Source organism: Macaca mulatta, chromosome 14 (assembly GCF_049350105.2).
Source record: "Macaca mulatta isolate MMU2019108-1 chromosome 14, T2T-MMU8v2.0, whole genome shotgun sequence".
Taxonomy (NCBI): domain Eukaryota; kingdom Metazoa; phylum Chordata; class Mammalia; order Primates; family Cercopithecidae; genus Macaca; species Macaca mulatta.
Genome location: NC_133419.1, coordinates 32,793,438 through 32,937,616, shown reverse-complemented (window position 1 = coordinate 32,937,616; position 144,179 = coordinate 32,793,438). Strand labels below are relative to the sequence as shown.

At 45.3% G+C, this 144,179-nt stretch overlaps 1 protein-coding gene and 1 long non-coding RNA gene across 4 annotated transcripts; one reads left to right on the top strand and one right to left on the bottom strand.

The window, feature by feature from the left end:
* Positions 1 to 63,652: 63,652 nt before the first annotated feature.
* WT1 (WT1 transcription factor) lies at positions 63,653 to 111,872 on the bottom strand. The gene is given in 10 exon segments (NM_001435935.1): positions 63,653 to 65,070; positions 67,875 to 67,967; positions 68,566 to 68,655; positions 72,150 to 72,300; positions 75,502 to 75,598; positions 92,779 to 92,829; positions 93,861 to 93,938; positions 104,302 to 104,404; positions 104,841 to 104,963; positions 111,034 to 111,872. Coding segments are annotated over 10 exon segments (1,572 nt in total). The 5' UTR covers positions 111,698 to 111,872; the 3' UTR covers positions 63,653 to 64,948.
* A 55-nt stretch (positions 111,873 to 111,927) lies between these two features.
* LOC106993284 (uncharacterized) lies at positions 111,928 to 135,682 on the top strand. Of its 3 annotated transcripts, none has more exons than XR_003722591.2 (6): positions 112,041 to 112,179; positions 128,687 to 128,763; positions 129,816 to 130,122; positions 131,690 to 131,842; positions 134,818 to 134,866; positions 135,531 to 135,682. It is a non-coding gene; the product is annotated as an uncharacterized LOC106993284 (long non-coding RNA). The 3 variants fall into 3 exon arrangements; XR_003722590.2 differs by having other exon boundaries at positions 135,528 to 135,682; XR_001439485.3 differs by lacking the exons at positions 131,690 to 131,842; positions 134,818 to 134,866; positions 135,531 to 135,682 and having other exon boundaries at positions 111,928 to 112,179; positions 129,816 to 130,383.
* The last annotated feature ends 8,497 nt before the right edge of the window (positions 135,683 to 144,179 follow it).

The window sequence follows — 144,179 nt, the reverse complement described above, 5'->3', positions numbered from 1 at the left end:
TCTTTGCTTTGAACTCCTCAAAATTCTTCAACTGTTGAAATCTCTTAGTTCTTAATACAATCAGCTTGTATTTAGTGTCATGTTTCAATACAGTCAGTTGTACATTAATGTGTTACTTTATTAAAGGACTGCAAACAGCCTTAAATATTAAAGTCTTATTCATCTCTGTATTTTACCTGAGTGCTAACACAGTGCTTTAGATATAAGAAGCATTTAATGCATGTCTGTTGAATTAAGGAATAACATTTAGTCCTACTTCACACACCATTGAATTCCCAAACTTCAATATATTCTTAAGCCAGTGATAGCAAATTTTCATTTATTCTTTTTCCTGCACCCTAGACCCTTTTTCCTGATGACTTTATATGTTTTATTTACAGATTAAAACAAATATAAGTGGCATCTCATTTTATATACAGATGTTCCTTGATTTATGATTGGGTTATAACCCAATAAATCCATTGTACATTGAAAATATTAAGTCAAAAATACATTAAATACACTTGTGAACCCTGAAAAAGCCTAAAGATGAATCATCCCTGAGGATGAATCCAGAGTGGCTAAATGGGGCCTAAATTTAGATTAGAGCCAAGTGGCCATTTGCTGACTAGACATTACACACCTACTCTGAGTTTCCAGAAAACTTGCACTTCTGCTTAACTTTGGTACTTTCATAGCCACATGTTGATATTTATCCCACCTGAACCAACCAATAAACTGCTATCTCCATTGACCAATCAGAGCCCAACAAACACCAACCAATCAGAACTAAGCAAGCTTGAATCCTTCGTTTGCATAAGCAGATCTGAATGGCAACCTGGACTGAAATGTTCTCTATAAGAGATCGAGACCATCCTGGCTAACCTGGTGAAACTCTATCTCTACTAAAAATAAAAAAAATTACCCAGGCATTGTGGCACGTGCCTATTGTCCCAGCTACTTGGAGGAGAATCACTTGAACCAAGGTGGAGGTGGTGCTGTGAGCCAAGATTGAACCACTGCACTCCAGCCTGGGTGACAGAGCAAGATTCCATCTCAGGAAAAAAAAAAAAAAAGATAAAAACTGCCAGGCACAGTGGCTCATGCCTGTAATCCCAGCACTTTGGGAGGCTGAGGTGGGCGGATCACCTAAGGTCAGGAGTTCGAGACCAGCCTGACCAACATGGTGAAATCCTGTCTCTACTAAAAATACAAAATTAGCCAGGTGTGGTGGCACATGCCTGGAATCCCAGCTACTTGGGAGGCTGAGGCAGGAGAATGGGGGAGCGGAGGTTGTAGTGAGCAGAGATGGCGCCATTGTACTCCAGCCTGGCCAACAAGAGCAAAACTACGTGGCAAAAAATAATAATAAATAAAAATAAATGAAACCACTTCCATCCTGGCCAACATGGTGCAACCTCGTCTCTACTAAAAATACAAAAAATTAGCTGTGTGTAGTGGCACATGCCTATAATCCCAGCTACTTAGAGGTGGAAGCAGGAGAATCACATGAACCAGGGAGTCAGAGGTTGCAGTGAGCCAAGATCGCGCCATTGCACTGCAGCCTGGCGACAGAGTGAGACTGTCAAAAAACAAACAAACAAAACAAAAAACACACCCTGCGTTTTCTGGAATGTACTTTAATTTTATATCACAGGCTGCCTCTCCCCAGTTGGCAAACAGTTTACTGGAATAAAGTCTCTTTCCTCTAAATTATTTTTCAAAGAACTTTTGTTCACACATCTGACCTACTGAACATCATGGCTTAGCCTAGCTTAGCCTACCTTATTAAACACGTCATAGCTCCCTGTAGCTACAACAGCATGGCAAGACAGTATCCTACCACACATCACTAGCTCCAGAAAAGATAAAATTCAAAGCACAGCATATTGCTTTCACATCATTGTGAAGTTGAATAATCATAACTTTAGGGAGGCTGTCTGTATATTTACTTTAAATGAAAATGTATAGCACTTCTTATTATCATCAAGTGAACTACTGAGAATAGTAGGCTGTTTTGCTAAATAGAAATAGAAGATTAGGGGTGTCCATTTACAGTCAGTCATTCCTGTATCCAGTTTATTTCTGCTTTTCAACTTGGTTTCATGCATTGAGAAAAATCCGAATTCACACAGATGAGTCATATGTGCAATTTCATGTCAGTGTACACTGGCAGGTAATGGATTTCATTTTGGTAAAGCTCAGATACAACCTGCTATATCAATGACACATAAGAAATGCCATACATAGCAACTAAGAACACAGACTCTGATTTAAATCCTGGCTCCAGTATTTAATAGTCCAGACCTTAAGCATTGGAAATCTTAATATTAATAATAGTATTTCCCTCAAAATGTTGTGAAAGAACAAGACAGGTCACACAAGTTAATGCCTCAAGGTCTTCAGTGCATTAAAATGAACAATATGACACATCAGAGTCTGCTGTTTTAAATTTTGTATCATATCTTGGGCAGATACCAAAACATTTACAAAAGATGTGTGAAGGATAAAGAATCACAATATAACAAGATCAATATATTCACCCAGTTTAAAAATAAGAAAATGACCTACTTTTGAAATATCCAGTATGCCCCTCCCTGACTCCATCCCCTTTCCTTCCTGAGGTAATTCTTACCTTCTCCACATTCTATTCTAAATTTGTTTTAGCACGTACCCTGTTACTTACTATGTGTCAGACTCTGTTCTCAGTGCTTTACAAAATTTCTCACTTCTAGTCCTCATAACAATCCCATGAAGTGGATAACATTATTATCTCCTGCTTGTAAGTGGAGTGGTCAGAATTTGAACACAGGCAGTTGGCCCCCTGGGTTTACCTTCACTGAATCTATTACTTTTGCAAAAAATCTGACACAGCTGAACTAGAAACCCAGTTTGAAGGGCACTCCCATGCTTCATACTTGCATGAACATTTATTAAACACCCACTGTGTGCCAGGCATTGTGCCGGGCACTGTGACGCTTAAGGAAAAGCTTCTCCCTACCTGGCAACTGGCAGTTCCCAGAATATCCAGTTCCTTCCACAGCTGTGGTCTTTGAACTCCACCCACTGGACATGCAGGCCCCAGCGGCAGGGGGAGGCAGGGGCGCCTGTAAGACCCTGGGATCTCTGTGCAGCCTTGAGAAAGGACAAGCAGGCCCAGACACTCCACTTTAGTATTGCCCAGGGGGTGCTCAACAATCACTAATCCCCAAAGAATCGGCCAAAAGTTTGGAAAAGTCCAAACTTTCTTGACGCCACTCCCAGCCTCTTCCTCGTGAAGGTTTTCTCAGAGACGTGGTTCTTGAGAACCATGCAAGAATCCACAGGAATCCATGGCCTTTGCCAGCAAGCAGGCCAGACAGCAGCCTCATGGCCCAGCCCACAAGGAAAGACCTCAACTTTAGCAGCAGGTCACTCCCCTCATTATTCCCTGTGCCTGGAGTCCAAAATAAACACAGCATCTTTCATGAGCAGCTCCCACCATGCACGAACCTCGGAACCTCACACACGCAGCCAAGCACTGGGAAGTGCTAAAGGGTCAGAGGGTTCGTGGGGCCAGCAGTTCCCAGGCCTCTGGGGGAGAGTCCCAGTTGTTCTCCAGTCCAAAATCCAGATCCAGAAGAAACTGCCCGAGGCCCCTGCTTGCCTCCAAGTCTTATTTCCTGGAGCTGGTCTGGGACCCTGCAGGTTGGATCCTAAGAAGGGCCAGCGAGTCAGACAGCAACTGTGAGCAACTACACCTAAGCCACCCAGGAGAAAGGCAAGGGTGGGGGACAGGGGACCAAAGATGCTTCCTCAAGGGGCACAATCTCTTAGCAAGTGCTCTCCTGGCTTCACTCCATACTGCAAACTTTTTATTTATTTATTTTTTAGTATTTACTAGATACCAGTCCTGGTAGATGCTGGTGGTGTTGGGGGGGATAGGGTTCTAGAATACAACAGCAAACAAAACATCAAGGTGTCTACTTTTGTGTAGCTTATATCATTCAGGGAATGGGAGACAGGCAATAATGAAACTAGTGAAACCATTTCAGATTGTGGTTAGTGCTTTGAAGTACATAAAATCTCGATGTTGCATGGGGTATGCAGCTATGTCAGCTGGGATCCGAATAAGGCGGAGCTAGCAACACAAAGGAAGGGGAAAAGCATTCTAGATAGAGGGAACAGAATTACAAGACCCTGAGGGCTCTGATTAAATGCTGATTAGGAGTTTAAGAAATGTTTCTTGGAGAACAGGCACAGTGACTCACGACTGTAATCCCAGCATTTTGGGAGGCTGAGGTGGGTGGATCACCTGAGGTCAGGAATTCAAGACCAGCCTGGCCAACATGATGAAACCCCCCTCTCTACAAAAATACAAAAATTAGCCAGGGAAGATGGCGGGTACCTGTAATCCCAGCTCCTCAGGAGGCTGAGGCAGGAGAGTCGCTTGAACCCAGGAGGCAGAGGTTGCAGTGAGCTGAGATTGCGCCACTGCACTCCAGCCTGGGCGACAGAGTGAAACTTCATCTCAAAAAAAAAAGAAAGAAAGATAGAAATGTTTCATGGAAATTTAGTATTCTCAAAACTTAGTACAAGGCAGGAAAAGAGATATCCTCTTAAGAGTGTAAAGATCAAAGTCCTTTGCTGGAAAGAACTTTCCCCTGGCTTTAAAAGAACATGCAATAATAATCTGGGCAGACATATTTACATTTATACGTCTGACAAAGGTCTTTTTTAAAAGCCTTTCATGTCCTTTATCCTTTAAACTTTTATAATATAGGTTGAAAGCATGATATCATCTTTAACTTCCAGTTCATGTATTGGGAGATCTTTTTCTTAGAATTAATGAAGACTTCCGCTCTGCTGGAATGTAATTTACCTCCCTTGTGCCAGAATTTGAACTAAGAATGCCGCGTACCTCTAATTGCAACTATGTAAAAACAAGTGTGCACGAGGATCAGGAAGGTGGGAGTATAGGAAGGGGCGGCGGTTGTTTTTCAATATTCCTTTTTTGTTATGAAAACTGGGAAGAAAAAAATACATTGTGCACAACTGCGCAGTCTCCTTGTCCTCGATGTTAATAAATGTGTTTTTAACTGCGGTTTACATCCCATTTCTAACATCACTACAACCTACATCCTCTCCAGGCTACAATTAAAGTTGAAAAGTGCACAAGGTCTTTACAAAGCCTTGTACAGTGAGTGCGTCTGCGCACGTACAGTCCACGTGCACCCTTCTTTCTCTCTCTGGACAGAATTTCTTGGGGATCCTTCAGCCCCCACCCCCACCCCGGCCGTATTTCTCCCTAGGCTCTTATTAAAACCAGGTGCGCAGAAGGCGGAACAGAAAAGCTTTCGTTTGACCCAAAGCTCCCCCTTTCGGCGTGTTTTCTAGAGGGAATTCGTGAGCAGAGCGGAGGAGCTAGCAGGCGGCTTCTCCTGACCGGGGAGACGCGGGAGGTTTGCAAACAGACCTCGGCCCCGCCTGCGCAAGGACAAAGCGTTCAAGGGCAGCAGGGGAGGCTGAGGGAGTACACGGCTGGGGACAATGGACACTGCTGCCCCCCGCCACGCAGGAGCGGTGTCTGCACCACTGAAAGGCCCCCGGGACCCACAGCTCTATCCAGGCGGAAGAGAAGCAGCCAGGCCGCCGCGGATCTTAACTTGAATTCCGGGTGGACCGGACGCCCCGGCCCGCGCTCAGGGCGCGCGGAGGAGGTGGAGGGAGTCTGCAGATCTCGGGGCTCGCCCGCGACCCGGCGCCCTGTTCAGGACGTCCGGGGGCCCCGCAGCGCTTACCCTCTGCAGCAGGAGTCACTGGTGCCTCAGGGCAGGGGCGGGTCCGGCGGGGACAGGTCGCGAGTGACGCGACGGCCCAGTCAGCCCCTGTGGGCTTCGCCGCCCGCAACCTTTGACCCTAGAGGCCCTGCGCTGCAGCCTGTGGCCCGGAGGGACAGAAGTGGGAGCGTGTTTGGGCCCCTCTGCAGCGAAAACGACGTTCCCTCATGGAACTCCCAATAATTAACTCCTGAGAGCTGCGAGAGCTTCACACCGCCAGGCCCCAGCCCGACTCTCTACGTTGAGGGCGTTGACTACTTGTTAGGGTCAAACATTCGAGTGTTTGCGTCTTTAATTGAACTCTAGAATTATTCAAAGTAGAGCGACAGGCCTCAGAAGGACGAGAGGCGTTGTTAGAACACGAAAAGGGCGAAAAGGGCGCAGAGAGGAACAGTAACCTCAAAAAATGGGCTTCCAAATTGTATAAGTGGCCATTTCCTATTCCTGAGGCCAAAAAGCAAACCGGCCTGATTTTTCAGTTTCCCTGATTACCGCTTTCAAAGCCCATTACCAAGCTCTATACAGCCTTCCGGCCTGACAGAATCCCTTGCTTTCTGAAGGGATTGCTGAATTTTAAGTACCCCTAGCAAAGAGACAGCTGCCGGAACAAGGTTGGAAAACCCTACCTTCCCGGCCGGGAGCGGTGGCTCACGCCTGTAATACCAGCACTTTGGGAGGCCGAGGCGGGCGGATCACAAGGTCAGGAGATCGAGACCACGGTGAAACCCCGTCTCTACTAAAAATACGAAAAATTAGCCGGGCCGGTGGCGGGCGCCTGTAGTTCCAGCTACTCAGGAGGCTGAGGCAGGAGAATGGCGTGAACCCGGGAGGCGGAGCTTGCAATGAGCTGAGATCGCACCCCTGCACTCCAGCCTGGGCGACAGAGCAAGACTCTGTCTCCAAAAAAGAAAAGGAAAGAAAAGGAAACCCTACCATCCCAAACATTTGCTTGACACTGGCTCCTTAAAAGCCGCTTTGAAGTGGGTCAACCTAGGGTTGTGCCCTGTTTGGTGTTAAAAACTCTTCTCAGCCTTAAGCCTAAAATCCTGTGACAGGTAACAAGGGAATTCCAGAGAAGTTTCCAGATTCAAGCAACTCTGGTGATTTCTGACAAAACAGTCTTAAGTCAGTTTCCCAAACTGTGATCCATGGACCACTGACATCAGATTCCTTGGAGGCCCTTGTTACAGGTTCAGGACTTAGGGCCGACACTATAGCTGATGTGTTAGACTATGAGGAATTGATGCAGGATTTTTCTCGGCCCCCCTGCCAGCGGGGGCACCCCTTCTACTCGGCAGGCCTGCCAGGCTCAACCCCTTGCAGGAGGGAGCACATGAACAAGTGAGTGCAGAACCCAGCTGGCTGCTCCAGGCACAAAACAGGAGCAAGCTCTGTGCGGGGACATGGCCCCGAAGCCCCAGAGAGGGTGTTACAGTGCGCCTTCAGTTCCTCCATTGGCAGATATATGGAGGGCGGTGAGTTAGCAGCTCTGTTGGCCTCTCGCCTCATGGTGGCTTGGGGCAGCTGCCCTCTACCGGCAAGGGCCAGTGTGACAGCCTTTTCTGGGTACCCACACGCGGTGAGTCCCAAGCTCTTGTCCAGGTCCAAGAAGAATGAGGTCACATGGACTGTTGAGGGTGGTGACGGTGGAGATTTTACTGAGCCATGAAAATGGCTTTCAGCAAAGAGGAGATGTGGGGTTGGTCCCCCTACCCAAAGGCGGGAAATTTCCCCTGTGTGACTGGGTCTGGGGCCTTTATGAACTGAGAATGGGGAGTGTGTGCTGATTGGTTTGTGAGTATGCTAAAAAGGTTAAAGCAAAGACACCACTCAAAGGTGAGTATGACAGTGTAGAAAACCAATTAGGAAAGGGTAGGTACTTGTAAAATAGGTGAAGGGTGGTGACCAATCGGGAAAGCACGCCAAACAGGAAGACAAGTTCTCAATCTGGTGGGAGGATTTAACTTGTAGTTTGGCTTTTCAGCTTTAAATTGTCTTCAGTTTGGAGGTGGGGTTTCACCGGGTACCCGCCCCTATCTATCTAGGTGTTTGGCTGCTTCCTATCCCTATCAGAATGAGCTGTGCAGGGTGGCTCAGGCATGTAATCCCAGAATTTTGGGAGGCTAAAGCAGGAGGATTGCTGGAGGCCAGGAGTTTGAGACCAGCCTGGGCAACATAATGAGATCCTGTCTCTACAAAAAAAATTTTAAAATTAGCTGGCCATCATGGTGCATGCGTGTGGTCCCAGTTACTTGGGCAGCTGAGGTTGGAGGATCGATTGAGCCCAGGAGGTCGAGGCTGCAGTGAGCCATGATCATGCCACTGCAGTCCAGCCTGGGCAACATAGCAAGACCCTGTCTCAAAAAAAAAAAAAAAAAGTGACGTCCAGAAACCAGAAACTTGCATTGTAGCAAGCTTGCCTTCTGAGGTTTCTGCTCACTGGTTTAAGAATTACTAGACTCTTTTATTTGACTTTGCTGAAATGGTACTTGTTTTCTGGAGCCCTCACTCAAAAATCTCAGCAGTGTAAAACACTATTTTTATTTAAAAAAAAAAAAAACCCCACACTTAAGTTTTGCTTCCAAATCAATGTGCCTTATTTCAATGGAGTCATGAGTATTTTTAATGAAATCCTGCCTAAAGCAATACTTCCCACTGTATAGAGCTCTAAGCACATCCAGGTGCTAAGTAGGTGGATTATGTCATGTGCTTTCTACTAATCTTGGGCTGTTTGTCATTCTAAGCCAGACATCCCCTGCCCTGCCAATTTTTCTTCTACTGCTTCACTCCAGCCTCTATCGGCACAGCTTTCCTTAGGTACATGGCAGCTGAGTCTACGACCATGATGGCTTCCAAACTGAACTGTACAACAGAAGAAATGTGTGGCGCTTTTAAAATTGGTTTCCAGACCCATATAGAATTGTAGCATTCCCAAACATATAGATTGGTAGAGACTTTATCTCACAAAGCATGGGATTACAAGCCACCAAAAGTAGAACTGTCAAAAGTAGCACTGAGTTGAATTTGAGGAAATAACAGTGTAAACAGAGTTTTTGCAACAAAAATGTTCAACTCACTGTTGCTTATAATATAAAGAGTTTGGAAAGAACCAAAATTTGTCCCACAGTAGAAAGTTGTTTAAATAAATCATGATACATAAATATGAAGGAATACAAGACAACTATGCACAATTATCTATTAGAGAATATTTATTGACATGAAAAGATGTTCTTGATGAGTAAATTGAAAACTGTGACATGAACAATTGTTTCCTTTTTTTTTTTTTTTTTTAAGGCTAGTGGTAACTGACAGAAGAGCCATGGAAGCAGAATCCTAAACTGATGATGGTGAACACTGAGAAGAATCCCAGTTTGCACTGCAGAACTAGGAAACAAAGGAGAAAACAGAGCTTTGATTGGAAGTCTGTTGAAGAAACATTTAGATAGCCTCTCCAAGTTATTGCAGCTGGGTGACAGCCCCTTACCCAGCAAAACACTGAAGGTTTAATCACTGGAGAGGGTAAATGTATTTAAACAAAAGAATTGGCCTGGCACGGTGGCTCACGCCTGTAATCCCAGCACTTTGGGAGGCCAATGCAGGTGGATCACAAGGTCAGGAGATCGAGACCATCCTGGCTAACACGGTGAAACCCCGTCTCTACTAAAAAATACAAAAAATTAGCCGGGTGTGGTGGCGGGCACCTGTAGTCCCAGCTGCTCGGGAGGCTGAGGCAGGAGAATGGCGTGAACCCAAGAGGCGGAGCTTGCAGTGAGCTGAGATCCGGCCACTGCACTCCAGCCTGGGCGACAGAGCGAGACTCCGTCTCAAAAAAAAAAAAAAAAATTATTTGAGACAACAAAGATGCATCCATGAAACAAGAACAGGCTGTCGTTTTGGTTTGGTTTTGTTTGGTCTTTTGAAAAAGGAAATTAGAATAGGGCAGAGTTCTTGAACATTAGGTATGTGACAAAAAGACTAACGGATAAAAAATGTAGGTAAAAATATATAAAAATAAAGGGCAGATCAGACCAACTAAATGACAGAAGTTCCAGAAAGAGAGGACAGAAAAAATAGAAGTGAGGCTATCATTAGATTAATAATTGTTTTCTTTTTTTTTTTTTTTTTGAGATGGAGTCTCACTCTCACCCAGGCTGGAGTGCAGTGGCACGATCTCGGCTCACTGAAACATTCGCCTCCCAGGTTTAAGTGATTCTCCTGCCTCAGCCTCCCGAGAAGCTGGGATTACAGGCATCTGCCACCACACCTGGCTAATTTTTGTGTTTTTGGTAGAGAAGGGGTTTCTCCATGTTGGCCAGGCTGGTCTTAAACTTCTGGCCTCAAATGATCTACCCATCTAGGCCTCCCAAAGTGCTGGGATTACAGGGGTGAGCCACCACGCCCAGCAATTAGATTAAAATTAGCTAATTGGCCAGCGAGGTGGCTCTCACTTGTAATCCCAGCACTTTTGGAGGCCAAGGCGGGTGAATCACGAAGTCAGGAGTTCAAGATCAGCCTGACCAATATGGTAAAACCCCGTCTCTAATAAAAATACAAAAATTAGCCAGGCGTGGTGGCATATGCCTGTAATTCCAGCTACTCAGGAGGCTGAGGCAGGAGAATAGCTTGAATTCGGGAGGCGGAGGTTGCAGTGAGCTGAGATCATGCCGCTGCACTCCAGCCTGGGCAACAGAGCAAGACTCCATCTCAAAAAAAAAAATTAGCTCATTAATCAATAGGATTTTCCCAATTTCAAGGACATGAGTCTCCTGATTGAAAAGACCTGTTGAGGTCGGGCACAATGGCTCATGCCTATAATCCCAGCATTTTGAGAGGCCAAGGCAGTCGAATAATGAGGTTCGGAGTTCGAGACCAGCCTGTCCAATATGATGAAACTAAAAATACAAAAATTAGCTGGGCGTGGTATCTGGCGCCTATAGTCCCAGCTACTTGGGAGGCTGAGGCAGAAGAATCAGTTGAACCCGTGAGGCAGAGGTTGTAGTGAGCCAAGATTGCACCACTGCTCTATAGCCTGGCAATAGAGTGAGACTCCATCTCAAAAACAAAAACAAAAAAAAGACCTGTTGAGTACCCAGAACAAGTTTGAGTTGTTGGAATGATCAGAACCTACACAAAGGAACATCATTCTGAAATTTCATCATTCTGAAGATTTTAACTACTTCTAAAGACAAATAATAAGTTACCTAGAAAAAAAAATCAAGAATCAGAACAGACTTCTCAACAGCAGCAGAAGTTGGAAGACAATAAAGCTAATATTTAGGGTAGTCTTGAACTATATGCCATGCACTATTTTAAGTGCTTTACAATTCATCCTCACAGTAACCCTATGAGGGAGCTACTACCATTATCTCCATTTTACAGAAGACACATCTGAGGTAGAAAGGAGCAAAGTAACTTTTGCAATATGACGTGTAATAACAGTAGAGCTGAGATTTGGACCAGATAGTCTAGCTCCAGAGTCCATGGTAATTGGTGCATCATAATGGCACAGTGACTTCAAAATTCAAAGGGAAAAATACATTCCACCTGGAATTATGTATGCAGCCAAGTTATCATTAAAGAGAAGATAAAGACATTTTGAGATATGAATGTTCTAATATATATATGTGTGTGTGTGTGTGTGTGTGTGTGTGTATATATATATATACCTCATACACTTTTCTTTAAAAGCTACTAGAGAACAGTGATTCCAAATTGAGCAGGTCAGAAGGTTCTGAGAGCCATGTCTCCAAAAAGATGAAATTGATAGAAAACATAATGGGTATTGGCCATATAGAAAAGACATGAGACCAGCTGGGTGTAAATTTGAGGTTAAATTAATAATTACTTTAAAATCTCAGCAAGTAAGCAAAATGTAAGATTATTCCTGGGAAAACTTGAAGGAAAATAATCCTGGTACTCTTTGATACTACATGACTCAGCAGTGAATTGTATATATCTAGTCATAGTAACAAGAATATTAAATATTAAACCAAATTCATGATAAAACTACATCAAGAAGATAGTGTATGAGCAGTGTGTTCTTGCTGGATGCGGGGGAGGGTGTGGAGGAGTGGGCAGGCAAGGATGAAAGCCAGATTCTTAAATTCTTATATTCCTTAATGGGAATTAATAGATAAAACCTACAAGAGAAAAAATCGGGAAGTGAATAAGACCTATGTGTTAACTATCAAAATAAATAGTTAAAAAATTTAAAGGCAGTTGCCTTCAAGAAGCAGGAAGTTGAGAAGGCGGGTGTTTCTGAAACTGCTACTTTTTCTGATAAATCTTGTAGAACTATTTGACTCTTTAAACCACATGGATGTGTAAGTTTGGTAAAAATTAAAACCAATGCTTAAAAAAATGAACAATACAATTCTAAATTTCCTTCTAATAGTCCAGAAAAATCTGCCTCGACCTTCTTGTTTTCTTAAGTCAAACTTACTTTATTTTTCAAGCACTAGATTTCTGCATGACGCCTCTATTATTCTTTGCCATTGTACAGACACTTCCGTAAAATAGGCTTTTGTGAGCTAGTCTGGGCACTAAACCATTGCTTACCTTACTTCCGTGGAGAAACGTATTTCAAGTTCTAACCAAAAAGTTCCAAAAATAAATCTTCAGAATGCCTCCTGTTTATTAGTTGAGGACCCTATTATCCATTCCCATAGGACTTTCCAGCTGAAAAGACATCTAAAAAATAAGAGAATATTGCGATTGCATCCAACATTGTACTGTTTGCTACAGTCAGTGAGTGATATAGCTATTGGAAAAAGGAAGGGTCAACAGGGAAAACTTCATCAGGGGACTCAGTTTAAGCTGAACCTGGAAAGATGGATTGTAACTTGCATCAATGGTGATATCAGTCAGCAGACTCTTCCATGCAAGTGACAGATACTTAGCTCACAGTAGCTAAGCCAGAAACAGAATTTATTGGCTCACTTAACTAGGACATCACTAAGGTCTTTGTTCAGGCAGATTGAACCTGGGCCCGAAAGTGTTGCTAAGTTCTCTCCATCTCCACTGTTCTCCTCTACGGCCCCAGTTTTTTCTCCCAGTTTTACAGCACGGAGTAGATGGGTAACTACTTGACTATATACTAAAATCCCAGGGGAAGACCCTGACTGGTCCTCCATGGGTTCAGGTGGTTGGGTGCTATGATTGGCCAGGCCTGAGTCAACTACCACAAAAGAGAAGATGGGGGATAAACTGCTGGACTGCCAAAAATAATACCTATTACATCCCACTGTAATTGTACATACCAAATATGCTCTAGTGAAGATTTATTACAGCCTGGGCCAATTGGCAATGTACGTAAAAATGCCTCATAAATGCTAAAGCACCATGAAATGTTGGTTGTGAGTCAGTACTAAAATGTAAGTCTGCATTGGCCCTGCCTAGCCAAACTGCAATTACTCCCGGATCCCTCACTCTCCGAATGGTTTAAGTTTTTCTTTCCTCCTAGCAGATTCATTTGTCACAGTTTCCCCCCAATTGGCCTCTGTCTTCTAACAGAGTCTGCTTCCAACTGCAGCGAAAAATTTGCTCTTGTCATTTTTCAAAGGAAGTCAGAAGAAAAAAAAAATATCCAAAGTTGGAGAGCTCAAAACTGAAAACATAATTGATAAATGCGTGTGTGTAATCAGATTGTTCTCAGCATCCTTCACTCTACTGTTCCTCTAATCTATTGAGTCACTTTCTTGGCCCCGTTGCTCCAATCTTCAAATAAGCCAAAATATTTTGCTGATACTAGCCGCAATTTATTGAGTGATAGAATATTTGTAATGTACTTTGAGGCTGAACTTAGAGCCCTGAAGACTAGGCAATTAATTAGTAGGGAAATATTTTTGCCATTTAGAAAAAAAATAACTTCAGATTAATTAAAAGTCTATATTGGAATTTCCCATTTTTATAAGCCTACTTTAGGCCTCTGATTTTTAATTAGGTGTGAGGTGTTCATTTAGTGCTGACAGTGTGAAGTAGGCTGATGCCTAAACTCGCTTCTGATAAACTTCTCACTGATGTCAGCACTTGAATACTTACTGCTACACTGCATCATATTTGAAGATAGTGTGGCTGAAAGCTAACTGCTTGTGAGCCTGAGTTTTGCTAAGAGAGCTTACGTCACATCCTGGTAGCATTCTCTAAATTGACGCTTAAAAAAAAAAAAAAAGTCCTTAGGACGTGGCCTCCAGTTCTTTAGCACAGAATTACCAAAACATGACATTATTGAATGACTACCCAAGGCCTTTCTCAATTCACTTTTTCCCTAACTTCCACTACAGACTGAAGAACTCCAGGCATTCACTTTCCCAGCATCCTCTGTAGCTAGCAAGGGTCATATGATCCAGTTCAGGCCAATGGATGGAGGAGAGAGATGGCTGGAGGATTTCTGGGAAAAATTATCCCACCCCAGTAGAAGTCCAGATGCATGGGTAGAGAGCCCTTTTGTTTCCTCCTGCCTCCTCTCTGTTTGGGTCACATTTGAGAATGTAATGCCTGGAGCTCTAGCAGCCATTTGCGACCATTGCTGAAACACGGAGTCTCACAAAGCAGCAAGAGTCCAGGTCATTGAGAACATCACTGGGCCACTACACTAAATGGAATGGCCTGCCTTCATATTTCATGTTAAGTGAGATTAATAAAGTCCTGCATTTCAGCCATTGGGCATTCTATCACTTTTGACCAAAGATATGAGGTTTGTTTGTTTGTTTGTTTGTTTGTTTTTCAGATGGAGTCTTGCTGTGTCACCCAGCCTGGGGTGCAGTGGCGGGATCTTGGCTCACTGCAAGCTCTGCCTCCAGGGTTCACACCATTCTCCTGCCTCAGCCTCCCAAGTAGCTGGGACTACAAGCGCCCACCACCACGCCTGGCTAATTTTTGTATTTTTAGTAGAGATGGGGTTTCATCATGTTAGCCAGGATGGTCTCGATCTCCTGACCTCATGATCTGCCCGTCTCAGCCTCCCAAAGTACTGGGATTACAGATATGTTTTATTTTTAAGTAACACAAAGATACAAAGTATTTCCCAGTAACCATTCTATGTTCTCTCCTTGACTGTCCAGATTTTTATCTGGATAGTCATTCTCCTGATATACCTTATGTAGCTGATGGAATTCCACCCCCATTTCCACAGATGATCACTAGTTAGATTAAGTCAGTCAATAAATTCCACTCGCCTGGCCCTGAATGGGGATTGATTCAAGGGTTAGCTGACACTTAAGTTGTCCAACCAGAGTAAATGGATTCTTGCCTGGAATGTGGGACAAAAGAAATGCTCTCACCTTTTTGACTACACAAATGTGAAGGCTGGAACTGCTGTAGCCATCTTGCCACCCTGAGGCAAGTCAGCCTTTGGAGGAAGCTGACATCACAGAAGGGCAAACAGAAGAACAGAAAGAAGCTAAGTCCATGATAATGTCATCGAGGTACTAGATCACCCTTGTTTTGGACATGCAGTTATATGAGCTAATAAATCTCCTTTATTAAAGTCAATTTGAGTTGAATTTCTTTGAACTGTTCTTTGCAACTTCAGAAGGCATTCTGATTTGATATACTTCCTATCTGGACTGTTAGGCAACAGGCAAAGAGGAAAACCAAATAGGAATCTTTTAAGAACCAAACATAAAAATACCCCTCCATAGCCCAACCATATTAGGTAGGTCTGTGGTTAGCCACTGTTTCCTTCACTCATCAAAGCTGGAGAAAAAAAAAAAATGATGTGTCAAACTATTACATGTAATGTTCCTCATCCTTACTCACTTGGACTTGGGGCAAGAAACTTAACCTGTCTGAGCCTTGGTTTGTGTATCTGTGAAATGAAGATATTAATAGCACCTGTGTCATAGGAAAGCTCTGAGGTTAAAGGAGATAATGCACGAAAAGTGTTTCTAACTGGGCCTTTGATAATTTACACTCCATCAATGCTGGTTATTCTGATTATCAGGAATCCCCAGTCAACTAGGGATTGAGTCAGACAGGTCCAGTGTCCCCTGCCAAATCTTCCAAATGGTCTTTGTACTGGGTATCCTCTTGCTACTGAAGAGTTAGTTCACTCTTCTTTTGGTCAAAAGTGAGCAAAATAAGATCCTTCCAGATTTCCACCAAGGACCCACCACTCCTTGAGTCACACACACATCTCTTCCCAGCTCAGTCCTGCCTTTCGGAAGGCCTGGAGTACTTACAATGTGACTGATTCTCACCCTCTGTGACGGGAAGCGAAAGACACCTCCCAATCCCCTCACCCCAGGAATCCAGAACTGACCCTGTTCTTGACAGCACAACAGCCCCACAGCCCAGCAAGAGAAGACAGCCTACCCTGGGGGGTGTTTCATCTTGGGCTATTGCCCACTTCACCCCTTCATCCCCCAGGAAAGAACAGGATGAATTGGTAAGCCCAGAGGGAGAGGGAGAAACCAGGAGACAGAGAAGCAGCCTCTGTAAACAGGGTTCATGGAACGGCTGCATTGGTGATTTCATCCTTGCTTAAGGATGCCATAAAAAAGAGAAATATTCAGTGATCACCAGTTCATATCACTGTAAAAGACAGAAACAGGGCCCAGCAGGCTTGGGTTCCAGCAACATTCTGATTTGACAGGACCTTAAAATGTCTCCTGGAGTCAAGTCAGGGAGAAAAATTCTTAAGGTAACTGAGTGCAGCAAATAACTGAGTAGGAAGAATTTATTCTAATTGCCAAAAGGAATATGGCCAAGGCTCCAAAGGAAAGGGGGGGAAGTGAAAAAGAAAGCAGAAACATTATGATAAGAAGAGAAGGGATGTTCATTTTCAAGCAGGAGGTAAGATACGGATTTAAGTTCATCCTCAGAATAGTGTAGCAAGAAACTTTATAGCCAAACTGACTCCCAACCGGAAAAGTCCCTGTTTCTTGGATCTCCTTGAATTATAGGGAAAACTAATTGGATCTTCATGTTTACCATGGAGGAAACCAAGTGTTACTCAGGATGTAAATCCTAGAGGTACTTTAAAAGGACAACGTTGACCTTTACAAGCCTCTCAACTTATAGATCTGTAAGGAGAAAAAAATTGATTTTCTGACCTTTGACTGCTTCGTTGTCATTTTTTTTTTTTCTTCCACACAAGGGCCCCCAATCCCATCACTCTCTTCCTGATGTGATTTTTCTGACTGTGCCCTCTGTCCCTGGTCAGACTCAGGGGCAGGGAATCAGCCCATTCTCCAGTGCAGGCTTGGGAGAGGCTGGTCTGGGCTGTGGAACGGCTCCACCAACAAGGACCCTGGGTGAAGCTGCAACCTCTCAGAGCCCTGCACTGTCTTAGAGGCTGGCTCGCCCCTCCAGCAGCTTCATGATGGTGAGACCAGCTGGCACGTCTGGGCACCTACTATGTGCTGGGTATTGTGTTGAGACATTTCTCAGATGTTATCTTAATTAACTCATCCTCACAACAGCCCTGTGAATCTGGGACGCTAATCCACTACACACCTCTCTCATTTCACAAATGGGAAAACTCCCGTTTCCCTGGCCATTTCCTTTCCCCTTCCGCCTGCCTTCTTCAGGCCACCTTCCCTGTGGGCAGAGAGATGAGATCAAGCCAGGACAGAATGATTTGAACTTGGAGTCCAAGGCCAAATGTGACAGTTATTGCAAAGATGAGGAAACGGGGCCCTAGAGAAGCATTTGTCACTCGCACCAGGCCCATTGGGTTCCCAGATGGCAGGCCCAGGGAACCCCCACACCAGCATGGCTCCCCTGCCACACGCAGCATTATTTCTCCCACCCAAGCCTGGTCACAGGGGCCACAGTGAGTCACCAACCTTCGGTGTGAAGGAATACTCTAGGAGTTACCGGGCATCTTTAGTGTCAGAATCCACGGGGAGAAGAGAAGAGAACTTGGAGGTCATTTGGGGACTGGAAGGGCTGTGGGTGGGGTGCTTCCCACGGTCACACCATGAGAAGCCAGACAGTGGTAGTGGTAGAACTGTGGGGCAAGGGATGGATGGCACTAAGTGATTGGTCAATATGAATTCATCCCGAATTCTTATGCAAAAGAGACCCTTCTCAAAGTAGGCAGGGGCCCAAGCAGTGTGATTTGAGACATGCCTACCTCAGGGGCCTGTATGGAGCCCCAAATCATTGAACTCTTTGCCACTTAAATGGTTCACTGCCATACCTCCTGCTTTTAGTCATTTGCTTGCCATTATCAAGATGCTTGTCACAATTATGAACCAGCTGCACTATTATTTCCTTAACAGTTTAGATCAATTTTTAAAAACATAAATAGAGATATTTTACAAGAAACTTTAAATTAGTACTATACATTAAAAGCCAGTATCATGTGCCATAAATAGAGGCATAATAATAAAAACAATGAAAAGAAAACAAGGTTATTAGACTCTGGCTGCTTCGCTGACTGTCAAAGACTCTGAGCCTGAGCTTTGTTAAAAAGAGAGATTACCAAGTGTTAAGTGTGAAAAACAGGGCCAAATGGAGATTACCTCTTTGACCCATGCTAGAAGGATTGACAGAGAAGTTAAATGCTATTGAACATCACCTAAATCATCTTGAGAACCACCAGTGGTTATCTCAGGCTTTGGGGAATTCTGGGGGCCCCTTTCATGTTTTCTTGAAAAACACCACTATTACACACAAAAAGGAGCAATTCATCGGGGACTTGTTATCCAGCTCTGTGAGTTGGGATGATTTACTTCTCTGGAACTCAGTTTCTCTCATCTGCAAAATGGGAGTGTTAGACGAGATAATGTCTTGTAGTCCCTTCCAGCTCTAGTGCCTGCTTCCTCTAATACTAAGAAACAGATCACGTCTAGGACATGAGGCAGCTCAGGAGTGATAGTGAAATCAAATAGCAACTTGGAATGGTAACGAAAATGGTAGCAGCCCTAAACAGTGCAGAAGGGGTAGGGTGTGGAAGTGTCACAGATCAAAGTCCCTCTCTTCCCAGCCTCACTGAAGGCCACTGAAATAACATGGCCATCCCAGGGATATTCAAATGAGAAAAATGTAAGATTCTGATCTCTTCATATCCAACACCCGGATTTCAGAGCTGAATTATCTAATTTGCAGTGGGAAAATTAGACTTCATTTTCCTTTACAAGATCATTTCTACTTTCAGATATAAAGCATCCTGAGTAGACGGGTTTCTGCTTGATTAAGAGATGGGTCAGGGCAGTGGTTAGGAAGTTGGGATTTGGGGTCTGTCTGAATTTTAGGCCTTAATGCCATCATTTACCAAAGGTGTGCTTTGGGCAAGGAAGTCCCATCTTAAAAGAGAGTTTAATAACAGTATCCACACCTTACAGTTGTGATAAATCAATGAGAAAGTATGTAAAGTGTCTAGCAAACAGCAAATGCATACAAAATGTTAGCTATTAGTAACTGGCTACTAGTGTTTTCTGCACAAATGACTTTCCTTTTTTTTTTGTAATTGAAACAGGATCTTACTCAGTCACCCAGGCTGGAGTGCAGTGGTGTGATCATGCCTTACTACAGCCTTAAACTCCAAGGCTTAGTCAATCCTCCCACCTCAGCCTCTTAAGTAGCTGGGACTAGAGTTGCACACCACAACTCCCAGCTAATTTTTTTTTTTTTGTAGAGATGGGGTTTCACCATGTTTCCCAGGCTGGTCTCAAACTCCTGGGCTCAAGGGATCAAGGGATCTGGCCACCTCTGCCTCCAGATGTGCTGGGGTTATAGGTGAGCCACTGAGCCTGGGCCACAAGTGACTTTTCTACTTGCTGTCCCAATGCAGACTCTCTCTCTACTCTGGCCCTGCCCACTCACATCCTTTTTTCCTGTCTTGATGACCACCTTCCTCATGCTGTGACTGGTACCCCTCTCTATGCCAGTCCCTGTGTGCTTTGACAGATAGTCAATACCCAATACATCTGTTGAACTGTGTAGAGGCCCCTTTGAAAATGGTGAAAGCAACCTTTAGATGAAACAGGAAAGATTTTACAGGGATATTTTTGCACTGCCTTCAGACTCGCTGCTGAAAAACCTAACCCCAAAGTCTGTTATATATGGGAAATATTTGTGCAGCATATGCAATCTTTATAGGACTCAGTTGAAACAATTCCTAGTTTGTAAATTAAGATGGGGAAAAGAACATAATCTTCCACTTCTGTTTCATTTCACTCCAGGATAAGGGAAGAAGAGAGGATGCAAGCTTCCTCACTGTCCTGGTTTTCTTCTTGGATTCGTCTACGTGTGTTTACAAAACATACACAGTGGACTCCTTAGTAACACACACAAGATTAGCCTCTTCTGATATCTGAAAGATATATGAATTGCTGAACTGCTGATGAGGAAGATCCATGAAGAGTTTTTTAATTGGTTTAGTAAGATTACTTCCAGTCAACAATTCTCTAGTTTAGTGGTAGAAGATAGATCTGTTTTCCATAAAAGTTAAATGCCAGACTTTTGAATCATTCCAAATGAAAATCATTCCCTTAAAGAGCCACTTGCTATCATTTGTTTTACAGCAAAATATAAAGGTTGAGATAGAAACTATTATCACAGAATGGTATGCTGAAGAGGCGTGAGTGGTGATAAAAACACAAACAGCTCCTTTTTTTGTTTTTGAGACAGAGTTTTGCTCTTGTTGCCCAGGCTGGAGTGCAATGGTGCAATCTCGGGTCACCGCAACCTCTGCCTCCTGGGTTCAAGCGATTCTCCTGCCTCAGCCTCCCGAGTAGCTGGGATTACAGGCATGTGCCACCATGCCCGGCTAATTTCGTATTTTTAGTAGAGATGTGTGCCACCACTCCTGGTTAATTTTGTATTTTTAGTAGAGATGGGGTTTCTCCATGCTGGTCATGCTGGTCTTGAACTCCTGACCTCAAGTGATCCGCCTGCCTCGGCCTCCCAAAGTGCTGGGATTATAGGCATGAACCACCACGCCTGGCCAACACAAACAGCTCTTATGCCAGCACTACACTTCCAACTACTGCTTTGGGATGCTTATGCTCATTGGAAACAAATAAACAAACATAAGCCAACTTACCCTCTTTTGTTTCCACCAGCTCAATAAAAAATGCTACCTCCTGCTTGTAGAGAGTTTCGTAGTTTGAAAATGCTTTCTTGTCTCATTCCTGTTTGGTCTTCAGAACATCCCTAGGAGGCAAATAGGATGGATAAGAGAAGTAGCACCAGAAACAACCCAACTGTCTGTCAACTGAGGAATGGATAAATAAAACGTGGGACATCCATACAGTGGACTGTTATTATGCAATGAAAAAGAATGAAGTACTGGTCGGGTGTGGTGGCTCACGCCTGTAATCCCAGCACTTTGGGAGGGCGAGGCGGGCAGATCACCTGAGGTTGGGAGTTTGAGACCAACCTGACCAACATGGAGAAACCCTGTCTCTACTAAAAATACAAAAATTAGCCGGGTGTGGTGGCACATGCCTGTAATCCCAGCTACTCGGGAGGCTGAGGCAGGAAAATTGCTTGAACCCTGGAGGTGGAGGTTGCGGTGAGTGGAGATCGCACCATTGCATTCCAGCCTGGGCAACAAGAATGAAACTCTGCCTCAAAAAAAAAAAAAAAAAAAAAAAGATGGTAATTAGATTGGTGGTCTTCTAGGGCTGAGGGAGTGTGGTTGGAGATAGCCAAAGTGGAAGGGGTTTCTTTTTTCAGGTAATAAAAAAATGTTCTAAAGTTTATTTTACAATGGTGATGGCTGTACAATTCTGTGAATATACTAAAAACTACTGACTTGGAAACATTAAATGGATGAATTGTGTGGTTTCTTATGGCTCATTAAAGCTGTTGAGAGAGAGAGACTATCTAGAGCCTAACTTCCGCATTAGATGTGGGTTCCCATTTGAATTCTGCCACTTACTTGCTGTATGAACTTAGCCAAGTTACTTAAACATTGTGAATTGCAGCTGCCTTCTCTGAAAACCAGAGATAATAAGGCCTCCCTTGCAGGGTCATGTGGAAGATCCGACTCATGCCCACACAGTGCCTGGAATAGTACTGCACATGTCGTTTGTACCTGTTAAATGGCAGCCTGGCTTATGACCATTCTCTCTCTCCCTCTCTTTTTTAAAAGAGACAGGGTCTTGTTATGTTACCCAGGCTGCTCTCGAACTCCTGGCCTCAAGCAATCCTCCCATCTCGGCCTCCCAAAGTGCTGGGATCACAGGCATAAACCCTTGTGACCATTTTGACCATGAGCTGACTGAGAGGTTCAGTGGGGAAGGAAAAGCTTCAGTGATGAGTAGGAAATGGGTCCAATTGGCCTCCAGACCCGTAGCTCAGAGCTACTTTCTTCATGTTGGAGGCAGAATGGAAAATTAGAAAGAATATCAAGTTTGGAAACAGGACCACGCTTTCATCTTACAATGATTCACTGAGTTCCCATCATATGCTAGGTCTGTGCCAGGCCATGAGGAAAGAGTGGTGGGTTCCATGGCTCTGGTCCCAACCCCAGTGGAGTTCACAAATTAGCAAGTAGGGATGCCAATTCAGGAGTCGAGCTGACTAGGGTTAGACTATGGGCACGACCACTGACTTCCTTCGTAATCCTGGGCAAGTTACTTAACTTCTGTAAGATTCAATATCTGCAAGTATGGTTGCAGTTATGTATTCCCATTATCCTCATACTAGTATGACCTACAAAGTTGATGTGACAATGTCATCAGACTACCTATGTAAAGTACTAAATACAGTTCCTGATATATGATAAACACTAAAGAAACAACTCATTTAACAATATGAACAATTAGTAATACAATGATTTATATTATTAATATAACAATTAGAATTATAAATAATAACTAAGAACTAATGTCAACAATTAGTAATAACAAGTATTCCTATTATATTTATTATTAGCATCTAGTGGAGCATGGCATCCCTGAGTAGAGAACAATCTGCAGGATGTTGTACAGCTTTTTGGAGCTATTTCCTTATTAACAACTTGGCAATGTTAATGGTTATCTCCAGATTTTTATGTAAGCTAGATAAAATGTATGTAAAAGCATTTTTGATAGGGGCTTATTATTTTTATTCCATGAAAGCGGCACCACTCAGAACCTTCGGTGAACCAAAGTATTACTTTGTTTTGCCTCAAACAGCAAGCCCTTCTAAATTACAACCCTGGGAAATAAAGATGACAGTAAATTATGCAGGCCATCCCCTGGCCTAGGGCACTTAGGGTTAGGGTTCAGGTAGTAAGTCCTAGAGTAAGTGGACATTTAGCCAGGCTGCAGATTGATGAGTGCTGAGAGGAGCTGGTTATTTGATCCCCAGGAAATGTTTCTAGGCTGGGGTCACTGTTGCCAGCCTTTGAATCAATAAGGCAGCACCTTTCAGACCAGAAAGTTCAGTTCTATTTATCAAGTCAAGAGAAGTGAGAGAAGCAACAAGCATGATGAAAGCAGGGCACTCGCAGAGTCTCCAGTCAGCTCCAGTGTTAAGAGGGAGGGACCGAGGCAGACTGTCTCCAGGTTTCCAGGGGCTTCCAGAGATGTTCAAGGCCTTCCTTCCCCAGGTCTCCCCCGTTCTTCAAGAGCTTCGTCATTTTCTAACCTCTCCAGAGAAATGAGTGGCAGACAACAATTTGTTCCATAAACTTTTATTGAACATAGACCAGGGCCAAGCACTATTCCAGTTACAGGGAATGATCACTCATGAATCTGTTCAAAAAATAAATTTTGAGCACTTACTCTGTGCCAGACCCTCTGATAAATGAAACAATGAGCGAACCACAGCCCTTCAATGGCGTTGCTAGTCAAGTAGGGGAGAAAAATAAATCAGCACTTACAGAGTGATGAAAAGAATAAGGGAAGAGTCACAAGGTGCCATCAAAGCACAGAGGAGGGACACGAGACCCAATCTAGGGTGACTTCCCAGAGGAAGTGATTCTTAAGCCGAAAATTAAGGTGATTCGTCAGCTATATGCAAAGGGAGGAGGAGACCACAAGCAGAGGGAGTAGTATGCCCAGAGGTCTAGGTATGAAACACACAATATTTTTGCAAAATAAAATGTAGCTCCATTTGGCCTGGCATGGTAGCTCATGCCTATAATCCCAGCATTTTGGGAGGCTGAGGCAGGCAGATCACCCGAGGTCAGGAATTTGAGACCAGCCTGACTAATATGGTGAAACCCCATCTCTACCGAAAATATGAAACTTAGCCAGGTGTGGTAGTGGATGCCTATAATCCCAGCTACTCGGGAAGCTGAGGCAGGAGAATCACTGCAACTCAAGAGGTGAAGATTGCAGTAAGCCAAGATCATAGCACAGCACTCCAGCCTGGGTGACAGAGCAAGACTCTATCTCGAAAAAAAAAAAAAAAGATGCTCCATTTGGCTATCATAAAAAAGTACACAGTGGACAGTGGGGACTGGCCAGAAACACAGCTAAAAAAGTTGGCTGGAGCCATGTATCACCTACCTGCTCAACTATTCTGCAGTATTCCCAAAACACTCCCAAGGATACTGGCTAGTGGCTCAAGAAAAATGGCAAAGGAAGAATTGTTTGACATGGTAACAGCACCATGCCATGTGTTCCACACCTTGGAGCTGAGAAACAGCAGAGCTTCCTCCCAAATTCCTACTGTGGACAAGGCTGCTTCACCAGTCTGAAGGCCGATTTAATTAGTTTCAGTCCTCCAGAAAGTATCTGTGCCCAAAAACCTAGAGGAGGCATACATTGTAAACAGCAACATAAAAAAGAAACAATCATCCCAATTTGTTCATAACTTAAAACCAAAACACTCCCTTCCGCTCTCTCCCTACTCCCCTTTCTCCCTACTCCCCTCTCCAATATGTTGACTTGGTCTTCAAAATCAGAAATCCCCACGAGTGGGAGACCCTAGAAGTGGTCTTGCCTCAAATCAAGGAAAAGAATCAAATGCACATTTATATCATGGCATCATATCCTTCGGGTGATTCCCGGGTGTGTGTCATCTGGCATCCATGAATACCCACTCCCAGGTTCTCATCTAAAGCACTCCCTTGAGTTGTTTCCAGCAAATCATTACTGAGATTTTCGTACAAGGAGGCATTTGTCACTTGCTGGGTCCGGGGGTGGAGGAGTAGGATGCTTAGTAAGCCAAGCAAAAAGGAGCAGCCAGGAAGGGGCTACTGGACAGAGGCTGCTGGCTTCCCTTACAGAGTGAGAGCAATGGGGGAAAGAGGAAAGACAGATGAGCTGGCTTCAAGACTTACCCTGGGAGGTACATATGAGTTTCTCTCTCTGTGCTTGACTGAGGTTGGAGTGGCCTAGAGCAGTGCTTCCCAAACTTAACATGCACGTGAGTCACCGGTGGGGCAGGTGGCTGGCTCCAATGCTCCCTCCCACCCAGTACATCTGGGTTGAGGCTTGAGGTCTGCATTTCTAAAAAGCCCCCAAAATTATGCCATGTTCATTGTCTACTGCTGCATAACAAATTACCCGCAAAGCTTAGCAGCATAAACAACAAACATTTATTCTATCACACAGTTTCTGAGGGTCGGGAATCTGGAAGCAGTTTGTCTGGATGATTCTGGCTCGGCCTTTCTTGGGACATGACAGGCAAGCTGTCAGCCAGGCCGTGGGCTCTGAAGGGGCTGCACTCTCCAGTCTCCCTCCACTGCTGTTGGCAGTAGGCTGGAGCTCCTCGCTGTGTGGGCCTCTCCAAAGGGCTGCCCATATCATGGCTCTTGCTAAGATGGAAGCTGTAGCCTTTTTACACATAATCCCTGAAGCGACTGTTATCACTTCCACTACATTCTATTCATCAGAAGGGAGTCATGAACTCCAGCCCACACTGAAGGGGAGAGAAACTAAGCCCCATCCCTTGAAAGGAAGAAAATCAACAAATGTATGGACATATGTTTAAAATCATCACAGATACCATTGCTGCTAGTCCTTAGCCCACATCTGGGCTGTCTGGAGAGAGAAGGGTTTAGAATACAGTGTCCAAAATAATCCTGTTGAGGTTGGAGTAAAGGCACTGACACTTGCTAGAACGTCATTTAGCCAGGCTGGGGGCAGTGGCTCATGCCTATAATCCCAGCACTGTGGGAGGCCGAGGTGGGCAGATCACCTGAGGTCAGGAATTCGAGACCAGCCACATGGTGAAACCCTGTCTCTACCAAAAATGCAAAAATTAGCCGGGCATGGTGGTGTACGCCTGTAATCCCAGCTACTCAGGAGGTTGAGGCAGGAAAATTGCTTGAACCCGGGAGGCAGAGGTTGCAGTGAGCTGAGATCTCACCACTGCACTCCAGCCTGGGCGACAGAGCAAGACTGAAAAAAAAAAAAAGAAAAGAGAGAGAGAGAGAGAAAGGAAGAAAGAAAGAAAAAGAAAGAGAGAGAGAGAAAGGAAGAAAGAAAGAAAAAGAAAGAGAGAGAGAGAGAAAGAAAGAAAGAAAGAAAGAAAGAAAGAAAGAAAGAAAGAAAGAAAGAAAGAAAGAAAGAAAGAAAGAAGAAAGAAAGAAAGAGAAAGAAAGAAAGTCATTTAGCCTCTCGGTACCTCATCTGAAAAACGAGAATAACAATGATCCTATCAAGCAGGGTTGTTTCCTTAGGAAATAATACACAGAAACCACTCAGCACAGTATCTGGCTGGCAGAAGTAGTCAATGAATCGTCACTATTATTATTATCAGAGAAGCTAACCCATTTTTCAGTGGCAGCCCCAGGAGTTCCAGGCTCTGCCCTCTTGGCTCTTAGGTCCCAGTCCTGCTCATGCACTTATCATCCGTCCCCTAAAGCGGAAAGTTGTGTACTCAGTTGTGCCAGAATTCCAGAGACACCCTAAATTCTCACCATTCTCCATTCTCCTACACAGGGGCTGGGTAGATGGGTGGAGGTGAGGGTACCAATGGCTAGATAGCATGAAACAAGTCTTTGAGATGTGGCACAGACAGCCTGCAGGTGTTTGAAGCGTCATCTTGGAACAAGATCCGTGAATCAGAATCTCTGCCGATGGAGTCTGATCATCTGTATTTGTAACTTGCTCTCCGGATCATTCTTAGGCACACCAGAGTTTGAAAAGCACTGCAGACAGATGCAAGAGATGTATTTATTCACCTACCTCCCCCCTCACCTCTGAAAAGAATGGAAGGCTTGACTTTGGGTTCCTGAGAACAATAATGAGCTGTCCTCCTGAGGCCCTGTCTGAGGCCAGAGCTGGACTGGCCCTAGGGTTGACCCGGTGCAGAACTTCTGTCCTGGTGACTAATGATCCAGTCCGGCCCAGCCTGGCTGTGGTTTGTCTACAGGCCCCGTGACAGGCCTATCCACCCAGATAACCACAATCTTGCTTTGTGGGATCAAATACTGGTTCAGAATTTATGAGTCCAAGTAATGACATGGCTGTGCTAGAGAGGGGGCGGGGTAGGAGCTGGGGGTGGGGCAGCACTTCTCCCTCGGGAGCCTTGGCTGCCTTACCTAGCTTCAGGCTGCAGGTCAGGCCAAGAGGACAGGCTGCTGACTGCTTTGGGTAACAGGGTCAGGGTACCAATGAACAGCATAGCAGCTGCTTCATGTCTCCACGAAACCTTTCCCACTGTGTCACATGGTGAAATCACTGCATGGTACACCCTGGTGCATTTTGTCATCCTAAAACCCAGGATGAGGTTAAAAATAAAAAAGCAGCATTCTCCCATTCCACAGTTAGGGAATGGAAAAGATGTTTGTCATTGTTATCCCCTTAACAAGTGGACTTAATGGCTCGCTTAGGGCTGAGATGCTGCAGTCCTGAGTTGCAACTTCCAATTTGGCATCTTTCTATGTTTGTCCTTCTTTATAAACTTGGGACTGTGGCTCATGGTAAGATACAGCTTTTGGAGATCAGAAAGCATGGACAAACTCTTATCTGAGTTTGGTGTTCAGGACAACATTCTTTCCATTCATTCATTCATTCGTTCATTCATTCATTCATTTATTTAACTGAATTTGATTAAGTACTATTTGCCACACACCTGTTAGGCAACAGAAGATACAGCAACAACCAGGACCAATGATAGAGCTTACATTCTGAGGGATGCCTGTGATTACAAGTAACAAACAAGGAAACATACAAATTAACACGATAATTTCCAGTTGTGATAAAGCAGGGCTGGAGGTACTTGCTAGGAGTGTTTTAAACTCATTGGCCTTTACTATGGTTGGAGGAAGAAAGGAATTAGAAACTGATCGGCAATACAGATTTTAAGTTCTTCTTGTCCTTCCTCTTCTAAAATCATCCTAACTAAGGATTATTTTTCGCTCTATTTTTGCTCCATTTTGTTTGGATGGAACATCATGCAGACTTACAGCACAGTGATCCCAATAATAGCACAGTTGTTACTACAGAGATTTGTCCAGGTCAGATTTTATTGCTTTTGGCCCAAAGCTGCTATAAAATTTACAGAGCAAAGAGAGGTACAGTGTGGTCTACTGAGCAAGTTACTGAGTTAACATGAGTTCCTGTGCTTGAACTTACTTAGCATTTAAAGGCAATTTCATAAAAGTCATCATTAGACTAATATATCACAATAGCAATTCAACAATGATGTCTAAAAGTATTAGCTGTAATTTTAGAGCAGCCAGTATAAAAAAGCCTTGTGCACATGGTTGGGGTGTTTTTGCTTATACATTTTGGGGGTGAGTCCTCTGAGACCTGTGGAATGCCGTGAACCCTGGAAAATGCACACATGTGCATTCACATAAAATTTCAGGGTCCATGAACTCCTGAAGTCCATCTATGGGTTCCCCTGGGGATTCATGTACCCCAGTTTCCTGCTCTAAAATTTATATTTGTGAAAAGATACCCAAGATATTTTAAGTGAAGAAAATTAATTATAGACAGTACATACAACAAGATTCCATTTTTCTTTTAAATCTTATATATACGAGCATTCAGTGTCTGAGGGTAGAGGATCAACTGAAAGGATTACTTTTACCTTGTATTCTATAGACTTCATTTAGGATTATTTTATCTAACAAACACTTTTTTTTTTCTTTTTTTGTTTTCTTTTCTTTTTTTTTTTTTTTTTGAGACGGAGTTTCACTCTTGTTGCCCAGGCTGGAGTGTAATGGTGCAATCTTGGCTCACTGAAACCTCCGCCTTCTGGGTTCAAGCGATTCTCCTGCCTCAGCTTCCCAAGTAGCTGGGATTACAGGCATGCGCCACTATGCCCAGCTAATTTTATATTTTAGTAGAGACGGGGTTTCTCCATATTGGTCAGGCTGGTCTCAAACTCCCGACCTCAGGTGATCCACCCGCCTCGGCCTCCCAAAGTGCTGGAATTACAGGCGTGAGTCACCGCACCCGGCCCAATCACACTATTTTTATAGTAGTTTTTTAAAAAATGAAGTTAAAATCATGGCCATGTCTGAATCAGACGATATGGTTGCCATACCTGGGCAATTGATCTGGATTGAGAACCAGTACTGGATTGAGAGCCTGTGTGGGTTAGAATATAAGGGGCAGAATATGAGGTCATCTGGGAGGTCTAGCTCAGGATGTTTCAGATACAGGGTTGCTGGATTTAGAAGAGTTCAAGTAGGTGGCAGTGGAATAATTTGGAAACGTATTTCTGACAAAATATGTCTGAAATAAAGAAAGACCAAATTGGCCATGTAGAATGGCCTCCTTAGATCACTTGAGGTTAACTTGGAACCTGTGTTATAACATAATGCATTTTTATCCAAGATCTCTGTTTTCAGAGATCATAGTCCATAGTGGGTGGGTCCTCATAAGAGAGGAATAGAGCTGAAACAGGAAAGGGTAGCAATAAACCATCTTCCAACTTCCATGGCTAGGTACAGTTCCAGGAAGTCTTAGGTTTGCAGGTATTTGATCCCACATGCATGATTCTTAGTAGGAAGGTATAGAAATCAGATATATCATGTTCCAAATCATGACCCTCTTCCCATCTGACCCAGAGCTAGTTCCTGCTAAGGAGGCAGTAGACCTTGTGAAAGTTCTGAATAGGGCACTTTGCATTCAGAAATCATACACTGCTTTAGGGGTGGGTTTTTACAAAACCATACAGCTTAACACATCACACAGTGTATTAAAGGGGGTTCAGCCATGCAAGGAAAAAAGAGACTGGGCATTCCTCTGAACTAAGTCCGGCCTGTCTTTGTTGCTTTCCTCCCACCATGAAACCATGAGCTGTGGACAGCAGGCCTGGGCCAGCTTCTGCTCCATTTCTGCCTGGACCTGGGGGACGGAGGCCAGTGACATTTACTGGCATCACTCCACCTGCTGTGCACGTGGCCCATCCTTTGAAACTGGAGCCGGACAGGGGTTTATTCAACGCACTTCAAAATGGCTATTCCAGAGGAGGCAGGAGAATGAAGCGATCAGGTTCACTATGATTGGTGTGATTTCAGCGTTGCAGATAGAGCTGCTGCAAGAGGGAGATTATCTCTGCGAAGATCTAACTGACTTCTATGGGCAAGGGTGATGCTTTTGTCTCACTGCCAGGGAGTAAAGGCATTTATGGGGTTAAAATCATTCTGATCTTTCCTATCTTCCATTCCCAGTCTCTCCTTGGGACCAAGGCTGTCAGAGGGACAGTCTATGATGTTGATAGTCCATGATGTCATTATTACCAGCTATGACTGCTGCCACCTTCTATTCATACAGTACTTTCCAGCGTACACAGCACAGCCACATGTGTTGTGAATTACTTACCTAATGTGACCCTCACAATACATCAATGAGGTCCAGATGAGTGTCCCCACTTGACAAATTAGGAAACTGAGGCTTGGAGCAGGTAAGAAATTTCTCCCAAGTCTGCTCACCTCATTGGTGGAGGAGAAGATACTTGGAACCAGGTTTTCTGACCCCGAGTCCAATGCTCTTTCCCCTCTTTCCCCTGGCTGAGATCAGAAAAGTGGCCACAAACAAAGCACAGTCCAGCATTGAACCAGAAACTATCCCTGAGCATGAGCTGTGTTTGTCCTGGGCATAGCAAAAAAAAAAAAAAAAAAAAAAAAAAAAAAAAAAAAAGGACTCCTTTACCCCCCAAAGCAAAGATAACCATAGTCAGTAAGCATGTTCTCAGTTCTTATGCTCTGCCAGGTACTGCTCTAAACACTTCACAGCTATGTCCCCTCCTGATCCTTACAACTACCAAGTAGAAGTTACCATTATTTTCTTCACGTTATAAATGAGGAAACTGAGACTCAGAGATATCAAGTAACTTGTCCACAATCACAGAAAAAAAGTGACAGTGCTGGGATAACATCCAGGCCCTGGGACTGCGGAGGTCTGGACTGCTAACCACCACGTGTCCCCTTCTCCCAGTGGGCCTGTTCACCATTTATTTATCAAGCAACCCACCACTGATCCTGACGCCCTCAAGACCTTCGCTTGGTAGCAGGTTACTTGACTGCATCAGGCTGAATAGTTCCACCTCATCTGTTAACACCCCTTCAGCCATGGCACATTAGGGGCCTAAGATCCCTTAAACCAGCAACACAAAATCGCCTATTTCTGCAAAATTGCTCTTTCAGATGGCGGTCAGACTCCATGAGGACGCAGAGACAGATTCCTCAGACAGAGCCTCACTCGGCAGCGTAATTAATAAATGTCTTGAAGAGGGTCAGGGGAAAAGATTTGCTGCCGTTTTGCTGGGCATCTGGGGAGCGAAACACAAGCAATTCATATACATTTTTTATTTCCACTTATTGCCTTTGTCAAGTACCTTCATATTCCATAGGCCAGATGGATTAGTCAGAGTTTTTTTTTAGTAGTTCTGTGTTTCAATGAAATAACACTCTCCCTTCTCATCTCCACCAAGTAATTTTTCTCCACATAAAAAGAAAAAGAAAAGGCAAAAACCTAAATCTCTGTGTTGACAAATGCCATGGAAAAAGCTTTCTTTTCTTCCAGTAAGTGCTTGTAATTGCGTTCTGGCACATTTGTTTCCCTAAAGGAACTAACGCCACAGTTAATACAATTTGGGGGAGAGAAATAAACTTGCAGTGGATTGCCCCCACAAAAATGTGCTGATAATGAAGGCAGGATTTGAGATTTTGGAGAAGGTCTGTGCCAAAAATGGAGAACAAGCCTGCAGCCTGTGACCTGGAAGTCTCAGCCCTTCAAGTGCTAGAGTTCAGCGTCGGGTTTTGGCGTTCTCCTTGGAGACGCCTATTGATAGCTGGTGTCTCTGCGGATACAACTTGAGCTAATTCCCAGGATAATGACCCGGCCGCCCATGATTTACTAACCTCACCGCTGTGCAGTCGCTCCGTCAGGCCTGGCTAATCCTTTAATGGTCCCTGCAGTGTGTCCAGGGCTGCTCCAAAAATTCCAACGCCCTCCCTGGAACACTGAGGGGCATTGAATGCCCCTTCCCCTCCCCTCCACATCTCCCCACCCCCGGCCCTTATCTTATCAGGTAGCTAATTCCCACAAATTATTGTGTGGTTCAGGCAGAAAAATGAAATTGCTCTCAAATCATAAATTTGTCACTTTCCAGACAGCTGCTAAGTCAAGAAAAGCTTGACCAAGTGGGGCTTAGTCACTGTTCTGAACAATTAAGACCTATAAGTGTATTTGGCTGTCTCTCAAAGCAATGTTTATTGTTGGAGGGGAAGAAAACAGTTTATATAGAGATTTAACACTCTATCCGCTCTTAAGTGGAGTGTAATCCTTCATTGAGGAGAATGTGACTACCAACACGCTGTGTCTGACAAAATGTCTCTATGGCACATAGCACTTTATTCATTGTGCCCATCCTTGAGCTCAGTGGTTGCCTTTAGGTGGGGAACACCTAAGTTTCCTAAATCTAGTCTCACTCAGAGCTGAAAGTCAAAAGGTGGAAACAATCAAATGTCCATTAATCAACAAATGGATAAACAAAATGTGGTACATCCACACAATAGCATATTATGCAGCCTTAAAAAGCAATTATATCCTCATGCATGCTATAACATGGGTGAAACTCAAACACATGTTAAGTGAAAGAAGCCAGAACTACCAGGGCTTCAGATGGTCTACAGCCCACAGGGTCCCTCAGAGAGGATATTGAGGAACTTCTCTTTTAAATTATATATCCAGGCCAGGTGCAGTGGCTCATGCCTGTAATCCCAGAACTTTGGGAGGCTGAGGAGGGTGGATCACCTGAGGTCAGGAGTCTGAGACCAGCCTGGCCAACATGGCAAAACCTCATCTCTACTAAAAAAAAGTACAAAAAATAGCCAGTTGTGGTGGCACACACCTGTAGTCCCAATACTCAGGAGGCTGAGGCAGGACAATTGCTTGAACCCAGGAGGTGGAGGTTGCAGTGAACCAAGATCGTGCCACTGCACTACAATACAGCGAGACTTCATCTCAAAAAAAAAACAAAAACAAAAATTGTATATCCAGAATCCTCCTGCATCCCATCACCTCCACCACTATCAGCCTGTTCAAGTTACCATCATCTTTCACCTGCACTGTTGCAGGAATCCTCACTGCTCTCCTGTTTTTGCCTTGGCCTCAATTCAGTCTATTCTCCACACAGCAGCCCAAAGGATCCTTTAAATATTTTTTATTGAGGTAAAATTCACATACCATAAAATTAAAATGTTTAAGTGTACAATGCAGTGACTTTTAGTGCATTCTTAATTTGTGCAACCATCACCTGTATCTAATTCCAAAACATTTTCATGATTCTAAAAGGAAACCCACACCCAGTAAGCAGCCAGTCTCCACTCTGCCCTTCCCCCAGCCCCTGGCAACCATTAATCTTCTTTCTGTCTCTATGGATTTGCTTATTCAGGATATTTCATTTAAATGGAATCATACCATATGTGACCTTTGTGTCTAACTTCTTTCACTTAGTGTGTTTTTGAGTTTCACCCATGTTACAGCACATATCAGTATAGTATCAGTATATAATTCCTTTTTGGCAGAATAATATTCTGTTGTGTGGATAGGCCACATTTTGCTTATCCATTCATTGATTGATGGACATTTATTGCTTCCATATTTTGACGACTGTGAACAGTGCTGCTGTGAACATTCTTGTACAGTTTTTTTTATCAATACCTGTTTTCAGTTCTTTTGGGTGTATAACTAAGAGTGGAATTGCTAGGTCCCTATCCTTGTAATTTTTTATTGATATGTAATATTTTACACATTTATGGGATACATGTGATATTTTGTTACATACATAGAATGTGTAATGATCAAGTCAGGGTATTTGGGGTATCCATCAAGATGTTAGATTTAAAACACTTGCTGTGGTATGGGTAATTAAAAGATTATAGGGCCAGGTGCGGTGGCTCAAGCCTGTAATCCCAGCACATTGGGAGGCCAAGGAGGGTGGATCACAAGGTCAGCAGATTGAGACCATCCTGGCTAACACGGCGAAACTACGTCTCTACTAAAAATACAAAAAATTAGCCAGGCGTGGTGGTGGGCACCTGTAGTCCCAGCTACTTGGGAGGCTGAGGCAGGAGAATGGTGTGAATCCGGGAGGTGGAGCTTGTAGTGAGCCGAGATCATGCCACTGCACTCCAGCCTGGGTGACAGAGCAGAGACTACATCTCAAAAAAAAAAAAAGATTATATATGTACATATTATATATGATTATATATTATATGATTATATATAAAAGATTATATATAGATTATATTATATATATAAGATTATATATATAAAAGATTATATATACATATACTTTTTTTTTTTTGAGACAGAGCCTTGCTCTGTTACCCAGGCTATAGTGCATTGGCACAATCTCAGCTCACTGCAACCACTGCCTCCCAGGTTCAAGTGATTCTCCTGCCTCAGCCTCTCAAGTAGCTGGGATTACAGGCATGCACCACCATGCCTGGCTAGTTTTTGTATTTTTAGTAGAGACAGGGTTTCACCATACTGACCACGCTGGTCTCAAACTCCTGACCTCAAGTGATCTGTCTACCTCGGCCTCCCAAAGTGCTGAGATTACAGGCATGAACCACCCTGGCTGGCCAAAATATATTTTCCTAACTTCCACAGCTAAGAAAGAGTTTTCAGTTGCAGCAGGACAGTGGCCATAGTTGTAACAGAGTTGACTCTTGCAGGAAAGTGAAAGTAACAAGTACAGAGGGCAAGCCATGGGATCCCTGATTCATTCAAGTGATACATGCGGTGGGTCTGAATTTCAAGAGCACAAGAAATACCACTTTATTTTCCTAAAATGAAACTGAATTTCTGTGTTAAACTCCCATGTCACTGAGATCTTGTCTCAGTCGAGGTTAAAGGTTCTAGTGTAAGTTTCAGAAGACTCATGTACTGCCAAGCCCTGGAAGGTGGTCTTCCTAAAGTTCCAGTGATCTGTGCACACAGGTATTCCTGAGATGTCTGACTGGCCCCTTCAGGCCTGGAGGGCACCTGACACTCAGCTGGGCTGTCTGTGGCGCTCTATGACGCTGTCCACCTAAAACATATCACTCAGCCACCCCCAACCCCTCCCTGGGGGTGTTGCCATCTTCCTTCTCAAGCCGTATTTTCTTTTCCCACCTCCTCCTGCTTAAAGGAATCTTTTCCTCATCTTCAAGAGAAATTCCTGCTTCTTTTAAATCTTGGGGATTTCTTCTCAGGGCCATTTCCTCTCTATTACCTTCCATCAGCCAGTGGCAAATACAACCATAAATATACATAATAACTCAAAGAGAGGGCCGGGCGCGGTGGCTCACGCCTGTAATCCCAGCACTTTGAGAGGCCGAGACGGGTGGATCACGAAATCAAGAGATCAATACCATCCTGGCCAACATGGTTAAACCTCGTCTCTACTAAAAATACAAAAATTAGCCAGGTGTGGTGGCATGCACCTGTTATCCCAGCTACTCGGGAGGCTGCAGGAGAATCCCTTGAACCTGGGAGGTGGAGGTTGTAGTGAGCCAAGATTGCGCCACTGCACTCCAGCCTGGCGACAGAGTGAGACTCCATCAAAACAACAACAACAGCAACAAAACTTCAAAGAGAGACCAACTGGCGATTTCTTGTAATCACATCACTCCCCTGAGGAAGAGAACCCCAGGACTCACTGCTAGAGTAGGGAGGTGGGGAGCAAAATGCTAGGAGAAAAAGAGAGGCTAATATTTCAAAGATGGTACCCTACCACATATTATTGAGTGTATGCTATGGAGCAGTCACGGTTCTGGGTGCTAAGGATATAGAGATGGATGCAATCTACAAAGGGGATGAATTTGTTTCCCACTGTTGCTATAAAAAAAATTACCTTGTGGCTTAAAACAACAAAAATTTCTTATATTTTTGGAGATCAGCAATCCAAAATGGTTCTCACTGGGCTAAAATCAAGGTATCAACAGGGCACACTTCTTCTGGAAGCTCTAGGGGATGATGCATTTTCATGCCTTCTCCAGCTGCCCACATTTCTTGGTCCATGGCTTGTATCACTCCGAGCTTTGCTTCCTTCATCACATCTCCTTCTCTGATCCTCATGCTCCTGCTCCCTACTCTCTGCTTTATAAGGATCCTTACTACGTTTAGAGTCTACCTCTAGAATCCAGGAAAATCTCCCAGTCTTAAAATCCTTAGCTCAATCACATCAACAAAGCCCCCTTTGCCTTGTATCCTGGGTTCTAGGGATTAGGACATAGGCATCAGTGGGAGGCCATTAATCTGCCAACTACAGGAGATTAGTCCAGAGGTGCTGTGGTAAGTGCTACCACAGGAGAAATGTGGGGTGTATGAGAATTTGTAGGAATGCCAGATTTGGGAATCAGGAAAAGTTCCTCTGTATAGCCTGAGACCTGGAGGATGAATAAGAAGGATTTGGGAGGCTGGGCGTGGCGGCTCATGTCTGTAATCCCAGCTACTTAGGAGGCTGAGGCAGGAGAATCACTTGAACCCAAGAGGTGAGGTTGCAGTGAGCTGAGATCGCACCACTGCAATCCAGCCTGGGTGACAGTGCCAAACTCTGCCTCAAAAGAAAAAGAAGGATTTGAGAGACCTGAGGAAGAGGAAGCTATACTTAAAGAATTCATAGTTTAGAACAAAGGCTTAAAAGTCACAGAGAATGAAGTAGATCTTTGGAGCTGGAAGTCATTGAGCAAGTTGTTGCAAGGCTGCAAGGTAAGGACCAGGCGTGAAAGGCCTGGGAAGCCCAGGGAAGTTTGGGTTTTCTCCTAAGGGCAAAGGGCGGCAAGATGAGATGGAAAAGTCACTTGGCTCCTGTGCCAGTCCAGATTGAAGGGCTGGTGATGGAGAGAATAGCCAGGAGGTATGACAGCAATCCAGAGACAGATGCTGGGACGAGGAGGGCTGGGGACAGGTGGAGGCATGAGGAGAGATTGAGATTTATTTATTTATTTATTTATTTTATTATTATGTTTTGAGACACAGTCACCCTCTGTCACCCAGGCTAGAGTGCAGTGGCACTATTTCAGCTCACTCCAACCTTCGCCTCCCTGGTTGGAGCAATTCTTGTGCCTCAGCCTCCTGAGTAGCTGGGACTACAGGCATGCGTCACCATGCCTGGCTAATTTTTTTTGTATTTTTAATAGAGATGGGATTTCACCATGTTGCCCAGGCTGGTCTTGAACTCCTGGGCTCAAGTGATCCACCCACCTTGGCCTCCCAAAGTGCTGGGATTACAGGTATGAACCACCAGGCCCAGCTGAGATCAAGATTTAGATTTAGGACTGTCAGGGGTCAGCAGTTGGCTGGATGTTGGGTGAGGATTACGGAAGAAGGAGGAGTCCAATGACTCCCAGGTTTCTGGCTTGACCTGCAGAGGAAGAGGAAGCTTGGGGAAGAAGGCCAAGGTTCCTGTTTTGAACATGTTGACTTGGTGCCTAGGAGAGATCCGAGTGGACTGCCTGGGAAACAGCTGGCTGCAGCTCAGTCTTGGGGTCTGGTGAGGATTGAACAAATGAAGCATGGAAAGCACTTAGCCCAGTGGCTGTCACATAGTCAGTACTTAATAAAAATGAGATATTATTATTATGTATTAGTTTTATATTCAGGTCTGTGCTGTGCCTTATCAAATTATGCCCTGAGAGCCATTTAGAGCAAAATAAAAAGAAGGCAAGTAAATGACGGGAGAGCAAGGAAAAGGGTGGTTCTGTAGCTGCACACGTATTTGTGTTCTCACGCGAGTCCCGCAGGCTAACAGGGAAAGGATGGGGCAGAGCCTGCCTGCTAAAGTGGCAGCATCAGTTAGCATGAACCAAATACAGATGGGGAAAATAACTACCCTGAGTCCGCTCACTCCTGCAATTCTAGGATCAACCATCTCAGATGAGGAGTCCCCATGAAGCGGCATCGTTTGTCCGGGGTAATACCCGAGGCTCATTGCCTCATGCCAAGGAAATCAAGGACACGGACACACGTGGAGTGAAGATCAACAGTGGAGGGTTAATAGGCAAAATTAAGAGAAAAGAGAAATAGCTCTCCTTCCTGCAGAGAGAGAGGAGATCCCAAGGGGATCTTGAGGTTTCGTGGTGAAATGCACAGGGTCTTATGGTCTGGCTTGCGGAGGCAGTGTCTGACTTACATAGGGCCCAAAGATTGGTTGGAGCAGGCATGACATTTATATAGCCGGTGAAGAAGTTGGCCACCCTACCCTAATCTTTTGTTATGCAAATGGGTTTTTTTTACCTGGCCAGTACCACATGGTAGGCTCCTTACTGTACATATGGTTGATAAAGGAACGGGAAGATGGAGCCTCCATGTTAGACATGTCTAGACCCCAGGTAGCCTTTTCCTATCGTCACAGCTGCAGGCATTCACCCCTGCAAGCTTCCGACTGCTTATCTATGTTTGCAGCTCAATTTTACAGGCTGCTTTTTGTCAGAAAAGAAATGATTTGGCCGGGCACAGTGGCTCACGCCTGTAATCCCAGCACTTTGGGAGGCCAAGGCAGGCAGATGACCTGAGGTCGGGAGTTCAAGACCAGCCTGGCCAAGATGGTGAAACCCCGTCTCCACTAAAAATACAAAAATTAGCCGGGCGTGGGGGACGGCACCTGTAATCCTAGCTACTCGGGAGGCTAAGGCAGGAGAATTGCTTGGACCAGGGAGGCGGAGGTTGCAGTGAGCCAAGATGGCACCACTGCACTCCAGTCTGGGCAACAAGAGTGAAACTTGGTCTCAAAAAAAATGATTTGGGGACTGCTCTTTATTACAAGGGAAACCTTACCAAGGACTTCCTTATCCTCACTATCTGTCTAAATAATTTCTTCTTAACTCCTGTATCACCCAGATATCCCGGTGAGGAGTCAGGAGGGAAATCTGGGCTGATTGCTGGGATGAACTCCAGGCTGGTTTGTTTTTAATGAGGGGCTGGGTGGGTGTTAGGGAGGGGGACGTCCTTTCTCAACAATATCAACAATATCAGCAACATCAGCAATGAATTGACTTTTCTCTTCACTCTGATTTCAACCCTAGTATTGCCATCAAAGAGAATCCTCTGTCTGCACAACTGCAAATATGGGCCTTAGAAGAAGACTGGAGCAATTTCTCCAAGTGGTTTCACGTTAGTACTTGCCCCTCAGAGAGAAGAATTGATATTCCTGGGCAAAAGTAACATTTTGTAGAAGTAAAAGTTTTATGATTTATGATGCACCAGAGACCATATATTTCCCTTAAATATTATCATTACGGTCACAGCACCTTCAAAAGAGAAAAATGGAATTCAAGGAACATTAACCTTTAAATATTTACAGCATTTCAAATCCCTGTCCAGTCTTCATTGTCATTAGGATAACTTTGGGAAGTTGTGAGCACATAGACAATGCAATGAGAAATAGCCAGAATCCAGCTGAGTGTTGTGTTCATATCCTTTTGTGGTTGTCGTGGGGCTCCAAGACTGGAAAAAATATGAAAAGAATGCAGGATTCCAGCAAGTACAGAAGTCTTTAGAACTAGTCCAGAAACATGTAAATATCTTGAGTCAAAGAAATACACAATCAGTCAAGTGAAGTCACAGATTGGGAAGTGTTCAGGCTTCTCTGAGTAGAGACTTGGCTATAAGTCTCTATAGCCAAGTCTTGGCTATAAGACCACCCCCATTTGGAAACCATAAGACATAGAACCATAAATAAAGCTCAGTGGGTCTTTCAGTCTTGTGGACAGCATTGCAGTCAGCACTCAGATTCAACTGTGACAAAAGTAGCCCCAAAAGTGTTCAGGATAAGGAAATTTTTTCTTCAGAAAGTAAAAATTTCCTTAATTCTGAAACCTGGGGTATTTTTTATACATAAGAATAAAATGGCAAGAGAATAAAACAAAAATATTAGCATTTTTATGTTAAGACATCTGTGCATATTTGATATTTTGAGTGTAAGGTTTAAGAAAGTTGGGTTGGCTGGACGTGGTGGCTCATGCCTGTAATCCCAGAACTTTGGGAGGCCGAGGTGGGCAGATCACGAGGTCAAGAAACCAAGACCATCCTGACCAACATGATGAAACCCCATCTCTACTAAAAAGCACAAAAATTAGCTGGGCTTTGTGGTGCATGCCTGTAGTCCCAGCTGCTCAGGAGGCTGAGGCAGGAGAATTGCTTGAACCCAGGAGGCGGAGGTTACAGTGAGCCAAGATCACGCTGTTACACTCCAGCCTGGGCAACAGGGTGAGACTTCATCTCAAAAAAATTAAAAGAAAGGAAAGAAAGTTGGGTCTATTAGAGTTGATAAGTCAGTCTTGAAATTCTATTTTAAAATGTAATGAGTAATTAATGTGTATGTGTAATATTTAAAGTAAATTCTGATTAAATTTACACACCAGGTTGAAGAGGGCTTGAGAATCACTATATTAGTCTGTTTTCACACTGCTGATAAAGACATGTGTAATTTAAAAAGGAAAAGAGGAAATATATTAATATTCATACATGTTGCACCTATCCTTCTATTATCCTTAAACCCTAAAATTACGAGACTGTGTAATTTAAAAAGAAAAAGAGGTTTAATGGACTCATGATTCCATGTGGCTGGGGAGGCCTCACAATCATGGTGGAAGTTGAAAGGCACACGGTGGCAGACAAAAGAGAATACTAGAACTTGTGCAGGGAAATTCTCTTTTATAAAACTATCAGATCTTGTGAGACATATTCACTATCATGAGTACAGTACAGGAAAGACCTGCCCTCATGATTCAATTATCTCCCACTTAGTCCCTCCCATGACACATGGGAATTGTGGGAGCTATGATTCAAGATGGGATTTGGGTGGGGACACAGCCAAACCATATCATTCTGCCCAAGGCCCCTCCCAAATCTCACGTCCTCACATTTCAAAACCAATCTTGCCTTCCCAATGGTACCCTAAAGTCTTAACTCATTTCAGCATTAACTCAAAAGTCTACAATCCAAAGTCTCAACTGAGACAAGGCAAATCCCTTCTGCCTATGAGCCTGAAAAATCAAAAGTAAGTTAGTTACTTCCTAGATACAATGGGAGTACAGGCATTGGATAAATATATGCATTCCAAATGGAAAAAATTGACCAAACTGAAGGGGCTAAAGGCCCCAGGCAAGTCTGAAATCCAGTGGGGAGGTCAAATCTTAAAGCTCAAAAAAAAAAAAAAATGATCTCCTTTGACTCCATGTCTCATATCCAGGTCACGTTGATGCAAGAGGTGAGTTCCCATGGTCTTGGGCAGCTCTGCCCCTGTGGCTTTGCACGGTACAGCCTCCCTCCTGGCTGTTTTCACAGGCTGGCATTGAGTATCTATGACTTTTCTAGGTGCATGATGCAAGCTCTTGGTGAATCTACCATTCTCGGGCCTGGAGAACAGTGAACCTCCTCTCACAGCTCCACTAGGCAGCACCCCAGTGGGGACTCTGTGTGAGGTTGCCCACCCCACATTTCCCTTCTACACTGCACTAGCAGAGGTTCTCCATGAAAGCCCCACCCCTGCAGCAAACTTGTGCCTGGATATCCGGGCCTTTCCCTACATCCTCTGAAATCTAGGCAGAAGTTCCCAAACCTCACCTCTTGGCTTCTGTGCACCTTCAGGCTCAACACCACATGGAAGCTGCCAAGGCTTGGGGCTTGCACCCTCTGAAGCCACAGTCTGAGCTGTACCTTGACCCCTTTCAGTAATGGCTGGAGCAGCTGGGACACAGGGCACCAAGTCCCTAGACTGCACACAGCAGAGGGATCCTGGGCCCAGCCCACAGAACCATTATTCCCTCCTAGGCCTCCAGGCCTGTGATAAGAGGGGCTGCCACAAAGTTGTCTGACATGCCCTGGAGATATTTTCCCCATTGTCTTGGTGATTAACATTCAGCTCCTCCTTACTTATGCAGATTTCTGCAGCCAGCTTAAATTTCTCCTCAGAAAATAGGATTTTCTTTTCTGTCTTTTCTATCGGGCTGCAAATTTTCTAAACTTTTATGGTGTTTCCTTTTTAAAACTGAATGTTTTTAACACCTCTTGAATGCTTTGCTGCTTAGAAATTTCTTCTGCCAGATACCCTAAATCATCTCTCTCAAGTTCAAAGTTCCACAAATTGCTAGGGCAGGGGCAAAATGCCACCAGTCTCTTTGCTAAAACATAACAAGAATCACCTTTTCTCCAGTTCCCAACAAGTTCCTCATTTCCATCTGAGACTACTTCAGCCTGCATTACACTGTCCATAGCATTATCAGCATTTTGGTCAAAGCCATTCAGCCAGTCTCCAGGGAGTTCCAGACTTTTCCACATTTTCCTATCTTTTTCTGAGCCCTCCAAACTGTTCCAACCTCTGCCTGTTACTCAATTCCAAAGTCGCTTCCACATTTTCAGGTATCTTTTCGGCAGTGCCCCATTCTACTTGTACCAATTTACCATATTAGTCAGTTTTCATGCTGCTGATAAGGACATACCCAAGACTGTGTAATTTAAAAAGAAAAAGAGGTTTAATGGACTCACAGTTCCGTGTGGCTGGGGAGGCCTCACAATCATGGTAGAAGGCAAAAGGCACATCCTACACAGCAGCAGACAAGAGAGAATAATAGAACTTGTGCAGGGAAACTCCCCTTTATAAAACTATAAGATCTCATGAGACTTTTTCACTATCATGAGAACGGCATAGGAAAGACCTATCTCCATGATTCAATTACCTCCCACTGGGTCCCTCCCATGACACATGGGAATTGTGGGAGCTACAATTCAAGATGAGATTTGGATGGGGACACAGCCAAACTCATATCAACCACCATATTTATGAGTTTAATTTATTAGAATTTAAAGTGTTATTTAGGTTCCCAGGAAAGTTTTGTTTGTTGACTCAGACTGGTATAGTATTAAAAGAAAAATCAAATATGTTAAATGTATAAATGCACTTTAAAATGTTAAAAAGAGTTAAATTAAGTTTTTAAATGGGATCAAACATTAATCAAGGAGTTATACATCATGCCAGGGTTTTTTAATTTTATTTTTTACTTTTCTGAGACAAAGTGTTTCTCTGTCACCCAGGCTGGAGTGCAGCGGCACAATCACAGCTCACTACAGCCTCAACATCCTGGGCTCGAGCAATCCTCCCGCCTCAGCCTCCTGAGTAACTGGGACTACAGGTGCATGCCACCATGCCCGGCTAATTTTTTAAATTTTCTGTAGAGACAGGGTCTCACTATGTTCCCAGGCTGGACTCAAATTCCTGGGCTCAAGTAATCCACCTGCCTTGGCCTCCCAAAGTACTGGGATTACAAGTGTGAGCCACTGCACCTGGCCCATGCTAGTTTTGAAAATAAAATAGTAAGAGTTGTAAAAAGAACTTAGAAGTTCATGGAAGAACTAAGGCACTGATTTTGTAACTTTATTAAGTTGAATATTAATTTTTTTTTTTGAGATAGAGTCTCACTCTGTTACTCAGGCTGGAGGGCAGTTGTGCAGTCTCTGCTCACTGCAAGCTCAGCCTCCTGGGTTCATTCTCCTGCCTCAGCCTCCCATGTAGCTGGGACTACAGGCACCTGCCACCATGCCCGGCTAATTTTTGTATTTTTAGTAGAGATGGGGTTTCACTGTGTTAGCCAGGATGGTCTTGATCTCCTGACCTCGTGATCTGCCTACCTCAGCTCCCAAAGTGCTGGGATTACAGGCGTGAGCCACCATGCCCGGCCCTGAATATTAATTTTTAAAAACCAAAGTAAGGCCAGTTGTGGTGGCTTACACCTGTAATCCCAGCACTTTGGGAGGCCAAGGCCGGTGGATCACTTGAGGTCAGGAGTTCAAGACCAGGCTGACCAACATGGTAAAACCCCATATCTACTAAAAGCTACTTGCGATGCTGAAGCAGGAGAACCACTGCAGTGAGCTGAGATTGTGCCACTGCACTCCAGCCTAGGTGACAGAGTGAGATCCTGTCTAAAAATGTAAATAAATAAAAATCAAAACCAAAGTAAACCTTGAGAAAATATTTTTTGTACCAAAGTATGCCTTAGAGGATATAAAAGAAATAATAACCAATTCACACTTATGAATGTGAATGAACATATTTCTCCATTGCTATAAGCAGTGTTAGCTTTTTTCCGCATTTAATATTATTTTATATATTTGTATGTATGTGCATCGTGCATGTATGTATATGCATGTTTGTTAAAATAGAAATTATAAAGTTCAGGCCGGGCACGGTGGCTCACACCTGTAATCCCAGCACTTTGGGAGGCCGAGGTGGGCAGATCACGAGGTCAGGAGGTCAAGACCATCCCGGTTAATACAGTGAAACCCTGTCTCTACTAAAAATACAAAAACATTAGTCGGGCATGGTGGCGGGCACCTGTGGTCCCAGCTACACAGGAGGCTGAGGCAGGAGAATGGCGTGAACCCAGGAGGTGGAGCTTGCAGTGAGCCGAGATTGCGCCACTGCACTCTAGAATGGGCGACAGAGTGAGACTATCTCAAAAAAAAAAAAAAAAAAGAAATTATGTTCATCAGCACATGAAATACGTGTGTGTGTGTGGTATTTCAGATACAATGCACAAACAAAATAGGCTCTAATAAATTTTCTTATATTTTGTGCTGCCAGACCCATTTTCTCTCCTGGTCATTCTTGAGCATTTTCATTAGGTCACCTAGATATACGATGATGTAATTAGGTACAATTATGTAATAATTGTATATAAATGATATTTTCAATATATTTTCCCATATGCCTTCTTTGATGAAATGTCTGTTCAAAACTTTTGCAATTTTCTACTTTGCATTATGGATTTTGTATTATGCAAACTTTTGCAATTTTGTATTATGCCATTATTTCGTTTGTGTATCTCCTAGAGTAGTTATTGCCAGCATTTCTAATCTCTGTAAAATAGCAGTGGTAAGCAGTGGTGGCTCACACCTGTAATCCCCGCACTTTGGGAGGCTGAGGTGGACGGATCACGAGGTCAGGAGATCAAGACCATCCTGGCTAACATAATGAAACCCCATCTGTACTAAAAACACAAAACATTAGCCAGGCACGGTGGCTGGCGCCTGTAGTCCCAGCTACTCTGGAGGCTGAGTCCGGAGAATCGCTTGAACCTGGGAGGCAGAGGTTGCAGTGAGCTGAAACCACGCTACTGCACTCCAGCCTGGGTGACAGAACGAGACTCCATCTAGAAAGAAAGAGAGAAAGAGAAAGAGAGAGAGAGAGAGAAAGAGAGAGAGAAAGAGAGAGAGAAAGAGAGAGAAAGAGAAAGAGAGAAAGAGAGAGAGAAAGAGAGAGAGAAAGAGAGAGAGAAAGAGAGAGAGAAAGAGAGAGAGAGAGAGAGAGAGAGAGAGAGAGAGAAAGAGAGAGAGAAAGAGAAAGAGAGAAAGAGAGAGAGAAAGAGAGAGAGAAAGAGAGAGAGAAAGAGAGAGAGAAAGAGAGAGAGAAAGAGAGAAAGAGAGAGAGAAAGAGAAAGAGAGAAAGAGAGAGAGAAAGAGAGAGAGAAAGAGAGAGAGAAAGAGAGAAAGAGAGAGAGAAAGAGAAAGAGAAAGAGAGAGAGAAAGAGAGAGAGAAAGAGAGAGAGAAAGGAAGGAAGGAAGGAAAAGTGAGGACAAGAGACATCCTTGTCTGCTTCCGTTTTGAAGGAGAATTTCTTTGGTTCTTCTAATATTGCCTTTTGCATTTAAGTTTTTAAATCTTTTTTTTTTTTTTTTTTGAGACAGGATCGGATTTCACTCTGCTGCCCAGGCTGGAGTGCAGTGGTGCAATCATAGCTCACTGCAGGCTCAAACTCCTGGGCTCAAGGGATCCTCCCACCTCAGCCGCCCAGCAGCAGGGACTACAGGTAGGTACCACCATGGCCAACTAACTCTTAAATTTTTGTAGAGACAGGGTCTCACTATGTTTCCTAGGTTGATCTCCAACTTCTGGCCTCAAGCCATCCTCCTGCCTTGGCCTCCCAAAGTGCTGGAATTACAAGCATGAGCCACCTTGCTTGGCCTAATTTATAAAACTGTTTATTATGGAAATTTTTAACATGTGCAAAGATAGAGAGAAAAGTACACTATTAAACCCTCATGTAGCCACCACCCAGCCTTCACAATTTTTTTTTAACATTTCTCCATTCTTGTTTCCTCCATTCTTGTTTTATTCAATCTTGTTTTATAACCCCACTCCAAACATTCTTTTCTCCTCCTCCTTCTCCTTTTTTTGCTTTGAGGTGGTGGTCATGAGGCAGACTGGAAGGTTGTTTTTTTTTCTTTCTTTTTTTTTAACTGAGGTAAAAATCAATGATTGTATAGATTTTAAGTGTACAATTTGATGACTTTCATTAAATGTATACGTCCAAGTACTCAACAATCCAATCGAGATAAAGAATATTTCATCACCCTAGAAAATTTCCCTGTGCCCTCTTCCAGGCAAACATCACCCTCCACAGACAACCACTCTTCTGATTTATATCATCATAGAAACGGTGTCTTTTCTTGAGCTTCATATATTAGGAATCATGCAGTATCTTCCCCTTGGTCTGACTTCTTTCATTCAAGCTTTTTTGGGATTCATCCATGTTGTTGCATATATCAGTTGTTCATTTTTCAAATTGCTGGATAGTATTGCATTGTATGAATGTGCCACACTTTATTCACTTATACCTTCTCCTGTTGATAGACATTTGGGTTGTTTCCAATTTTTAGCTATTCTGAATACAAGTAATACAAACATTCTTGTACAGTTCTTTTTACTCGTTCTTGTACAATTCTTATTGTAGATATTTGTCTTCATTTTTGGAGGAGTAGATAACAAAGAGTATAGAATTGGGAGTCATGGGGTAGATGTATACTTAGCTTTATACGGAACTGACAAACAGTTTTTCCAAAATGGCTTTGCTATTTCACACTCTCCTCAGCAGTGTATGAGAAGTTTCGTTGTTGCACATCCTTGGCGGTATTTGGTGTTGTCAGTCTTTTCCGTTGTAGCAGTTTCAGCAAATATGAAATGGCATCTCATTGTTGTTTCAATGTGTACGTTGCTATGGTCTGAATGTGTCCCTCAAATTTCATATATTGAAATCCTGACCCCCAAGGTGATGGTACTAGGAGGGTGGGGCCATTGGGAGGTGATTAGGCCATGAGGACAGAGCCCTTGTGAATGGGATTAGTGCCCTTAGAGAAGAAGTCCCAAAGAGTGAATTCTCTCCCTTCACCGTGTAAGGACGCAGCAAGGGGCCATCTGTGAGCCAGAGAGCAACCCTCACCAGACACCAGGCCTGCCTGCACCTTGATGTTGGACTTTCCAGCCTCGTGAACTGTGACGAATAAATTTCTGATGTTTATAAACCATCTAGTTATGTTATCTTGCTATAGCAAGTGTAAATGTGTGTGTGTACAGAAATTCTTCCTAGGCCGTGCGCAGTGGCTCACGCCTGTAATCCCAGCACTTTGGGAGGCCAAGGCGGGTGGATCACGAGGTCAGGAGATCAAGACCATCCTGGCTAACACAGTGAAACCCCGTCTCTACTAAAAAATAGAAAAAATTAGCCGGGCATGGTGGTGGGTGCCTGTAGTCCCAGCTACTCAGGAGGCTGAGGCAGGAGAATGGCGTGAACCCGGGAGGCAGAGGTTGCAGTGAGCAGAGATCGTGCCACTGCACTCCAGCCTGGGTGACAGAGTGAGACTCCGTCTCAAAAAAACAAACAAAAAAAAAAACAAAAAAAAAAAGAAAAAGAAAGAAAAGTGATAAGGTTTCTGTTGAAGATGTGGTGTTCTGTATTTATTAAGATAATCATTTTTCTTTCTAAGTAGTAAACCATTAATAATTTATATGAATGATACCTTCCATTCCCAAAGTAAACCTTTTTTGAAAGGAATGAAGTGGTGCTGTGTGCAGCACCACAGATGAAATGTGAAACATGCTAAGTGGAAGTAACAATGACTCTCTGCTTGGCCAAACTTTAATCAGTGTCCTCTAAGCCCTTTTCTCAACTAAGCTCAGGTTTGCGGAGCCAAGATTTAGCAAAAATCCTACTAAGTCCAGTGTGTGTGTGAGTGTGTGTGTGTGTGTGTGTGTGTGTGTGAATTTTTTGAGACGGAGTCTCGCTATGTTGCCTAGGCTGGTCTTGAACTCCTGGGCTCAAGCAATCCTCCCCCCTTGGCCTCCTGAGTAGCTGGGATTACAGGTGCACACCCAAAATAAACCTTATGTACTCATAGTGGACACTATTTTTGTTGAGACAGGGTCTCACTCTGTTGCCCAGGCTGCAGTGCAGAGTGAGATTGTGCCCAGGCACAATCTCAGCTCACTGCAACCTCCACCTCCCAGGTTCAAGCTATTCTCCCACCTCAACCTCCCCAGTAGCTGGGACTGCAGGTGCATGCCACCACACCCAGCTAATTTTTGTATTTTTTGGTAGAGCCAGGGGTTTCATCACATTGGCCAGGGTGGTCTCGAACTCCTGACCTCAGATGATCCGCCTGCCTCAGCCTCCCAAAGTGCTGGGATTACAGGTATAAGCCACTATGCCAGGCCAATTCTTTTTAATATGTGTTGTCTATGTTATTCTAAGTCATACAATTTGATATACCATTTTTTAATCTTTTCCCATGTATGCTTAGTTTAAATTATTTGGTGGTGGGGAGGGCAGGGTAGAGGTAGTACTGTATCCTTATCAGATTTAAGGATCAAAAACAAATTCAATTTATACAATCATCTCAGTTAACAGGTCATTCCTTTCCCCAATATTTTGAGATAATTCATGTAATAAAGGGATTATTTATAGTGCCATGGAAAGAGCATTGACTTGGGAGGAAAACAGAACTGCTCTTGATGTGAGTTGGCTACTCACCAGCCTTATGACCTAGCAAATTATTTCATCTCTCTTTCAGTATCTTCCACAGCACTGAGCAAGTGGATGGAGAGAGGAAAGACACCTGGTGAATCCCGATGATAAGACTGATGATTGGAAATAAAATTGAAATGGGACAAGCATACTTCAGTATGACTGCATCACAATTAATTGCATCTGCAACGACTTTATTCCCAAATAAAGTCACATTCGGGGGTTCCGTGAAGGACATGAATTTTGGAATGACACCATCCAAACCACACACCTATACTCGTTCATATTTGGAAACTCCATTTCAGGTTATGAAACACATGCCTTACTTGTTCCTTGCCCTTTGCAGACAGGGTGATGCAAAGTGTCACACATTGTGACCTGGGTCCCAGTCATTGTCCTGCCTTGTGCTGGATGACCCTGGCCAATCTAATTCATCTTTCTAGGCCTTATCCAAATAATGAAGTTGGGAGAGGTGGTCTCTAAGAACCCTTGGAATTTAACTATTCACAACCTTTCGGGACCCAATTAACCTTTTTTTTTTTTTTTTTTTTTTTTTTTTTTGCAGGGGAAATGTAGAAATGAGCCATCATGAAACGATGCTAGAGGCTGGAGAGCCTGGATACATTGACATAATTGGGGGATGAGTAATTTATTACAATTGGATTCCAGGACAGCCCAGGCTACAGCTCCCCAGGCAGTATCTCTAAAGTTTCTACTTGCTAATCATCACCATATGAAGGGCAGGGGGATTGCTTTCATCTGTGACTTTTATGGGACCATCCAGCTATTCTTCAGAGCCAATTTCTCATCAAAAATGGGGTTTATTACCACAAAAGTTAAAGACCTTAGTACACATTTTGGTAAACATAGATTGATACCCCCTAGCAGGAATCAAGAGAACAGATTTCATTTACTGAAAGGTTGCCAGGCATTGTGCTAAGAGCTCTGCATGGCTTCTTCCATTTAATCCCCAAAACAACTCTATGAAGTCATGTGCCAGGTAATCAATGTATCCTTCTCAGGTCCAAATTCACCCTTCAGTACCTGCTCTGCCATACTGACATGTAAAGCATTTCTCCTTTACCTTGAGCGCCATGATAAGCTTTGTCAGTAGAGGGCGCTGGCGAGACATCACGGGAGGATGCGGTTTCTCCTCCTGGTTCTGGCCTGCTGTTTTGCTTGGTTTGCTCCATCTGCTTTGTAAAGCCTCCTCCTGTGCATATGTGAGGACATCCAGTGGCATTCTGCTCCACCCAGGCTCCCAGAGTGCCCAGTCCCTCAGCCACTTTGCAGCCCTGCCGGGGGCCCAGTGACCACCTTGCTGTGTGGCCTTCCTGATGCAAACGCCAGTGCGCTCCAGGGCTCCCCAGCACGCTCCCTGGCCTACCCTCCAGCCTCGGTTTGCCTGCCCCCCGGGGAGGGCTGTTTTCCACTGCCCTACTAGCATCAACACCACGAATCCTAGGTCAAGTGTCGCCCTGCCAGGAAGCAGATTCTCAGCATCCTGACTCCATCTGCCCATTCACCTTCGCTCACCTGGACCTGGGAGGGCTGTTTCCTGCTACCAGGAAGCCCACAGACTTCACCATCTAGTGGGCGGCACCATGCCTTCTCCAACCTAGTCCAAACCCCAGCCTCGGGGAAGGCCTCCCCGTTCCAAGTTTGTCCTTTCTTGGGCACTTTCCCTCCGCCCTGGAGGACCCTTAGAGTTCCCTTCGCATCTTCATGGATACTCACCTATCATCGTGTAATACTTCTTCAGATTAAAACAACCCCTGTTCAAATTGCTGTGTGGTTTCTGTCTCCTGACTGGATGCAGACAGATACAAGTAGGTACTATTATTACCATTTTAAAGATGAGGGAATGAGATTTAAAGAGGCCAAATGGCTTAGTGAGAATCAGATGCGAAGTGTGGCAGAGCTGGACAGAAACCCCAGGATGGTCTGACTCTAAATTCTTTGATTTGCACCTCTCTGTACATAAACCAGGAGTTAGTGGAAAGATAGGAAAGATACCACTTAAGAAAGAGGGGTGACTCAGCCTTCTCCCTCCCCTCTTTTCCTATGCCTATGTGTCCTGGGTGTTTCAGATGAAAATAAGGGCAAAAAATGCAAAAATGGGCCGGCGCAGAGGCTCATGCCTGTAATCCCAACACTTTGGGAGGCCGAGGTAGGTGGATCACTTGAGGTCAGGAGTTCAAGACCAACATGGCAAAACCCCATCTCTACTAAAAAATACAAAAATTAGCTGGGTGTGGTAGCGGGGTGCTAGTAATCCCAGCTACTCGGGAGGCTGAGGCAGGAGAATCACTTGAACCCGGGAGGCAGAGGTTTCAGTGAGCTGAGATCACACCACTGCACTCCAGTCTGGGCGACAGAGTGAGACTTCATCTAAAAGAAAAAAAAAAAGAAAAAAGAAAACAGAAAAAAATGCAAAAAGTAGGCCAGCTCCTAGAGGAAGATTTTCGGCGATCAAGAATGTCAATACTTATCTCAAGATAATTGCCAAAATAAACACAGAAAAGAAGGGGAGAAAAAAAATGCCCCATATATTTAAAAAACCACTTTTATACACTTTACATATGGTCGATACTCTGCTCCAAATACATTTGTTTTGAGGCTATTCAATTTTTGCCAATTTCCCCAGCTTTGTCTTATCTGCTAAAATGCCTCATCTTGCTATGGAGAGAGGTGAAATCCCAGCTTTGGGTCTTGCCTGTATTTGCATCCGGCTCAAAGCAGCCAGATTTCTGGATGATGTATGTCCCAGCTCTAAGGAGCTCTGGTCCTCACTGGGGGTGTGCTCAGAGGCAGCATGTCACAGCTTCCATATTCCTGGAAATGAAGCCCCAACTTGCTTGTAGTTTATCCTTTAGGGAAATCAGCAATGTGAATCCTAATTAGCCTCAAAATAACAAACCCCAGTAATTAATGATCTTCCTTAGGGGTTGCTCTGGTCCTTCAGCTTCGGTCGGAAGGGAAAAAAAAAGAGTCCAATAGGAGGATTCACTATTTCCTGCTGATTAGAGCTGGTGAGCTCTGGACTAAGAGTTAGGATACCTGGATTTGAGTCCTGGCTTTGCCACTAATTACACGGTCCTGTGTCTCTCTGTAAACAAAAAAGATTGGCATCTAAGCTCCTTTCTAGTTCTGTGGTCCTTCGGCCTCAGAATCCTTTCAACTCTATTTAGCCATGCCAAGTTAAATAACAGCACCTTCACTGAGTGCTCACAATGTGCCAGGCAAATTGCTAAACACCTCAAATTATCTCATTTAAGTCTCACTGCAAACCTATGAAGCAAGCACTATTATTATTATTTTATTTTATTTTATTTTTTGAGACGGAGTCGCGCTCTGTCACCAAGCTGGCATGCAGTGGCGCCATCTCAGCTCACTGCAACCTCTGCCTCCCAGGTTCAAGTGATTCTTCTGCCTCAGCCTCCCAAGTAGCTGGGACCACAGGCGTACTCCACCATATCCAGCTAATTTTTGTATTTTTAGTAGAGATAGGGTTTGACCATGTTGGCCAGGGTGGTCTCGATCTCTTGACCCCATGATCCGCCCACCTTGGCCTCCCAAGTACTGGGATTACAGGCGTGAGCCACCACGCCCAGCCTATTATTAGCCCCAATTTACAGGTTCAGAGAGATTAGAGCATGATGATAAGAAAGCCACACCATGTGTCCTCTCCCCAGATGGGTTACTGACCTCAGAAATATGCTCCAAATGGGATCCAGTAGGAGAAATGCAGGTAGATCCCTGATTGACATTGTTCAAGTCAGCATCACCCTCATTAGCGGTAAATGAGGAAAAGCAGTAATGAGTAGTCAGGCGGGTGCTTGGAGCGGAAGGCAGGAGGGAAAAGAACATTAATCAGCAAAGCCAGGCACTTTATGCAGGTGGTCTCATTTAATCCTTAGAGCAATGCTATGCACTGGGATTATTCCCATTTTACAGATATAAAGAAAATGAGGTTCAGAGAGGATAAGTGACTTGTCCACTTACACTTCCCACCACCAGTCAGCAGCCAACCTGAGATTTCAGTGTATTTTGTTTGACCTCTTCCATCACACTGCATTGGGAGAATCCATTGTTTGTGGCCAGAGATTTCAGGGCCTGGGCAACCATATATACATTTACTGAGGCCAAGACCGTGTCAACTGGCAGTGAAATAACTGTTCAATTCAGACAAAGGGAAGGGGAGGGAAAGGTCTTTAAAAAGTTAGTCCTTTTCTTTGATATTGGCTGAGCTGAGATTTCCTGGGTCTAGGCCCAGCCTCTGCCCCAGAGGAGCCCCTCCAGGACAAGTGCTGTCCCACCTCTGAGAGAAGAAACCAAGTACCTGCTAATGATCTTCATGGGAATTGACTCAGGTGTTGGACCCCAAAGAGGCTTCAGAATAGGCCCATTGGAGGAAGCACAGGAACAGGCTATGAGGCAGGAACAAGACATAAACCTAGCCATCCTCAAAGACCAAAAAAAGTTACTTTTTTTTCTATTTCTCTTTTGACCCTATCTTTGAAGACTACATGCGTAAGAAGAACCACTCCGCTGGACCTTCCAGACACGAGGAATAATTGAGTACAAAGACACGTTGCTCAGATGCTCTTGGGATATAACTTCTCAGCCACCACGCAGAGTAGCCTACCATGGTATACAGGTAAACTGGTTCTCTGGAAAACAAAGCAACAAAGGCAGTCCTGCTTTGTAGCACTTGCCAGTTCCCATGGTGTAAACGCTTCCAGTTCAAGCTACTAACACTTTAACATTTGGCTTGCAAAATACCTAAATATTTAACAGCTGCCTTCAGCTAAACAAGAAGTGACATCTTGGTTAGAAAACATGTCTTACGCCGGGTGCGGTGGCTCACGCCTGTAATCCCAGCACTTTGGGAGGCCAAGGTGGGCGGATCACGAGGTCAGGAGATTGAGACCATCCTGGCTAACACGGTGAAAACCCGTCTCTACTAAAAATGCAAAAAATTAGCCAGGCATGGCTGCGGGCGCCTGTAGTCCCAGCTACTTGGGAGGCTGAGGCAGAATGGCATGAACCCGGGAGGTGGAGCTTGCAGTGAGCTGAGATTGCGCCACTGCACTCCAGCCTGGGCGACTGAGCGAGACTCTGTCTCAAGAAAATGAAAAAGAAAAAGAAAAAAAAAAAAAGGAAACATGTCTTACAGGCCAGGCACGGTGGCTCATGCCTGTAATCCCAGCACTTTGGGAGGCCGAGGTGGATGGGAGCCAGTTGCTAAAGAGTGAGCAGCTTGGCTACTATTAGCAAATCAGTGGAAGCCAGTTCCATGTACCCTGGGTAGCCAGCTCTGAGGGTACACCACTCGGAGCAAGCAAGAGTCTTTTGTGGACAATGGCCCAGTGTTCTGCTTCCCCACTGTGACTCCAGGTATGCCAAGATATCCCCTGTCCTTTTAATTCCTGCATTTCCTTTTACTTGGAAGCTTCTTCCCTTTCTCTTCCTTCTGAAAAACTCCTATACATCCTTCAAGAACCAGGCTGAAAATAACTCTGTTAAATCTTCCCTCTGTTAAAAGCTCATCCTTGATCCTTTGCACATGCCTGTATTACCTGTTTAAGTGTCTGATTCTTCTACTAGACTGTGAGACCCTTGGTCATATGGTTTGGATCTGTGTCCCTACCCAAATCTCATGTTGAAATGTAACCCCCAATACTGGAGGTGGTCTGGTGGGAGGTGACTGGATCATAGAGGCAGATTCTCATGGATTAACACCATCCCCTCTTGGTTCTCTTGTCCCAATAGTGAGTTCTTGTGAGATCTGGATGTTTAAAAGTGTATGACATTGCCCCACCACTTCTGCTGCTCCCCACATGTGAGACACACTTGCTCCTGCTTTCCCTTCAGCCATGAGTAAAACCTCCCTGAGGCCTCCCCGGAAGCAGAAGCCACTGTGCTTCCTGTGGAACCATGAACCAATTAAACCTCTTTCTTTCAAATTACCCAGTCTCAGGTATTTCTTTATAGGAGTGCAAGAAGGGACTAATACACTTCGGGAGAAGGCGGTGCCTGATTTATCTCTGAATGAGGGACCAGACACACAGGAGGCTCACAATCAATGTCTGCTAAATGAATGAAGTTATAAACTTATCTATGATTTTAAGAAATGAATGACATCATTCCTTCACCTAGTTTAAATGTCCATGTCTCCAGAAAGTCTACAGAAGCAATTCCAATGGTGGTAGTTGGGCAACAGCAGCTAATAGGATACCTCTCTTCTCCAACTATGGGCAAGAACTGACTGCAGCAGTGGACAGGGCTCCTCCTGGCCTATCTCAGCTCTGAAGGGATGTCCTAGGAAGACTCAGACCACTACAGCTGGCGTTAACCTTTTTGGCAATCAAAATAAGGAATGGGAGAGTTTAAGGCCAGAACTTGGTTGTTCTCCTAAGTCCCCCCAAACCTATAAGCCCTCCAAAGGGATGCACTGCAGCCAGGAGGGCACACCCTAGATGTCCCCTCGGGACCTGCCATGAGAATCCAAGCAAAAGGGCCAGACCAACTGCCTCACACTGAGAATTTCCAACCTGTGAGAGAGAAGTGGAGGGAAGGGATGAAAAGTGAGAGAAAGGATGGAGAACAAGAATGACTAGAGACGGTAGTAATGTTCTTTATGTAAACAGGTGATAATAGCAATGACAAAATTAAGAAAATAAAAACACTGCCATGAAGATTTATAGACTAGCTAATACAGAGCTAAATCGTCAATAACTTGGACTGATAAAAGGCAACGGGGCATCAGCCATGTAAACAGCTCGTCACTTCAATGCTTCCGTGTATATTATGATGACACTGGTTTGTTGATACCACACCACCCCCATGACCCCAGGCACCAGGAGTGGGGCCTGACTCACTGTGGGGAGGTTGTGCAGGGTTGACACTGACGAGTAGCTTTTTCGGAAAGACGAGTTATCCTTGACTGGATGCAGATGGCCCGGTGAAAAATGAAATCTGCCAGCAGACACTGCCTTTATCAGCTGTAGAAGTTCAGCAGGGACGAGACTTCCCCATCTCTGGCCCGCCTGGACGAGCCTCTGGTTTCAGCACCATATCACAGGCTGTCCTAATGAATTCTTCCGCGAGGTTGGAGCCTTCACATATCTGCTTCTAGGAGTGCATCCTGGCGTCTGGAGCATGGTACGGAACTCGCCTGGTGTTTGCATTCCACCTCATGGAGTCGTCAAGGAATGCTTGCAGCAGAAAGGGAGCGCCAGCCTTACCAGGGCTAAATGCCCTGCCTCAACGGGGCCATCTTGCCAGTATCCTGGGCCACCCTCATTGACTTCCAGGTGAGGGGTGCCCAGGAAAAACCAAGAGGCTCCCCAGGACATGTCAAGCCAGACAACCATTGGTGTCTACAGTGTGGAAGACAGTAACAACAAGCACCACTGTTAATTAGCTTTCTCTTATGTGCTGACCCCCATGCCAGGCACTGTGCCTCATGTAACACACATGTCTGTCCCATGAGGTTACTGCTATAGCCTCGCCTCATAGATGGGCAAACTGAGGGCTACATGGACCTGTCCAGAGTCAGGAGGCTGGGAAGTGGCAGATCCAGGGAATAAAACAGAGCTTCACATATCCACAGAGGCTGTAAGCTTCAAAGGACAAATAAGAACGAAAATGGGCAAAATAAGACTATCTGGAGATTTGGCACCATACAGTCAGATAAATGAGCAGATGCTTCGGTTTCACTCACGATGCAGTTGCATCGTTGAGAAGGCCACAGTCTGACAGATCAATCTACCATGTGGATGTTTTTTAAACACTATAAATTCATTTTGGAACACAGCACCCGAAGGGTTGAATTAGCGCTGCTTGCAGTTATTTGCGTCACTGTTCTGCTCCTTTGAAACCGGAACTTAGGAGGCAAGGTGCCTCCAAGGCCCCAGATCGCCTTGTGAACTGAGCCCGATTCTTGATACTGTCCCTCCTGCCAACTCAGGTGAGAAAGGTGTGATTGTGCCAAGTGCTTTCCATGCTTTCTTCCTCTCCTCTTACCTGGGAAGTTGAAACTGGCTGGAGGCATTCTGATGGGTTCAGAGAAGACCTTTATACAAACGATGCACAAGACAATTGAGGCACGGGCCTGGCCTCGGATGAAGGTGTGTCCCAGCCAGTCCCCTAACAGCACCTTCCTCTCTGGGGTGAGACAGATGGGCATGTGTCCCTTCCACTTCCTGACTTGAGCAGGTCAAAGGAGGAGAACAGAGACAACTGTGTGACAGGGGAGTTTGGCAGTGACTGACCCCAGCTCCTGCCTGCTCCACCCAGCAGTGCCCAGCTCTCCTCTCTGCAGTGAGGCAGGGCCAAGGCTCCCTGGCAGGAGTGGCGCAGGGCCAGTGCAGGCCAGGGCCCCGCATCAAGCTCTGCCTCAGTCCTCTCTGAATGGCTGAACCTGTTCCACGCACAGCCAGAGGCCTGGCTGCCCTGAGCAGTGCCTGCCAGCAAGACGGAGGGTAGGCAGGCTAAGCACCTGTGGCCTCTCCTTTCATCTTCAGGACAACCTGGGAGATGAAGAGTGGTGCTGTCTGAGTTGAATCTCCAAGGCGCAGAAGGCGTTGCCAGGCTCACGGGGCTGAGTGGCAGAGGGTGTGCTAGTAGCCGCTGCACCTCAGCGCTGGGATATTCCTGTCTCTTTGGGGGTGGGGGCCATGCCACCCCACTGCCTCTTCCCAAGATCCTCACCCTTTGCTCTGGTCTCTTTCTAGGCTGTCCTTCGTGAGCAGAGGTGAGCAGAGAGATTGGCCAGGGGCTGGATCGATAGGCAGAACTGTTGTGGCATCTTGCCACTAGCCACTAGCAGTTGAATGCTACTAACACTGGAGGGGTGTCCTTCAAGGTTCTCCTCAGTGGCGTTCCCTGGGGCCTGGGAACCCCTGCCTAGAAACGGTGGTGGTTTGTCTCCAGGAGGCAGCATCGGGAACATCTCTCTCATCAGGCAGCATCGGGAACATTCACTGGGTGGGCACTTTTGTTGCCCACCCAGTGAATTCAAAGTCAGCTCTCTCAGGAGGGAGAGGTAAACGCCGTCTCCCCCAGCCTGGTTATGCGGTGAAGGCAGAAGCTGTCCCACCCAGCTCCTCTCACTGTCTTCCCCCTACAACAAGCTCTCCATGAGCCGGAGCAGGGAGCACTCCTTCCCAGGACGCTGCTAGGGGAGAGGTTTGCTGGGGCAGGGCTGGAAGGCGGGCAAAGATAGAGGCCACCGACCGGGATCGTTACACTTTTAGAAGTCAGAAAAATTGGGACAGGCAGTGTCTCTAGGACAGGCTCCCTGGCTTTTGTCATCTGGATGGTAAGGACTCATCTTTTAAAAGTGGAGGCTGCCTGCTGAGAAGTGAGACAATCCCATCCATGGGGTCACATCCACAAAAGCCCCCACACCCCTCCATCCCTGGAAACCAACGGCTTCCTCCTCAGCCTGCTCCCTCTGACGTAGAACCCCTTGGGAAAGCAGGATACTGCTTTTAAAGAGTAATCGTTGACCTTGAACTCTTAAGATGTGTTTCTCAATTTTCCCCTTTTATCACTATCCGGCTAACATTATGCCATGTCATTTCTTGAGTTCCGGTATTTAATACAAAATGTTGAATGAAAACATATTTTGTAAACAGGCTCTACAACTGGGTATGGGGGAAGGGAACGCTGTGTCAATCCTGCCCATCCTTTCTCTGGGCACTTGACAAACATCCCTGGTATCCTGGCAAGTGGGCAAGACATCGCTCTTGCATTCTCTCAACATTCCTGCTCCTCTGGTGCATGAGGCCAACGTGCCCTGGGACGGGGGACAAATGTGGTACAGTGTAGGAGTGAAGAATATGGGCTCTGACTCAGCCAGATTAAAATCTCAACTCTGCCCTATGCACGAACTGCATGATCCTGTGGGAGGTACTTCTGGAGTCTCAGTTTCTTCATCTGTAAAATGGGAACCACTGTCAAAAGGAGGCGAGTGGAGAGAGTGCATGTAAATGGAGAATGCATGTAAGATGGCACTGAGCTGCACACAAAGGATCAATACATGGTGTGCATTGATCCGATTCGCCGTTCATCACTTGAGCATCTCCTAATTGTGAAAGTCCTGGAGTGTGCATTCACAGGCCAGTGCAGGTTCATGCTGGGGGCAGGCCCTGTGAGACAGAAGCCCCCTCTTCCTGCAGACCTCCCTGACATCCGCACTCCATTCCTCATCTGTCTCATCTTTCTTCCCAGACTGGTCTTCCTCACTCCACCCCTCCTCCTTCTTTCTCCTGGAGCCCAACTGCCTCCTCCATGGCCCTCCGAATCCCCACTGCATCAGGCAATCCTTCATGGCCAAGTGTCAGCATCACCAATGCTCCTGGGATGACAGGAGCGGGGAAAGCCACTGGTCTCAACCAACCTCTCCCCTCTGCATTTATCTCAGCCCATCCCCCGGACCATCCTTCAATTCTCCCCCGCTCCATAAAAATATCGCACCAACTCCGCAGTTCACATTTGCTCATTTGGTCTGCTTGACTTGCTTACCGTTGCGGTCTCCCTGTCTGAGGCCTCTACTCGAATTGGGATGATTTTGTCTGTACTTAAAGGCACTGACCTTCCAGATCCCTGGACTTCAGGAATTTGTCCTCATCCTCTCACCAGTCTCTGAAGCACCACCTTATTCAGGGGTCTGGTCTTGATCGTCCTAACTGTGCAGGGCTGGCCGGTGGGTTTCCAGATCTCTGAGATACTACCCTTCCTATGCTGTCTGGCTCTCTCTTTCCTTCTCAAGGCCAGCCTGAGAGCTAACAGAATCAGCATTTTGCTTGAAAAACGGAGGAAAGCCCAGAGCCCTCCATGGAATCAGCTACTTTCTCAGCATAACATCAACTGACAATAGAAATCAGACCAGGTGTGATCATCATCATGAATATTTATATTTATTTATCAGCTTTGCAAGATCCTATCAAATAAATAATTATACATATTTCAATCACTTGATAATTAAAATAGTCACTAGAAGCAAAGACCTGAATGAAGAGCCCAGACCTTTATATTTTCATAGAGATTTGTCTTCCTTTTTGTGGTTCTCATGCATTTACCTATGAGAAATTCCTACAAGCCACTCTGCCTGATTCAAGACTTTGAAGAAAAATGCCTCCTGCGAGTCAGTTAATTCAGAATGGTGGATTAAAGACAGCCCAGACAGCAATTCTTAGCATCACCCCTCTCATCTGGTAACAGTCCATCTACAGCAAGTCACTTCCCTCTTCTATGCCAGGGTCTCTCAACCAGGAGACTATTGACATTTTGGGCCAGATCATTCTTTGGGAAGGGGGAGGAAAGGGCTGTCCTGTGCACTGTAGGTTGTTTAGCAGCATCTCTGGCCTGTATCCTCCAGATACCAGGAGCACCCCACCCCTGCCCTGGTCATGATGATCCAAAATGTCTCCGGAATTGCCAAATATCCCCTGGGCGAGCAAAATCAACCCCCCACCCCACCACCCCCCCGCCACACACACAAACTTCTTCCTGGCACATCCATTAGTCCAAGATTAGTGTTGCAAACACCCTTCAGGGAGGACAGGGCTCCAAGGACCATCACCTTTGCTCTTTGTTACCCAAGAGAGCCAAGAAAGTAGTTCCTAGTAGCAGCAAGACATGGGAAAACCCTGCCTGCCAGTGAGGCTTGGGGCTCACAGGGAATACATGCTCACCAAGGCCATAAGACTTCAATTTGTGGATGCTAGAAAACAGGGCATCAGGGAGGCAGGGGTCCACTGCTGAGATGTGTGACTGAGTGAGGTGCAAGGACTGGAGAGGCAGGTGTGCCCCTCACCACACTTGATCTTACCTGTGGAAGTCTCCCCAACTTGTGGAAGTCACCAACACAGGATCCGCCAACTGTGTTTGAAAACAACCCCCTCATGGATGGATTTCCCTGGGCTGGTGCACAGTTCCTCTGACTGCATTCAGCATGCGTGTCTTGACCCACAGTGGACCTTCACAGTAGGGCCCTGTGCCGTCTTCACTGACTCCTCTCAAGGACTAGAAGGGCCCAGCACCATCCCAGGATAGTCAAGTGCTAATCTCATCAGTCACCCTTCAAGTACTTAACAAGCCCACCCTGTAGATCCTTGCTACACACAGTGTCATCCACAGGCTGGTACAGTGGGAATCCCCTGGGAACTTGTTAGAAAAGAAGACTCTCAAGGCCCCGCCCCAGAACTTCTGAATCTGAGTCTGAGCTTTAGCAAATTTCCCAGCTGCTGTCCATGGATGTGAACGCTGAGAATTCCTAATGGAAGTAATGCAGGAAAGGGAGAAGATCTCCTTCCCTCTAGAAGCTCACATTCTGGCAGAGAAAAAAGGATACATAAAAATGAAGGTCAGCGCGGTGGCTCACTCCCGTAATCCCAGCACTTTGGGAGGCCAAGGCGGGCGGATCATGAGGTCAGGAGTTCGAGACCAGCCTGGCCAACATGATGAAACCCCCATCTCTACTAAAAATACAAAAATTAGCCGGGCGTGGTGGTGCATGCCGGTAATCTCAGCTACTCAGGAGACTGACGCAGGAAAACTGCTTGAACCCAGGAGTTGGAGGTTGCAGTGATCCAAGATTGCAGCACTGCACTCCAACCTGGGCAACAGAGCAAGACTCCATCTCAAAAAAAAAAAAAAAAAAGTATACACACACACACACATACACACACACACACACACACACACACAACATTAGCTGGGCATGATGCCATGAGCCTGTAATCCCAGCTACTCAGGAGGCTGAGGCAGGAGAATCGCTTGAACCCAGCAGGCAGAGGTTGCAGTAAGCCAAGGTTGCACCACTGCACTCCAGCCAAAAAAAAAAAAGGATATATAAAAAATGAGGCAAGGGAGCAGAGTGCAAGTCTACACCACCAAGCATGTTTTGGGAGGACACCTGGATGCTGAAGACCAAGACTAAGTGCTGCCTTAGCCACTTACTTCTGCTGAGCCTCAATGTCCTCATCTGTAAAGTGGGGATAACACTTGCCCTGTCTACCCTACAGGAGTGTCCTAAAGATCCAAAAGGAGGGGAAAGCACTATTCTGACCTAAAGTACTATTTAATGTTAAATGTACTCTAAATGTTACAGAGGTTCAGAGAGGAGACGGCTCCGGGTGACTGGAAGAGTCTGGGAAGATCCAGCAGAGGGAGTTGGGGAACTGGGAGTACTGAGTCATATGCTAAACGAGGTGCTGCAGTAAATAAAGCAAGATGGAAAAGTGCACATGCTGACGACTGCACCCAACACCGCCTCAAGCCTGGGCCACAGGGAGCTCCCACTGATTCCTCACAGTCTATGGAAGAGCAACACCGTGGGTCTCAGTAACACGTACAGTGTTCACGAGTGCTTTACAGAAGACACAGCAAGCACAGATGGTCTCTGTGGCAAGGCTGGCAAGAAGCTCAATTGCTGCAAAAGTTATTAACTCTGGGTTGGGGCAGAGGGCAATGGACTTGTTTCCATTTTTCAGAGCTGACCTGTGGGGATGGTTAGACACTGCAAGAGGATGCCTGGAGGAGGGGGAGGTAAAAAAAAATGAGCCAGTGAGTTCTTGGGTAATAGTTTTCCTAGATAACGTTTATGAGCCTTTGTTATGTACTTGATGTTTTCATACTTACAAAAAATTCCTCCTCACTATGATCCTATCAGGCAGAGACTTTTGTCCCCACTTCACAGATAAGGAAACTGGAGATTTAGAATTTGAAGACAGGTTGGTCTGCTTTCCAAAGCCCATGAGCTTAACTGCAAGCTAAACTTGCAGGGTCGTCTGAGAATCTCTGTTCTTCCCTGTGCAGTTGAAACAATCAATGTGGCTGTACTTTTGTTGTAAGACCTGGCTCTTCCCGACTCACTGACGTTTGCCATGCTTGTCCTGAGCTTCTCCAGAGAAACGCTGTCTTCTGGCAGGAAAAGATAAAAACGGCTGATATAAATGAGTCACCACACTCGCTATAATTAACAGTGATGCAAGAGCCAGATGCAAAATAAGAGAGGCCTCCGGACCTGACTTTTAGGCTGCCCAAACTTTGAGCTGCACTTCAACGCACAACAGTCTCCATGGCTGGGCTTCCATCTGTTTGAGACGTATTTTAAATGAAGAAATAAAACCCGGAATGCATGCAAACCCCAAGACAAGGGAGCTGAGAGGAGCGGCACCAAATTAATCTCCTTATTTACAATTCAAAAACCACACACCAGAGCACAGAGTTTATAGTTTATAGATAATATAGATCTTTGCTTTCACACTCAGTTGCCCTGGAAAGGCTGAGCAGTTTTCAATCTGCTGAGCTGATTTATAGCAAGTACAGTTGTAAATTCAATTGTACTAGGTGTTCAGCCTATGCCCTCCCAGTGATGTATCTGTGAACTTTCAAAAGGACAAGTTATCATGAACATCTCTCTATTTTCTTTTGCTGATCTGGAGTAAGAAGTGATACAATGATAATCTGCCTAAAATAAACCTTAAAACATAATCCCCACATCATCCACAGACCCCATTCAACCACAGCACGAGCACGATCACTCTGTAATGCAAGGTGAAGGCATTCTCTGAGGCTTCTAGGACATGTAAGTCCCTCCTGAAGTTTGACAGAGATAAATAAATTGTGGTCACGACCTGGATAGGCTCACTAGTAGCATTCGACGTCGGTGGCGTCTTCTCTTACCTGTTTAAAAGAGGCTCAGTGGCCTTGAGATTTGAACACAATACAGCTGATGGAATCTTGCCACTTTCCTTTTGAATAGACTTTAATTGAGAGCGAAGTGAAAAATGCAGGTTACAATTTTAAGTGTTATCATCAATATCTTGTAAGATCAACACCCAGTGATGCATCTAGTACTTATACAGTCCTAATTTTAGTTGTCAAAGAGCAAATCATTATCAGACATATATTTACACAGTAATTTCAAGCAACAGTAAATAAATTCCCTCCCTTAAAAAACAAAACACAACACAACACACACACGCACGCACACGCACACACAAGCACTTTTAAACAATGCATTTCCTCACCCAGGAAGTCTCATTTTTTTCACATATACTTGTAGACCCAAAGTTACTTAAGTTACTTAAAAACAGTCTGATCAGTGGAGATTCTGGACCAGCCCCTATTTTCTTTTAAAGTCACTTTCATTTTTACAACTTGAAGCCACATAACCAGCATGGTTTGTTTACACCAAGGACACCCCCAATGATGAAAATGAATTCCAAATGAATTCCCCTTCATTTGTGCGAGGAGATATGTACATCTATGAAGACACATATGATTACTACTCAAAAGAGTCAAAAACATACACAAAAAATCTCAGATCTTCATAGTTTCTTAAGAGCAGTGTGCCAATGTTCACATTGAAATAACTGAATGGTAAAATTCTTTTAGATTTCTATACAGAGGTACTGGTTAGTTCTGATTCTTCCTTCAGCTGCTTGAAATGCATGAGCTTTACAAGTTGCCTGGCAGAACTACATCCTGCTTTCCAGGTTAGCGGTCTGGCTGACCTCGGGAATGTTAGACAAGACTCACCCCCGATGCCTTGCTCTCTGATTTATTTCTTGCTGATGCTGTTAGTAAATGGAAACCATGACAAAGTTTACATTAGCAGACACATACACATGCCCTGGCCTATAAATATTCCACGATGGAAAATGGCACAATAATTCCATCCCCAGCGAAAACGAGCATAAAAAAAGAAGGGAAGGGTCAGGGGGGACATGATCAGCCATGACTCTTCTTACAGTAGAAAATCCAGACCAAATGGCAATGGGCTTTTAACTAACCGGACACTGTTAGCCGCTTCTCCAGGGCCTGTGAGTCAACTAAAAGTAGGCAGAGCAGAGACCAACTCTTCCAGGCACACCTGGTGGTTTCCAGAGGCACCGATATCTTGTCTTGGAAGTTGGATGAAGAAGATCAACTGAAGTTTCCTTCTTAGGGAAGTGAGTGAGGAGGAGTGGAGAGTCAGACTTGAAAGCAGTTCACACACCGTGCTGCCTGGGACACTGAAGGGTCCCCGAGGGAGACCCCCTCAAAGTGCCAGCTGGAGTTTGGTCATGTTTCTCTGATGCATGTTGTGATGGCGGACTAATTCATCTGACCGGGCAAACTTTTTCTGACAACTTGGCCACCGACAGCTGAAGGGCTTTTCACCTGTTGACACAATTGCCAGTCAGAGACACTTGCAATGAAGAGACGGGCGCAAGTTCAACTATCAAGGCCTGAGTCAAGTCATTACAAGGCACCCACTCTGAATTCCCCATCGTTCCATCCCTGAGCTAACCAACTGAGCTCATTTCCCAGGCAGCCTTGAAACAGCAGCACCTCTGGGGGCTTTAAGGATCGAAATATTGTAAAGTTATATTCTTAGGCCAGAAAACTTGGAAAGTGGGAGATAAAGAATGAGTCAAGTTGGGGGAAATGTCTGAGCAATTCATAATTAAGGGGAAGAACGTTTGTTTCAGTCTCTGCTGACAGAATGTTTTGCGGACTGTGTAAATTTCTCCCCCTTGCTGAGTAAGTTGGGAACTGAGCAGAACTGGGCTGCAGAAGCCTCCAGGTCATCACCCTGGGTATTACTGAGTGATCACTGTCCAGGGATCTGAGCTGTGACTGAAGCTTTTAACACTTCTATCTGTGTAGATACCCTGGATGGGCTGGATACTTTAAAAATAAATCACTGATACCAGTTTGCATGTTATGTGTTTTTGTTTTTCTCTTAAAGTGTTACTGAGAGCATAATCTTGTTATATGGAAGATTCTAGTTGGGGCGTGGTTCTTAGATTTTTAATAAGCTTGCCAAAAGATTGAGGCTTCTCCACCCAAAGAGCCCTCAGACATTCTTTCCAAGCCTCATTCTCATTAGGGAGAATAACTATCATTTATTTGATGCTTAACATATGCCAAGCCTTGTGCTGGGCTGCACACACGCGCGCGCGCGTGCACACACACACACACACACACACACACACACCCTCATGTATTCCTTACAACAGCCCGTAGGGGAAGCGTTATTATCCCCACTCTACAGATGAGGTAGGACATCTATTGAAGGCAGATGCAGGCAGAACTCAAATCTCCAGGTCTGTTGAATTCCAGAGCCCACACTCTTTCCTGTATCACACCTCCCAGGCCTAGCCATGATGGAAAAGCAGCTGCGGCTCCATCCTAAGGAAGAATGTGCAGAAGCCAAACCCTGTACCACTTGACGGATCTTCTCAGATACTGCTGGTCCCACTTGGCCTTCTCTGAGTACTGATTTGGACAAGCACTGAGAAATGTCCCAGGAGGGCTGGTGTCCCAGGGTCAGACTGGAGGCCAATCAAATGCGGTATTAAACAGTCTGCTGGTGAAACAGGTCATGTCACACTTACTTGGGGAGTGTGACAGCAGTGTACAAGGGACTATAACACTTTGCCACCAAATTATGAGCTCAGGACTAAGTCAAAGAAGCATCGAAGGCACCTGAGGAAGGGAAGCAAGATCCCATCCCACCAACCATGGACCACAGGTACCTTGGCTCTGTTTTTAAATGCAGCCAGTTTGGGCAGAGAATCTGGGGCTGCCCAGGGGTTTGTGATGTCATGTTTTCCTTCACACGCTGTTCCTCTGCTCTTCCTGGCCTGGCTCCCACTCTCCAACCCCACCTCCAGCAGTGCCGTCAAGGGCTGGCTCCTAATGGACAAATCCCAACCCTCTCTCTCATCATCTTCATTCCTCTCAGTCTCTCAGTGGTGTTCAGCTTTGCTGACTTTGACTCTCTGCTTGACTCCCCATGCTCCCTGGACTGCAGCGTAAATGCCTGTTCCTTCTCCAATAAAGAAGCAAGTGGGACAAGGTGGGCTGGAAGCAGACAGAACTGGATTTGCTACTTACTAACTTTGTGACTTTAGATAAGCCATTGAATTACTATTGCCTCAGTCCCCTCATCTGTAAGATGGGAATAAAACATGCCGACCTTACTTTTTTTGTTTTGTTTTGAGACAGGGTCTTATTCTGTCGCTTGGGATGAAGTACAGTGGTGGGATCACCGCTCACTGCAGCCTCAGCCTCCCAAGCAAGCTCTAGTGATCCTCCTACCTCAGCCTCCCCCAAATAGCTGGGACTACAGGTGCACACCACCATGCCCAGCTAGTTTTTGTATTTTTTGTAGAGACAGGGTTTTGCCATGTTGCCCAGGCTGGTCCTGAACTCCTGGGCTCAAGTGATCCACCCACCTCAACCTCCCAAAGAGCTGGGATTACAGGCATGAGCCACCACACCCGGTCCTATCTTACTCTACTTACAAGCATGTTGTGAAGATAGACTTAGACAAGCTAAGCATTAACCCTCTTTCCAAAGGTAGAAAATATGCAACAAAGGTGGTGCTATTTTTATTATGAATCACACCAGCCTTGCAGAAAGCAAAAACCTTCAGCAGCCAGTAAATAAATGCCCTATTCTCCTCTCTGTACTAGTACAAAAGAAATAATACCCACTCACTGATACTGGTCCCACAGAAACCAAGACTGCTCCGGGGGCATTAACTTTCAGCAAAGCAAGGACTCAGTTCTCTGAAAACAGTGCCATGAAACATATGCTCTCAGAAGAATAAATGTTTGGCTTGCTAGAATTTCTGCTGCTTTTCTGTAAAGTTGATTATCATATCAAACAGAGTGACAAAATGTGTGACATGACAAACTGGAAACAGTAGGGACCTGGCTTATCTCTTCATTTTCATTCTGCACACTCCAGCCATTTTTTTCCCATCTTTCTCCTTCTCTGTATTTCCACCCTCCCCTTCTTTAAAAAATGTTATTATTTATTATTTAAAGATAGCCATGCACTATTCCTTCTCTCAGCTGAGGCTAAACCTTAGAACTTTTACACTAGTCTTTTCCAATCCCTCTCATCACAATTTCATTCCACAATAGTTTAAAAAAATAATGAAAAATAAATGTGAAGAAAAGTTTACGCACTTGTTTTACCTGTATGAGTCCTGGTGTGGGTCTTCAGGTGGTCGGACCGGGAGAACTTTCGCTGACAAGTTTTACACTGGAATGGTTTCACACCTAAATGGACAGAGAAGGTCTAGCCTCGGCCCTAACAATGTGGGGCACAGTGAGGCCCACAAGGCTGACTTCTGACAGCTGGAGGAGCCCAGCATTTCCAGCCACGCCTGCAATGTCTGCATCTGCCTCACCCTCAGATTTCTCCAGTCCCCCAGGCCCAACAAGAATCCCTGATTCTGCACAGTAATCTTCAAGGACCTGCTTCTAGCTTGGGAACAATCATTCCTTAACCACAAAGGTCCAGCTTCTCACCAGCTGGAAGATCTCAGCTGTGTCAGAGACAGGAAAAGTGAATCACACGCTACAAATCGGATTCCACTCTCCGTCACCCTCATTCTTTGCCGATGCTCAGTGTATCATCAGCCCAATGCTAGTGGGATCTCGCTGTTCTGTGGTTTGCAGGGGAAATGTGGGGTGTTTCCTTTTCTTTCTTTTTCTTTAAGAGGAGGAACATCTCCAGAGATTATGGGGGAAAAATACTGGAAAAACTAAACACATGGCTGACTCTCTCATTCATATTCAACAACAAAGAGAATCATGAAATCAATCCTAGCCCAAGGGAACATGGCTGGCAACAATGAGAAGTGAACCTACAAACCTGTATGTCTCCTTTGGTGTCTTTTGAGCTGGTCTGAACGAGAAAACCTTCGCTCACAGTCCTTGAAGTCACACTGGTATGGTTTCTCACCTTGGGGAAGACACATATTCTATTTGAAAATGACACTGGAAAAGGGGATCTCATTCAAGGCAACCTCTCCTGCTAGGACTGAACAGATCCCAAAATGCCTAAAGCACTTTGTTGGAGCTTTTTAGGTTAGGATGATCCCCAACCTGCAAGTTAGAAATGAATGGGAGCTCAGGGGCCAGAGGATTCCACCCCGAAGCTCACATCTAGCTCTGCCATTAAAAAAAAAAAAAAAAAAAAAAAAAAACCCTGGGTGAGGTGTGGTTTCTTTATTGCAAAATGGGTCCAATAATACAGCAACTTCAAAGGATTTATGACCTTTGCATAAAGGGCTCAGCCCAGGGCCTAGCACATAAAGAGTGCTCAAAAAATATTAGCAAATAAAAAACAAAATATTTAACTCCCAGGCAGAATCTGAGGCAGAATTCTGGGATGCATGTGCCTTGAGGTCAACCTCATGAAATAAGAGTTTTATGTTTTACGGCCCGAAGATCTGGTGTTCTGTGCTATGACTCCTTGTTCTTGAGTCAAGCAAATATGCCTCCATGGTTGTGAGATCCTCGAGATACACCAAAAGCATTGAGAAAGTTTTTGGTGTGGTTTATCCAAGAGAAGCCAGTAGTGGGATTACCCAACCTCCTGACTCAGAATGGAGAAGCCTCACCCCTGTCCTCACTAGAGAAAGTTCAGCCAGATACTGGGACCTGAGCCCCAAGAGAAGTGAGCAACCCCAAGCCTTCCCACCTTCCTAGGAGAATCCTGAGTCACAGGCATCTGGGATGGAAACAAGCCATTCTGGAATCAGTCAGGTCCTGTTACCTTTCCAACCTCAAAGCCTCTGCTATTTCCCTCACGAATCTCTATTCCCCACTATGCCAGAGCTCACATCCTGAAGTCCTCCTTGCACTCTGCTCACACTAAATGTTCCCTGTCTCCACATCGAAAAGTCTCCTGTATGTCTCCTTCTTCTGCAATGCCTACTTGGAAACTGCATGGGTCAATTTCCCTTCCTTCCCTCATTACAACATTTATTCCAGGGTGTCTAATGTGGTGAGCTATGTCTGGGTCTACAATTCTACAATTCTTCCATGGGCTGGAAAATCCTGAGGACTGGAGCCTTTTTATTTCTTTTCTCAGAGACAGAGTCTCTCCCTGTTGCCAAGACTGAAGTGCAATGGTGTGAGCCTAGCTCACTGCAGCCTCGAAATCCTGGGCACAAGCCATCCTCCCGCCTCAGCCTCCTGAGTAGCTGGGACTACAGGCATACACCAGCACACTTGGCTAAATTTTTAAAAATATTTTTTGTAGAGACGGGGTCTCACTATATTGACCAGGCTGGTCTTGACCCCCTTAAGCAATCTTCCCGCCTATGCCTCCCAACATACTGGGATTACAGGTGTGAGCCACTGCACCTGGCCCCTTTCTTTGTATTTGTATCCAGCTTGGTGCCTTATGCTTCACCTCTGCACGCTGGAGAACACAATACCCCTATTGAGTCTGATTTCCTTCCCCTGCCTTTGAGCTTCTGCTCACCTATCACTTTCTCTGCCCAACCTACCAGCCTTCACTGGTTAACCCAAGCCCTTCTTCCTCCAAGAAACTTTCTCAGATGACCCTAGTCATCTGATACCCTCCAAACTCCTCGGTGCCTCCTGTCTCTGATATAGTACATGATCATGTACTCTTAGTCACTTTTCATTTGTTTATATCCTCGCTCCCAAACAAACCACCAACTCTTTGAGAAGGGGGATTATAACCTGCAGTTAAAAAGCAGGAGCCTGAGTCCTCTTTCTGTTATATCCTACCCTCTTAATAAATGTTTTGCGAGTGAGGATTAAATGAAATATACATGTAGAGAGCCTGACACCCAAAAAGTACTTAATATAATAGTCCATACTGTTGTTATAAATAAATAAGAAGATATTGCTCTCTTTCAAGGGGGGCTGTAGGATTGTTAAATACCAACCTGCCCTCGTCTTCTGCAAGGAAGAGTTTCTTAAAGGCTCCAGTGGGTCTGGGGTTCTGGCTCTCCTGTTTACTGCCTTCCCTTCACACAGTTGTCTAATCCTCACTGCATTCTAAGTGCTTCTCTCCCATTAAAAGTATCTACAACCATATTGCCTTCATTTATTCCCTTGCATTTTTCAGGCAGGATTTTACTTTTTCGTTTTCCTTATAACCTTGACAGTCACTTTTCAAATGATCCCATTTGGGGAAATGTATAAAAATATAACATGCCACTGGTCCCCTCCTCTTTAGCCTCAAAGTCTGTGGCCCACTAAGTGCAAACTCAGGTTGATACCAGAATTGTATCCTCTGGATACAGTGAATTAGCAAAATCCAGTGGTCTAAGGAAATCTGAATGCAGCTCACTTTTTTCTCCAGCTTCCCAAGAGCAAAATCAGCAGTAATATTACAGTTGTAACAGTCATCTTATAATTATGCTGTTCTTTGATTGTGGAAAAGGTAGCAGTAGCTCCTCTGTAAGAAAACCTGGGTTTCACCACACTCCCACACTCCCACCTAGTGCCCACAAGGCCCAGAGCAAACATTCTGTGACATGGCTGTCCACATTCAAGGTGGCCAACACCAGACAATGCCAGTTCTCTGTTTCCCACAAGCAGCCTCCTTGACCTGGGGGAAAATCCAGTTTCATTGGAGTATCTTCAAAAATCATCATCTCTCTCTCTCTCCTTTCTTTATTTTATTTTTTTTTTTTTTTGGCAGATTCTTGCTCTGTTGCCTAGGCTGGAGTACAGTGATGAGATCTTGGCTCACTGCAACCTCTGCCTCCTAGGTTCAAGCAATTCTCCTGCCTCAGCCTCCCGAGTAGCTGGGATCACAGGTGCGTGCCACCACACCCGGCTCGTTTTTGTATTTTTAGTAAAGACAGGGTTTCACTTTGTTCGCCAGGCTGGTCTCCAACTCCTGACCTTGGGTAATCCACCCACCTCAGCCTCCCAAAGTGCTGGGATTACAGGTGTGAACCCCCGCACCTGACCTTTTTTTTTTTTTTTTTTAAAGTGATCACAAAAAAACAATCAATTTTCCCCTTCCTGTCTGGTTGATTATTACTGACCTAAGCAGGTAAGTTTTTCTTTGGACCATCTCTTCCAAAATTTCACAACGATCTTGCCCATCGACCTTCTAAAACCACCTGATGACTATATTCCCAGGCTAGCTCCTCTCTCTTTAGAAATGCTAATAGTATTCTAACACCAACACGATTCCCACGCAGGTCTCTTTAATTCTGTGGCACTTTCTCTCTACCGCTCTGCTCTGCCCTTCTGGAAGACAGTTTACTGACTTCTGTAATAAAGGATGGATAATCAGAATGCAAAATGGCCTCACAGCCTCTTTACATCATCTGGATCAGACCTTTCAAAGCAGTGCTTACTTTCCATCCTGGAAATGACCTGGGTCCTTAGCAGCGTGACAGCCTGGAAAAGGAGCTCTTGAACCATGTTTGTCCAAGGCTGGACATTGGGCACACTTACCAGTGTGCTTCCTGCTGTGCATCTGTAAGTGGGACAGCTTAAAATATCTCTTATTGCAGCCTGGGTAAGCACACATGAAGGGGCGTTTCTCACTGGTCTCAGATGCCGACCGCACAAGAGTCGGGGCTACTCCAGGCACACGCCGCACATCCTGTAGGCAGACAGTAAGAGGCAAGGAGGCTTTAAGCCATATGTGAACATTCTGGTAGGTCTTGAGGGAGAGTGAGCTCTGGAATATATTCAAAGAAGGGGTGGCAGGTGCAGACCTAAAACCACTCCCATTCACACTCCAGATTGCCATGGCAGACATCACTAATGGATGCTAGATCAGGACATTCTACAATGCAGTGCTCTAAGGTCATCACTACTGAGCAACCAGAAGTGGCTCTTGAGATGCAACCTACATGAAATGGCTGTCCCAGAGCCTCTGCAAAAGAAATGCTGGTGCCTCAAAGAGCTCCCAATCCGTTCTATCTCTCAGTTTCTCCTCTTGAGGTAGTGATGTTTCGAAGTCCAAAGTCCCAAAACCTAACTACTCCCTCCTGCTTGGAGACATGACCACATGACCTAGAGCCAATCTGCAATGGGTGGGGGCATCCTTATTTGAAAAAAGTGGGATAATGAATGAGCCCCAAACTGACCAGATCATCCAAGTATAGATAAATAACAAGGAAGAAGGAGCCCCTGGATGTGGTGGTCCCATCTGTGAAAGGAAGCAAAACCCACCACAAGGCCATGGTGAAGCCAGCACAACCTTTAATAGTGACACCAGCAAGCACTGGAATCCGTCTGCCTTCTGTGCACTGCACACATCCTTTGCAGGGCATCTGTTGCTCCTCTTTATCTTGTGGAAGTGCAGTGTGTGTGTTGTCAGTCTTCCAAGAATAAGAACTGGAGGAAAACAGAGAGGCAAGCTCCCCTTCCTCTTCTTGGGGTCAGGGAGTCATAAATGGGAGCTCAGCAAGTGCCTGAGTGGGCACTAAATTCTCCTCATTCCTTTACAGATGTGCAAATTAACCCCATAGAGGGTGAGATGCTGACACTAGAGTGCATCCATGTTTTGGTTTTGTTTGTTCTTAAGACAGGATCTTATTCTGTTGCCCAGGCTGGAGTGCAGGAGTTGCCCAGGCACGATCGGGGCTCACTGCAGCCTCGACCTCACCAGCTCAAGTAATCCTCCCACTTGAGCCACCTGAACAGCTAGGACAACACGTGAGAGTCATCATGCCCAGCTAATTTTTTTTTGGTAGAGATAGGATGTCCCTATGTTACTCAGGCTGGTCTCGAACTCTCGAGCTCAAGGGATCCTTCCACTTTGGCCTCCTAGAGTGCTGGGATTACAGGCATGAGCTACCATGCCTGGCCTAAAGCGCATTCATGTTTTGTGCTAAGACCTGGAACCACTTCTGAGTATAACCAACTTCTTGCCCCGTGCATTTTCCACTCTACCCCATGCTTGTGTTCTAGTCCCTATTTCACATTGCCCTGCACTGAAAGGTCACTTTCTTTTTTTGGAAGAAAAATGCTATAGTGACATACAACGCAACATTGATGTTAATAGGCCGAAGTGTCTCAGGGATAATGGTGGCATAAAATTAAATGGTGAGCTAGTTGTTGGATGGGAATACTCAACACCTGTCCAGTCTGGAGTTTTTTAGAGGCCATGACAAGGGAGCTTGACAAACTGGGCTTGATGGGAAAGAAAGCAAAGGAAGCATTTTCCATTTCCCTTAATTCATCCTAGAAGCAGTGCACATGGGAACAGTTGTTAATCTCAGTAAGGGCCCTGGTGAAGGATTCTGATGGTATTCGTCAGGGGACAGGCTTGATGTCTCCCCAAACCGTCGTCAGATTTCCATATTTCTGTAACTCTTGCCTTTATTCCTCTCCATTGAAAGGCTTGGGAGTAGGGAGCACACTGTTCTCTCTTTGTGACACTTCTGGAAACATTAATCAGAACATCTCAGAGCTACTTGCCCCACATATCCTGTGGGGTCTGGCCCGGATACAACTTACTTCTAGAGTACTGACCATTCTGGTGAAAGTATCACTGCTGTTACTCATGTTGCAGCCATGGATTGATGTTTATAAGCCATAAATGAAACCCTTAGTAACTGCGTGTGCTTCTGACCACCCAAAATAGAGACTCCGCAGGGAAGGTAGGCTGAAGGTCTATGGAGGTGGCAGACCAAAATGTCTATTGAATTCTCTGAAACTTTTACCTTTATACTTTACTTTCCTCATGCTCGTTGGAGACCTCTGCCTCCTCCAAAACTGTTCACCATCCTCTGCCTCCCCAAGAAGCAGTATCAGGAGGTAGGTATAAACAGGGGATCTGAAGTCAGGCAAGACCTGTGTTATTAGTCTCGGCTTCACCATTTACTAGCTAGGTGATTCTGGTCAAGTTATTCATCACCTCTGGGCTTCAGTTTCCCCACCCATAGAATAGAGAGAATAACAGTACCTGGTGTACTGCAGATGAAATGAAGGGGGAAAGGCCACATATAGACATGGAGAAACCTTACATGCATATTGCTAAGAGAAAGAAGTCAGCCTGAAAAAGCTACATCTAGTATGATCCCAAATATATGACATTCTGAAGAAACACCAGTGATTGTTGGGAGAAGAAGAGGGAGGGAAGAATAGGTGGAGTGTAGGGAACTTTAAGGGTAGTGAAACTATTCTGTATGATACTAGAATAATAGGTACATGGCACTATGCATTTTTCAAAACCCATAGAACTGTACAATACAAAAAGTGAACCCTAAGGTAAACTATGAGCTAACAATAACTTATCAGTATTGGCTCATCAATTACAACAAATGTACCACATCAGTACAAAATGGTACTAATAGGGTAAAGTCCATTTTTTTCAAGTCTACGTATAAAACTTAGCACAACGCCTAGTATATAGAAAATGTCCAGCCATAGGCGGTACAGTTAGTATGATTATCATCAACACTTGCCACGATGTGTCTACCTGTGGGCACTTTATGATGTAAACCAAATCTTAGAAGTCAAAGGTCCAGGCGGTTAATTCAAACCCAATTAGCTCAAAAGCAAAAGCCACACAGCCTGCCCTGGAGAAGTCAAATGGAGCAGTAAAGGCAGAAAGGAGAGGATTCTGTAGGACGCATCTTGGGCTGTGTCAGGCAGCGGGGCAGCCTCTCTGGGAGAGGACACAGCTGCGTTATCAGACCCAGGGGACGAGCAGGGGTCCCTGATGTTAAAGGAGCCTGCAACGAAGAAGAGGCTTGCCAGGGCCAAAGAGTCCATCAGTAAGGAACTAAAGGGCCGGTAAGCAGGAAGAGGCAGTGCAGCCCCCTTCCCGCTAGGGCCTCTGCGTGCTCACCTGAATGCCTCTGAAGACACCATGCGTGTGTATTCTGTACTGGGCGCCGCAGAGGATGGGCGTGGTGTGGTTATCGCTCTCGTACCCTGTGCCGTGGCTGCAAACACAAAGAAGGGAAAAAAGGCTCAGGGTGGCTCACAGTCGCCATTTGGAAATGCTTATCTGCAGTCAGGAGGGAATGATTGTTTTTACAGTTCACAGAACAAAAATAGTTGGTTTTTGCCTCCCTCCACGGGGCCACTTTAGATGCAGGGTTCTGCGGATGGCGAGGCCGCCGGATCCTGGGGCCGCCACCTCGCAGCCCCTCCCTCATCCTCCGATTCTCGCAGGCGTGCACCGTTCCGGTCTAGGGTCTAGGTCTCGCTCAGACAAGCCGAGGAAAGCCGCAGTGGCAGGGTTTCATCCTCGGCAAGTTGTTTACCATCTAGACGGCAGGGCTGACAGCTGCAAGTATCTCAGGAATGAGCAGAATGCCTCAAGCTTCACGTTAAGTGCACTGAATTTTTGTCGGCACCTCATGACTCAGTTTTTACCAGATAACACCAAAAAAGTGATGACGCAAGAAGAAATGTCGTGTCCTCAGAAGTGGGGATTACACATCTGTGGACCCATTCTGCTTAAACGACAGGTCACTTTTCCAGATCAACTTAACTCTTGGTAGCCTGCCTGTGCTGTAGGTGGGCACTGGAGAATCTTCCTCCAGCATTCGACTGACTAGTCCCCTAACTGGTGCTCAGGTCACCTTCGACTACATAGGAAGAGCTGAAAAATGTGCAATGCCGAAAAGGACAACTTGGAAGGGATGGATGTTCTGCTCTAAAATTATTCTCTCCTTCAGATACAATGCCACTATCTGCTCTACACTTACTTTACTTCCAGATGAGATGAGGCGGACTGAGGTTTTTCACCCACACCAGCAGCACATTAGAATCACATCTAGAAGCACCGAGCAGAGCTCTTATGAAATAGTTCTGTGAAATGATGCAGCTGCTTTGCAAAATATCTGGCACTTCCTCAAAAGGTTAGACATAAAGTTAACGTATGACCCAGAAATCCCACTCTTAGGGATATTCCCAAGAGAAATGAAAACAGATGTCCACACAAAAACTTGTATACATGGTGCATTAGCAACATTATTCCTAAGAGCCAAAAAGTAGAATCAACCCAAATGTCCATCAACTGATGAATGGATAAACCAAAGAGAGTATCTGCATATGATGGAGTATTATTCAGCAGTGAAAAAGAACAAAGTACCAATACATGCTACAATATGGATGAACCTTTAAAACATCATGCTAAGTAAAAAGAAGCCACTCACAAAAGACCACATGTAGTATGACTGCATTTCTATAAAATGTCCAGAATAAGCAAATCTATAGGGACAGAAACTAGATTAGTGGTTGGGTGCCTTGAACTGGGGGAGTTGGGAAGACATAGAAAATGACTGCTGAAAATGTCCTAAAATTGTGGTAATGGTCATACAACTGTGAATATACTAAAAACCACTGCATTGTACACTCTAAATGGGCGAATCACACGGTCTGTGAAATCCATAAATCTGCTTTTAAAAAATTATTGGTGGGGGGGTAGTCCAAGAGGGATGCATCAGTATATTTATGTATTTACTTGAGATGGAGTCTCACTCTATCACCCAGACTGGAGTGCAGTGGTGTGATCTTGGCTCACTGCAACCTCCGCCTCCCGGGTTCGAATGATTCTGGTGCCTCAGCCTCTGGAGTAGCTGGGATTACAGGCGCACGTCACCACGCCCGGCTCATTTTTGTATTTTTAGTAGAGATGGGGTTTCACCATGTTGGCCAGACGGGTCTCAAACTCCTGGCCTTAAGGGATCCAGCCATTTCGGCCTCCCAAAGTGCGGGGATTACAGGTGTGAGCCACCAGGCCCAGCCGCATCAGCATTTTTAAAAGCCTTCAGGTGGGATTAAACTGGCTGCCAGCACTAAGAATTCCATTCTCTGCCTCCATTACTCTTAACAGTTGGTTCCAGGGGTGCTGGGCAGGGAGGCAGGTAAGCTGGTGGGCGGATCAGCCCACTCCATCTGCTGTAGTGTGGGGAAGCCTGGAGCTGACCCAATAATACTCAGCCAGCAGAGAGAGTGCCTGGAAAGGAAGAATGTCTGCCAGGACAACTGAAAAGTCCACACCCCCTAGGGCCACAGAAGCTGTGGGGTTTCACATTTACTTCTGGCTCTAAGCATTTTAGAAAGAACTGCCTGCCGCTCTAAACTACCATACCTTGTCTCCACATTCTTCAAGTAATTTTTGACTTATCTGGGACAGGGGCAATGTCTCAAAGAAGTAACCCCAGGGTCAACCATGCAAAAATTGGGCAAAAATGCCAAACCGAAAGAACATATGTCCTTCTGACCCTTAGAATGTGTTTACCAGGAGAAAAAGGCTGTGTCTGCCTTCCTTACAATTACTTGGTATAGACAGTGGGAAAGTGAGAGGTGACGACAATGGCCATGTGGCAGCAGAAAGAGGGCAGGACCAGAATGGTGCCATGGTGCTGCCAGAACATTTTGCCTCAAAGGTTGTGAAGAGAAGCTGCCTTTGCTTGCTTCAGTCATCTGCATGGAGCCACAATGTGACTTACACATTTTCTTTCTTTTTCTTTTTTGGAGCTTGCTCTATTGCCCAGGCTGGAATGCAGTGGTGTGATCATAGCTTACTGCAGCCTTGAATTTCTAGGCTCAAGTGTTCCTCCTGCTTCCATCTCCCAAAGAGCTGGGACTATAGGTGTCCCACACCATGCCCAGCTGATTTTTATTTTTATCTTTGTAGAAACAGGGTCTTGCTATGTCCTCCATAGGATGGTCTCAAACTCCTGGGCTCAAGTGATTCTCCCACCTTGGCCTCCCAAGATGCTGGGATCACAGGAGTGAGCCACTGCACCTGGCCTACTTTCCACATTTTCTAGGGCTGAAGGAGTTCTAGGGACACAACATTGAAGTTCTGCCATTGAACGGTAAAAATTAGAAATCTGTCTTGACAGCTAAGCTCTGGATGTTAGCTGGATTCCTGGAGGGTGGGGACACGGGAACAGACTTTCCTGAAGACAACTGTCTCATGAAATCAAGCGCTGTGACACTCAAAGGGAACAGCAATCCGCAGAGCCAGACGCAAACTACAAACCAAAGAAGCAACATGCAACAAGACTGTGCCTGCCAAATATGCCAGTAGATTCTCCTACCAGGTCCAGGAAGAAAAAAAAAAAAAACAGCCAGGCCCCTGCCTATGGGGACTTGGGTCTCCAAAAGACAAACACACCAATGCAATTCCACACTGTGGAAACCTGCAATTCAACACTTCCCAATGTGGTGTGCCCAGAGCACCAAGTATAATGTACTGGCATTTGACGTGGTAACAATTCTCTCTAAATAAGTTTATAAAAAGCACCTCGGTGGTCTGGGAACCACAGACTAATAGAGATAGAAAGGACCTAGAAAGACCATCTACGCCAACCCCCCTTCAAAGTAGAAATCTCTTCTAGCTCATGCCCAACAGTTGATCAACATGACTGGTGACTAGTTTTCAAGAGAGCCCATTCCATTTTAGGAGAGCTTTAAAAACAAGCTGAAATCTGCCTTCTCGTCTCTGACTCCTGGAGAACCACTGAAAGAATATTACTTTTTAAAATTATTTTATTTTATTTTTTGAGACGGAGTCTCACTCTGTCACCCAGGCTGGAGTGCAGTGGCGCGATGTCAGCTCACTGCAACCTCCGCCTCCTGGGTTCACGCCATTCTCCTGCCTCAGTCTCCTGAGTAGCTGGGACTGCAGGTGCCCGCCACCACAATCAGCTAATTTTTTTTGTATTTTTAGTAGACACGGGGTTTCATCATTTTAGCCAGGATGGTGTCAATATCCTGACCTCAAGATCCGCCCGCCTCGGCCTCCCAAAGTGCTGGGATTACAGGTGTGAGCCACCCCGCCCAGCCGCAAATATTACTATTTTACAGCCATCTGTGTGTATATCCTCTGCCCCATTGTAAAGTTGGCCTTGAATACAAAGACTCCCTGCTCCTCTCTGCATCCTCTAAATTCAGTGACTGAGGCCGGACGTGGTGGCTCACGCCTGTAATCCCAGCACTTTGGGAGGCCGAGGCAAGCGTATCACGAGGTCAGGAAATCAACACCAGGCCGGCCGCCATGGTGAAACCCATCTCTACAAAAATACAAAAATTAGTTGGGCACGGTGGCACGTGCCTGTAATCCCATCTACTTGGGAGGCTGAGGCAGGAGAATCGCTTGAACCTGGGAGGCAGAGTTACAGTGAGCCAAGATCGTGCCATTGCACTCCAGCCTGGGCAACAAAGCAAGACTCTAGCCTGGGCAACAAAGCAAGACTCTAGCCTGGGCAACAAAGCAAGACTCTATCTCAAAAAAAAAAAAAAAAAAAAAGATTTCAAACAGTTTTTGTATTCTTCTGTTTTGTTTCCTAGTAGACTTCCTTTTGAGACATAAGATAACTGACCCTGCTGAATGACAGGGAGAAGGGATTTGATGAGTCCTTGGCCAAGATATTCAGGAAGATCACAGGAGTTTAAAGCAAGGTTTCATGAGGCTATGGTTCCAAGTGGGGAAAAGAACCGTGAGTCTGAGGCAGGCAGGTAAAGACATGCGAGAGGAGGTTCAGGGTAATATGACTGCTTCTCCTGTCCTGCCACAGAGGCCACTCTGCTAGAAGCCACTCTCCAACTTAACAAAGATACTTCAGACAACTGTTCCTTTGGTTTTATTGTTCAACCAAGCACAAATCATCCATTTAAGTATTTAGCCCATCATCCCCTTTCTTGTCCACAAGGACACCAAAAATATCAAATATTTTTTGCAATGAAGAGCCACTGTATTAGTAAACTTCCACTATTGGACTGGTAATTCTACCCAAAAAGAAATGGACTTGGGCACGTGTCTTGTATACCACTAACCAACATTGGTAATGATCCCTGTTTTCTCCCCAGCTTGTTCTCAAAGATCTGGCTTAATAACTTATCCAAGAATTCATGCTAACTCTGTGGTTTCCAGAATCCACTGGGTTTTTTTCCTACTCGAAAACCAAGACATTTATCTGTCTCAACTCTTCGGTCACCTCTCTTATTCTCCATGAATTTCCAAGTTATTGGATGAGGAGGCAGTTATTTTATGTGTTTGCTAAATTGGTCAGAATATAGATTTGACTCTTTTTAATTTAAAACAGAGCCACGAACTCAAATGTTCCTACAGGGGCCAAGTAAGACAAGTAAAATGAAGGCAGCCCTAAAGAATGAGATGACATTGAACTCACAGGGACGGCCACCCTAGCCACACCACCCTCTGACCAACAGAGGTGGCCACGACTCAGCTCTCCCAGCCAATAACTGTAAACAATGTGAACCCAGCATTGCTATAGGTTTCCATTCTCAAAGAAAAGCAGGAAATCTGGACTGTTTTGAGAGCACCTGAGTTATAAGTTCTTGTAAATAATTGAAGTTTTAAAGAATCACTGTCAGGTCAAATAAAACACACATCTGGCCCAAGGGCCACCAATCTGCAACTTATTGCATGTATCTCATGAGCCTGGTGATTGAGATCAATAACATTTAAGTTTTTAGGGCATGTGGGTGGCTCACGCCTATAATCCCATCACTTTTGGGAGGCCGAGGCAGGAGGATCACGTGAGCCCCAGGAGTTCAGACCAGCCTGGGCAACATCATGGTAAGACCCTGTCTCTACAAAAAAAATTAAAATAAAAATACAAATTAAAAAATGCTGAGTGTGTTGGTGTGCACCTATAGTCCCAGCTAGTTGGAAGGCTGAAGTGGGAAGATCACTTGTGCCCACGAGTTCAAGGCTGCAGTGAGCCATGATGGCACCACTGTACTCCAGACAGAGTAAGACTCTGTCTGTAAAAAAAAATATATATATATACACACACACACATATTTTATATACATGTTATATATATTAATAAATGTATAATAAAATATATATTGAATATATAAATATATAGAGAATATATACTCATACATAAATATATATATTTTTCAATCCTTAGCAGAACCCTAGGATTCATTCATTAAGTTGTATCACCTTACACAAATGACATAACTTCCTCCCTGTCCTCAGCTTCATGTAAATGAAAATAACAGCACTTCCCCCATTAGACTGATGCAATAGGTCAGGTAAGTAAATCACAGTACCTGGTATGCACTCAATAAGTGTTAAAACTGTTGCTTATATAGTATTATCCCCATTTTATAGCAAAGAATACTGAGGTTTAAGGAGACATTGCATTATTTGCCCACAGTCAGACAGATGGCAAGTGGCAGACCTAGAGTTTGAGTCCAGGTCAGTGCTTTTCTTCCTTTCAAATGAGTTGGACAATCCTGGTGGTATTAACCCCACCCTACAGGTTCACTTTTATCATCATGACACTTGAATGACTCCCAGCTCTTTTCTCCAGAGGAACGAATGAAATTAGACGTGCTGAAGCTTTTAAAGGTGAACTCGGGTAGAGGGAAAGGACTGGGGTAGAGGAGAGGTGGGGGAGTGGGGAAGGACAGGTTTGAAACATTCCCTCTTTAGCCTTCTTCAGCTTCTACTTGGAGGCACAACATGTCGTTTTGTATAAACATTGGTCCCCAATGTTTTTGGCACCAGGCATCAGTTTTCTGGAAGACCATTTTTCCACAGACCCGGGGTGGGGAGGGGTGGTTTTGGGATGAAACTGTTCTACCTCAGATCATCAGGCATTAGTTAGATTCTTATAAGGAGCGCGCAACCTAGATCCCTCACATGCGCAGTTCACAATAGGGTTCACGCTGCCATGAGAGTCTAATGTCACCACTGATCTGACAGAAGGTGGAGCTCAGGCAGTAATTAGAGGGATGGTGCGGCTATAAATACAGATGACACTTTGCTACCTCGTCTGCTGCTCATCTCCTGCTGCGCGGCCCAATTCCTAACAGGCCACAGACCACTACCGGTCTGTGACCCCAGGGTTGGGGACCTCTGGTATAAAGAAAGCACAAGGCTAACTGATGGAAATAGCTGCTTATGTGCAATACAGCACGATCTTTACCCCCCACCAAAAAAATATATATATATTTCTATTGAACTGGGAAAATAAGCACAAGCAGTTATCAGCAGAACATGCACTTTGTCGCTTCACTTCTGGCAGTGGCCTGGACTATACATTTTCCTAAACAGTTTTAAGATGCATAAAATGTAGGCTGAGAAAGTTTGCTTTTCCTAGACAGCTTTAAAATGCATAAATACGGCTGGGTGTGGTGGCTCATGCCTGTAATCCCAGTACTTTGGGAGGCCAAGGTGGGCGGATCACCTGAGGTCAGGAGTTCGAGACCAGCCTGGCCAACGTGGTGAAACCCCATCTCTACTAAAAATACAAAAATTAGCCGGGTGGGGTGGTGGGCGCCTGCAATCCCAGCTACTAGGGAGGCTGAGTTGAGAGAATCGCTTTAATCTGGGAGGAAGAGTTTGCAGTGAGCCAAGATCTCACCACTGCACTCCAGCCTGGGCGACAGAGCGAGACTCCGTCTCAAAAACAAAAACAAACAAGCAAACAAACAAAAAACGCATAAACACTTTCCTTAGGAAGTCTGCAAAAAGAGAAAAATGTCCCTCATATAACACAAATTGTGAGCCCTTAATACACTAAAAACGTGTACATTGAGATTTGGCCCAGGAAAACAAAAAACAAAAAACAAACACTTAACATTGCAAGAATGGCTTCTTTAGAAATGATTAACTTTGATATTCCACAGGCACGTGAAAATTAATAAAAAGGAATTGAAGTTTTACAGATGAGGAAAACCAGAGCCGCCCTGAAATCCCTTATCAACAGAAGAGGTAAAAGAGAGAAAGACAAAGAGCTTTTGGAAGGCAATTAGCATTCATATGAATATTCAAAAAGGGGGAACTTCGGCCTGTCATTTCTCTCTCCCACCTCTAGTTATTGGCCAGGCAGGCATCCCCCCATCTTCACCTCTGTCTTCTCCCCTCTGCAGAGTTAATCAGATTGAAGGGAAGCACCTGGGGACATTCAAACTCTTGTGTCTCTAAAACATGGAATTTACCCATCAACCCCTCTTCTCTCCCCACCCTTGATACTCAGGGCTCATACATGAGATGCTGAAATGCCTGAAACTTTCCGATGTTGACAGTGAACCCCACTGCAAGCCTTGAGAGCCATCACTCCCTTGTTTAAGGATTTGTGCTAAGAAACTATGCTTCCTTAAAGTTTAAACACAAGAGATGAGGCTGAACACAGTGCCACTCATCAATTACATTTACCTAAAAAAGAAAGAAAGAAAAAGGAAAAAAGAAAAGAAAAAAAGAACCCAAATTGAATCAAGCCTCTAGCAAATACAGGGGAGGCCAGGCGCGGTGGCTCATGCCTGTAATCCCAGCACTTTGGGAGGCTGAGGCAGGCGGATCACTTGAGGTCAGGAGCTTGAGACCAGCCTGGCTAACATGGTGAAAACCAATCTCTATTAAAAATACAAAAATTAGCTGGGCATGGTGGCATGTGCCCGTAATCCCAGCTACTCGGGAGGCTGAGGCAGGAGAATCGCTTGAACCAGGGAGTCGGAGGTTGCAGTGAGCCGAGATCACGCCAGCCTAGCGAGAAAGAGTGAGACTCCATCTCAGAAAAAAAGCCTGGGCGTCGTGGCTCACGCCTGTAATCCCAGCACTTTGGGAGGCTGAGACAGGCAGATCACTCGAGGTCAAGAGATCAAGACCATCCTGGCTAACACGGCGAAACCCCATCTCTACTAAAAAATACAAAAAATTAGCCAGGTGTGGTGGCATGCGCCTGTAGTTCCAGCTACTTGGTAGGCTGAGGCAGGACAATTGCTTGAACCCAGGAAATGGAGGTTGCAGCGAGCCAAGATCGCACCATTTCACTCCAGCCTGGGCAACAGAAGGAGACTATGTCTCAAAAAAAAAAAAAAGAAAGAAAGAAAGAAAGAAAAAAGAAAAGGAAGGCAGGGAGGGAGGGAAATAAAGAGAGAGAGAGAGAGAGAAGAAGAAAGAGAAAGAACAGAAAAAAAAAAAAAGAAATACAGGGGAGAGAGGCCCAAGTTTAAAAGACTGTAAGATAAAGCAATCTGCCAAATCCAGATTGTGGGATATTCTACCAGACAACTGACCTGCTATTTCCAATAAACCAATAGCCTGAGAAGAAAAGGGAGGAGGGGGCTGTTATAATATAAGCTAGACTTAGGAGAGGACTACTACCAAATAAAACAAAACACAACAAAACAATAAACCTCTGCATAAATACTGTACTCACCGTGTAGTCATATGAACCATAGACTGCTGGACTTGAATTAATCAGCCCTAAGGGAGTTAGGGCCAAAAGATCCAGGAGCATTCCCTAGGAATTCTCAGTGGTTATGCCACAATGCTTAGGTTTAACACTTTACTCAGTGAATATCCAATTTCCCTGTAGCCACAGTAATTTCAAAAGTCACTTTCATATGCACTTATCAGATCTTATTTGGGCAATAAAAAGATATGGATTATTCACATTCAGAGCTGGTGGCAACCTTGCACAGATGCCACTAGATCAACATAAATATTATTTTATTATTTGCTTGTGACATGCTCCATCTCTTTATTTTAAAGAATAAAATTTTAAAAATACCAGAAATAATTAAATATTTTAAAACACTTGGGATGGGAAAAATCTAAGCATGATCTAAAAGTCAAAAACTTGAAACTGTAAGACAAAAACTTACTATTTTTACCATAAAATAAAAATATCTGACAGAAAAAAACCCATCAACAGAATTAAAATACAAACCAGAGAAAATATTTTCATTACATATGACAAGCAAAATAACTCTTATAAAAAAAGAACTCTTTTTCTTTGTTATTATTATTTTTAGAGAGATGGTCTCTGTTGCCCAGGCTGGAGTGCAGTGGCATCATCATAGCTCATTGCAGCCTCAAACTCCCGGGCCCAACCAATCCTCCCACCTCAGCCTCCCAAGCAGCTGGGACTACAGGCATGCCACTGTGCCCAGCTAATTTTTTAATTGTTTTGTTTTCTGTAGAGATGAGATCTTGCTATATTGACCAGGCTGGTCTTGAATTCCTGCCTCAGCTTTCCAAAGTGCTGGGATTACAAGCATGAGCCACCGAGCCTGGCAGAAAGAACTCTTAAAAATTAATATTGTTACTAGATGAACTATCCCAGCTTCCAGCTAAAGCCAGCCCCACCAACTTATCTATGGAGCCCCTTCTCTCCCACCTCCTTCAAGGACACTGTTCCAGTGATTCCATCCCCTCCCAATGACCATTTTTTTCCTTTTGTTTTTTTCTTTTTGTTTTTTTTTTTGAGACAGAGTCTTGCTCTGTTGCCCACACTGGAGTGCAGTGGCGCGATCTCGGCTCACTGCAACCTCTGCCTCCTGGGTTCAAGCAATTCTCTTACCTCAGCCTCCCAAGCAGCTGGATTACCGGTGTGTGCAACCATGCTCAGCTAATTTTTTGTATTTCTGTAGAGACATGGTTTCGCCATGTTGGCCAGGCTGGTCTCAAACTCCTGACCTCAAGTGATCCACCTGCCTCAGCCTCCCAAGGTGCTGGGATTACAGGTGTGAGCCACCATGCCTGCCCCATTTTTTCCTCCTCTTGATCATTCTCATCAGCAAACAAACATACAGACACTTCTATCTAAAGATAAATAACTACATAAAAATAGAACAATTTAAAACAAAACCACTCATTCTCCCAACCTTCTTTCCCCAGCGAGCTAGAACCCATTTTTTTTGCTCCCTTTGCAGCAGAACTCCATGAAAGCATGGTCTGTACCTTCTCTCCTTATCTCTTCAACCCATCTGTTTCATGCTTTTGTCTCTTCCCTCTAATCTATTTAGAGGTAACTGCAATTAATAGTTTGATAAATGTTTCCAGAATTTTTTCTCTGAAGATATAAATACACCTCAAAATGAAAATGTTTTTTTAAACAGTTATCTCTGGGTGGTGAGATGACAGATGAATTTTCTTTTCCTCTTTATAATGTTTTGGTCCAGTCTGAATTTTTTTAAAAATGATAAGCCTGTGTGACTTTTATAATCAGGAGAAAATAGCTGTTTTCATTTTAGATAAAGTCGCCATCTAGGCACACAGAACTACATCTGTTGTTTTAAAAATGAAGAGTTAGAAATAAAGCTAGAATAAATAAACTTGTTCGCTTTTAATAGAAAAACTCCTACTAAAATATGCAGTAGCTCCTCGTTTCGGAGAAACACTTATCTGAATAACTTTTTATTAGTGTAGCTTCTAGATCAATGTTCTTCTACCTAGAGGTTATGATCTTTTCTTGGGCAGATGACAGGCAGAAGGATAAATGGTGAGTACAGGGTCTCAAAGAGGTCAGAGATAGGAGAAGTCCAAATACTGCTTTGGATCATTAAGGTATCTTCAACTTATCTGATGTAACCTCTCCCTTTCCAATACACACACACACACACACACACACACACACACACACTTTTTTCAATCCTCATTAACCTCACTTCACCTCCCTGTGCTACGATCACTGTGTTCCTCATTTCCAACTTGGCCCCCTTTTCCATCCCAACCTTTCTTTCCTGTCTTTCCCATTCAGCTCCTTTCTTCTCCAGATCTAAACAAACCTAGCATTTTTCCTCACCTCCACCAGATGAAAATAATTCCTTGCTTTAAAATAAAATAGTTAGAATCATGGTATGGAGATAAGTCTGCAGAGCCCAAAACATTTTTTTGAATATGTTTTAAGAGGCTGAGAATATTTTCAAGAAGTCAAAGCTATCGTGACAACTTCGCGACGGCCTATAAATATGCATTTGCTGAATTCAATCTCACCTGAAGCCAATCATTTTTATAAGAAAGAAGATGACACAAATGTACATGCATGAACAGGAAAGGGTCTAAAATTGTGTGCAACATCTTTATCACCGCAGTTTCATCTGGGCTTTTGGAGGGAGTTTTAATTTCCTTCCCTGTGTAGTTGTATTTTCTAACTATTCTATAATTTGTACACATTACTTACATAATGAAAAAATTCAATACATTCATCAAATGCATGTCCAAAAATAAAAGGATAGAAAAGGCCAGCAGCCAGGGAGGGGAAAGAAGAAGCAGAAAAGTGAGAAGCAAAGGAAAGAAGCTTCCGAATCAGTCCACACTAAGTGAGAGGGACACAGAGCTAAGTCACAAGTCTCCATCTTTATCAAACCCAGGAGTCCCAGTCTTTGTTCTGGTTGGCAGGGTTAACAGACCCCAGGCCAAGTGCAATGCAAGGCAATAATAAAGAAAAAAAAAAACCTCTTTAAACAGTATTAAATGAAACTGTTTAAACGGGGGAAAATTAATAACTTGTTGCTGGGGGTGGAGATGAAGGAGTAGGCTCGGAAATGCTGATATTCACAGAACTGAGGCTCCCCACCTTCACTTTGCATCTCAGGCTCCAGGAGCCACTTAAAAGCAAGCTATCTATTTCCAAGAAGTAAATCTCTTGGACGGGTACCTTATGTTCATGAGCCTGCGAGGGAAGGTGCTGGGCTGTGTATTGGAGCTCCCAGCCAGAGAAGACAGCTATCTCTTTTGGCACAGGTTCTCAGGGATGAGACCATGTCTAGCGGGGATTTTCTCCAGATTCGACAGCCTTGGCCCTACCAAAACGCACAGCTTTGTTTTCACTATACATCACTCATTGTTGAGTCTTTTTTGTTTTTCCTCTCAAGCATCCACAGGTTGAATACTGCATGTTCCCAACAGCCTGTGAACTTCTTGGACCAGCAAAGGGACATTCATTTTGCTGAGCACTCCTTTCACATTTCTATTGTGTTCGATTTCCCACTCCCCCTACCCGAGTCCCCAGAGAATAACTTCTTCCTTGTTTTAATAACTTGGATCAGAGTCAAGGTTGATGTGTTTCTCCATTTTGCAGGATATTTTCTTCAGAAGAGACAAAACAGAGGCCAACAGGGTAGGAGAGGCTTGTTCGGAAATCAGCAGCCATTGAGAACACACAGAAAATGTTTTCAAAGAAACAGAAAGCAGATAACACAAGGCACCATCAATAGAAGGCTTCAAAATGGTGGAGTCATACTCAGAAAGATTCCCTAGCAACGTTTTCTCCCAGGGACCCACTTTAAAAATCTAATTTCATTTGTTTGGGGCTGAGGGAGAAGAAGGTGGTTCTTTCTATAAAGTACCTTCTCATTGACTTAAATTGAAATACCTTCTCCCATTGGAGGTCATAAAAGTAGCTGTGATCCCAGTGGGTATGCAGAAATTAGAAAATGAGTAAAGGGAGAAGGAGGAGAAAGGAGTGGTTCAGCCACACAAGTATATCCCACCTCTAACACAGCAAGTTTTCATTTCATCTGCCCACCTTCTTTATAAAATCCTATCCCCACCCATTGTAACACTGATCCCTGACATCTAATGAAAGATGTCTCCACGGACTTGCTTGGGATACAAGGAAACAAATCTATTCTTTGTGAAGCCATTTTTTTTTTTTTTTTTTTTTTTTTGAGACGGAGTCTCGCTCTGCCGCCCAGGCTGGAGTGCAGTGGCCAGATCTCGGCTCACTGCAAGCTCCACATCCCGGGTTCACGCCATTCTCCTGCCTCAGCCTCCCGAGTATCTGGGACTACAGGCGCCCGCCACCTCGCCCGGCTAGTTTTTTGTATTTTTTAGTAGAGACGGGGTTTCACCGTGTCAGCCAGGATGGTCTCGATCTCCTGACCTCATGATCCGCCCGTCTCGGCCTCCCAAAGTGCTGGGATTACAGGCTTGAGCCACCGCGCCTGGCCGTGAAGCCACTTTTTAAAAAAGAAACATTTTCAAGGAAAGAAGACCTGAACCAGCATTCAGTGGGGTTTAGTCTGAGGTACATGATCTTTTAATAAAAAATTGATAACGCCTCTTTTTTATGAGTGATACGGAAATTACATCTTTCTTCTCTAAAACATAAGTCAAATCGCCAGTTTTCCTGTAATAGATCTACCTTGTCACATGATTTTTCTAACCATTGATTTCAAATAGTGGCAAGACACTAGTTATGAATGAACGCAAAAAGTTATGTGTCTGAATTTGTCTTCATGGAATATCTTTTCTCAAATGTATTCTCCATATTAATAGTTTTCATACCATGGCAAAAGAAAGTAAATCCAGTATCACAAAGAACAATGACCCCAACCCAGATTTGTCTTCCCTGGGGAAAGGCCAAACTTTCTACTGGAATTACAGATTCAACTAAATCCAGTTCTGGGCTGTTCATAAGTTTGGAGGAGACAGCTAAGATGTCACCATGTTTGAATGCTAAAAGTGAGGCAAACTGTGGGTTGTAAAATCAATCTAGTACAACACAATCAGCATTTTGAAAAATGAAATGGGAGGGAAAGTATCAGCATGCAGAGAATGTCATAAGAGTATTGCTCAGTGAAAATCTGTGGTGTGTGTGTGTGCATGTGTGTATATGGGCTGTCACTGTAAAGGGTATTTCTAACTGTAGTCACAGTCTAAAAGGTTTCCACTCATTTAAGAAGCTCTAATCTAGGGCCCAGGTCCTGGAGTCAGACAGAACTGATTCCAGCATGGCTCTGCCACTCACTATGTGACCTTGGTTAGTTAGCTTAATCTCTCCACCCTCCTCAGCTGAAAGATGGATGTGGCCAAAGTGTCCTGGAGGTGTTGTAAGATCAGATCAGAAGAGGAAACATGTACAGCCCCTCACACAGCACCCAATAATGTTAATATACATCCTTAGACGAATGTCCAATTCACAAAATGGAAGCGGAAATTTGTGGATTTACAGTATGTTCTACAGGGATAAATTCAGTGTGAGAGAAGATGGTAGGCAATTAGCTAATTGTAATTTTTAGGTCTGCAAAAGAGTTGTTCTTTTGTGGAACTATCTGTTGGGCCATCTAGCCTTTTTTATAACAGCTCCCTGAATAAAGTTAATATTCAAGAAATATACATATATATTTTGTTTGTTTGTTTTGTTTTGTGGAAGGGTCTCACTCTATCGCCCAGGCTGGAATGCAGTGGCCTGATCTTGGCTTACTGCAACCTCTGCCTCCCAAGCTCAAGCAATCCGCCCACCTCAGCATTCCAAGTAGCTGGGGTTACAGACATGTGCCACCATGTCTGGCTAATTTTTTTTGTATTTTTTGTAGAGAAGGGGTTTCACCACATTGCCCAGGCTGGTCTCAAACTCGTGAGCTCAAGTGATCCTCCCACCTCAGTCTCCCAAACTGCTGAGATTATAGGCGTGAGCCACCATGCCAGGTCAAGAAATACATTTTTAGGCAGGGCGCAGCAGCTCACACCTGTAATCCCAGAACTTTGGGAGGCCAAGCGGGGCGGATCGCCTGAGGTCAGGTGTTCGAGACCAGCCTGGCCAGCATGGCAAAAACCTGTCTCTACCAAAAATACAAAAATTAGCCGAGTATGGTGGCAGATGCCTGTAATCCCAGCTACTCAGGAGGCTGAGGCAGGAGAATCACTTGAACCCAGGAGGCGGAGGTTCTAGTGAGCCGAGATCGTGCTACTGCACTCCAGCCTGGGTGACGGAGTGGGACTCCGTCTCAAAAAAAAAAAAAAAAAAAGAAAAAAAAATGAAAGAAATACATTTTTATTTCAGAAATCCTTTCCAAGATGTAAGTAACAGACCAATGAAAACTCTTCTGATTTTTTTTCTTATGCAGTATTGAACAGAACAAATTGTTCACACTTTGTGCTTCATCCTTAAAATACAGCTTCTGCCTCCTCAGCAAGTGACTAACAGTATGTGTCTAAAGACCTTAAAAAGTATCAAAATTATCTCAACTATGGAAAGATCCAGCTGCAAATACATGCCAAAATTCCTTATCTGTAATTTTTGTAACTGAACAAACAAACCCCTTAGAGCATGAAGAAGTTTTTGAAACTGAAACGTACTGCTCACTTCACAATCATGTTCTGTCTATCCTTGCTATTTAGCTTGGGGAACGTTATCAAGTTCTGAGGAGAGGAGAAAGGAGGAAAGGAAGGGAGCCAGAAAGAAAGGGTGGGACCAAGAAGCCAAGGAACTTAAGATGAGTTAAGAACAGGTAGAAAGGCCAGGCGCGGTGGCTCATGCCTGTAATCCCAGCACTTTGGGAGGCCGAGGCGGGTGGATCACCTGAGGTCAGGAGTTTGAGACCAGCCTGACCAACATGGAGAAACTCTGTCTCTACTAAAAATACAAAATTAGCTGGGCGTGGTGGCGCATGCCTGTAATCCCAGCTACTCGGGAGGCTGAGGCAGGAGAATCGCTTGAACCCGGGAGGCAGAGGTTGCAGTGAGCCGAGATGGCGCCATTGCACTCCAGCCTGGGCCACAAGAGTGAAAGCTCCATCTCAAAAAGAAAGGACAACAGGTAGAAAGACAGAATGCTAAAACTGTCAGCAGCCCCTCAGATGGAAGACAGGAGAGAAATAATTTGAAACAACAGAAAGCCTTTTCTTTGAGGTCCAGAGAGAGGAAGAGGAGATCTGGATAAAATTGCTGAAAAATTTGGGGGTGGGGGTGGCGGTGAGGTGAAGAATTCAACAGTAAGTCTTGGAAGATGAAATACAACTCTGTCGATTACTGAAGGATGAACCAAATAACAGGACTGGGCCAACACACGGAAGAAGAAAAGAGGGCGGCTGGTTATGGAGTTTAAGCAGAGAAAAGAAAAAGAAACAGCTACAGAAATGCCCCAGGGTGCAGAGTATAGGGCTGGGGAAGGTGCGAATGTTTGGGAATAAAAACAAACTTTGAAAAACAACAAAAAACAAGTCTTTTCAAACCTGGCCTCAGACTTAGGATAAGTTCTCCCTGAGAAATTGAAAGGTAAATAAAGAACAAGCAAGTAAGTTAAGACTGACTGAAAGGCTTGACTGATCTAACAAGAACATGTGGCATTATGGTTGTAATGCCACAAATTTAGTATTTAGTATTTCGTATTTTGTGAAATACTCAAAAAGAAATGAACAGGATTCCTATTGCATAATTTTTTAAATTGTTTTCCAGGGGCACATTGATGAGAAATGCCACTCCCTCCATTTCGTCCCCAGCATGTGTATGATGAACAAGAAGAGGTGGGGGCGGGGGAGAGAGACTCTTCCCATCCACCAAATGCTACCCTGATTACCCACATCAGTCCTAACTCCTGCATTGCCCCAGGTGCCAGTCAACAAGGCCTACGCCATTTGCTTTGCCATCTCCGCATTGTCCACTCACTTGCTCTGCCCTTCTGTCCATTTCACTGAGCTGGAGCTCCCAGCAGCAACTCTAGAAGAGAAGAAGAGGTGGGGAGTGGGGAATGGAGCATGCATGGATCTGGCAAGCCCCCCCGATCCCAGAATCCAATGAAAAGCCCCTCAATACACAGAGACATCAAGCTAGCTTTCAAGAGTGCTGAACTAAGTCCACAGTCCCACTGGGGCCAATGGTGGGATCGAAGGCACCACCGGAGGCTGCAAAGAGCTTGGGCTTTGGAATCAAATCTGGACTTGGAATCCCAGCTCCAACACTTACTAGGATGTGAACTTGGGAAGTAACTTAACCCTCTGAGCTTGGTTTACTCATCTGTAAACCAAGCAGTACTTAGCCCTCATCAGAGTGTTGGGAAGATAAGATGAGGTAACCTGGAAGGGCGCCTGACACGCTGCAGGCACTTCACGAGTGCTCTTGCTACTGCCCATCTCTTCACACTTGTTAGAAAATGAAAAGTGAGTTCTTTCAATGGTGAAAGCAAGTCCTACCTGCCTTTTTTTTTTCTTCTCATTTTTAGGTGCAAAGAGTAGCCCCTTCCGATGTTTCCTAGCTGTATTCTCCCTATTCAGGTTGCATTATCAAGTATGGAAAGAAACACCCTGTTGGTGCAATCAGGTATGGGCATATCTGACTGTGGATTGCCCAGATCAGCGCCACACAAATAGAATTTAGACCCTGGAGTTTGTACACCCAAAGCACTTCTTGATAAGATAGTGGAATGGTTAACAACTGTGATCTTACAGTAAAACACAATTATTAAATGAGGTTGAATGGCCTTTGAAGAATTATAAAACATTCAACAAGACCATAATAAGTGTCCTCAATATTCCTTGTTCCAGATAGAAATGCCCCCTATTTATATTTTTGAAAATTTAATACTGAACACAACTCACCAACTAGGGGAAGGAGGAAAGCATTCTAATGCCACAGAGAGCTCTGCCCATTCTTCAAAAACTGTACTGTCTTCATAAGTTCTAAGCACCTTTAAAATGGTTCAAACAGGTATAAGTTACTGTGGAAAGGCAATGAAATAGAGAAAACCTTACCCCTTTAAGGTGGCTCCTAAGTTCATCTGATTCCAGGTCATGCATTCAAGCTGGGAGGTCATTTGGTATAAATTGTCACTGTTAGAAAAACATCCAGAGTTAGGACACATAACCACAAAATAATACACAATTGTTTCTTCAAAAGCAATGGAGTTTTAACTTTTCTTGAAAGTACAAGCCTCCACATTTTCCAGAATGACAGAATATGCAAGTCTGAAATTATTTTCACTTCATCCCACTGATCTCTGCACAGTCATACACTTCATACACAGCAGAAGGGATGTGAGAGTAACTCGGAAGCATTTTTTAAAACCTTTGTATAGCAACCATTGAAGTTTCTAAAGAAGTATTAAACCTTTGAGGGGAAAAGGCTAAGGGGAGTGAAACTTTGAAAGGCAACACAGGCTGGATAACTCAACATTAAAGTTAAAAGCCTGGAGCTGAAAGTAAAGACAGCAGATTAATTATTCGTGAAAAGGCCATTAAGTTGTTTTAATCAAAAGGATAAGTATCATGTGGATTATGAGGGTCTGAAAAGTCAAAGAGTGATGGCTGATAAATGGTCTAAAAAGTAAGGATGTGACAAGCAGAAGAAAGATGATGATAAACTCTATGCACAGCTGAAGGAATCATTTTCTATATGTTTTATCCTGGTACAAGTCAAATGTTAAAAAAAAAAAAAAAAGAGCCCAGTTCTGTAAGATTCTATGAGGGAAATGGCTGATCATTTACATAAAGACTCCAAAGAAGTCTTACACCACCATGTAAACCAACCAAAAGCTGTTCTGTCCCCTCTGTATTTATTTCATTCCTAGAAAATTAGCACATGAATCAATGGCCAGAAATCTCCTAAATTGCCAAGCTCCATCAGGAATAAATTTATGCCTGAACTGAAATGGTTAATTATGAAATTTGAGACCCAAGAGACCAAGAGTTTGTCTGGGACCTCTTGGTTTAAACACTTTACAGAAGAAAAATTTCACTCTACCATCGTGGCAGAAATGAAAAAAGGTAAGAGGCATTTAATATCTGATGTGTGGTATCAGATTGCAGATCTCAGACCATCTCTGCCTGGTCATGACATTCTTTTAAGCTGCTTCACCGGGCAGAGGCAACACCAAATTTTAATTCAGAAAGGCTTTTTTCAGGCCAAGCATAACTGGGAACTTGAGGAGGGGAGAGGGAAATTACAGTAACTCAGAATAAATGAATTTTGTGCTCTCTTTCCGCATAGCTTGATAAATCGTGGCAGAGTTCATCTGACTTTCATATAACAACTCTGAAAATTATTTGGAACTCCTTAGTGGTGGGTACACAGGATAAGGAGGAAATCAGATTCCAGGAGCGCATTTTGCATATGAAAAGTGAAGTGACTTCAAACTCAAAGTATGTGCCCTTTCATTAGTCAGTGTATATCTGGACGCCGTCACTCATCCCCGTGTCTGACTGGCTATTATGCTACTACAATATCCTACATATCAATGAAAAAAAATGATGAGTTTCTCCTGCAGCTTCCCCGTTTGTAGCAGCAGCCCGTGCTGGTCTGTGCCACAACGTTTTGCAATTCCACAAATTCTTGCTGTAAGGCTGGAGTAATTAATTCCTGAAGGACCCCAACTTTTATTAGAAGTGCCAGCCTGCTGCATTTACCACAGGAGAGTTTCTTGAACTTTCTTTGGGCTGACAGTTCATTAATAAGCGACCTCCTCCACAATCTCTCTACTGGTTTTTGTTCTCCTGCGCCTTTTCATCAAGCAATCCATTTATTAATCTTACCATTAATCTCAGCCAACAGGCATTGTATTCCCCAGGCAGCTCTATATTTTTGTCACTAATTTTTAAAAAATTGTTCACCAACTAAAATCACTCAGCCCCAGCTGACAATTTTCCTAGGCCCTTTGGGGATATGGGATCTTTCTGAAATAATTTCATTCTTTCATATGACTCAGAAAATCATAATTTTCAAGAGAGCTGGGAAAGAAAGATGAGTGACAGACATTGATGCAGAAGGGTGAATGAATCCCAAATATCTAACTTTACAAGTTGGAAATTTTCTCACAGACTTAAAGAATAGTCTGGTTGATTCCTAAGGTCTCTATAACAAGTACCCCAAAGAGAAAATAAACATTTTTTTTTTCGTTAGACAGAGTCTCACTCTGTCACCCAGGCTAGAGTGCAGTGGCACTATCTCAGTTCACTGCAACCTCAGTCTCCCATGTGCAAGCAATTCTCCTGCCTCAGCCTCCCAAGTAACTGGGATTACAGACATGCGCCATCACACCCAGCTAATTTTGTATTTTCAGTAGAGTCGGGGTTTCACCATGTTGGTCAGGTTAGGTCTCAAACTCCTAACCTCAGGTGATCCACTCGCCTCAGCCTCCCAAAGTGCTAAGATTACAGGTGTGAGCCACCGCGCCTGGCCAATATTTTTAATGGCATTTTCTTGGCCCTCAGAAGGCAAACCTTCTCAAATACAGGGTCTATGTCTTACACATATGACTTTTTCTAGTGTGTGCTTAACAAATACTGTGTATGGTACTGTCTAATATGGTAGCCACTGGCCACATGTGACTCATTCCACATATTAAAATGGTAATATTTTTTGCTATATTGAGTCAAATATGCTATTTGAAAAATTAATTTCACAGTTTCTTATTTTTTGAATGTGGTTACTAGCAAATTTCAAATTACATGTATGGCTTATGTTATGTTTCTACTGGACAGTGATGTTCTATAAGTTTTGGAACACTGAATAAATCAGTTCAGCTCCCTGACCCTCAGTTTTCTCATCTGTCCAATGGGAATATTAATCTCCATCAGTCTAACTGTACAGGAATGTTGTGAAGTCCATAGAAGGTAATGCCCTCAATGGCCCTTTGAAGATGACACAGATAATATACTTTAATTACTTTAATTTGTTCTAACCTACCAAATTTTGCACAGCACTTTCACACATTCTCAATACTGCTCACAACTTTGTGAGGTAGATGTAATTATGAGTCCCCATTTATTAGATGAGGATTGAGGCACAGATAGATGCCCAGTGCTGGCATGCCTGGTGCCCCCACCCTCACTCTGCCCTGCCCCTATGAAGGCATGCTGAGCCTCATCCTCTCATTATCATTTATATAATAATAATAATACAGACAAGAGTCTGGAGATGAAAGAGAATATACTCAAGGGAACATCGTCACCTACTCAGTCTCCAGAAAATGATGATACTGCAACATGCCCCATGCGTCCTCTTCAGCTCACTAAGGACAGTGTGCCAAGATCCCAGTAGAAGCCCCCTTTGCGATTCTAGCTGTCCTGATAGCTTAGCCTACAAACTCTCAGAAGAGGAGAGAAGGTGGGGAGGGTGTATGGGAGAGAAGGACTTTCAGAAAATCCCCAAGCTACTAATAGGTTTCCTGAGGCCAGAGATAGGATCAGAGCACAGTTTTAACCACATCCTGCCTTTTGCTGGCTAGGGCTCCTCAGCTGCTCAGTCAGTGGGCCTGGCTGGCACAGCCTTTCAAATGGAAGTCAATGACAGCAATGACAATAACGGCTGCTGAGGAGAGGACTAAAATGTGAACTGGAGCTAAAAATACCGGGCCCAAGCATGCTCAGGCTCTGATCTCTTTGGGCAATCGCTCAACACCCAGCTCTCATCATGGAAGCCCATAGAAAGACGCAGCTTCATTCAAGGAATATACAGCCTCTGGCAAATGAAGCATCTAATTACTCAATAACCACTGTAGGTGCCGACCACCTCATTCCCAGAGGAGATCAGATAAGCAGGTGGTTTGGCTTACAGCGACCATTGTGGTCACGTAGGCATTTCAGCTCCAACCGTCTAACTCTGCCTGTTCGGAAGTGAACTTTCAAATTGCAGGCTGCTAAAATGTATTCCAAAAGTCATGGTGTCCTTTATATTTTTTAAGTAGATCTTTAAAAAAAAAAAAAAGTCACTTGTTTCCTATGTAAGAATGTTTGAAGCTGGAGGCAAGGGAAAGAGGAAAGAAACTTCTATAACTGGGATTAATGCAAGTTGGAGTAAAATAAAAGGAAGTCAGTCCTAGCAAAAAGGGGGAGCTTAAAAGGAAATCAGTAGTAGATCATATAGAGTTTGTTTTGGCCTGAACTGCAGTATTACTAAGTTCTCGACCTCTGCACAAAAAGAAAGGAAGAAAAAAAGCCTCAGCTATTATCTAGACGAGAACTCCTCCACTCTTCAAATGCGTGTGTGATTCAAGCACATTTTCATCTTTAAGTCTGTTTATTATATTCAGCAGAATAATTCGTGTCATCAAGGGAATAGAACCATCTAACCTGGCTAAGATTAGGGTCACCTCTGCCACGCAGTTGCTGGCTGGCCAGGTAACATCTTGGAAGAAGTAAAGAGCTGCCCCCACTGGATAAAAAATAAAAAGGCTCAAAGTGGAGATAACTGGCATCTGTCATTAGAATTCATGTTTCCAGCTTTTTTGGTAATAGCTGTGCCCCACACCAACAGAAAGTCCTCTGTGGGTGCACCTCTACCTAATAACCTAACGGAGGGTGCAGCCAGACTTCCACACACCCTTTTCCTGTGCTCCTCCCTTTGAGGTGCCTTGCAGCCTGCCTGCCTAGAAATTTCTGCCCAGCAGGCCATGATGAATAATTATTTCACAGTCACTCTCTTGGTATTGTAATTTCTCTCAAGCTCACCAGCTAACCAAAGAAAAACCCACTGGGGATTCCATTTCTATTAATAAACACTTGGTCAGCACAAAAGTTACAGGAATATTTGGAACTAGATTTTTCCTCCTCCCTGGAGACGAGTTTAATTCAAGCCTGTGGCTTTGATGACATTGCCCATCGCCCTGGAAGCCATTTCAGACCTTCCACCTTCTGCCTATCTATGCAGGAAACAAATATTGACTTTGTACTAAATGAAAAGACAGTGTACAATGTACATAGGTACACAAGTGAAAAGAGGCATTATTAATTACAATCTTATTTTCTTGGGCATGGGCTGTCATCTGATTTATGTCTATGTTGAAGGCCAACTCAAGTGGTGGATCGGCACTTCCCACTGAGTTGTGGAACCCAAGATTTCCCAGAAACTCTGTGGCTGCTAAGGAAGTTTCTCTCACATGAAAAATAATCTACTTGTAACAGTCTCCACTGTCAATGTCACCATTTGTGAATCAACAACATTCAGTTCAAAACAGACTAACAATGATTGCTTCCAGAGTCGGAGTGGTTTTACCTGCTAACAGGCAAAAGTACAGCAAAAGGAAATATTCTCATTTAAATTTGTAGCACAGTTGCTAAAGAAGAATATGTAAAACTAATAAAAGAGCAAAAGGAAAGGGAAAGGGCTAGAATGCCTAAAAGAAACAATCAGTGTTCATGGGAATATTTTGCAAACACAGTGCACAGAATTTTTCAAAGCAGCCATGAGGATCATATGTGAAGTCGGCATAGTCAAGGACTGGGAGCTCCAAGGAAGTCAGCAAACAGATGAGGCAAAGGGACTTTGGGAAGGAAAGAGAGCAGAAAAGGCCCAGTTAGCTGCCTTTTAAGGTAGAAATTAGGGGGGAAATTGTGCCTAGTAGGGGTGGACCCCACTACTCCCTACACTGACAGAAGAACTTTTCCCTGGGACCTTCCCTCTGGGCAAGCCCAAACCAGGGTGGTCCTGGAAGCAGTCATTCTTCCTGGGTCTGGATGGACAGGGAGAAAGGTCTCTGCCCTGTGATTGTTTAGGTGCCTAGGCTGAACTTCACCCCAACAGCTCATACCCAGTGGTAAAGACAAAACTGGAGGAGTCTGGAGTTTGAAAGACAGCTGCTCTGTGAGTTAGAACTTCAGGAGAATGCTCAAGTCTGCTTCTGATAATGGCCTTGAGGGAAAACGTTGTCCCAAACCAAGAACTTTCTATTGAAAGCTACAGGTAAAACTAATGGATAACTGGACTTCTTTCACAACTGTGGGAAATAGAAGACCATCCTCTAGTGAGACTGAGGACAGATGCCACCTTCAGAAAGAGAATGGCACTTATCCACCTAGAGAAAAAGCAAGTGCAGAGGGTAGAAGGATGGATTCTGGAGCTGTATTGCCTGAATTTGAACACCACTTCCATCCCTTAACTGTGTCACATTGGGGAAATTTACTTCTCAGGGCCTGAGTTTCTTCCTCTGTAAAATGGGAGTGATAACCTGTTGTGTCCCTCAGAGTCACTAGGTGGATTAAATACGTCAATACTTGCAAAGTGCTTACAGTGGTATCTGATACATGGTAAGTCCACATAAGCATGTGCTCTTACGATTTGTGAGCAAAACGGATACATTGGCCAGGTGCAGTGGCTCTTTACGCCTGTAATTCCAGCACTTTGGGAGGCCAAGGCGGGCGGATCACAAGGTCAGGAGTTTGAGACCATCCTGGGTTAACACGGTGAAACCCCCCTCTCTACTAAAAATACAAAAAATTAGCCAGGCATGGTGGCACATGCCTGTAGTCCCAGCTACTTGGAAGGCTGAGGCAGGAGAATCCCTTGAACCCTGGAAGAAGAGGTTGCAGTGAGCCAAGATTGCGCCACTGCACTCCAGCCTTGCAACAGAGTGAAACGCCGTCTCAAACCAAAAAAAAAAAAACAAGTGATACATTGACTATACAAGGGGAGTAATCAGATAGGGAATCCTGCATAGTCCAGTGTCACTCAGTGATTCAGAGCACAGCTGGGCTGTGAAGTCAGAGAGACTGAGGATCAAATCCTGATTCTGATTCTCACTTGGCGTGTGACCTTGAGCAAGTTACTTTGAGACTCCGAACTTATTTCCTCATCAGTAAACTAGAAATTATAGTACCTGCCTCAAAGAGTAGTCAAAAGGGTTCAGTGGGTAAACTAAGTGAACCATTTAACATCATGCACAGCAACATATAGTCAGCATGCAATAAATTCCAGTTATTACATTACAAGGACTCATGCTTTCATCCAACAATGATCACTGGGTTCCATAAGGGCAGACACCTGGTTTCAGAAACCCTAGTGACCTTTACACAAAACTCCACCCACCTTCTGTATGAGAGGAGAGGGTAAGGAGGATGGAGAAAACCACCTCCTGCCACTTCCCATAAGTTGTTGATTGGGTACATTTTCTATTCACTGTTGTTCATAGCCATAACAAATATAGATGCAGCTGCAACTCCTCAGGTCTGTCACCCGAGAGAAAGGAGGGAATTGTGCAGGCCACAAGGAAAGAACTGGGATTTTGCGAACATCCTCAAAGCGCACTCCACACTGTATTCTGCTTATTGAATGTCAGATCTGTACCATCACCTTTCTTTTAGGCTGGCAAGGGAAAGTATACCCAAAGACTGGGGATAAGCCCAGCACAGCGGCTCACAGCTGTAATCCCAGCACTTTTCGAGGCAAAGGTGGGCGTATCACCTGAGATCAGGAGTTAGAGACCAGCCTGGCCAACATGGTGAAATCCTATCTCTACTAAAAATACAAAAATTAGCTGGGCGTGGTGGCAGGCACCTGTAATCCCAGCTACTTGGGAGGCTGAGGCATGAGAATCACTTGAACCCGGGAGATGGAGTTGCAGTGAGCCAAGATTGTGCCGCCGCACTCCAGCCTGGGCGACAGAGTGAGACGCTGTCTCCAAAAGAAAAAATGAAAAAAAGAAAAAAAAAGAAAAAAAACAAAGACTGGGGAGGGAAAAAGTTTGGTGAGGGAGGGAGAGAAAAAAGCTGGGCAGTCAGCCTCAGGGAGTCAAACGCAGCAAGGCAAACAAAATATAAGCAAGCTTTCCCCAGAAAGTCCCAAACTTTAGGCAGAAAAATGAATGAAACCAGGGACCAGTAGAAGCACCACTGAGTATCTAAAATCCAAAAGTTAGGGTGTTAGGCAATTAAAATTTAGTCCTATTTTTTATGCTTTTTCAAACACTGCATTCACAAAAGCATTTAAATACCCTTTCAAATTTGTTTAGGAGTAGGAAAAAGGGAAGCCATATTAACTGCAGTAATGTTAGTGCACAGATCCAGTTTTAAAACATCCCTACACCTGCCCATTCACCTTTAGACTGCAAGGGAGGCACATGATCTTTGAAAACTGATTGGAAATGTTAATTTAGAATGAATGGAGCTTTCAAGATCCAGACAGTACAAATTCCAAGGGAACAAACTCTTCCTACAGGGGTCACAAATTCTTCTTTGAGATGTTACTACTTGGGAAATGTTCTGTGAGAGGGAAAAATAGTATTTTTATTAGATTCGTGTAAAAATAACAGTACCAAAGAAAGTTCCTGAATTATAAAGAATGAAGCTAGAAATAAATACTTCTGAAAGGTGAATTTGACAAAGTGCTTAATACAGTGGCCAATCAGAAGCTGGATTAGAAAATGTGAAAATTTATGTGATGTTTCCTACTTCCCTAGCAACCACAAAATCAGACCTAAGTCAAAATCCACCATACGCACCCTGGAGAATTGTTATTAAACCAGTAGTAGTGATCGCTTTTTCCTGGACTCCTCTTTCTAGGCTGCCAGGTCCTCTAATGGACGCCTTCCTAGGGTTCCACAGGGTGAGTCTCGGCTTGGGAGAGGGGAGTAACCGATGTGTGTGTAGCTTGGAGTCACTGATGCACCGGACTGCAATGTCTTCCATTCCCCAACCCCCAAGAACACTTCCCATCTCGACAGTGCCCACTCCCGCATCAAGGTCTCCTCTCAGCCTAGTGTGACACATCAACTGAGTCCACAGGGAGCTAAGGAGGAAGGCGTGGACCAAGGTCATTACGTGGGAACCATCCCAACAGCCCGCCTGATGGCTACCAGAATAACAGCAATGACACCTTGGCAATGGGCGAGAACAGCTACTCTAGAAGAACTCAACGGCCCTGCTGCCAGTTTTGCTAGGGAAGGAGATTCACCTCAGAGAATAAGTGCAAATCCTGCCTCCATTCCAGAGACTTGACCCACCGAAGGGAGGCGCTGAGGTGGCAGGCTTGGGGCAGTATGCCGCGCCTGTGGTGCAGAACAGGAATGATTTCTAGCTAGGGAGGCAGAAAAAGAAGGATGGAAAGGTGCGACCATTTCGTGTCCTTGCCCACCGCCTGCCTCCCCCCGCCCAAAAAAAAAAAAAGTGTGATGAGGAATCCAAGATTCGAACAGATAAACCGGATACTCTGGGGAGAAAAAGAAAAAAAAAGTTTCCCCAGTCCGCGCGCCTCAGGCGTTAGAAACAGAAGGGGCACGTCCCTGCTCTCTCTAGAAACTCCCAGGAAGGAGAACCCTAGATGCGAGAGCCAGGCCAGCCCCGGGCTCACTCTCCTAAGGGCAGCAAGGGCCTGGGGCTGCGCCTCGCTCCGGATCCAGGACTCCCGCCCCTCCTCCACCTGCGGGACTGGATAGTCCCCCAGGCGCAGCCACTCCCCCACCCAATCTCCCAGGGCAGGCGCTTTTCCTTCCTTCATGACCTCACTACCTCCTTCCCTTGACGTCAGCCCCGGGTCCCCGCGCGGAGGGGCGGGAGGATGGGGATGGGTTTGCGGGCAGCCGGTGTCAGGATCCCCGAGCACCCGGGAGGAGGGGGCTATGAGGTCATGCGCGCCCAATCCCGGGCCGCACAGGCCGCGCGCCGCGGCTCCACGGCCCCCGCCCCACCTTCCAGCCCCGTGCGGGCTGGTGTGCGCCGCAGTTACTAGGCAACCCTATCGCAAACGCGGGCGGCCGGCCAAGTTCACCCAAAGTTGAAGAAGAAATTTGGGGGAGAGAAGGTGGAGCAAGAGGCGAGAAGAGGAAGCACGGAGCGGGAAAAAGCTTGTAAGGGAATGAAGCTGGCCTTGGGCCTCCCGCGCACAGGAAGAAGGTCCCACGCAGGCCAGGGCAGCCTCCCCGCAGGGCCCTGTTGCAACCCGACCTCCGTCCCGCACCCAGGCCGGAGGCCCACCCCAGAGCGTAGCAGGGGTGCTGGGAACCACGCCCACAAATCGCTGCCGCGGGCCGAAACCCTGGAGGGTTGGGGTGGGGAGAAGACTGTGGCCAAGGCTGTGGCCGAGGGTACGCGCCTTCGCGGTAGTCTGGCCGGTGTAGTCTGGCCATTGGATGGGTTTGAGGTCTCAGAACCGAGTGGGAGTGAACTCCTTGTTTAATCTTTAGTCCCGATGAAGGTAAACTCCTCCCAGTAAAGACCTTCTAAAAATAATAATAACTTTTCAAGCGCCGCTCCCTCTTCAGCTCGAAACAGTAATTGCCCTCATTTGTGCACAAAATAAGAACTCAGAGACCAGGAAGATCAGCTTTAATTTCCTCTAAGTAGTAGAATGGAGTCGAGGCGTCCCGTGCCTCCAAGACCCTGCATGCCGCAGTCAGGGCTGCCCAGCTGGGGTATTCTAAAGTCTGCCGGCTCGTGCGTCCCCTTCGGAGTCCCAGGGACCCAGACGCAGAGCGCAGCGCCTTCCTACCTGCTGTAGGGTGTCCTCAGCAGCAAAGCCTGGCTGCCGGTGCAGCTGTCGGTGGGGGTGTGGCAGCCGTAGACCGGGGGCGGCACCGAGTACTGCTGCTCACCTGCAAAGAGAACCGAAGACAGCTGAGCGAGTGCGCCCCAAGGGCTCGGGGTGCGAGGCTGCGGGCAGGGGTTGGGGGAGACGCGAGATCCTGAGCCTGGGGCACTGGGGCCTGGATGAGCGGCGTGCAGAGCGAGGCGTCCAGAATTCGAGAAGCTAAGCCTCTCACTTTACATTCCCCTAGCAGTCGCTGCGCGGTGCGCCCAAAAGGCCCTCCGGACATTCATAGACTTAGTTGGAGGGCGATGTCCCTAAGGTACTTAGGATGGAGGGATACCCAGTCTTGTCCTTTAAATACAGTGCCATTGGGGTAATGATTTCTAAGGTCCTTTTAGAGGTCTTCCTTTGCCTAATTTGCTGTGGGTTGGGAATTCCTAGGGGGAAAAGGGGATAGCATGGAAGAAGGGGAGGACTCCACTTGGTTCCCGCTCGCTTACCCAGCGAGCCCTGCTGGCCCATGGGATCCTCATGCTTGAAGGAGTGGTTGGGGAACTGCGCCGCGTGGTGTGAGGGTGTGTGACCGTAGCTGGGCGTCCCGTCGAAGGTGACCGTGCTGTAACCTGCGGGAGCGGCGGAGAGAAGCACAGTGTTAGCGGGGCTCTAGCAAGACAGGGACAGTGGGTCTGAACCAGCCACAGGCGGGGGATGTGTGCTGAACCCCGCATTCGGACCCCCAGCGGAGGAGAATCCAGCCCCACCAGCCTCCAGGACTTTCGGCGGGAAGACGGCCCAAGTCCCTGGATGTGACCTCAGGACAGGCTTCTCCATCCTTTTCTGACTAAAACCCCGACCTCGCTTTTTCCCAGTTTATTTATGCCTCAGTCTTTTTTTCTGGGCGGGGGATGGTGGTGTGTGTGCATGAGTGTGCGTGTGTTTCGAAAATGGAGGTGACGATGCCCTGGGCCCTGCTTATTTAAGCCTCGGTCTCTGCCGCTTCTGCAGCGAACCCCTGGCAAGTTAAATATAAAACTCGTTGCCTGATCGACAGAGAAAGTTGGTCAAGCCCAAAAAACAAACTCCGCAGCTCTCCCGCAGGAGCAGCGCGGGCAAGCGAAATGAATCTGCTGGGCTAACCCCGCGCTGACTCCGAGCTGTAAATCAGGGGCCCGCGCACCAACTTTCATGAATTACTCGGAGCCAGTTAAATGGCCTGGTCTTAAAAATGGGAAGACTAATTACCGAGTAATGTTATCTGTCTGGGACTACCCAACCTGACACCACGACACCCGAGGACCAAAGGAAAGCTGGTGAGGGGGAAAACAAGGGCCCCTTCCAGTTGGGCCTTCAGATGGCGACCCTGCGCTCTCCTTCCCCTCCCCCTATGGGACCCACCTTGCGCCCAGGGACCCTGACCACTGCTGTAGGAGCCAACTTCCTTGCTCTCCAGGCTGGACAACCAGTTTCCTTTAGAGTGTGCCTGACACTGTATCTCCGTTTCCCTCCATGGTAGTGCTTGGGTCCTTTGCCTCAGTTTCCCCCCCAGGGCAATCCTGGCATTTTTCCCCATCTCTCCTAAAGTGAGAAAAAGAGCGTGGAGCCTCAGTTGGAAAACATAGTCTTTTATAAGTTTTGTTATTAAATTGCTTTAAACATATGCCCCACAAGCTTCTGGAAAGCTGTTGCTGCCTCTGGGGAAAAGGATCCTTCCGCTAAAGATCCTCACTGGCCCTGGAACCCAAGGTGGGGTCCCATTCCTCTACAAGTTCGGGAGTCTGTGGCCTGAGGTCCAGGCACAATGGCAAAGGAGAGCTGCTCCTATGGGATCCTGGCAGGGCCACCCCACCAACCTCAGATCCTCCTGGCCCAGCGACTGCCCTGGGTCTCCAAACTTCACAAAATTCTCAGGAGTAAGTTGGGGCAGACAGCACCCATTCTCCCACTCTTGCGCGATTTTATCAAAGTGCCTCCAAAGACTTAAGCAGGACTCAGCCGAAGAGCAGGACCCAGGGCATCCTTACCTCCATTTTCGAAACACACACGCACACTCATGCACACACACCACCATCCCCCGCCCAGAAAAAAAAAAAAAAAAAAGCTTCTCCGGGGCAACAGAGGCATAAGCCTGGAGGGTGGTGTGGCAGAGTGCAAGGGAGGGAAGGAGGGGACAAATCCTAACTCCCTGGTAGTACAGGTCCAGGCTTAAGTCTCACACACCGCTCAGCACCACAAGTTGGGGATTTGAGAAGCCACCAGCTTTTATCATCTGCATGACCCCGAGGGCCTCCATTTCTCGCCTGCTAAGTGGGCAAAGATAACCCCCGCCCCGTTAGCTCTCGGGCGTTGGTGAGCACGTTTGGGCTTCCAGAGACTTCCTTTTGAAACCTGAGGCCTGGCCCTCTTTGAGGACTACAGATCAGCTTACAAACGAAATTTGGCTCCGGGCACCCACTATTGCCCGGAGGGAAGGCCGATTTTCTGAAAGGACACTAAAAAGAGAGAGAGAAGAAACAGAAGCTACTAAGAAGTTTTCTCTAGGCGAACCCTTCTCCATTCCTGAGCCGAGGAGTAGGCAGGGACCCGGGGCACTGCACAATCCTCAGAGCCCTGCTCCGCAACCGTCCGTGCCCGGCGAGGGCCGTGGGTCCCAAATTGCGGCACCCACTCTCGCGACGTCCGTCCGCACCCCAGAACTCGGGCCCAAGTATGCCCGTGGCCCCTAGGCCTCCTAGGCTCCCCTCCCAGACGGGATCTGCAGACCTCGGCGGGCAGAGACCGGCCTCGAACCCCCTCCTTCAGGTTCCCCCGGGAGGGGCAGTGGTGAAAGCGCCTGTGGAGTGGAGGGAGGTCTCTTTTAATTAGAAGCTTATCGGACGCGGGTTTGATTAGAGCGCGCTGTCCCTGGGCCCAGCGCTGGGCCTGGCGCGGAGAGTGCGGGGGCAGGGGCCGGGGGAGGTACAGCTGCTGGCTGGAAGGAGCAGCGTGTTCAAAGGCTCCTTGTACAGGCCTTCGGGGGAGAGAATCGAGTGGCCAAGGTAGCGCCTTTCCCACGGTTAGTCCCAGCCCGGGAGGGGAGCGCAACCTTGACCGCGAGCGAAGAGGTGAGACGCGCTCTGCGCCCTCCACTCCCGCCCGCGGCTGCAGAGAAGCCAGGAACCGCCTGGCCCAGCCGGGCCGGGAGAGCTGAGGGGTGAAATGGACGGCAGGCTCAGCCAGGAAGGTGCTCAGAAGGCTGAAAACGATGACTGCAGCTGCACCGTGATTGGGGAAAACCTGTCCCCCAACAAAATACCCTCTTCTATGTGACCGGAAGGGGGAGCCTTTGCCCTCCGGCTTCACAGCCCTCCGCACCTGACCCTACGGTGGCCTGAAGATCCCAGGCCTAATCATGCGTTAGGCGTCTGCGAGCTTGCGGGGCTGCGGGATCAGTAGACTAGCAAGCAATCTCTCTCTCTCTCTCTCTTTTTTTTTTTTTTTTTTTTTTTTTTGAGACGGAGTTTCGCTCTGTCGCCCGGGCTGCAGTGCAGTGGAGCGATCTCGGCTCACTTCAACCTCAGCCTCCCAGGTTCAAGCGATTCTCGTGCCTCAGGCTCCCGAGTAGCTGGGATTACGGGCGCCTGTCACCACGCCCGGCCAATATTTTTTTGTATTTTTAGTAGAGACAGGGTTTCGCCATGTTGGCCAGGCTGGTCTCAAACCCCTGACCTCAGGTGATCCAACCGCCTCCAGCCACTGCGTCCGGCCCAAGGAAGTTTTTTTTCCCTCCTCCTTAAGCCTTGCATCTAGTCTGGGGCTACTCAAGTCCTCGCCCCACATCTGCCCTCACAAACCCGTCAACCCCCACACAAGGACTAAGAGTTTGCTGCCCCTCCCTCGGGCCAGAAGAAATCCATCTCAACGGTGGGGCCAAGATCCCTGGAAAAGGAGTAGAAACACCCTAGAATGGTCTGGGTTCAAATACCACCTCTGCCACCTAATCTCATAGAACCTGTATTTCCTCATCCAAAAAAAGGGGCTTCTCCAGGATTAGCTGGTGAGTTTCTTGCAAAGGTTCTTGAGGCCGTTATATTCAGTACCCAGTGCCTGGCCAGTAGGCGATTGATATTTGCTAAATTAATGTTTACAAGATTAGGATGCCAGATATAATATTTAAGAAATTAAAATATGAACATGCTTGTGAAGTTTTGGGCGGTTGTGACTGGGCACCAGCAATTGCCCCTGCCTGTGCGCCATGGCTAGGCTGCCCTCGGGATCCAGAGACGGCCTTGATTCCTCTCCCCTGGGGTTTGGCCTTGGCGCTCTGATGGCCATTTCCACATTTTTGAGAGAGTTGATGCCCTTGCCTCTCACAGTCCAAGTCTTGGGCCAGGCCCTGCATCTCCTGGGGAAGCAGCAGGAACCCTGGAAATCAAAATAATTGTTGCCCACTCCAGGATAGCAGCCGGAGCACTCCTCACATCCAAGCTGCCCAGTGAGCCTCAAGGGCTGAGTAAGCTCGACCCATCTGTTTTCATTGCAAGACAAAACTTAAACCTGGAGATAGTGCTTCCAGGCTGTATGACTTGAATCTGGGGCCCTCTCTCCATTGGGCTTTTTCTCCAGGGTGGAGAAGGAGGATACATTCACCTGCTAGTCCTGGTCCCCTTTTAACTTTTTCTCTGTGACAGCCAGGCCTGTGTATTACAGAGGAATCCAGATATTTTCCAGAAATATAATGCCTGCTAACTGCAAAACCCACAGTCCCGCCCCCCACGATGTGTGATAAGATCCCAGGCACCAGACCTGCCCTGAAGAGGGCTGGACAAGGGACCCAAACTGAAGCGACAGAGTCCAGGTTTCAAAAATCCCCTAGAAGCACTAAAAAGATAAGGGCATAGTAGTATTTTGTACCCCAGGGGCATGGATTCGATGGTTTCTCAACCACCTCCAAACAGCACACATGCAGACAGAGATTCATGGCTTCTCAGTCACAGATGTTTAGATGGGTTGCCGAGTTCCATATTTAAAGCCCCAAGAGGGTGGTGGGTCGCGCTTCTGCATCTGTGGAGTATAACTTCAAGCCGGACCTAATCTCCAGGTTGCCCATCTCAGCTGTCGTCTTATAGACGGGGATACTGAGACCTAGAAACTCCCCAAAAGTAACACCAGCCTGCTAAACAAAGGTGGCGCGATCTGATCAAAGAACACAAGCCTCAGCGACAGTAAGTTGCCCCAACGCCCCTTGAGTACAAAACACTAATTTCACCAACTAAGGGCATAGAGTGGAGGCAACCCTTGGGTCTGCTTGCGGTTCCTTCGCAGGACACTGATCCCAGATTCTCCGGAAGAAAAGGCCGGTTTCGATTTCTCCAAGGCTTCTGGTGGGCCCGTGCTCCTGGTTAGGCTAAGGTAGGAGCAGCCTGAAGACGCGCGTTTAGAAGGCGCGGGTGAAGGCGGGCAACAAGGGCAGAGCCCTTCTTGAACCGAGCCTTGGGCGAAGGTACCTCCTGCAAAAGATACACTCTGCTTCCCACGCATTCCAAAAACATCCCAGTCCCGAGGCCCTCGAGTAATTTTGCTCCAGGAAAAGCATCCGCCACTGTATTAGTAAAGCGTTTACTAAATTACCGAATCAAACCGAACTGGCTTAGGTTCTCAATAGCGCGGAAATCCACTGAAAATAAGAGAGAGGGCAAACTACAGTGGCTCCGCAGGATCGGGTCCGCGCAGCCCAGGCTAAAGAGAGATGGGCGGGCGCCGGCACAGGATGAGAAACCAACCTGATACTTATCGTGTGCAGAGTTCCCTCCTTGTATCCTGACTAAGCACAGCGAATGATCCTGTCTTTGTTCTAACCCCAGGTCTTGAAGAAATATTGTCCCAGCTGAGCCTCGCGTTTACAAGATTAAGAGGCGCCCCAGATGGGCTGAAAGAAAGGCCAAAGCTCGTGTCTCCTTCTCCTGCCTGTGGTAGAACCTGGTCCTGCATAGCTTGGAATCGGACAAGTCAAGTTTCTTTCACCCCCAGAACCTGTGTGGCCGCCGCCTAAGCAAAGCCCAGAAAAGATCCACTTCTGTATTACCACACGCGTGAGTTATCCGCGGACACGACGCGGTTCCAGAAAGCCATTTAGTTACTGGCGGTGCATTTGCTCATTCTAGCTCTCCACGATACTTAATATGAACCTAGTGTGTGCCAACACCGTATTACAAGGGCTGGAGGTGCTCCTGGACATTTTAGCGCGGCGGAGGCAGCACAGCACAGGCGCTCACTCCGCCCTGGTCCCACTCCGAATCCAGAGTCCGGACGTCTGAAAAGCCCAATGCTTGGTGACAATTTGGTGTTGCCTTAATCAACAAAACCTCTTCCCGAAGCAGAGCCAGACACTGCGCTGGTTTCCTGGTCCCACTCCCGTGGGGACTACCAGTCCCGGAATCTCTCGGACTCTCAGGGGCCCCAGACGACCTCCCGGCTCATGCGAACAATCAGGCTCCCAGCTCTGCCTGGCTTTGGAGGATGTCGAGGGCCCGTGCCTGCGTTCACTCCGACTCCCCGGCCTCCTCCCCAGCCACCGCTTCCGCTACCCTCACGGCCCTTGGGAAGCAGCTGGGTAAGAGCTGCGGTCAAAAGGGGTAGGAGGAGGGGGATGTCCTAGAGCGGCGAGCACCTGGCGCCACTGCCCCGCGCGTAGGGGGCGCTCCCCGGCCTACTTACCCTGATTGCGAATAGCGGGCTGGCTCTCCAGGCAACTGGGCAGGTAGGGCGCGTTAGGAAACATCCTGGCCTGGCCGGTTGACGCCTGGCTGGGCGGAGGAGGACCGAAGGGCCCGTAACGACAGGCTCCGGCTGTGCCAGTGAACTGGCCGGAAAAGTGGACAGTGAAGGCGCTCAGGCACTGCTCCTCGTGCGGCTCCGCGCCGCCCCAGCTCGGCTCCTGTTTTATGAAGGAGTGAGGCGGCGGCGGCGGCGGCGGCGGCGGCGGAGCCGGCGGCGGCGCGGGGCCGCCCAACGACCCGTAAGCCGAAGCGCCGGGGGGCGCAAAGTCCAGCACTGGCGCCCACTGCGCGGCGCCGCTCACAGGCAGGGCGCAGCCGCCACCGCCACCCAGCGAGGGGACGGCCGGCAGCAGCGCGTTCAGGTCCCGCACGTCGGAGCCCATTTGGTGCGGCTCAGACCCGGACGCCCGGCGGCTCCTCCGGCCCTGGAGACGTTCACCGCTGGCCTCGGCCGCGCCTAACTTGGCCCAGATGCCGCCCTGGTCCCGGACTCCCTGCTGCTCTGGCTGCGGTAGGCACCCAGGCCCGGAGCGGAGCGTGTGCTGAGACGCCGGCTCCGGGGCACACGTGGAAGCCGACTCCTGCAGCAAGAGGAAGTCCAGGATCGCGGCGAGGAGACGGCGGGGCCCGGGTGCCTGGGCTGCCGTCCCGGCTCTGGGTGGGTGGGTGAATGAGTAGGTGGGAGGGAGGGCGGGAAGGGGGGGAGCGGACAGGCGGTAGGGTTGCGGAGAGCCCCCGGGTGTGGGCGCTGCCTTTAACTCCTTACCCCAGCTGCCTGGCTGCCCTCAGCTTCCCAAAGCTCAAATAAGAGGGGCCGGCGGCGCGGGGAGGAGGAGGAGCCAGGAGGCTCGGCCGCTCCATTCACTAAGCAGCCCAAGTCCGGCAAGGCAGCGCGCGCTGCTCCTTGGGGGCGCCCTCGCAGCGCGGGTGGGGGCGGGTCCGAGGGAGCGTCTCTCTCGGAGACACCCTCCTCTTCAACCCCACACCCGCTCTCAGCTGGCCGGTGTGGCACAACCCTACCCCCACCTCCCCTTCTTGGCCCTCGCCAGTGTGGGAGCCTCGTCTCACTGGAGAGTCCCTTCAGGTAAGCAGTGAGTCCGGGCAGGGTCGAATGCGGTGGGAGTAGAGATGGGGTTACTAATCTAAGAGAGTGGTTCGGAGGGAGGAGCAGGTAGGTTCCAAGAGGGCGGGAACTTCAGGAAAGCGCAGAGAGAACTCTCTCAGGCTTCAGAAAAGTGTATACTCTTACTTTGCACCCTTGAGTCTGGCTCTTGCTTCTGGAGCCGTCGGGTAGGGGGTGGCCATGATCTTGGGGTCACCGGGGAGAGAGGTGGCCCTTTGTGGCTTCCAGAGGTCGGTACTGAAGGCGAACGTGCCTCAGTTGGGTGGCCGGGAGTTGCACCAGTTATAACCCGGGCGTGTTTCGATCCGCTGGTAGTTGTTTACTTGGTGAGGTTTGCGCCCGGCGGAGGGCGGTTGCCGTATACCTAAAATCGGAGTCAGCAGCAGTTTCCCTTTCCAGTGAGGAATATCAATTCTTCTACGGTTAAGCCGGGAAAACAGCGGCTAGTTTGGGAGGGAAGAAACCCCTTGGGCAAACGCCCAAAGCCTGCGTATATTCCGGCCGGAGCATCCTGGCGCCCAGTTTGGGGAGGAGGGGTGAAGGGGAAGATCTGGATACGAGGCCCGGCAGGGAGAGGGTAACTCCTGGAGCCACTCGCCGAGCACTGTCTGCGACCCCAATCGAGGATACCATTCTGGTTGCTCAGTGATTGACCAGGAGGCGGAAGCCAGTTAGGGGGACCAAGAAGTGGAGTAGGGAGAGCCTCCATCGGCCCACGGATGCGAGGTAGTGTTCGAATCTTTGGGAGCTCGAAGAGCTTCGCCAAATCTGACTTCCTTCATCTAGTCTCTGTTTGGCAGCCCCGCGCCCCAGAGCAGGTGTTTGGGGCGGGAAGGGGGGTTGTTTTGGTTTGGTTTTTGGATCTTCTAAAGGAGTCAGGATCTATTGGGAAGGAACCCCTAGGCAAGGAGAAGAACTGGGAGCCCGGAGCGGAGCGTGTTTCAGAGGTGCGTATAAAATCCCAGGGGCGCCAGGAGGCAGCAGCGACGGCGCAGCGTGGGACAGCCAGGCGCGACGGGAGGGAAGCAACCGGTTGCAGTCCGGCCTCCTGTACCTGGCTGGCCCGGGCTGGGGCTCCAAGCTTTCCAGCCAAACATGTGAAGCAAAGTAGTTGTAGTTTGACAGAGTGGCGTTTCAATAAATGACATAGTCATTTTTTACGCTTTGGTTTTTTGCTTGCATTGCGTAAACGTTCTCGCTATTAAATTCTGGCTGCGGACCCGAAGTGTGTGCGGGTCCAGGACTTAGTCGAAGGGCGCACTTCTTGGGGATGCGCATCTCGTAGGCGCAGGAGACCCTGAGGAACTTGAGCCCTCCGCTTGCCCCCCAGGCCACCTTTGCTGCTTGACTTTGCTTCGTCTCCACTGAGAAGTTTTTAAAATCATTATTGAGAAAAGAAAGGTTCTCCAAGACACTGCCCCTTACGCTGTCTGCCCAGTCCTCTCCCACACGCTCTATCCCTAAACCTTTCGCGGGGCTCAGGCGTTTGGTTTGTTGAGTGGAGACACGACTCGCGAGACAAAATTTAGGACCCCCCAGATCCTTGTATCTCCCTTCCTTCTCTCCGCCTATTATTTCTACTTGGAAGTCGTTTTTCTTAACTAGGACTCAAGCACTGAGGGATGAGGAGCCCTTTATGAAAAGCCAGGGGCTTTCATTTTCAAAGGAAAAGATAGAGATTGTTTCTTCTTTTACCATCCTTGGCCCTTTTAGCGGGGGGAGAGGAGGTTATCTGAAGGGAGGGAGGCAGGCTTGAATGTGAGTCTTTGTGAAACCCAGGTAGGGCAAAGACACGTAAATCTCTGCCAACATTTTTTAAAAATAAGTTTTTGCCCCGGATTAAGGGGTGTAGGGGTGGGTAGGAGGAAAGGGGAGCCAAGGAAATGTAGGACTCCTCTCTCCTCTGCCATTTTCTCAGAATCCTTGTGGGGGGGGGGAGGGGAAGAGCACCGGTGCGAACCCCGGGGTGCCCCCTCGCCCGACTTCGACTTCTTTGACTTAAGAGGTGGGAGGAGTTCCCTGCAGCCTGCGGGGCCGAGAAGTAAGTGCTAAACTCAGGAGCCGCAGTCGGAGGACCCTAGGGACCCGACAGGAAGTCTCCGTTCGACCCCCACGGATCCACATGCCCGGAAACCTAGGCGACCCTAAGCCAGCGCTGGGGAACTGACGTACTCCTGCTGTCTCAGGGCGCTCCATGACTCTCTCTCCTCTTCTTTCTTGGGGATAACGTTCTCTGCGGGAGACCTGAGGTTACCCAAGGGGAACTCGCCCTCTACACTGGCCTTGGCGCCCTGAGATAAGCACCAGGACTCACAGCCTAGCTCGAAGGCAGGTAGCACCTTCACCCGCCGCGGAAGATAGGTGCTCTCCTGCACCTCCTTTAGCTCACGAGGCCCGCCCTACGCGAGGTCCCAGGGAAAAGCAGGCTGTGGAAAACTGGGCGCTCCCTTATTTCACCCACCTTCTTACCCCTGTCAGCTCCGAGATCTGTGGCAGAGGTTCCTGGTCTGAACCACCGATTGGTAAAGAAAGCTGCAGATTAAACTCCTCGTTTTACAGAGAAGGAAACTGAGGCCCAGACAGACGAAAGAGAGGCAAGCTATGGAGCGCAGCGGTAAAAAGCAAGGGATTGGTGGCCCCAGAATGGAACCTCAGCTCTGCCAGGTAACCAACAGCTGTGTGACCCTAGACGAGTTCCGAAGTCTCTCTGAGCCTCAGTTTCCTTACTGGTCAAACGGGATAATGGGATACTAGCGCCCACCTCATAGAGTTGTTCTGAGGATTAGATAGGAGAATAGTGTTGACCTTGGACTCAATCAGCTTTACAGTTTTTGTTACTACTACTGTTTAAGGACAGGAAACAAGTTAGTGGCAAAGCCGAGCTGAAACCCAGGTCTCTCAACATCCGGTTGGAGGTTTTACCCACCACCCTTCTGCCTCTTTAGAGCTAGTAGGATGCAGAGGCAAGGAGAGCCCCTGGAAAACCGTGTGGCGTTGATACACTGGCAAAGCGCAGGCATCTCCGCCTCGAAGGTGCATAATTATTGCCATATGAAAAAATCGAGGCTGGATGGGAGCAGGGCAGTGAGGATCTCTCAATCCCTACTTTCACCCCGGAGCTGTTCACTACATCTGACCGAGCGCGGAGCTGGGCTGCTATACAGCCGCAACCCCAGGGACCAGTGCGCACGCCCGGGCCGCCCTCCGGGAGACACCCTGCGGCCGTGGACAACTGAATAAACACCCCAGAGCACTGCGATCGGTCAAGGGCGGTGACAGCCACCCTGCGCGCGGGGCCCGCCGGCTGTAATAAAAGAGTGGCTCGACCTCGCTGCCGCCTGTCGCGGGAGAGGAACAGGCGTTCGACTAGCACCTCTCTCCCGGACCCGCGCCCGGAGCCCCACGCGCAAGACAGCCCTACAGCTAGCTGCTGCTCCCCTCCCCGCCGACTCCAACTCCTCGGAATCTGCCCACTCGGGGCTGCGGGGCAAGTGTTTAGGTTGGTTCCCAGCCCCGCACTGGCGGTAAAAATTTCAACATCATTTCTTTAATTAAAAAAAAAAAAAAAAAAGGCAAGGGAGGAGCTTTTCTGATAACTACTCCCAGCTTCTTCTGATCATTTCAAAATGAACTCAATTTTTTTTTAACCAGTCCCTACTTACGGTTCTAACTCTCCTCTCTGACCCTGTCTGGGGGCCAGGAACCATTAGGTACTGCCGAGTGCGGTGCAAAATTTCCCCCTTTCCCCCAGTTCGCAGTGCCTGGAGCCACGGGGTTACCCGTCTGTTCTGATGCCACCGCGAGATGGTCCCCGAGCTCCCCGAGAGTCCTCAATGAAAGGATTCCGCGGCGCTGCCTCTATTATTATACCGTAAATCTTTTTAAATTCTGGAACTAATTATATAGAGGATATGTCTCAATTTGTTCTGCATTAATGCCACAGTGGGGATGGAGGCCAGGCCGTGGCCAGAGCAGATATGTAGGCCCATGAAATTGATGAACTGAGAGTTGCTTCCAGTCCTGAGCGCACCATCTGGAATTCCAGTCTGAGGTTACAATTAGAACTCCTGACCCCAGATTCAACTTTGCAAACAACAGGAAAAAAAATGGGGAAAAGAAAAACCATGAGAGAGGGGAAAAAAATTATTCTGCACCTGTAAAAAAAAAAAAAAAAAAAAAATCACACAATCTTAAAATCTTTCCATCTTAGACAATTCTTTCCAAGTATTTCTTTTGTGTTTTTTAACCTGTAAAAGATAACGGGATATGTTTTATAGACTGGATTTTATCTCATCCCCTTTCCCTCTCCCAACTGCCCTCAGTTTAATAGTTGTCAGTTTTACCTCAGTGTTGAATTTAATTATATAGGAACAAAATATTCCTCAGTAAATTAGCTTGCTAAATATTCTGTCACATTTACTTCCCCTTTGAGAAATGGCTTAATTACAGAAATCTACCTGCGTCTAGGAACTTTTTTTAACCCTTTTTTTGACTGCCATTCCAGCTTAACTGTAAGCAGAGATTTTATTTGTGCAGTAATTTTATTTGTGTTCTAAATAAGTTTGGCCAATTTCTTATTTCTTTAGTAACACCCTGCTTTATTTTCCTCTCACTTTGACCCCCTGAAGAAAACGAAGGACCAGGCAGTGCTGGAGAATCTGTTAAATTTATTAGCATAAATGCTTAGACAAAACGAGATATAAATCATTCAGATGTATTAAGCCATAAAGTATCCCAATGAAGTCAGTCCCTTGCCAGGGTCCTGGTGTATAAATGTTCATATAAAACAAGGTATCAGTATTATCTTTCAAACTGAATATATGTTGTACAAGTATCCAAGGTTGAGTTAGGAATATGGGGGGAGGGTGCAGCAGGACAGGAAGGGGATATTCTTTAGAGCAGTCTATAACATAGTGGTGGCTCAGAAAGTAAGGTGGAAAGGAAAAATCTCAACCGTTTGCATTTGGAGTCTTCTTAGATAATATGTTTTTAAAGAAAAGTATGCAGGATATATTTGAGAGCAAAGGAATAAGAGGAAACAAAAAAAAAGATGACTAGAGGGAGAAAGGCATTGCTTTCTGTAGAATGCATTTCCTCCAGAGGTCAGTTTAGCTTCACAAAAATCCACCCGGAGGAGGCACTGACTCTTCATTCAGATTAACGGATTCGCCAGTAGTGAAGAGCTACCTGGGCCTTCCTCTGGGAACTGGGATATGCAGCCGCTGGTCAGCAGAAGGATGTGTATTCATTAGTGGTGGAAGAAGAGGAAAGCGCCCGGGAGTGAGGAAGGGCAATGGACAGAATTCCTGGCAGAGGCTTACCAAGACAAAAATCAGACACAATGTTTAAGCAGCAATTGCTCGTGAAGTTCCTAACCGTGGCTCTCCGTAAATCTTAGCAAATCGGGGCATTCTTTGCCTTTTGGAAATGATTGTTTTCAAGCCTTTTTAAAAAAAAGTCAAGTTGTCCACCAGAAAAATGGAATAGCTCACCTTCCCCATCCTTTTTATAAAGCATCCTTTCGGTGCCATTCATTCATTCACTCACTCTCCATGCAACAAAAATTGTCTTGCACTGTAGCAGCAAGTAGGAGCACAAGGTATTGACAGGTTCACCCTGTTCTCACAGTTTTTTTTCCAGTAGGTATGACAGATACATTACAAGGAAACAAATGAAATATTTTCATATTGTAGTAATTGCTATAAAAGAACAAGGAGATCTGTAAGACTAGAGAATGACTAAAGGTGAGATGGGAATGAGGAGCAACAGACAGCCCTCACTTCCTTTTGCCTTCTGCCCACACTCACATTTCAGTGTGTTTAGGAAGTATTCCACCTTACTGTCCAGATGCAGGAAGGGTTTGAAGGATTTGGAATGGTTGGTCTGGATAAATCTCTGCCTACAAGACTGGGCTTTAGGGAATCAGCAGGGCAGCTGTTTAAATAGCTGGCTTAAAATCACCACTAGTTGAGTGACTCTGAAAGCTATTTAACCTGTGAGAAACTTCGTTTTCTGCTCTTCAAGATAAAAAATAATGGCAAGTTATGAGGACTAGATAAGGTAAGGCATGTAAATTTCTTAGCCTTTAGGAAGCACTCAATGCATGTTGGCTATTATCTATATAGACATAAATTCTATGCTTCTAATTAATTGGTAAGTTATAGGCTTAGTATTGATATTGGTGTGAATTCAGAAAAGGTAGTAATCTTCGTTCTTGTTGGATCAGGGAGAAGGGCAGGAAGAGAAACCTTTCTGTATCTGACCTTAAACGAGGTTGTTGCCATCTAGAAGGAAATTTAAATCATTTTGCGCTACATCAGGACCCTAAAACAGGAAATATGTGGCTTTTGCCTGAAAATCAAGCTTAGGTTTCTTCTTTTAGTACAGAAGTCTATAGGTTAACAGTCTGAAAATCTTAGAATTGCATTGAAAATCTTAGAACTGCATTGTTCCTTAGAGCCACATTTCAGGTTTGCAGCTTTGTCCAGGATAAATAATTCTGGGGTAGGTATAAAAACACCTGAACTCAAGTCCTATCTTTGCCAGTTACGGTGATCTTAGGGAAATAGCTTCAGCTCTCAATTTTTCAGTAGCTTTATCTGTAAAACGGAGATGATATAAAAGGAAATAAAGCATCCATAGGTGATCTGAAAACTATGAAGTGCCGGACAGTGCAGAAGACCATCACAGCATTGTTACATGTGAACGTGTGGAAAGGAGTATGTCTATTCAGAACACTGGGGCACATTGCTTGCTCTCACGGTTCCTCATTTTTAAGTGAGTATACTATCTTTCATGCACGGCTGTTGTGATAAGTAAGTGAGATCATATATATAAACTTTCAAAACAATACATAGCATAGAATGTGTGCTATCTAAGTGTCACTGCTACGGTTATTGTTACTGTTCTCTGGCCATCTTGTTGGGCCAAGGGTTGAACCTTATAATTTTCACATAGAGAGCTTCTTACTGTAGAAGTTTACAATAGTATAGAGAGCAGGGCTTTGGGATCAGATGACTGGAATTTAAAGCCTCCTCTGCTACTTATTTTCTGTATGGCTTTGGGTGACTTCCTTATTTTCTCTGAGCTTTAATTTTCAAAACTGTAAAACGGGGCTAATGATACCACCACCGCACAGGGTTGTTTTGAGAACAAATTAAAACACAATATGTAAATTGCTTTCATAGTGCCTGGCATATAGTAAGAAATCAATAACTGGTAGTTATTAAACCTCCAATTTTTCTAATCAGAAAATATTAGCTATGACTTAAAACAGGTGAGCCTGCAAGAGCTTGAATTACAGCATGATTCTGAACAAACACAGAAAGTAATTTCTATCTTCTTTTAAACTCACCTATACCACACTGAAATCTCACTCTTTCACATATGAAAGACTTTGCAACCAAGGCACTGACAATGATTTCCTTTTTGACTATGAGCCTTTAGGTTAAAATTTTGAATCTCATTTATTTTTAATGGGTTTCTTTACAAAATACCCAGTGTATGAAAAGGACATTGGTAATCCCATGTTTTTCAAAATAAGCAGGAAATTGGTTTCAGCCAATGGGGAGAAAAAGTAGTTTGATCCTCTTCCTGGAGTTACCACATAGCATTTATTAATAGCACTGTAAACGGTCTGGAACACAGTATCAGCTTGCTGTTCAAAATATGACAAAAGTTTATGAGAAGTTGCTTAAGAAAAACAAGATCTAGTCATTAGAAATCTGACACTGGTCAATAGTACATTTATTCCAAGTCTCCATAAATCACAAACAAATGAAACTTCTATTGTGATCACTGTTCCAGATCTAAAAGAAGCGCCCCCCCTTACCTCGGAAAAATTAAATACATTTTAGAAAGCCCAATATTTTTTTCTCTACCAATAGAGGTTAATTACAAAATTTCCCAAGAAATGATAAATATTAAACTCTAACCAACAGATGTGACACAAGATAAATAAGAAGCACATAAGTTAGCTTTCATTCTCTATGTAGGGCACATGTTTATCTTTAATTATCCCCAACCTGGGAATGGCACAAATGTTATCTCTTTTATTTATTATTTGTATCTAGAGTGACACCACATTTTGATTTTGCCCAGGACAGTCTCAGCTTAAGCTGTTGTCCCAGCTTAATTATTAATTTCTCTCCATTTACTCTCAAAGTATTCTACTTTTGATGGTAAATAAGGACTTCACTTGCTTAAAATTTTGTTTTATTAAAAAAATGACAGATTTAAGAAAGCCATTGGAACAAGGGTAAAAGATGGGCTAAGTGGGGCTAATGAGAAGAAAAAAGATTGAATTAATATTAGAATCAAAGGATGCAGATAGTTACTATAATTGAGCGTAATACAATTCTGAACTTCCTGACAGCCAAGTAAGAAAGGGGAAAATAGCACTGGTTATGTATCTTTCATGATGCAATAAAGGGAAGTAACCTAGTTTTTCAGAAGAGATGAACTTTTTCTAGTATTAAACTCAAAGAGGAACTTGCCATACTAACCTTTCTATAAGAGTTATCAGACAATGGTTAGTGACTTCAGCAATAATGTTTCAAAAGATGCAGCGACATTCTCTGGTAGTTTATTTCAACCCAATGTTCACAGCATTAAAATTATGGTTCTGTAAACTCTTAAGAGGAGAGAGGCAATATGTAGTCACTTTTTGTAGTTTTCTGGGAGATCTGACCTGATTCAAATTAACCTGATTTGTTAATTTTTAGAGTGTACCTATTGGGGGGTGTGTGTGTGTGTGTATGTATATATATATATATATGTGTATATATATATATATGTAGAGAGAGAGAGAGACAGAATCTTGCTCTGTCACCCAGGTTGGAGTGCAGTGGCCCGATCTGGGCTCACTACAACCTCCGCCACCCGGTTCAAGAGATTCTCTTGCCTCAGCCTCCCAAGTAGCTGGGATTACAGGCACCCACCACCCCACCTGGCTAATTTTTGTATTTTTAATAGAGACGGAGTTTCATCATGTTGGTCAGGTTGGTCTTGAACTCCTGACCTCAGGTGATCCACCTGCTTCGGCCTCCCACAGTGCTGGGATTACAGCCGTGAGCCACCACGCCCAATCTGGTAATTTTTTAAAAGCATCTTTTATTCATTAATCATCAGTTAACTTGAACACGAATCCAAACGCTGCGAAGGACCTGACCATTGTTCTCCAGAATCTGCGAACGATTTGGTGAGAGCTCTTGGGCAGTGGTTGTTCCCAACTGAGATGATTTGCTCCCCAGCAGACATCTGGCAATGTCCAGAGATATTTTTTGTCACAACTTGCAGTAAGATAGGATCACTAGATGCACAGTCCTGGCATCTAGTGAGTAGAGGACAGGGATGCTGTTAAACATTATGTAATGCACAGGACAGACCCCCCAGAACAAAGAATTATCCAGCCTAAAATGTCAATAGTGCTGAGACTGAGAAACTGTGCCCTAGGGTACTGTTAGAAGAACGGATGGAAGGCCAGGTGCGGTGGCTCATGCCTGTAATCCCAGCACTTTGGGAGGCCGAGGCGGGCGGATCACAAGGTCAGGAGATAGAGACCATCCTGATTAACACAGTGAAACCCCATCTCTACTAAAAAATATAAAAAATTAGCTGAGCGTGGTGTCGGGCGCCTGTACTCCCAGCTACTCGGGAGGCTGAGGCAGGAGAATGGCATGAACCCAGCAGGCGAAGCTTGCAGTGAGCCGAGATCGCGCCACTGCACTCCAGCCTGGGTGACAGAGCAAGACTCTATCTCTAAATAAATAAATAAATAAATAAATAGAAGAAGGGATGGAGACATCGTTTTTAGCTGGAGTCAAAAGAAAAAAACCTCATGGGGAAGGGGAGTTGGGCTAGATTCCTCCATCCCACCCAGTGGAGCTGGAGGGTGTCCCTCCCCAAGCTCAACAAATGTCAGGAAAAAAAAAAAAAATACAAGAATAGGCAAGTCATGTGGAAATGCAGTCCACAAAGGGAATTGTGGACAAGCCCATTTAACTAGAAAGGAGGAAGAATCTATGTAGAGCAGTAAGAAAGAAAGCCAGATAGCACAGGCAAATTTAGGGCAAAGAGTTTCTGTTCTGATGTTATGCTCCAAGATCCCTAAATATTGCCGGTATTTTTTAAAACCACACAAATCAAGGGCAGCATAAACTTTTATGTTCCCAGAGATCATCTTTGGAATACTGGCTTATAGTGTATATGAGGATATGCACGTATTTTGCTTCCTCTCCTCCACATCATTTTTTACCACTTACATAATAGGGATTCCTTGGAACTCAGTTTTATATCACATTAAATTTAAAAATGGGTGCCTACTTAAAAATACAACCTATCAAGGCACAGAAAATTCTGAACCACTGCTGTAATGAATACATCATAGGAATCTCCATTAAGAAATATTATTCTGACCTAGTTCTCTGGGTTATGCTGCAGATTGTCCTTCTCTTGACTCATGGAATGCTTTGTGAGAAAGAACTACAAAGCCGGGTCCCTCGATATTAGCCATCTCACCCTTCAAAGTTCAGCCAGGAGTGGGACAAAACCCTCGTCACCATGTTGACATGTTTACTTCTGGCCTAGGAAAATACTGCTGTTGCCCAATTTGGCTTCCCAGTCCATTCACTTGCCTGGAGACATATATTTTATGCTTTCCTTTGATGATTTACAAATAAATTAGCTTGATTCACTAAGGTCTGCCAGCATATATGCGTTACTGGAGAAATCTGAGATGTTGAAAAAGTATTGTAATTTATTGTATCCCAGTACTTTCTTAAGAAAATTTCTTAAGAACCAAATAAATATCATCAGCTAGTTTATATACCTGACATATTTATTGCAGTATTCCCGCTGAGCACTTCCCATTGTCATGTGTTCTCACACATTGTTTTCACAAATTGTGTTTTGAAAGAAGTCAAGGGAAATTCAGGCCAGAGAAACAAGATGTTATCTTTTGGAAAGGATGAGCCCACTCTAATGGAAGAGGATAATCCATTCAGAGGTTTGTGAAGCCAATAACCCCCAGTGGGTGTGATAAATCCACAGTGTCTGAATCCAGAATTTTGCACTGGGACCTTGAAGTTGCATGAACAATTTACTCATGTTCCAAACAAACACAGTGTATCATTATTATTATTGGATAAACATGAACATCTGTTAGGTCAAGTTTGCCCTATTTCCTTAAAGGCAACTGGAGTCCCTGAACACAGTTCTCATATGTCTATCACAAATGGATCTGAGATGGGTGTATGATGCCAAAGCAGCTCCTTGACCATCTCTGTGTTTGGAAACCAGATTTTAAAAAGAAAAAAAGTCACCTGTTCATCTGAGGTGGGTAACATGCCTAGAGAGGGCCATAGAGACTGCAGTTCCCTTCTGAATCCCATCAACAGAGCTCTTGTCAAAAGATGAGAATATTTGAATCAGCCAGCCTTGTTCGTTTTTAAAGCAATGTTGTACATATTTTAAGTAATTATTTGGGGCAAGAGGAATCTAAGTGTCACCATTCTGTTGTCCTAACTCAGCCTGGCACCTTCCCAGCTGTCACTCAGTGGGCACAGGATGCATAGGACGATTTCTCACCAGGCTGAATCAGCAGGTTGCAGCAGGTTACAACTGCAAGGGACTTTACAAAGCTTCTAATCCTACCTCTCATTTTTCAGATAAGATATTGATACGATCTGCCCAAGATCATGCACTTAGTTAGTGGCAGAGCTTTGCCCAAGGCCAGGAAATAAAATCTATCCTTCTGGAACAGCATTCATTGGTTTCCACTTACCGAGTACCTTTTACAGGCCCAGTAACTAAACCAGGATGCACAAACCTGGCTCTCAACTTGCTTACAGTCTGGCCGTGCTTCAGGATTGGGTCATCATTGAGGCAGGATGTGCAAGTTCTTGTAAGAAGTATCCTTATGGCCAGGTGTGGTGGCTCACATCTGTAATCCTAGCACTTTGGGAGGCCAAGGTGGGCAGATCACGAGGTCAGGAGTTCAAGACCAGCCTGGCCAACATGGTGAAACTCGTCTCTACTAAAAATACAGACATTAGCTGGGCATGGTGGCAGGCACCTGTAATCCCAGCGACTCGGGAGGCTGAGTCAGGAGGATTGCTTGAAACCAGAAGGCGGAGGTTGCAGTGAGTGGAGATCAGGCCAGAGCAACTCCAGCCTGAGCAACAAGAGTGAAACTGTCTCAAAAAAAAAAAAAAAAAAAAAAAAAAAAAAAAAAAAAGAAGTATCCTTGTAACAACCCTCACTTTTACTAGATCCAAGAATTCTCTCCAGTTGCTCCCTGTGTTATTCAGGGAGACTGAAGTCCATTTCATTAAGTTTCACAGAGAAGGCCCCTGGTGAGTATGTAAATAATTCGCTTATCACTATATTGTGAAAATTAGGAAAGCATCCTCCTACGTCACGGAGGAAGACCTGACGTATAAAGATACCTCAAGTACTGACAGCATCTTTTTGCCTGAATTAAGTCAATGATGCCTCATACAGGTTTAGCAACAAGGATACCCGAAGGGGGAGCTCTTCTGGTTTGGAACTGTATTGAAGGGACTGGTTGATCAAACCCCAAAGCACATGTGTTTTAGAGCTGCATTTAGTAGCACAGTCAAAGGAAGATAACCAGAGGGCCACACGGAAATTGCTAATCTTCTTTACCCTGTATTATTTGCCTATTTGATGCTGATGAAATCCTGACAGCATTGGGGTTGGGGGGGGGTGCGGTGCGAGGGGGAGTGAATATTACGCAATGTGCAAACATGCAGACATTTACCAAAGATCAAGTTCCAAGATGTAAAAATCAAACAAAACTCTCTCCTAACAAACAAACAAAAAACTCCTAATTTGACTCCCAAAAGACCTGAAAAGCATTTCAAACGTGTCCAGTAAGGCATTAAAAATAATTAACCCAGAGAGGAATAACTCCCTTGGTTGTTTTGATGTATTTTTGTCTACAAACAAATTTTCTAAACCTCTGCCTTGGCTTCCTTTAAAAGGTCTTTAGAACAAAAGTACTTAGGGTGACCCCAGGATTACTGAGCAACAGTAACCAAGGATGTGGATGAGGCTGAAAAAGATAAAAACAGATGATGCACTTTTTGATGTCAACTCTAAAATATTATATAATTAAAACAGAATAAAATGCAGAAGTTTAGAAACAAAGAAATAATCCTATGGAGAAAATTAGCAAGCTCATTTAAGAGAACGTTAAGATTTTTTTTAAAGCATCCTATAAAATCACTCTTATGCTGCCCAGATGGCTCTGGGGGGTGACTTCTTTATGTAATTAAAGTTCGCTGTCCTCCTCTTTTCCTCCTCCTTCCCTCCTCCTTCCCTCCTCCTTCCCTCCTCCTCCTCCTTTTGTTCCATAATAGTAGTTATTATTATTAGCCATCACTAATTGAGTGTCTAGGCTCTCTCGTACATTCCCTCCACTTCTCACAGCAACCCTTTCAATTAGAGGTTGTTTGCGGTTTCCTAGATGAGGAAATGGAGGCTGGGAGGTTTGGGTTTCCCACAGTTAGCCATGTAGAATGTGGGGTAGCCAGAGAAGCAGTCTTCAGTTTCGAGGACCCAGCATCAGAATTCCAGAAGGAAGTGAGGTGGAGATAAGGAAACGGGAAACCTCTTTGGCATCAGCGCTTGGGATAGCTTATGCTCAGAGTCAAATCTACTGTGCGGTCCAATTATGCCAATGTCCACAGCCCCAAGTACAATTAAATTGCATTGCCACAGAATCTGTTTTCACCGTACAATGTCAACTAAAGTCCGATCCACCTGCTTCTTGTTTGTATCAAATTCTAGCATACCTTCTTCGTACAGTAGCTGTGCTGTGTGCCTGAAATTATTATTTTTTTGTTAAATACAGTGAACAGTAGTGCCAGTGCACTGTGGGGGAGTTGCAAAAAGAATTTGCTATTTCCGGGAATCTCAAGGTGATGTTGTTTTTCTTCAGTATCATTCCTCTCTCTCCCTCTCTCTGAACTTGAATTTTCATCTGCCAGGGTTTAGTAGAGCGGGGGGGGAATGCGTGAGCACACCAATATTGTATCTCAATAAAGCAAGAGCCAGCTCTACTGAAACGTCCACTTGGATTTTTAACATGGTAGCTCTCAGAAGATCTCAGAGCTAGGCTATTTATGATGGTCACAGGGAGAAGAAAATGCAGAGGTTTCCGCATTTTTAGAACCCAGAGGCTCATAAGTAGCACTGAGTTAAGGGAGCCAGACTGTGTGCTGCTGAAGTCTTCATCCTTTCTCTCTGTGCTCTTAACATGAATCCTGTCTCTGCTCTTCTCTTTCACAGTGACCTCTCATTTACTGAGCTGGGCCTTCTCACTCTCACCTCTCCCTTCCACACCTTCCATCACACAAGCAGTCCTGAAGGACTGAGCTAATGGAATATTGCAAAGAAAAAAGGAAAATGGCTTCACGGGGCAAACTGGCACCTTCCACATTTGTTAAAAGACAGAACTCCATCAAGGTTGATTTTCTGGGCTTCTCGTGTAGTTAGATAGAGGAGTTAGATACCCCAGGCAGGGATTCAGATGCTCAAAACTGAAACAGTTCTGGCTGTTTGAGAACATCAGGAAGAGAGCCAGAGATACTCAGTCAGGTATTTGGGATCACATCTCTTCTAAGAAATGTGCCTTGGTTCCAGTTACTCCTTTATCTTTGGCAACGAGCACCAGGGTCATGAACTAAGGACTGTGGGTGGAACTTGGAGCCAGGGCCAGAGGATGCCCCACCCTGCCTGTCAGGGTTTAACCCAAAAAAGCAACAGCAGTGTTCCTCACCCAGGATACCCTTCGAGGGTTAGAGGCAGGTAGCTTGCCACTTGGTCCAGCTTTCTTCTGCACCCCTTCAGGATACATAAATGAAACTTTGGGGCTTCCTTCGGGCCATTTGGCCTGTTTGTGCTGCAGGCAGCCATTGGCAGGCTAGCAATGGCAGGAGGTTACTAATGATAAAGAGTAACTACCTTTTATAGATGCTTCTTAAATGACTGGCACCACGTTACAGGTTTTCTTAGATTATCTCATTTGGGGCCGGGCGCGGTGGCTCACGCCTGTAATCCCAGCACTTTGGGAGGCCGAGGCAGGCGGATCACAAGATCAGGAGATCGAGACCACGGTGAAACCCCGTCTCTACTAAAAATACAAAAAATTAGCCGGGCGCGGTTGTGGGCGCCTGTAGTCCCAGCTACTCGGGAGGCTGAGGCAGGAGAATGGCGTGAACCCGGGAGGCGGAGCTTGCAGTGAGCCGAGATCGCGCCACTGCACTCCAGCCTGGGCGACAGAGCGAGACTCCGTCTCAAAAAAAAAAAAAAAAAAAAAAAAAGATTATCTCATTTGATCCTCACAAAAATCCTGGGTGAAAAGTCATTTTAAAATTTTCATTTTATAAATGAGACATGGAGAGCTGGTCATTTGTCCAAAGTCCCACAGCTAGAATATGGCAGAGCTGGCTGGCCGCGGTGGCTCACGCCTGTAATTCCAGCACTTTGGGAGGCCGAGGCGGGCGAATCACAAGGTCAGGAGATCGAAACAATCCTCGCCAACATGGTAAAACCCTGTCTCTACTAAAAATACAAAAACTAGCTGGGTGGGGTGGTGCGTGCCTGTGGTCCCAGCTACTTGGGAGGCTGAGGCATGAGAATCGCTTGAACCCAGGAGGCCGAGGTTGTAATGAGCCAAGATCATGCCACTGCACTCCAGCCTGGCGACAGAGGGACATTGTCTCAAAAAAGAAAAGAAAAGAAAAGAAAATGGCAGAGCTCAGATTGAAGTGATTCTAAAGCCTTTGATGCTAATTGCTATAGCGTCTTAGAGGAATGAGTAAAACCATTCCCTGTCATCCGGGTACCAGTGTTAGTCAAGCTTCTGTGGAAACACATTCACGTGGGGCAATCGAGGAACACTTAATGAACGGTCTGGTTTTTTGTTTGGTTGGTTGGTTGGTTAGTTTTTTGAGAAAGAGTCTCATTATGTTGCCCAGGCTAGAGTGTAGTGGTGCAAACTCCGCCTCCCAGATTCAAGTGATTCTCCTGCCTCAGCCTCTCAAGTGGCTGTGACTACAGGTGTACACCACCATGCCCAGCTAATTTTTATAATTTTATATTTTCAGTAGAGAGAAGGTTTCGCCATGGTGGCCAGGCTGTAATGAAGGGTCTATTTTAAAAGGTGTAGGCAGGGTTAAGGGAAACGAGTGAGGGGTAGTGAAGTCCCCTGGCTCCAGACACTATAGGGAGTACGTTACCATCCCTGTGGCTGAGAAAGGAGGGAAGAGGAGGGAGTGGTTCTGGAACCCAGACAGAGGAATTGAAGTTGCTGGAGAGAGTGAAGAAGCCTACTGTATAAAAAGGCCGAACTTCTGAAAGGAACATGGTTAACTTGAGCTGACTTAGCAGGGAAGGAGCCAAGGAACACAGAGCCTGACCTCATTCTTCTTTCTCCCTCCAGGCTCTGCCACTATTTCCCATTGGCCAAACCCTACTGGAAGTGGAAGGCTAAGAAGTCCACTGGTGCAATCCATACAGGTCAGTCCCGGGGCCCAGCGTGGGATGAAAAAAGGCGGGGATGCACTTGAGGGAGCTTTGTGTATCTGAAAATAACTTTATTCTAACCTTTTCTTGACTGATATTTAGCTGTTTATATGATTATACATTGAACATATTTTTTTTCTCAGACTTTGCAGACATTGCTCTTTGCTGTTAACTTCTAGCATTGCTTTTGAGAAATCCAAATCCATTATGAGTCTTGAACCAATATGTGCAACTAACGTTTTCTCTCTAGAAGTTGATAGGCTATTATCTTTATGAGTTCACTAAACTGCCCAATTCAGTTTCCAATAATCCTTGTTTAAAAAAAAAAAAAGAATCAATCTACTTAGTAAATGATCCCAACAAATTTTAGAATGGTAATTTACAAGGACAGAAAAAGGTATTACTTATTGATATTTGAAAAAATCACTTTTCCCTTTAAGCAGCATTTAGAACACAACCTAATGTAGGTCTTGAATTGTAAATTCTGTGGTAAAAGGCATTCTTTGGGCAAATAATGTTAACAATGGGGAGAAAACAATTCATGATTGCGGGAGCATCCAGAATTATTTTCTCCTCAGCATCTAAAATGTCTTAGTTATCCTGTCTTCACATGAAATTGCTATTGGGGTTCCTGAACACAGGCCCAGGTCAGTACTAAACAACGTGTGTCTCTAGAGCAACAGACCCTTCAAAACGCAGACCTACCAGACATTTCTCTTAGAAAAATAGTGTATTGTTTTTGTACTGAGCTTACTATTTTATGTAAATATATTTTAGCTGGGAAGAGAATGTGCCCTGTTATGGGAACCCACCATTCAGTATGTCGTGGCCCCAACACAGAACAATTGGTGACGGAAATTCTTTTGTGAGTTGTAGGCTCCTGATGGAGCCTGAGTTATTTGGCAGGAGATGATTTCCACGGTTTGTGAACACTGAAGATGAGACTGGCTTGGGGGAGACTGGCTAAACTGCACAGCCAGTAAGACCTGCTTCCATCAACCCACAGCAGTTCTGACTTTTTATTTTATTATCTTTTCTAACAATAGAAAAGAAACTACCACAGGGAAGAGAGAAAACGATGGCGTTTTGACAAATGGAACAAAGATGGAGTGTGACTGACAATTCAGGTCAGAAGGAAAATTAAGGCACAGGAAGACTGATGTTGGTCGGCCTCCTTGACAAGAAGCAGAAATTCAGGGGAAGGCGTCCAGCCACATGCGAACTGGCTCAACACTGGCCATTTTGTTTGAGCAATTTTGTTGAATGTTTTCTACAAAAGAGCACTTTTTCTCGGACTTCAAACATCCTTATATGCAGGATGAACACCACACACTGCCATCATCCCCTGGAGTAGTATCCTTGAGACCTGAGGAAGGGAGAACTGGAGGGAAGTTGTGGGACTCCACTGAGAAATATGGTCCTTTGTCTCCTTGGAGATCTTTGAGGATGGTTCAGATAAAGTTGCTGCCAGTGGAAGCAGCTAGGCTCAGAAACCTCTAGTTGCCCTTTCTAGACTTGTAATCCTCTGAAAAATGGAAATTAGGAAGCGTTCATTTATGACCTTGAAAAAAATCGTTTACAAAAGTATATTATATCAGTAAAACGAGCTGGAAAGAGGGTTTATGTGAAAGTTCATGGGAGAAACACAGCTATTAGCACGCATGCCATTCCCCACCTTGACCTCAGCAGGAATGTGTAAATTGTAACATATGGAATGTAAGCCCTGTCGAGATGTTTCATAAATCTGCCTGGCAATGAGCATCACAATAGCCTGCATGAGAACAGGCCCCAGAAACGGAGAGACAGTGAGTATTGTGCCTGACAAGGTCTAATTTTAATAAGTCCAGATTCTGACAATCGAAACTTCCCACACAATGTTCTTTAATAATATTATTTCCTGACAAAGGGGCACTTTTTCATGGGACTCAGCCCAGGTAATCCATCCGTCCATCCATCCATTCATCCATCCATTCCACATATATCTACTGAAAGCCTACAATATTGCAGGTGGCATGCTAGGCACTGCAGATACAGTGGAGGACAGAAGGGATGGTGTGTTGCCCCTATAGGGTTCACTATATGTAGGAAAACAGATATGAAACAAATAATAGAGTTTGAGACCAGCCTGGCCAACAGCATGAAACCCTGTCTCTACCAAAAATACAAAAATTAACTGGGCGTGGTGGCGGGCGCCTGTAATCCCAGCTACTCAGGAGGCTGAGGCAGGAGAGGCGGAGGTTGCAGTGAGCCAAGATTGTGCCATTGCACTCCAGCCTGGGCGACAAGAACTGAACTCCATCTTCCAAAAAATAATGATAATAATTTTATAATTACAATTTTGATCAATGCTGTAAAGGAGAATAATAGCTTCTACTGATAGTAGCACTCTGCCAAACTTTCTACATGCATGATCCTAGTTAATCCTCGTAACAATTCTCTGCAGTAGGTACTACCATTAGCCCCATTTTAGACATGAAGAATAGAGACATGGAGGTTTACATGGATCTCCCAAGGTCACACAGCTCTGGAGTGGTGGAGTTGGATAAAAGTCAGTGTGAGTCCCCACCCCAAGTTCCTGATACCATGCTATTTTTTTTTTAAATAACCTAGGTGAGGAAGTGGTTGCTGATTTAGATTTGAAGCTTAAAGAAAACATGTTTCAGGATGAGATTTTAGGCCAAGCCTCAAGGATAAGTAGGAATTAACTGGGCAAAAGAAAGTAGCAGAAGTATTCCAGAATTAGGGAATTGCATGTCCAAAGGTCCTGAGGCAGGAAGGTGGTTGGCCGTGGGTGTTCATGAGGAGGCCAGTGTGACAGGATTGGGTGGTATGTGGGGCAAGGCTGGAGAGGCAGAAAAGAGTCCGAGTAGGTGGGGCCTTGTAAATCATGTTAAGATATCTTGAACTAAATCCTGACCAGAGTGGGAGCTCCTGGAAGACCTGACTATCTGGGGCTGAGTGGTGTGGCTCCAGGCAGAACTACTGCTGCAGCCAGGAAAGGAGACTCCCCACGGGAGACTAGCCTGTTCCTGGGCTCACTTCTCACCCCTCCTTCCCAGCATCTTCCATAGAAGTGAGTGGATTCTATATACTTCTCCTTTAACAGACTTCTGCCCCCTGGGCCAGTTAAAAGACAATGATGTCAAGAAAAGACTGGCAAATGCAGAAGTTCATTCAGCACTGAGATCTACTTAATATTAATCTCAGTGGCTGGGCGTGGTGGCTCACACCTGTAATCCCAACACTTTGGGAGGCCGAGGCGGGTGGATCACCTGAGGTCAGGAGTTTGAGACCAGCCTAGCTAACATGGTGAAACCCCGTCTCTACTAAAAATATAAAAATCAGATGGGTGCTTGTAATCCCAGCTACTTGGGAGGCTGAGGCAGGAGAATCGCTTGAACTCGGGAGGCAGAAGTTGCAGTGAGCCGAAGTCATGCCACTGTACTGCAGCCTGGGTGACAAAGGGAGACTGTGTCTCAAAAAACACTACATATATTAATCTCAGTTACCACCATTAATTTTGGCATGGCCCAAACTATGGAATCCCCATTAAAATTTAAAAAAAGATCCTCTCCAACTTTCCATGTTAAAAGTGGCAGTTTTTTCTTACATTCCTAAGACAGATAACCTATTACTACGTGTATTTGTTTTATCAGTTCTTTCATTTATCCATTCATCAAAGATGTGCACATCTACTATGGCAGACATGAACCATACCAAAGTAAACATGACTGGGGTCCCTGTGCTCTCAGGGCTAGACAGAGCCTGGTTCCAGGGGAGCACTCGCACCACACGATGCCATTAGCCCCTGGGGTAGGCAGAATAATGCTCCCTGCCAAGAGATCCATGCCATAATCCCGGGAACCCGCAAATACATTAGCTTACATGATGAAAGGACTTTGCAGATAGGAATATGGCATGGGCTTTGAGAGGGGGAGATTATCCTGGATTACTTGAGTGAGCCCAATGCGATTGCAAGAGTTCTTTTATTTATTTTTTGTTTTTTGAGATGGGTCTCACTCTGTCGCCCAGGCTGGAGTGCAGTGGCGGCCATCACAGTTCACTGTAGCCATGACCTCCTTGGGCTCAGGTGATCCTCGCACCTCAGCCTCCTGAGTAGCTGGAACTACAGGCGCACTCCACCACCCCCAGCTAGTATTTTTTGTTTGTTTGTTTTTGTTTTTGAGATGGAGTCTCGCTCTGTCACCCAGGCTGGAGTGCAGTGGTACAATCTTGCCTCTCAGGTTCAACTGATTCTCATGCCTCAGCCTCCCAAGTAGCTGGAATTACAGGTGTGCGCGACCACTCTTGGCTAATTTTTGTAGTTTAAGTAGAGATGGGGTTTCACCATGTTGGCTAGGCTGGTCTCAAACTCCTGACCTCAGGTAATCCGCCTACCTCGGCCACCCAAAGTCCTGGGATTACAGGCTTGAACCACCGTGCCGGGCCTAGTTTTCATGTTTTGGTAGAGATGGGGTTTTGCTGTTGCCCAGCCTGGTCTCGAGCTCCTGGGGTCAAGCCATCCACCTGCCTCAGCCTCCCAAAGAGCTAAAATTACAAGTGTGAGCCATCAAATTGACTGCAAGAGTTCTTATGAAAGTGGGAGAGGGAGGCAGGAGGATCAGAGTCAGAGGTGTGAGGACAGACACAGAGTGGTGCCATTGTTGGAAGGGGCCAGGAGTTCGGCAAGACACGCAGGCTCAGGGAGCTGGAAAGGGCAGGGAACGGATTCTCCTGGAAAGCCTTCAGAAGGAGATGCAGAGCTGCCAACACCTCAATTTTAGCCTAATGAGACCCATTTGGGTCTCTGGATCTCCATAACTGTAAAATAATGAATTTGTGTTCTTTTAAGCCATTAAATGTATGGTAATTGGTTGCACCAGCAATAGAAAACAAGTATCCACCTGACTCGAGCCAGGACCCGGCCCGAGACAGACCTCCCCCTTAATCCCTCACAGTTTCCCACTGGGCCCGGATGTAGCTTCGCAATTGTTCACAGCCCAGACACCTACTTCCAATCGATTGGTGAGAAAGTGACTCACCTGCTATCCTGCGGGACCTGTACAACAGTTTATATTTGATTGTGACCCCTCCAGCATTGTCAAATATACACACATTAGCCTGGAACATTTTTTTAAATAACTCTTACAGATCTGAGTTCCTAAAGCAGCTGCTTACACTGCTATGTGTCCTTGGGCAAATTACATACATCTCTGCGATTCCATGTGTTCATCTCTAAAATCAGAATAATATTAATCATCTAGCATTATTGTAAGGATTAAATCAATTAGACATGAGAGCATTAAAAATGGCGCCTGGCACACAGTAAGCACTCAGAAATTTTAACAATGGTGATGATGATTGTTATTATTTCCTACAGCATTTGGCATGAGACTTAAAAGTCCTTTTTTCTTTCTTTTTTTTTTTCTTTTCTTTTTTGAGATGGAGTCTCGCTCTGTCACCCAGGCTGGAGTGCAGTGGCATGATCTCAGCTCATTGCAACCTCTGCCTCCCCGGTTCAAGCAATTCTCCTGCCTCAGCCTCCCTGGAAGCTGGGATGACAGCCACACATCCAAAGCCCGGCTAATTTTTGTATTTTTTTTAGTAGAGATGGGGTTTCATCATGTTGGCCAGGCTGGTCTCAAATTCCTGACCTCAAGTGATCACCTGCCTCGGCCTCCCGAAGTGCTGGGATTACAGGCTTGAGCCACTGCGGCCGGCCAAAAGTCCTTTTTTGATTACTCGGTCTACAATGTGGAAAATGCACTAGAGGGGCAAGTTGACAGGAGCCAACTGGGGGAAGACTGAATTAGGGTGATGATGGCTGAAATGGAAAGAGGTGGATAGACTTGAGAAATACTGCAGAAGTAAAAATCAACAAGGCCTGTTGATGAATTGCATCTAGGGGTTGAGGATGTACCAAGGATGACATAGTCAGAAGCCTTATAATGATGTGTTAATACAGTGTAAAATAAACCCTTAGTTTGAGCTTCCCTCCCCTCTCCTACCATCTTTTCCTATTGTGATATCTCTCTTCTTTCTTTCCAGAATAAAGAAACATCAGAAATATAAAAACCAGGACCAAAAGGAGGCCCAGGTACAGGAGCATAAAACATCTGGCAACATGTAGCAAAAACAGGAGACTTTTTTCTTCTAACTGAATTTTGGCCTCTTGGTGCCAGTATGTGAAAAAGGCCTTGTAGGCCAGACGCAGTGGCTCACACCTATAATCCTAGCACTTTGGGAGGCTGAGGCGGGCAGATCATAAGGTCAGGAGTTCCAGACCAGCCTAGTCAACATGGTGAAACCCCGTCTCTACTAAAAATACAAAAGTTAGTGGTGGCGCATGCCTGTAATGCCAGCTACTTGGGAGGCTGAGGCAGGAGAATTGCTTGAACCCTGGAGGTGGAGGTTGCAGAGAGCCAAGATCGTGCCACTGCACTCCAGCCTGGGTGATAGGGTAAGACTCCGTCTGAAAAAAGAAAAAGGCCTTGTAATTGGCCAGAATGAGGGGAAGTAAGACAAGAGAGGAAGAAATATAAATATAACTAAAATGTTTGAATTGATTGTTTTTTTGTTTTGTTTTGAGACGGAGTCTTGCTCTGTCGCCCAGGCTGGAGTGCAGTGGCGCGATCTAGGCTCACTGCAAGCTCCGCCTCCCGGATTCACGCCATTCTCCTGCTTCAGCCTCCCGAGTAGCTGGGACTACAGGCGCCCGCCACCACGCCCAGCTAATTTTTTTGTTTTTGTATTTTTAGTAGAGACGGGGTTTCACCATGTTAGCCAGGATGGTCTTGATCTCCTGACCTCATGATCCACCCACCTCAGCCTCCCAAAATGCTGGGATTACAGGTGTGAGTCATCGCACCCGGCCAATTTTTAAAAAAATAAATAAATGTGTAATATAACCAGATGGCTTGTTTTGATTTTTTTTAAAATGCCTGTAATGAGATTGGACTGGGGTGCAGGAAGCAGACCAAGAATAGAGGACCCAGGCTCGTTATGGCTCTGCAGGAAATAGCATGGGTCCAGGGACTCATGGGGAAAAGGAAAACATCTGCAGATGGAGTCAAGAGAGATGGTTTGTAACCACCAATGAGCATTTGACGAGGAAAGCTCCATAACCTCCCTACTCAGCCTACCCTGCAAGGATTCTATGAGAGGCACCTGTATTCACGGACTCTGTGAAGCTCTAGGGAATCCTCAGGAGAAGCCTATCTTACTGGCACGTGAGAATCCTCCAGGATCTCACCAGCCCCACCAGCTTGAGAGTGGCCCCAGAAGGACCTTCTGCCTCTGTCCTCCCAAAGTGACTCCTATTAAAGGCAAAATGTTTCCGAGTCAGCCCACCTTAAATGGCTGACTAGTAAAATCTATTTCTGCATGCAACAGAATACATTTTTCTTCCCCTCCCTTCTGCCTGGGTCTGTAACTTCATTGTGGTCAGCAGAAGGAAGGTAGGAAAGGCACACTTTGAAAGTGTAGCGAGCATTTGAGCAGACTGAATTCAATTTTGGATACAAATGTCAAGGAAAGGTTCCCTTGGCTCCGAGCTCCTTACTCACTGAGGCGCAGTGTGATGCTCCATTGAAAGACCTGCTGATCTGGCCAGTGCAGGGCTGATGATGATACAGCGGGAGCGAGGGGCGGACTGCTGGGCAGGAGGAGGAATGACCTTCCAGAGGATGTCTTGGAAAGATTGCCAGGCTCCCCTGCACACACTGGACAGAGGGCAAGAACCTGGAGATCTGCTTCAGTCCCAGCTGTGCCATGAACGTGCTATGCATATAGCCCCTTCCCTCAGCTAAAGCTTGATTTTCCTGGCCCATAAAATGAAAGAACTGTAATAGATGATCTCCAAGGCTTTTTCTTTCCAATATTTTATGATTCTGGCATTTACAGCATCTGCAGGTGCCGGAGAGGAATGCCAGCAGAGTGTATGAGAAAAATTGGCACAACTACTGGGAGGGTAATTTGATATTAGCTTTCAATTATTTTATTATTTTGTTTAACTTTTGTGGGGGGACAGCACCTTGCCCTGCCATTCAGGCTGGTGTGCAGTGGCGTGATCATGGTTCACTGCAGCTTCTACCTCTGAGGCTCAAGTGATCCTCCCACCTCAGCCTCCTGAGTAGCTGGCACTACAAGCATGTGCCACCAGGCCTGGCTAATTATTTTTTAAATGTTTTGTTCAGATAGAGATCTTGCCATGTTTTCCAGGCTGGTCTCAAACTCCTGACCCCAAGCAATCATCCTGCCTCAGCCTCCCACAGTGCTGGGATTACAGGCATGAGCCACCATGCCCAGCCAGCTTTCAAATTTTGTAATGGGCATACCCTTTGGCCCAGAAATGTCCATTCTTGGGAAATACTATGGAAATACTAGCACGAGTATGCGGACATGGATGTTTATGACTGCAAAACACCAAAAACAACTCATATGCCCATTAGTAGGGAAGTAGTTAAGTAAATCTAAGAATGCGGATCCCTATATATATATATTGAAAAGGAAAAAGATCCAAAATATAACTAAGTGAAAAAATTAGACTTTTGAGTAAAATAAATAATATGATCACATATTTTCTGAAGCAAAAATCCAAATATGTGTAATATATATATTTGTCTAATTACATCTTCATTTTCATATGTAGATACATAAAGAAAAAGGAAGATTCTGCATCAAACTTACAATAGTTATTTCCTCTAAAGCCTCATTGTGTAATATGACAGTCACTAGCCACACGTGGCTACTGAGTACTCAAAATGTGTGACTGGTGTGAATGAGGAGCTGAATTTTTAATTTACTTAATTTAAATTACTTTTTTTTTTTTTTGAGATGGAGTCTCGCTCTGTCACCCAGGCTGGAGTGCAGTGGCATGATCTCAGCTCACCACAACCTCTGCCTCCTGGGTTCAGGCAATTCTCCTGCCTCAGCCTCCTGAGTAGCTGGGATTACAGGCGTGTGCCACCACACCCAGCTAATCTTTTTTGTATTTTTAGTAGAGACGGGGTCTCACCATATTGGCCAGGCTGCGTCTCAAACTCCTGACCCTGTGATCTGCCCACCTCAGCCTCCCAAAGTTCTGGGATTGCAGGCGTAAGCCACCACGCCGGGCCAATTTTAATTACTTTTTGTTTGCTTATTTATTTATTTTTGTGACAGTGTCTCACTCCAGGCTGGAGTACAGTAGCACCACCTTGGCTCACCACAACCTCTGCCTTTCAGGCTCAAGTGATCCTCCCACCTCAGCCTCCCAAGGAGCTGGGACTACAGGCGTGAACCACCACACCCAGCTAATTTTTGTACTTTTTATAGAGACGGGGTTTCACCACATTGCCAATGTGGATCTTGAACTCCTGGGCTCAGGTGATCCCTCCTCAGCCTCCCAAAGTGCTGGGATTACAGGCATGAGCCTCCATGCCCAGCACAAGTACCAGTTCTTAAATTAAATATGTAGTAATTGGCTGGGCGTGGTGGCTAAAAATAGGCCTCTAAAAATGTGTAGGTCTCTACTAAAAAATACAAACATTAGCCAGCCATGCTGGCACACACCTGCAGTCCCAGCTACCCGGGAGGCTGAGGCACCAGTACCACTTGAACCCGGGAGGCGGAGGTTGCAGTGAGCCAAGATCGTGCCACTGCCCTCCAGCTTGGGTGTCAGAGCAAGACTCTGTCTCAAAAAAAAAAAAAAAAAAAAAAAAAAGAGAAAAGAAAAAGAAAAGAAAATGGAACTCTCACTGCGGTGACTGTGGTGTCTCTGTGATTTACCAACAGCTTCTAATTGCCTGATCCTTTTTTTGATGACTGCTATCCTCAACAAGGAACGCTCTGCCTGACAGCCATCCCAGCTGTGTTGGAAAAGGATCCTTTCTCAGAGTGTAGGAGTTAGGCCCAGGAGAGTTAGAAGGGGCGGGGGGGAAGATAAATAACTCTTAAAGAAATCTCCCCTCTTCTCTCCAGTTCCCCTCTTTCCCCCATATCAAGCTTCCCCAAAACTTTAGGGATCTGTAGTCCTAGGTTGAACTTCCTACCTTACTAAATGACAAGGCCAGGATGTTAAGGTTCCCCACACAGACACGTCTGTATTCTATATGAAGATGTCTGTGTTACACATAAACACGTTATGGCTGTAACAATATCACTTTCAAAGGAGCGCTAATCCACTGAAGTCATCGAGTCCAAAAACATTTGCTTCTCTGTGTCTTGTGTCTGAGCTCTGTGTGAGAGACACAGAGAAAAGGAAGGAGGGAGGGAAGGAGAAAAGGATGGAGGGAAAGAGGAAGAGAGAGAGTGCACTTTAGAAAGCCCTACTTTGCAGAAATTGCTTTGAAAATTATCCCTCTGGCTTATTAAGTTCTTTATGGTGTCAGTCTCTTATATCAATTACCCTCTGCTTAAAACGTTCATCATTGTCCTTCTATTGGAACTTCCAGATATATCAAATCGACATTTTGGATATGAAGTGATTTGGTTTGAATGGATGTCTCAGGGTGACTTAGCAGAGAAAAAATCAGCTGCAGGAAAAGCTCAGAAAAGAGCTGCCTCAGTGCTCCCCTAAACCCTGTATTACCCAGATCATAGCCTGTAACTCCCTAGATCATACTCACCTGTTTTATCTTCTTTGCTAGACTGAGCATTCCATGAGGCACCTCTGTCCCCATCACCTAGCACAGGGTCTGGCAAATAATAGGCTTTTTTCTTTTTCTTTCTTTCTTTTTTTTTTTTTTTTTTTTGAGACAGTGTCTCACTCTGTCACCCAGGCTGAACTGCAGTGGTGCTCTCTCAGCTCACTGTAACCTTGGCCTCCTGGGCACAAGCGATTCTCCTGCCTCAGCCTCCTGAGTAGCTGGGACTACAGGCATGCGCCACCATGCCCTGCTAATTTTTGTGTTTTTATTAGAGACAGGGTTTTGCCGTGTTGGCCAGGCTGGTCTCCAACTCCTGACCTCAAGTGATCCGCCAGCCTCAGCCTCCCAAAGTGCTACGATTACAGGTGTGAGCCACCTCACCCATCCAAATAATAGGCTCTTCATAAAAGTTTGTTGATTACTCTATGAAAGAACGAGTGAAGGCATGAACAGACCTACCATTCAAAGGTCAGCCATTATCTAAAACATTAACAAAAAGAGAGATTCACTTCAAAGGTGGACTTCTAAAATTTTCCATCTTGTTCTTCTGTCAGTCATTCAACATATATTATTTTTATTTTTATTTTTTTGAGACGGAGTCTCGCTCTGTCGCCCAGGCTGGAGTACAGTGGCGCGATCTCGGCTCACTGCAAGCTCCGCCTCCCGGGTTCACGCCATTCTCCTGCCTCAGCCTCCTGAGTAGCTGGGACTACAGGCACCCGCCACCACGCCCGGCTATTTTTTTTGTATTTTTAGTAGAGACAGGGTTTCAGCATGTTAGCCAGGATGGTCTCAATCTCCTGACCTCGTGATCCGCCAACCTCGGCCTCCCAAAGTGCTGGGATTTCAGGCGTGAGCCACGGCACCCGGCCTCAACATATATTTATTAAATGCCTATTGTGGGGGGTTATACACTGACTAAACAAAGGCCAATTTAAACACACACGGTTCCTGCCCTATGAAGTTTACAACCTGGGGAGAGAGGGAAGGTAGAAGTATGCCATAAATAAATTAAAAATAACAAACTGTAGTAAGTTCTCCCAAGGCTATTAACACAGAGCGGTGACAGAAGATGAAGGGGCTACACCAATTTAGCCAATTTGTCTTTTCTCTAAGGAAGTGATATTTAAGCTAAGGAACGGAGGATGAGGAGTCTGCTATGAAACTATAAAAAAAGTAAATTCAGGCCCATTGCTTTGTGACTCACTGCTTCAGCGTGGTATGAAATTGGAACTTGCCTTGATTCCCTTGGGTTTTAGAGCTCATGCTAACTTGCCTGGATGGGCGTCACTGTCTCTTGGAACCCATGTGTTCAGAGTGTAAGGAGAGGACTTCCCATATTTGAAGGGCAGGGTGATTATGAGGAGATGGTAAGCAGTAGCCTGGTGAGTTTCATTCACCGTCTACAGAGCTGTCTCATGCCTCTTCACATGAGCTTCCGTATATCCCATCTGCTCTCACTGCTCAATCTCTACTTTCAATGAGCATTTTTATTGACCGTAGTTACATATGGAGGGAGACTGAGGATTCACAAGGAAGAAAACTCTTACTTTTCCCCTTCTACTCTTTGTCCCCTTTGGCTACGTTTAACTATCAACTTTTTATAAGTTATATTATACAACTAGTAAATAAAAATGGTAAACTTGATAGCTCATGCCTGTAACACCAGCACTCTGGCAGGCTGAGGCGGGGGGATCGCTTGAGCCAAGGAGTTGGAGACCAGCCTAAGCAACATGGTAAAAGTGGCCTCTACAAAACGTATAAAAAGCTAGCTTGGTGTGGTGGTGCACATCTGCAGTTCCAGCTACTTGGGAGGCTGAGGTGGGAGGATCACTTAAGCATGAGAGATTGACAAGGCTGCAATGAGCAGTGATCATGCCACTGCACTCCAGCCTGGGTGGCAGAGTGAGACCCTGTCTCCAAAATAATAATAATAATAATGATAAATAAAATAAAAAGGTAAACTACATATACAATTCTCTTTGACATGCCACAAAATTAGGATACTTTTTCTGATTTCTAAAATCACTTATTTATTTAAATTTATATGCAACAGATGCAAAATATGTTTTCAGACCATGTTTGCTAATTTAATACAATCATATAATTTGTAAAGATTGGATCTATGTACTTGGATATTCATCATTTTAAATTACCTTTTCTTTACGCTAGAAACATGCCAATCATTCTTTTCTAGATATTTATACATGTACAATAGATTATCATACACTATAGGCACCCTACAGATCTCTGGAACACTAAGACTTATTTATTCTATTTAGATGTATAGTGGTACCCATTAACCAAACTCACTTCATCAACTTTTTTTTATTATTAATGCAATACAGTATAAATTCCATGCCATGACACTTGGAAAACTGAGGAAAGAATAAAATTCGCCATAATTCAATCAACCTGTGATTACCACTGATGATATTTTGATATATTGCTTTCTCAATGCATTTTAAAAAACAGGATAAAATTTTACCTGTTAATTTATCACCTGCTTTTTAATTCAATATATATAGGTACTTTTTCATGGCAATAATGTTGAGCTTTTGTATTGGTGTATCATAATTTAAGTTGACCAGTTCCCTTTTGATGGACATGTAGGTTGCACTTTTCACCACATGATTAACTTTGTGTGTGTGTGTGTGTGTGAGATGGAGTCTCACTCTGTCACGAGGCTGGAGTGCAGTGGTGTGATCTCAACTCACTGCAACCTCTGCCTCCCAGGTTCAAGCAATTCTCCTGACTCAGCCTCCCACGCAGCTGAGACTACAGGCATGCGCTACCACGCCCAGCTAATTTTTGTATTTTTAGTTGAGACAGAGTTTCACCATCTTGGCCAGGATGGTCTTGATCTCTTGACCTTGTGATCTGCCCACCTCGGCCTCCCAAAGTGCTGGGATTACGACAGTCATGAGCCACCACACCCAGCAAAATTAATTTTTAATCTAAATATTTATGAATTTTATTTGTCCATTACCATCCAGGGATTTCACCTGATTCCTCAATATTCAACAAACAACAGTGATTCTTACTTGGTCATCAAAATATAAGATTTTCATTGCAAGTTAGGTCACGTAATTCAAGCAGTGTTCCATTGAACAGGTGCAATCCTGTTATATGAACATCTAGACTGACCAAATCAAATTCAGGATTGTTTCTTAACTTCATAAAAGAATTTGAATAGCAATTTCACTGGAATATCAGCTTCCTGGAAGGTTGGAGGTAGGAGGTAGGGAGAGATGTCTTGGAAATAACTAATGCTTCATTTTAAGAGTAGCTCAAGTTTGTTGTAGGGAGGTATGGGGTGGGGTGCTGCTAGGGTCCACCGCTCTGATCACAGCTGTTACCACGTGACCAAGAAGTCAGGCAGGTGAAGGGAGGTGGGGCAAGAGCCAGAGTTCAGACACCCAGGAATCAGAAGTGGGTAGGCTGGGAGGATGCTTACTGTCAGAAGCCCCTACATACCAGGGCTTGAAAAAGGGAACCTCAACAGATTACTCTCCAACAAAACAGTACAGGAGCCAAGGCTTGGCCATCCTCTTGCTAGATCATCCTGTCTGTCTCCAAGCCAGCAAATACACAAAGATCCATTCCACCCTCAAACCTGACATTTCCCTTAGTTACAATCCTCTGATTTCCAAAAAGACTCTATTTTCTGTTTCTCTTCAGCTGTAGCAACCTGTTCTCTTAAATAGCTTCTTTATCTGGTGGGGGTAATTACAGCCTGTGACTAACAGCTGCGGTTCATAAACATGAGTTTTAATGTTTGGGTCAGTAGTTGTTGGTCTTTTCTGAATGGCAACTCCCCCAGCTGATCTCAGCATTAGGAGAGAGGCCTCTCCTTCGACACTCCCAGTTGGTACTCACTAGTGTACTAGTGTTGAAGGCTGCTGTTTTCCCATTATAAAATATTTAGGTTGGCGCAAAAGTAATAGCAGAAACCGCGATTACTTTTGCGCCAACGTAATAGGTCACATTTTTATTAAAGTTGCAAGTCCAAGCATCTAATACCAAAACATATTTCTGGACGTTTGTATTATTAGTGATTTAAATTTTCTCTTTGAGCTTTTTAAATATTCCAAATTGTCTACAATGAGCATGTATTTCTTTCACATATTTTTTAAATGCCTTTTCAAAAAGTAATTCCTAACTATAACATGTTAGGAGAAAATCTGCAGGATTTAGCGCTTGAAGAAGAAAAACACAACACCAAGAAGTACAATCTATAAAAGAAAAAATCAGTAGATTCAATTTTATAAAAATTAAAAAACAGCCGGGGGTGGTGGCTCACGCCTGTAATCCTAGCACTTTGGAAGGCCAAGGCAGATGGATCACCTGAGATCTGGAGTTCAAGACCAGCCTGACCAAAATAGTGAAACCCTGTCTCTACTAAAAATACAAAAAATTAGCCAGGCATGGTGGTGCATGCCTGTAATCCCAGCTACTCAGGAGGCTGAGACAGGAGAAGCACTTGAACCTGGGAGGCATAGGTTGCAGTGAGCCAAGCTCGCATCACTGCACTCCAGGCTGGGGGACAGAGTGAGACTGTCTCAAAAAATAAATAAACAAATAAAAATAAAAACTGTTTGCTCTGGGAAAGACTTTGTTAAGAGGATGAAGAGACAAACTACAGGCTCATAGAAAATATTTGCAAACTACACATTATGACAAAGGACTTTACGGTAGACATATATATATATATCATATCTACAATATATAAGTAACTGAAAATTCAGCAGTGAAAACAATCTAATTAGAAAACAGACAAAA